At 34.7% G+C, this 117055-nt stretch overlaps 16 protein-coding genes, 1 long non-coding RNA gene and 1 pseudogene across 25 annotated transcripts; 7 read left to right on the forward strand and 11 right to left on the reverse strand.

Annotated features, from left to right (window-relative positions):
* The first annotated feature begins 501 nt into the window (after positions 1 to 501).
* On the forward strand, positions 502 to 2147 carry LOC102624973 (putative GDP-L-fucose synthase 2). The gene is made up of 2 exons (XM_006473998.3): positions 502 to 802; positions 911 to 2147. The coding sequence occupies exons 1-2, from the start codon at positions 784 to 786 to the stop codon at positions 1864 to 1866; spliced, it is 975 nt and encodes a 324-aa protein (XP_006474061.1). The 5' UTR covers positions 502 to 783; the 3' UTR covers positions 1867 to 2147.
* A 4439-nt stretch (positions 2148 to 6586) lies between these two features.
* LOC102626978 (probable sugar phosphate/phosphate translocator At1g12500) lies at positions 6587 to 7341 on the forward strand (annotated as a pseudogene).
* A 268-nt stretch (positions 7342 to 7609) lies between these two features.
* On the reverse strand, positions 7610 to 12389 carry LOC102624677 (uncharacterized). 2 transcript variants are annotated; one of them, XR_008051558.1, is made up of 5 exons: positions 11972 to 12381; positions 11819 to 11872; positions 11492 to 11612; positions 8403 to 8796; positions 7610 to 7879 (listed from the first exon to the last, which is right to left on the reverse strand). It is a non-coding gene; the product is annotated as an uncharacterized LOC102624677 (long non-coding RNA). The 2 variants fall into 2 exon arrangements; XR_370271.4 differs by lacking the exon at positions 7610 to 7879 and having other exon boundaries at positions 8384 to 8796; positions 11972 to 12389.
* Positions 12390 to 21224: 8835 nt separating this feature from the next.
* Positions 21225 to 22562, forward strand: LOC102624397 (gamma-glutamyl peptidase 3-like). The gene is made up of 3 exons (XM_006473997.4): positions 21225 to 21653; positions 21754 to 22086; positions 22199 to 22562. Exons 1-3 carry the CDS (start codon positions 21336 to 21338, stop codon positions 22298 to 22300), a joined length of 753 nt encoding a protein of 250 aa, XP_006474060.1. The 5' UTR covers positions 21225 to 21335; the 3' UTR covers positions 22301 to 22562.
* Positions 22563 to 32947: 10385 nt separating this feature from the next.
* Positions 32948 to 38687, reverse strand: LOC102626685 (histone-lysine N-methyltransferase ASHR3). 2 transcript variants are annotated; one of them, XM_006474552.4, is made up of 12 exons: positions 38109 to 38687; positions 37567 to 37713; positions 37174 to 37338; positions 36043 to 36069; positions 35161 to 35278; positions 34886 to 34979; positions 34593 to 34686; positions 34348 to 34426; positions 34058 to 34229; positions 33747 to 33827; positions 33553 to 33635; positions 32948 to 33465 (listed from the first exon to the last, which is right to left on the reverse strand). In XM_006474552.4, the coding sequence occupies exons 1-12, from the start codon at positions 38493 to 38495 to the stop codon at positions 33431 to 33433; spliced, it is 1482 nt and encodes a 493-aa protein (XP_006474615.3). In that variant the 5' UTR covers positions 38496 to 38687; the 3' UTR covers positions 32948 to 33430. The 2 variants fall into 2 exon arrangements, with proteins under 2 accessions (XP_006474615.3, XP_024952993.1); XM_025097225.2 differs by having other exon boundaries at positions 32948 to 33635; positions 38109 to 38685.
* A 2338-nt stretch (positions 38688 to 41025) lies between these two features.
* Positions 41026 to 43259, reverse strand: LOC102626389 (AP2-like ethylene-responsive transcription factor At1g16060). The gene is made up of 5 exons (XM_025097431.2): positions 43173 to 43259; positions 42996 to 43069; positions 42861 to 42911; positions 42644 to 42720; positions 41026 to 42167 (listed from the first exon to the last, which is right to left on the reverse strand). The coding sequence occupies exons 2-5, from the start codon at positions 43037 to 43039 to the stop codon at positions 41563 to 41565; spliced, it is 777 nt and encodes a 258-aa protein (XP_024953199.2). The 5' UTR covers positions 43040 to 43069; positions 43173 to 43259; the 3' UTR covers positions 41026 to 41562.
* Positions 43260 to 49066: 5807 nt separating this feature from the next.
* On the forward strand, positions 49067 to 52056 carry LOC102624108 (heptahelical transmembrane protein 3). The gene is made up of 4 exons (XM_006473996.4): positions 49067 to 49564; positions 49640 to 49741; positions 49856 to 49943; positions 51249 to 52056. Exons 1-4 carry the CDS (start codon positions 49308 to 49310, stop codon positions 51924 to 51926), a joined length of 1125 nt encoding a protein of 374 aa, XP_006474059.2. The 5' UTR covers positions 49067 to 49307; the 3' UTR covers positions 51927 to 52056.
* A 227-nt stretch (positions 52057 to 52283) lies between these two features.
* On the reverse strand, positions 52284 to 64180 carry LOC102623823 (protein REDUCED CHLOROPLAST COVERAGE 2). The gene is made up of 23 exons (XM_006473995.4): positions 63489 to 64180; positions 63032 to 63093; positions 62272 to 62364; positions 61517 to 61589; positions 61056 to 61391; positions 60697 to 60761; positions 60470 to 60601; positions 60288 to 60329; positions 59651 to 60175; positions 59408 to 59565; positions 58637 to 59159; positions 58406 to 58468; positions 58220 to 58321; positions 57179 to 57496; positions 56994 to 57086; positions 56806 to 56907; positions 56609 to 56713; positions 56150 to 56283; positions 55833 to 56016; positions 55410 to 55541; positions 55212 to 55324; positions 54976 to 55054; positions 52284 to 54868 (listed from the first exon to the last, which is right to left on the reverse strand). The coding sequence occupies exons 1-23, from the start codon at positions 63556 to 63558 to the stop codon at positions 52817 to 52819; spliced, it is 5556 nt and encodes a 1851-aa protein (XP_006474058.2). The 5' UTR covers positions 63559 to 64180; the 3' UTR covers positions 52284 to 52816.
* An 863-nt stretch (positions 64181 to 65043) lies between these two features.
* Positions 65044 to 66140, reverse strand: LOC102623329 (hypothetical protein). 2 transcript variants are annotated; one of them, XM_006473994.4, is made up of 2 exons: positions 65446 to 66140; positions 65044 to 65342 (listed from the first exon to the last, which is right to left on the reverse strand). In XM_006473994.4, exons 1-2 carry the CDS (start codon positions 65682 to 65684, stop codon positions 65216 to 65218), a joined length of 366 nt encoding a protein of 121 aa, XP_006474057.2. In that variant the 5' UTR covers positions 65685 to 66140; the 3' UTR covers positions 65044 to 65215. The 2 variants fall into 2 exon arrangements, with proteins under 2 accessions (XP_006474057.2, XP_006474056.2); XM_006473993.4 differs by having other exon boundaries at positions 65044 to 65348; positions 65446 to 65982.
* Positions 66141 to 69783: 3643 nt separating this feature from the next.
* On the forward strand, positions 69784 to 72636 carry LOC102623054 (nuclear pore complex protein NUP43). Its single transcript, XM_006473992.4, has 5 exons — positions 69784 to 70471; positions 70792 to 70861; positions 71604 to 71832; positions 72025 to 72098; positions 72192 to 72636. The coding sequence occupies exons 1-5, from the start codon at positions 69867 to 69869 to the stop codon at positions 72243 to 72245; spliced, it is 1032 nt and encodes a 343-aa protein (XP_006474055.3). The 5' UTR covers positions 69784 to 69866; the 3' UTR covers positions 72246 to 72636.
* Positions 72637 to 72944: 308 nt separating this feature from the next.
* On the forward strand, positions 72945 to 75693 carry LOC102622751 (50S ribosomal protein L35, chloroplastic). Its single transcript, XM_006473991.4, has 3 exons — positions 72945 to 73317; positions 73432 to 73548; positions 75425 to 75693. Exons 1-3 carry the CDS (start codon positions 73057 to 73059, stop codon positions 75500 to 75502), a joined length of 456 nt encoding a protein of 151 aa, XP_006474054.2. The 5' UTR covers positions 72945 to 73056; the 3' UTR covers positions 75503 to 75693.
* Positions 75694 to 77678: 1985 nt separating this feature from the next.
* LOC102622246 (hypothetical protein) lies at positions 77679 to 81114 on the forward strand. Of its 2 annotated transcripts, none has more exons than XM_006473990.4 (6): positions 77679 to 78064; positions 78262 to 78531; positions 78625 to 78798; positions 78884 to 78990; positions 79501 to 79820; positions 80242 to 81114. In XM_006473990.4, exons 1-6 carry the CDS (start codon positions 77903 to 77905, stop codon positions 80841 to 80843), a joined length of 1635 nt encoding a protein of 544 aa, XP_006474053.2. In that variant the 5' UTR covers positions 77679 to 77902; the 3' UTR covers positions 80844 to 81114. The 2 variants fall into 2 exon arrangements, with proteins under 2 accessions (XP_006474053.2, XP_006474052.2); XM_006473989.4 differs by having other exon boundaries at positions 77682 to 78064; positions 80218 to 81114.
* A 272-nt stretch (positions 81115 to 81386) lies between these two features.
* On the reverse strand, positions 81387 to 83044 carry LOC102626092 (uncharacterized). The gene is made up of 3 exons (XM_006474550.4): positions 82824 to 83044; positions 82093 to 82713; positions 81387 to 81773 (listed from the first exon to the last, which is right to left on the reverse strand). Exons 1-3 carry the CDS (start codon positions 82903 to 82905, stop codon positions 81511 to 81513), a joined length of 966 nt encoding a protein of 321 aa, XP_006474613.2. The 5' UTR covers positions 82906 to 83044; the 3' UTR covers positions 81387 to 81510.
* A 637-nt stretch (positions 83045 to 83681) lies between these two features.
* Positions 83682 to 87203, reverse strand: LOC102621469 (pentatricopeptide repeat-containing protein At4g30700). Its single transcript, XM_006473986.4, has 2 exons — positions 84220 to 87203; positions 83682 to 84110 (listed from the first exon to the last, which is right to left on the reverse strand). Exon 1 carries the CDS (start codon positions 86850 to 86852, stop codon positions 84498 to 84500), a length of 2355 nt encoding a protein of 784 aa, XP_006474049.2. The 5' UTR covers positions 86853 to 87203; the 3' UTR covers positions 83682 to 84110; positions 84220 to 84497.
* A 149-nt stretch (positions 87204 to 87352) lies between these two features.
* On the reverse strand, positions 87353 to 94848 carry LOC102621763 (AUGMIN subunit 8-like). 4 transcript variants are annotated; one of them, XM_006473987.4, is made up of 7 exons: positions 94560 to 94845; positions 91160 to 92685; positions 90694 to 90813; positions 89872 to 89988; positions 89700 to 89789; positions 88885 to 88992; positions 87353 to 87643 (listed from the first exon to the last, which is right to left on the reverse strand). In XM_006473987.4, the coding sequence occupies exons 2-7, from the start codon at positions 92507 to 92509 to the stop codon at positions 87581 to 87583; spliced, it is 1848 nt and encodes a 615-aa protein (XP_006474050.2). In that variant the 5' UTR covers positions 92510 to 92685; positions 94560 to 94845; the 3' UTR covers positions 87353 to 87580. The 4 variants fall into 4 exon arrangements, 2 of the variants coding, with proteins under 2 accessions (XP_006474050.2, XP_006474051.2); XM_006473988.4 differs by lacking the exon at positions 94560 to 94845 and adding an exon at positions 92821 to 93287; XR_003064871.2 differs by lacking the exon at positions 87353 to 87643 and having other exon boundaries at positions 89700 to 89785; positions 94560 to 94848.
* Positions 94849 to 102166: 7318 nt separating this feature from the next.
* LOC102620999 (uncharacterized) lies at positions 102167 to 108204 on the reverse strand. Of its 2 annotated transcripts, XM_006473984.4 has the most exons (14): positions 107802 to 108203; positions 107646 to 107708; positions 106587 to 107027; positions 105856 to 105927; positions 105452 to 105577; positions 105142 to 105354; positions 104943 to 104990; positions 104376 to 104537; positions 103874 to 104035; positions 103633 to 103726; positions 103437 to 103555; positions 103253 to 103297; positions 102580 to 102934; positions 102167 to 102474 (listed from the first exon to the last, which is right to left on the reverse strand). In XM_006473984.4, the coding sequence occupies exons 1-13, from the start codon at positions 108135 to 108137 to the stop codon at positions 102701 to 102703; spliced, it is 2115 nt and encodes a 704-aa protein (XP_006474047.2). In that variant the 5' UTR covers positions 108138 to 108203; the 3' UTR covers positions 102167 to 102474; positions 102580 to 102700. The 2 variants fall into 2 exon arrangements, with proteins under 2 accessions (XP_006474047.2, XP_052289425.1); XM_052433465.1 differs by lacking the exon at positions 105142 to 105354 and having other exon boundaries at positions 107802 to 108204.
* Positions 108205 to 109702: 1498 nt separating this feature from the next.
* On the reverse strand, positions 109703 to 111268 carry LOC102620711 (V-type proton ATPase subunit D). The gene is made up of 2 exons (XM_006473983.3): positions 111047 to 111268; positions 109703 to 110784 (listed from the first exon to the last, which is right to left on the reverse strand). Exon 2 carries the CDS (start codon positions 110769 to 110771, stop codon positions 109992 to 109994), a length of 780 nt encoding a protein of 259 aa, XP_006474046.2. The 5' UTR covers positions 110772 to 110784; positions 111047 to 111268; the 3' UTR covers positions 109703 to 109991.
* Positions 111269 to 112441: 1173 nt separating this feature from the next.
* On the reverse strand, positions 112442 to 115131 carry LOC112497910 (cation/H(+) antiporter 27-like). Its single transcript, XM_025097430.2, has 3 exons — positions 114883 to 115131; positions 113675 to 114682; positions 112442 to 113524 (listed from the first exon to the last, which is right to left on the reverse strand). The coding sequence occupies exons 1-3, from the start codon at positions 115129 to 115131 to the stop codon at positions 112442 to 112444; spliced, it is 2340 nt and encodes a 779-aa protein (XP_024953198.2).
* Between the last annotated feature and the right edge of the window lie 1924 nt (positions 115132 to 117055).

Below are 117055 nucleotides of genomic sequence, written 5' to 3' on the forward strand. Positions count from 1 at the left end.
AAAAAAAACAGTTTTTATGATAAATTTTGAAGGGGTGTAGAAAAATCTACTCGAAACGTAGCCCAAAAAACATGATATGGCATTTAGTTCGACGTCCATAACGGAAGTGGAGATTTGAAACTTCTATTGGGCAGGTAAATGGGCTTGAATGGATTGAGAAAGTATTCTGGTTTCTTGGGATGTTGTCCCTCTTAATTCTTTTCCAGTGCAGGGTGCAGCGTTAGGTTAGCCTGCCAGAAACGTATCTGGTTTTTGTTTTTCCCTATTTCAAGTGGATAGCTTATGAATTGACTAATGAAGTTTCCTAAATTATTCCAACTCTAATAGAAGTTTCCTAAATTTTTCTAACTTTAGTAGAAGTTTCCTCATTTTTCCTGACGAAGTTTCTCAGACTTGAGAGGTCCCTGGACATTTTGCTCATAGGATATGCTCCTATTTTCCGGATTTTTATTCAAAATTCAACTATAAGAAAAAATTCTAGTTAAATGTCTCTCTCTTTTTTAATTATTATGCAGATTTTTGAAAGGAAGAAAATGCTTAGCTGGGTCCTTTAATAAACTTGTTTTATTTTTATTTTTTTAAAATAAAAATGTTACAAATACAAACACAGAGCAATAAACTAACTGTGCAGATAATATATAAGTAACACGAGGCTAAAGGGGCCCTATATGATGTTAAAAATAAAGGAATCAATCGGGCTCGCCACATAAAATCCACTCTAATCGCAGTCGGCTCCGAACGAACTCCCACTCACACTGACTTCGCAGCCGATCCGGATTACTTATGGGAGACTCAAACAAGGGTAACATGTTTTTCCTCTTCACTTTCTGTTTGGTTCCCGAGAGAGAGAGAAAAAAAAGAAAATTTTCTCGCTGATCTCAATATTCTAAGTCGTTTGTTTTCTCAACAGATTCATGTTCCTTCCTCTCCGAAAAATCCGCCAAGATCTTCGTCGCCGGCCACCGCGGCCTAGTCGGCTCCGCCATCGTCCGGAAACTCCTCTCCCTAGGCTTCACCAATCTCCTCCTCCGCACCCACGCTGAGCTCGATCTCACTCGCCAATCCGACGTCGAATCATTCTTTGCCGCCGAGAAACCTAGCTACGTCATCGTGGCCGCCGCCAAAGTCGGGGGCATCCACGCCAACAACACTTACCCGGCCGAATTCATCGCCATCAACCTCCAAATCCAAACCAATGTCATCGACTCCGCCTTCCGTTACGGCGTCAAAAAGCTCCTCTTTTTAGGATCCTCTTGCATTTACCCCAAATTCGCCCCGCAGCCAATCCCCGAAAACGCCCTGTTGACGGGCCCCTTGGAGCCGACGAATGAATGGTACGCTATAGCCAAAATAGCTGGGATTAAGATGTGCCAGGCTTATCAGATTCAGTATAAATTCAATGCAATTTCTGGGATGCCCACGAATTTATATGGCCCCAATGATAATTTCCACCCCGAAAACTCCCACGTGTTACCCGCTTTGATGAGGAGATTCCACGAAGCTAAGGTGAATGGAGCTAAGGAAGTGGTGGTGTGGGGCACTGGCAGTCCGTTAAGGGAGTTCTTACACGTTGATGATTTGGCTGATGCAGTGGTTTTCATGATGGACGAGTATGATGGACTTGAACATTTGAATGTGGGGAGTGGGAAGGAAGTGAGCATTAAAGAGTTGGCGGAGTTGGTGAAGGAAGTAGTGGGATTTGAAGGAGAGCTTGTTTGGGATTCATCCAAGCCAGATGGAACGCCGAGAAAGCTGATGGATAGTTCTAAGCTTGCCGGGTTGGGGTGGAGGGCAAAGATTGAGCTTAGAGATGGTCTTGCTGATACTTATAAGTGGTACTTGGAGAATGTTAAGCAATGCTGGTAATTAAGCTGGTTCATTTTTGTGTTGTTTTATTAGAATTATTGGTTTCATTTGAATAATATGAATTGATTGTGTGCCATTATGATTAAGGTTGTTATGATTAATGAGAGAGATGTTGTAGAACTATTTGGAGCAAACTTTCTGTTGTAATTGATAGATTATCAATTTTTATGGTTATTAATTGGTTCTGCAGATACTTATTTTGTTATCTGCAGACAATGTTATGAATGACCATATATTTTTATGGTGCCCAAAAAAAATGTTATACGACTTTGCTTATGTCATATGTTGATCTCTTGCTAGTGTTGTTGCTGCACCGCAGATTGTTTTTTCATTTTCATTGTTCTCATCTGTGGTTATATTTCTACATTAGTAGCTATGGAGTTTGTAGTCACTCTCCGTTTATTTGTCGTAAAATCTTATCTTGATTGTTGAGGCTTCTTTTTACACTATTTTGCATCCTCCCAAACTATTAGAAGAATGGATAATGGTCTATATATTCTCATAATTTCTAAGCAGATTGATTGAGAGCTCATATTCATATAGAGAGGCCTGTTTCACCCATGCCTTGGAATATTTAGGTCATTCACTGCTTGCGTTCTATTCTGTTTTCCACCCTAGTGGACTTGTGATTGATACAATTAATTTGTAGTAGCCAGGGATAAGTATCATGATCTCTTTCATATGCTAAAGTTCTCAAATTTTGTTGTATTTTTCCCTCTCATGCATATGAAAAGAAATGCATTCGTAGGAACTATATGGCCGGAATAGGGTGTTCTTAATAGTCGTAGATGATATCCTATCAATGGTAGTAATGCTCTGCTAGAAAGTATTTGCTGCGAATGATGGCATTTGCCTATGATTTATTTGTCCTTTGTGGTCTCTCAAAAGTTCTGTCTGTTAGGTATTGGGTGTTTTTTATTGCAATTAGGCCAGTACCTGAATCTTATATTCGCTAGATGACTGAGGGACACGGCCGTTTTAGCCTTCAGAGCAGTTAACATTCAAGTGGTTGTTTTAGCATTTGAAAATTTCCACATCTTTCGCTTGAAACAGTTTGTAGAAGGCAGCTGCGATTCTTCATTTCTTCTGTTGTTCCTCCTACTGAAGCACTCCCTCACACAGAGATCTGATTCTTCTGCTTATTCCTTCTGAACGAAATGCACACAATGAGGTGCATGCGAAATTATTATTATTTGTCGGTGCTTAGATGTAGCGAAATTCATAAACAATAAAGGGCTTTGCTATTAATGATTCAAAATTAATTTCTTGGTCCCCTCAATTAGGCCCAACAATAGTTCTCTTTAAAAGTCCCTTTGAACCATGCCGTTGGCCCATATCAATACATGTGGATCTCAGAATCAATTACTTCATTCAAAATTTCGGTAGAAGCCCAATCACTTTCGTAAAAAAAAAATAAAAATTCCTGCAAAATCCATGTGGCAAAACTATAAATGCATTTTTTTTGGGGATTGTCACTTTCCCCCCTACAGCAATTAACATATACTATTTACCTCCTTACTGTTTTTATAATGGCCAAAAAATCTCCTAACAGTATAAGTTTACAATATTACCCTTATTTTTAATTACTCTTTTATTTACATTTATTATAAATTAAATAAATTACATGAATAGAAACTAAATAAAAAAATTAAGTATTAAAAACAAGAAATATATGTTTTGATATGAGAAAAAAAATTAATAATAAATTTTTTTTCTTGTAATTATTTATTTTGTGAACATTTTCTTATAATAAACATTTTGTAATATTTTAAAATTAAATGTAAAAAGTATAGGTAAAATATTTTATTATTTATTTTATAATAAATTTTTATTTGTCATTCAAATTTTCTTATAATAATTTTTTTTATCATTTTATAATAACTTTCTTATATATTTATTATAAGAAAGTTTTTTTACAAAATAAGTACAAGAAAAAAAAATTTATTATTAATTTTTTCTCATATCAAAACATATATTTCTTATTTTTAATGCTTAATTTTTTATTTAGTTTATATTCATGTCATTTATTTAATTTATAATAAATATAAATAAAAGAGTAATTGAAAATAAGGGTAATATTATAAACTTATACTATCAAAAAAGTTTTTAGTCATTATAAAAAAAAAAATAGTATATGTTGATTACTGTAGCGGGAGAATTGACAATATCTCTTTTTTTTTTTTCATTTCTTTTATCCTTTTGGCCATGAATGATTAAGGGGTAGTTCAAAATTGCAAATTTTATTGTGTAAAAGAAGGAAAATGCTACTTTCCCCGGGTCAAACCCCGGGTCAGACCCCGAAACTTATCCAAACGACGTCGTTTCATCCTTTTTTTTTTCTTCTTTCATTCTCCCTAAACGACGCTGTTTTGTCTTAGGCAAAACCAGCGACAGGTTGGCAGCCCCACATTGCTTTCTCTTTCTCTTCCGTCTTCCCCTTCCTCTCACAGCCATTCACGATCCATTAATATCTCACTGCCAAATTCAGTGACATACACTTAGTAGGTGCAATAGCAAAGCATCTGATTTTATTCCTCTCAATGTTCCCCAACTTGTCCAGATTCTGAACCACAATCAACACCAACAATGCCACCACCCCTGCCCCCAGTGAATGCCCAGCAAATTTCAAAGTATAATTATGAACCAAATAGACCAAAACTTACTTTTATTTAACGATTTACAAAATCTATTTCACTAGAAGGCATCTCATTAATTTCACCTGATTGTTTAGCAGGTTTAAAACTGATCTTATCAAGGCAGATTTTCACATTGGCTTACTAAGAAGAAAAATCGACATTTATGATCCAGCAAAGTTATGCGGCCAAGCCTAAAATTCTGCAGCCAACAAAATTGCAACAAAGCGGCAGCAAAGTTCATGATCCAGCAGCAGCTTAAAAATCTTACAGGAAACCAAAGGGGGAAAAAAAGAGAAGTCAAGAAGTCAATGCATTTGAAGGCTTCGTAAAGAACAGATTTTGCCCCCTCCAAATAATTTCCAAGTACGACAAGGGTAGCTTGATGCAATAATTGTGGCGAGATGGCGCACCAGCAGCGACGGAGATCGAGATGAAGCAGCAACGGCACCAGAGATGAAGTGCAGCAACCGAGAAGGGCACACCGAGAGAGAGCAGTTCTGGAGAGAAAAGGATAGAGAGCTCGCTGTTGTGTGTAGATCGGCAAAGATAAGGAGAGAGAGAGCTTCGTTGTGAGCAGATCAGGAAAAGAAGGAGAGAAAATTTTGTGAGTCACCTTCGTTTCGAGTAGATCAGGAAAGGAGGGAGAGAGTGCACTGTGAGTTGTTCGTGAACGAGACTTTTTTGTACCCAGGTGAAAAGAAAGGAAAGTGTAAATGTGTTTTGTGCCTAAGTCAAAGAAAGAAAAGAAAAATGTGTTAAACGCACCGTTTTCAATTTAATCAAAACGGTGCGTTTTAAATTCGGGGCGCAGTTCGGGGTTAAATTCGGGGGAAATAGCAGCGCTCCTAAAAGAAAAGAAGGGGTATGGCCACATTAAATGCATTGCCTAGGACGGAAGAACATAGATCTAAATCTATTAATAATGTCAGATGCAATGTAAAAGTGACGTAATTTTCATTTTCTACTGTTGGGATTTTAGGGGGAAAAAAAGCTACACAATAATACTTCTGCAATGGGAAAAGTAACTCTAATGAAGGATTTGAAGCTGGTCCAGGGCCAGTCAACAAGATAGAGACACTTGAAATTCTGAAGATGCAAGCAAGCAATGAGCATGCTTATTTGATTTCTGGAATTACAGTTGAAGTGGACGTGCCACCTGCTTCGACTGCTCACTGCAGTCTAAATCACGACACCCACAAAACTACTTACTTAAATTATAACCATAACATTATCTTAGGCTTGGCCCCTGATTTGTTTTTTTTTTATAATAATTTGAGTCCCCTTTCGCGGAAAAAATTAAGAGAGAAAAGAAGAAAAGAAAAGAAATACATTCATTTTTGCTTGTTTTTTTACATAAAAGATTGTCATAAATGCGATTACACTTGTTAAGTAACAGTTCCTCTAAAACTTGTCACGAGGACAAGAAATCAAACTTGAGAGTTCTCATAGGTTACAAAACGCACGCACGAATATTGGATGGCCATGTACGTAGCCATGCTCTCTCCGTAGATTCTTTAAGTTTCGTTAAAAGTATATTTGATGTAGACGTAGACCCACCCCGTGATTATAATTTAAACTAAAGTCTCTGATGTAATCTTAATTTTCCGCTATTCAGACAGGATAGCTTACTAGCTTAGGCGTTTTATTCGGAAATTCGGGAGATTCAAATGATTTGTATCAATTGAATCTCTTGTGGAGTACCCACAGATTTTTTTTTTTTACTTTTTGTCCTCTTTGGAGAAAAGAAAAACCCCAGCGTCCATGAAATTTTGCCAGGGTAATTTTTAAGGACCTCCCCTGAGGTTTACCGTATTGACACATAGAGAGAATGTATCCACGTAATTACAACCACCTCCCCTCCCGTTAGTATGAAAATACGTATGTCGTCAGTATATAAGGATAAATGTGTAAAATTTAAAATAATTCAAAATTCAAGTTGATATTTTATTGATATACGAGAAATATTAATTGTTACACTTTGTTAACCAATACTTTGCATTAACCAGTAAACAAAAGAAAACATCTACTTAACTTTCTCTTTCTCTTCCACGTAACCACAGCACTAATTTCATCTTTTTAAAGCTATGAAGAAGCAGCTCCTTTTGCCCGAAGCTTTATCAAGATTAAAAACGATTTTATCACAAAAGCAATTTCTGAAAATCTTTGCTTTGAGTGCCATCTTCTGTTTCTCAGTTGTTTGCGGCAACACTTCGCTAAGGTATGCCGTTGGAGCTGCGACCTTGTTCTTCAACGCAATTTCCACTTTTCTGCTTACTTGCAAGAAAGAATTTGCCGAGGTTTACTATGCATTGATGCCAGTTGTGCTTGTTATTGTGTTGGCTAGCAACAACGAGCCCCTGTTTTATTTACTTGGGTTCTTGGTTTGTATTGGATCCACAACTAGGCGTGCTTCGAAATATGCTATTCAACAAATCCTGTTAACGTCAAAGGCTGAAAAAATAAATTTTATGAATTTGTTGGTTTATATGGCACCCATGGCTGCATCGATCTTTCTTCCATTTACCCTCTACATTGAAGGCATGTGGCCGCAATTACAATTGAGAAAGCTTGAGAAGACAGATTCATTGTGTACTTGTTACTTGGGAATGCCACCATCGCTTATTTGGTTAATTTGACCAAATTTTTGGTCAGAAAGCATACATGTACATTGACTTTGCAGGTGCTTGGCAATGCAAAGGCAGCCCTTGCCGCAGTTGTTTTGGTTATGATTTTCAAGAATCCGGTGACCGTAATGGGAATGACTGAATTTGTAGTCACGACAATGATCGCGGTGCTTTACAGTAAAGTAAAGAAGAGATTTAAAATCTCAACTCATTGATGATGATAAAGTGAGTAAATGATTCATTTTGGTTGTCGTAACTCGTAAACATGGGTACAACTCTTTTTTTTTAATTTTTTCATTTCACTTTACTTTTGGCAGGAAGGGTAATTTAGTCATTTCAACAATCAACCAACAGTCAAACTAACCGGATACTAACGGGAGGGGAGGTGGTTGTAATTACATGGATACATTCTCTCTATGTGTCAATATGGTAAACCTAAGGGGAGGTCCCTAAAAATTACCCAATTTTGCCATCACATCCATGTCCCACAAAAGACACACCAGGCTTCAATATCAATAGAAGCTCAAACAAGTAAACAAATTACAAAACTGAGTTTCAGTTTCAGCTTCAGGCTTTCACGTGCATAAGCAAGCAAAGAAACAAAACATAAATTGCAGAGCACCATGGAATTGAATTGACATTTCCACGAGACTCTCTAAAGGCAAAAACAAAAGCCACCAACATTATTTTCGTCGCTCAAACCTCAACTCTCTACTCCGTTCGTCTCTGCCTTTGTTTTTCCTTGTTTCAGTCCTGTTCATATCACACCGTATAGCGTACTACCCCAGCAAATTTAGGGCACTATGTACCCTAAAAGCAATTGCGTTGTCAAAGCCAACCAAAAAAAAAAAAAATTAAATTAAAAAAAAACTTCAGAAAACAGATTTTGATAATAAATGTTTTGGTTGAATGAATGACATAACATAACACATGCTGCAGGATTTTGAACATGAACTGTCAAAAACTTCACCTTTCCCAAGAAGATACAATAAATTAAATTAAATGGACAGAGGCAAGGTCTCTGACAGTGATTTTGAATTGATGAGTGATAATGGAACAGTGGTGAGAGCATTGAAGTCTGCAAAATTTCTTACGGAAATTAACCAAATTGTTTTTTTTAATCTTTCTTCTTCTTCTTCAGTCTCACTTTCTCTAAGAAAAATTTGTGATTAAAGTTTGCTTAAACGAAACAGAACGGCGAAGGCATAAAGGGAAGATCAAAAGATAAAAGAGAATCTATTGTCACTCGAATTTAAATTAACTAAAACAGGCTAACCTGTGGTTCCTTGATGAACATTTGCATTACACAGTAATTCTCCTTTTATCAACAAAATTAAGGGGAAAAAAAAAAGTAAAATTATATCATAACAATGAGAAGAGATTGAGCCGTCCCGCCAATATCACCACCACCAGTTCAATTGCCACCACTAAGGACTATCATTGAAAGCCTAAGGAGAAGATAAAGAAGAAGAAGAAGCTTGTTGTTGCAGAGATTGTATTTGAAATATGAAATATGAAACTTGTGGTGAAACAAATAACCCAGTTCGCAAATAAGCCCAAATACCCCATTTGCTTCACAAATTTTCCCATGAGAAGGAGAAAACCCATTGCATTTGCTTCATCCGTAGCAGCAGATCTAACCATTTTCCAGAGCTGCGGCCAAAGGAACCCTAGCATTGTCACAAAAACAGAAGAAATGAGAGAATGTTCGTGGATTTTCGAAAAGAAACTTGTACCCATTTTGTTGTTACATTATGGTCAAAGAAATGATCATGAATCAGAGAAGAAGAAGAAGAAGAAGAAGAAGAAGAAGAAAGGTGGGATTTGTTTGTCCTATACAGAGAGAAAAGCAAAAGCAAAAGCAAAAAGAAGGCAAGAGAATGGCAACAAAAACATGAGAGCTTTGCCTCTTGTGTGTGCATATTTAAGTGTACGATTTGAGCATGGGGGATGGCACTGCTGGCACAGCTGCAACATCATGTTATGTTTACTGCCCTCGCTTCTCTGTTTTTATTTCCTAACAATCCATGCCAAAGCCAAAGCGCAAAGCCAAAGCCATTCGCCCTTTCTATTTTCTCGCAGCAGCTGCAGCTTACTTGCTTCAGAAGCCCAAGATTTTTATTAAAAAGCTAGATTTGCGAAAGCAATCTCTGTCCTTCTCCTGTTTCTTTCTTTCCCTTTATTGCCCTTCGCTATTTCCCGAAATTCCACCATTGCCCCCTCTCTTTTCTTTTTTCTAATTAGCTAGCTGGGATCCATCATACCGTTGCTTTTTTTTTTTTTCTTAAATATGAAATGGGGTTCTTTTTAGGGTAATTTTTAAAAACCTCTCCTGAGGTTTGGGTTTGTTACAAATAAATGGTGAGAATTGATTTATTTGTAAAAAATCCTCTACCGTCAGTTAAGTTTAACATTGACCGTTAGTTGACCTTGTAAAAATAATATTACCCTTAACAATAGTTTATAAACGAAAATAACTAAAAAAAAACTAAAATTATTAACTATTTTACACTTTTTAAATTATTGATATTTTCTTAAAGTTTCTATAAAAAAGTTAAAATTAAAAAATTAAAAAATTTTCTTTAAATTATTGATATTTCCTTAAAATTCCTACAAGAAAGATAAAATTAAAAATTTAAAAATGAAATAGTCATAATCTTTACCTATGATATTGTAAATTTTTAGAATTAACAAGGATAAAATTGTCAAAAAATAGAGTTGGTGCTTTTTGCACCAATAATTTTGGTTTTTTTTTAGTTATTTTCGTTTACAAACTATTGTTAAGGGTAATATTGTCTTTGTATGGTCAACTAACGGTCAATGTTAAACTTAACTGACGGTAGGGAGTTTTTTACAAATAAATCAATTCTCGCCGTCTACTTGCAACAAGCCCAAATCTCAAAGGAGGTTTTAAAAAATTACCCGTTTTTTTTATTTAGAATTGTATGGTTTGATGATGCTTCTAAAAAATTCAAATGTAAAACAGTCAAAAAGTGTTTGTTGCATTTTGTTTTTTTTTGTTTTTCCGTAATAGTGAGACCTCTATGACTACACAGTACAGGCAGCAAAGCCGAGGCTAAAAGCCTACAAATATATCGAGACGATCACCAAACCCTCCAGACATATAATAACATTGCTTCTTGGCCTAACATTCGTTTATGGATTCTAGGGAAGGCTAATTAAGCAGCCAACTATTAAAAGTCCATTATCTTATTTCTTGATGAGTTTAAACTTGAAAGTAATTTCCCCTGCCGCTAGACTCAGTTGCCCTTTCCATGCTGAAAATTTGAATATTAAGTCTCGTGAAAGTAGGTTTTTGAGTTAATTAATAAATTTTTGGGTGTGTTATAAAACTATGTATCTACACTGTAGCAGAATTCAGCTTGTAAGACATAAATATGGACTTCTGAGTTAGTACTTAATAAATTTCCGGATGTGTTACAAAAGTATGTATCTACACTACAATAGAATTCAGCTTGTAACCCATAAAATAGATCGTAAGCATTTTAAAAGGAAACTTGAAAACAATTCAAAACCTATAAGGATTTTACTTTTACACTAACCTAAGCAAAGCTTTTTTGTTAAGTATAAACGGGGATTTAGATTTTAGAGTTGGTCAATTATTGCAACTTCCCCAATGGAGGCCTTAATAGGGACAAGTGGGTCACCATTGAATGACCCGTACGGGTGTTTTGGTCATTTCACGAAGACGACCGAAAATACCCCGGATATTGCGTTCCCACTTCCCATGTCAGCCGAAACGGGGCATGTGATGTGAAATTACCATTTCTGGGTTTCTGCAGGTAACTTGCTGGGGTGTCCAACTCTGCCTCACCCTCAATTGGTACTCGAAGGCTGAAACAGTCATTTCACTCTTTATAAACTAAGCTTCACCTTTAACTTTTGACTATTTTGGTTTCGAGAAATCATAATGTTGGGGAGAGTTGTGCTTCCCTACAGGCTACAGGTACAGCGCTTTGATTAATGGTATTAATTTTATAATCATCTAACTTAAGAGTTTTATTTTAAATTTTTTCATCGCACGTCCTAGTTTATAGGTGCGATACATGTTGACATGTTATGAATGCATGTCATGCATGACAGTGATAGATGATGATGGGCCACGTGGACGTAGATGAGGGAGGGTGCATTATTGGGGCAAATGAAGATAAGTAGTCGATAGATGGATTATGCGTTTCGGGAAATGATATCAAAATCAAGAATCAGGCTCGAGAAAACAGCAAAGAGACAGAATGTCTGAGGAAAAAGTCAGAGGAGAAAAAGAAAAAAGCGAAATAATGGAAAATCTCTTTTCGTTTTCCAGGAAAAACAACAAAGATAGAGAAAGAGAAAAGCGAATGGTACCTGAAGAGAAAGCAGTGCAGCTCTTTAACCGAGAACGAGAGAAAGGTTTTTGAATCAGGAACCTGTGTCCACCATCAGACGGCCCTGATTAAAGCTCACCTATCTGATATTATTCATCACCCTGTATACATACACAATTAAAAATTTTTAAAAAAAAAACACAGAAAAATTATGCAACTTTAACAGTGTACAAAGATGGTGTAAAACAGAAATGGATTATGATTTGGTAGCTGCTTTTTGCATTCCATATTGAGCATGTTATGTGACTTTGAACATTTAAGGACGTGAAAAGAGAAAATGATAGAAATGAAAAAGCTTCGCTCGTACCTCGTTTAATGTTGCTGCTGCAGGGACCAAATTTTGCCGTAGTAATTCTGCAGACTGTCTCAGAAATTAATGAAGAAAGAGAAAAGATAAAGTGAGAGAGAGAGAGAGAGAGATTTTTGCAATGGCATTGTACGAAAAGCATAAGGCAGTCACCTTCAAAACCCTGAAAGCTTCACTAAGGCTATGTTGTTATATTTTGACATGTATGTGCATTTAAAGAGAGCAAGCAATTTTACAAAGAGAAATGCTATAATGCTTATGTAGAGCTCTGTTTGTCGGCTTTTAATGGAGGGAGGCAGATGCGTGAGACTGACTGACTTTATATCCACCTACAAAGCCTTGATTGAAGATAAATTAATTGACCTTGTGGATTGGTTAATTTACCACGTTTGCCATCACTGGTGTCCGAGCCCCACAAACCTGAAGAGATGGCCCAACTTCTCGATAACAAAACCTGTTGTGTGATGATCTTTGAGTTCGACAAGGCAAAATTTTCAACTCACAGCACCGGTGAAGACTTGGTCTGATCGCAAGGGAATTTCATTACATCTTTGCTTGCCGAGTCAAAAGTTTCTCTATTTTTGAAACTATGTCGTAGAAAAGTTTACATTTGAGTCTAAATTTACATGTAATTACATCACATCTAACGACTAACTTTGAATTGGTTTACACTAGGGCCAGAATAGAACCGGGGTTCATGGATAGCCCATTTAAGTCCGAGCCCAAACACTGTTAGACATCAGACGACGATTTCCCATCATCAGCCTTAGGTGCACGAGGCCTTTTACGGCACGGAATATAGGCCCAATACAGGCTTCTTTTAATTAATTGTTTTTTTTTTTTCTAAAACAAAAAAGAAAGAAAAAAAAAAGTTTTACAAAATTTCAATGAAAGAAAATGAAAAAGGGTCTGACCCGCGGTGGTTCTCTTGTAACTATCAAGAAATGAAGAGGCAAGAAAATGAAAAGAGCTTTTTATCTCTTGTACAGGGGGGGGTCAGAGATGAAGATAACATAAGAAACCAATACTGAAAAAGCTGAAAAAGATAAAAGAGAGACTAAAAGGAAAAAGGAAAAATGAAAAAGGAAAAAGTGATTATTCTCTTTTTTTGTGGCTGTCTATATTTTATAATGAGACCAAAAAAGAAATAAAAAAGGCAAGTGGTTTTTGGGTCACCATTCACCAACCTTGCATCGTTGAATGCGGAAGGCAGCGGCCGGAATTTTCGATCTGACAAATGCAGAAACGAAGGAAATGAAAAATTAAAAGCTCAAATCAAGTATGAAAAGATGATTTTGCTATGATGACCACGTTGTATGGGAACTTGGGGCCCATTTTTACTTGGTTATTTTATTTGTATCGATTTGATCATGTCTTGTTCTTGCATTTGGTCCTCTCATTCCTCAAATTGCTAGCTAGTGGTAGAAAAATATATAAGATAACCCTCTACTTTATAATTTTTAAAGCTTAGGGCCACGCAATGGCAATAATTTTTATGAGATGTGCTAAATATATTTATTTTCCGATATTTACGGTTAGTAATTGTTGAGCCTGGGATGATTTAGCATCAAAGCTTCGGTTGCTGAATTCATACATTTCCTCATTTGTTATAAATCAATAATAACACATCCAGTAAAAAAAAAAAAAAAAATTGCTTCAGAAAAAGAAAAACACATTCAGTAATCCATCCATCCAATCAAATGAGGAGAAATGGGGAAGCACGTTAATGAGAGCATTGAAAAAGCTCCGAAATCTCAAGTTCTGTCTCCTCTTTATTCTTTATTTTCACTATGCCCCTTTCACTTCTTCTTATTTCCTTTCTTCACTTAATAGTTTGAATATATTTTTTTAGATCCACAACTGGCCCAAAAAATATACACATTCATACACACGCAACCCTTTTGAAACTATCTTTTTTAATCAATTATATTCTACTTAATGTCAAAAATACCAATTTTTTTAAATAAACACAATTTGTATTTGTAAACCTTTTTATTTATCGTCATGTATTTCAATCAATCGTCTTTTTTTATTGTAATTAGTAAATATTATGATTTTATTTTCATAGTTATATCATTTCGTTATTAATTAAATTGAATTGAACTTAATTCTCATATGCAGGATCTTGTGGAAGAAATTTAAATTCTAGAATCAGAAAATATAAAATTTGTTCAATTTTAACGTTCATTGAAGTTTGCAAATTGTTTTTTTTTTTTAATTTAGTTTTGTCATATGGCCTTTCTAAATAGACTCTTATCTTATATAAAGTTGACAATCTCAATATTTACATTTTTTAGATTAAGTTTGTAACAATTAAATTTGTTTTGACAAGTTGGCTAAGAAGTTTGATATAAGACTATGGTGTGACACTCGTAGTTGTGACGTTTTGAATAAAATAGGTTGAAGAGAGAGAGGAAAAAAAAAGCATAAGTGGAGTTAATTTTATTTATATTTTCCTTAATTATAATTATAATGAAATAAGAATTTTATGAGATTAATGAAGGTACCGATAATCCAACATTTTGTTTTGCTTTTTTTTTTCTCTCCTTAAATGGCCTCCAAGCCCAATGAAATCGGAGCCGGTCCAATGTTCATAATAGGGCTTCTTCCTTCATCTTTTTCGGCCCTTTTGAACTGTATTTATAGAGTGGAGCTATTGGCACCCCTACATTTTTCTTACAAAACCCCACTTTAAATAAAATTACAATTAAAGGGAATTGAAAATTAAACCCATATAGATTTTTTTCAGCAAATTACTTAATTCATAATCAATCATTTAAAAAAAAAAATATGTATGTTACTTCCTATTTAATTAAAATAAATTGTATAAATTTAAAATAATCTATTGTTCTCTTTTGATTTCTTATTGATTAAATATTTTTATACTTAAAATTATTTTGAAATTATAATTTGAAATATATGTTATTTCAGCCAATGATTAACATTAAAAAATTATCACCCATATAACTTTTTAATTTGTATGTAGATTAATAATAAAATTAAAAATAATTAAAAAATAGCACAATAATACTTTGAGTTTTAACAATAAAATAAATTAAATAAAAATTAAGAGCTTAGAAAAGTGTATCTAAAAAAAGGGGTATTTTCAGAAATAAAATGAATATAACTAAAAAGGGGGTTTTATAAGGAGATGAGAGGGGTGCCAATAGTCCAACTCGTATTTATATATGGCAAAAAAACAATTTGCAAACCTCCGTAAATTTTTTTTAATTCATTTTTGTCACATGTGTCTTTTAACTAATCATTAAAATATTTATATGCGGCGAAAAAATACGAGTAGAAAGAGAAAGAGTAATGCACCGCTAGGCGCTAGTATCTAATTACATTCAACAATTAGAAGAAAAATATTTTTCAAGAAGCATTCAAATTTTTTATGAGTAATGATATAGTCATAAATTATTGTACAAACTTATTTGGCATGATAAAATTGGTTAAATTAAATATCTCTTGACCCACATAATTTATTCATATTATTTTATATTTTCATTCAACCAATGAATTAATGCCACATCAGTTTGTACAATATAAGTTTGTATAAAAGTTTGTGGCTGTATCATTATTTATTTATTTATAGATGAGTGATGATACAGTTACAAACTTTTGTACAAACTTATATAACACCAATTCATTAGTTGAATGAAAATACATCATGTAAGTCAAGCGATATTTAATTTAATTAATTTTATCATACCACATTAATTTGTACAAGAATTTATAGATATATCATTACTCTTTATAGATATACTCACATTTCTCATATAAATATTGTCTCTTTGCTTTTTAACGTATTTTAATTATGCCACTTACTCCTTTACAGTTTGGACATCAAATAACGAGTAATTAGTTCTTATGAAAATTATATACATATGTGGTGAAAAAAACAATTGTCCGGGGGGGCAAAATGACAGCCTTCCTTCTTAAAATAAAGACGCGTGGGTTTTGAGGTCTAGAAGGAAAAGTCCCTCCCTCCTACTTTATAACATTTTAATAGTCAACCAATGGAGCCTAGCTAGCATCGTTGGCATAATAATATGTTATTTCTTTAAGGAATCAAAACGAGAACAACGCTCTCTTTTAATTAATCAATTAGCTTCCCTTCTCTCAATTTTTTTTTTAAAATTTTAAATTAGCTTCCCATTAGATAATCTCAAGAATTGGATACAAAGGCAATCGAACTCGTACCCTCCTTTCCTTTTTACACGTTAGTTCAATATTTGATTCCAATTCCAACTCATTATCGTCTTCTCCATTTAATTGATTGAGAGAATAATTTTTTTTTTCTCACGTCGTCATCTCTGCGTGGTCATGTTAATGACGCAGTTCGGGTTTGAATTCCTTTCAAAAGTTATTATTCTACAAAGAGATATTATATTTATATAATAATAATAATTGTTGATGCGAGATTCTGGTTATCCTCCTTGCACGATCAGGATCTCTCCTCGTAAGGTTTGTTCTCCAGAAGTTCATGCGTACACAGAAACATGTCAGAGCATGCCGGTTGTTTTCCCGGCGTAAACCCTCCGACGTTCAAGTCAGAAATGAAGGTTTTTTGTGTTCCTGGGAATGCTAGCCACAAATCTTATGGCGTATCAATTCTTTAGAGCTCTCTCGTTTTTTAGTTCTAATCTCCAAAATTATAACCCTTTTACCATCGTTGGCTACCTTTTTATAGACCTCGTCTGGATTCAGACCTTCCCTCCATTCACACTCGTTATCATCCACCTCTCGAAAGTGGATGCTCCATTTATGTGATCGTGGGTAGTTGTGTGGCCTTCGTACCTTGATTTTCGGATTAGAGAGCACGTCTCGCCAACTGTCGTTGACTGGGTCTCCTCGACTCAACCCTTAGCAGGAATGTAGCAAAAATGGCTTTATGCTTCCAGTAGGAGATTGGCCTTGTGGATGACGTACTCGCGGACGAGCAGGATATTCCTGCTCCTGCTCCCCCGGTTACCAGACTCTTACAAGATTTACCTGTTCGATGAACCCTGCTACCAGATGTCTGCTCATCACTACTGGTCCTCGTCGAAGCATATCCCACAAACAATAATAATAATAATAATATGCACCTAAATAGTAGCGCTTGCCTAACAATATCTACTAATAAAACAAGACCAAAAAAAAAATCACTTGTCTCTAATAAAAATGAATTTTTCACCAATGAGGTGTTGGTTCAGTTGGCGTCGGCCGAACCTCTTAGATTGCTTGACTGAGTTTGTTCTCCAGTTTGATTCCCCTGGTAGTCGCCCTTGTTGGAAGGGCTTTATTGGCACCCAACCCGAATTAGGAGTAGTCGGGGCCCAATGTGTTCGCCGGATACCAGATGATTAAGACAAAAAAAAAAAGAATTTTTCATTTTAGTCGCAGTTTCATTTTTACCACAGTCTCATAACCCCCATTTAATTAGATTAATTAGAGAGTCGTATTTCAAAGTGTGCTGATAAAGTTATATATATGCTCCAAATCGAATTTCGTTGCTTTATGAAATTACATGGTACATATGTCAAATTTAGTTTATTCTAAATGGAATATCACCCCTCCCTCCCCCAAAAGAAAAAAAAAATATCCAAAATTAATGGAATCCCTACATATAAATATACAATTCAATTCAAGCAAGCTCAGCAAGAAAAAATGAAAACATCCCACGAAGGATTTCAAAAGTAAGCTTTCAGAATTTCAAAGGGAGCGAACGGCTTAAATCAAAGATCGAATATATACTTTGAACTTGATCAGAATCAGAATCTCGAACTTGAAATGTTTTCGTTTTAGGATGTATTGAGGTTCGTTTTACACGCTTGGAATCTTTCTTTCTACGGCATTTTTTATTTGCTTGTATCTTCTAAAATGCATTTTTGGAAAAAAAAAAAAAGGAAAGTCAATCTGTTGATGTATACATATATCCTAAAAATTCTTGGCTTTCTGAGCTATAGATTTTGTTGATTTTATTTTCTTCGGTGTAATGTTAATTAAATTTACAACTGTTCTTTTCTTTTTTTCTTTTTTTAATAAAGTTACTTTATATCGTCTTGCCAAAATTCACCCAGAAAAAAAAAAACCAATTACATTGTGTTGAAAAATATAATAAACTTCCCTTTAATTACTTTTGTTATTGCTAATGAATTTTACAAATTAAATATATATACTTTGAACTTGATCAACGATCATCATTACTCTTCAAATCTTTCATACTAAGAAAATGTTTCTTTTGAAAAACGAGTGAATTTAGCGCGGTAAGTCAAAACTCAATGGCTCAGGAAATGTGAACCGATCGATTTTTGGTTTTGAACCCAACAGAACCAACAATCAAATGGTTCAGTGTTAAATTTCTTTTTTTAAAAAATCAATTTATATATCCAATATTTTTTTTTTAGTATTTCGTATAAAACATAAATGATTAGTTATATAATTGAATTGAACTGAAAAAAAAAATCAAATTTAGGTGAAAAGTATAATAATTCGGCTAATATAAAAGATAAATATTAAATTCATGAACCAAATCATATAAAATCAAATCAAACCGAACCGAGCTAAACTTAAAAACTGATTGAACCAAATCGTTAATTTGGTTTGATTCTTAAGTTTGGTTCGTATTTGGTTCCTAATTTTTTGAACCAATCGAATTTAATTGAAAAAAAAAGGTGACATTCATGTAGAGATTATATTCCTGGTAACTTTTTTTATGAGATTAAATATATATATACTAAGTTCTCTTCTTTAATGGAACCATTCCATTAAGTTATGCTTATTCCTCCATTAGAGATAAAAAGATGATTTGCAGACATTGTTAGGTTATGATATATTAAAATAAGGGCAAAAACTTATTTAGTCACTGTATTTTAAGATTAGTGTCTATTTAGTCCCTATATTTTTAAAAATATTTCGAAACATCCATACAGTTAAAGTATTGATACCCCTACCGTTACTTTTTATTTCTTTTGGCTTATTTTTACAATATTACCATTTTATAATAATTTTTTTGTTTGGACATTAATAAAAAAATAATTAAATTACTAATTTAACCCTAAAAATTAAAAAATTATATTAATTTTTTTACAAGCACCATTTGCACACTTGGTAGCTTGCATACAATTTTTGACAGTTGAAAATTAATATAATTTTTTTTGTTTTCATTTTTAGGGTTAAGTTGGTAATTTAATTATTTTCTTTTTATTAATGTCCAAACAAAAAATTATTATAAAATGGTAATATTAAAAAGTAAGCTAAAAGAAATAAAAAGTAACGATAGTAGTATTAATAATTTAACGGCAAGGATGTTTCGAGTCATTTAAAAAAGAATATAAAGAATAAATGATCACTAATCTTAAAATATAAGGACTAAATGAACTTTTACCCATTAAAATAAATAAGATCATTTCTCGCAAGATATGCCCTATCATACGGAGAGATCCAAGCGTTTTAGGAGCAAATACATAAAAACTTTCACGAAGTCGTGCACAGTGAACATAGTGGTGTAGGTCCTAATAATTTATCATGGACTTAGTATTTGACTGATTATAACTAGTGATGATCTATGTGATCTGCCCAAAATGCCATTCACGTGAATCGTATATGTCCAGTTTATTCATTGAGACCAAAGTTGATTAATCAATTGATAGCCCCACCTATAAGTCAACATTTAAATATTTCACAACGAAAGGTGCCAAAAAAAAAAATATTGCGGTGGGATTAGTCTTTTTTGTCACTAGTGTATTGTCGTTTTGTCGATTCTTCAAATAATTAAGAAAAGAGAAAATTATGTTTTATTCTTAATAGATGTTATATTTATTATTTACTTTTTTATTAACTTTTTAATTATGTATTTCACCCCTTTATTAAGAGATAACATAATTAATCATGAAAATAATAGCAAAACAGTGAGATCATAATTTTTCATTTGCAAAAAGGAAAAAAAAAAAAAGATCCTCAGAATAATTTGGCAATACAAATTGTCGGAGTATATGCAATTGATTTTTGCAACTTTAGCGATTCCAAGCGTTACCTCGAAGATTTGCCACGTTTTATTATTATTATTATTTTATTTTTCTTTTGTGGGAAACTCGCTTGATATTTCTTGCGATGAAATAGTCTAAGTGTCTGTTTGGTATGACTTATTTAAAAGTCATAAGTGCTTATTTAATCGTATAAGTACTTTTTAAAATTTTTTATGGTGTTTGGTTATTTTTTTAATAGAGTTTTTTAGTTTAAATAAGCTAATTTACCTCTACTAGTAAAAGCCCAAAATTTGAGCTTTTGGGAGTAGAGGCTATAGAGCTTTTATAAAAATATATAATATAAAAAATATCACACATTTTAATGGTTCAAAAGTACTTTTTTTATTGACAACCAAACACCCAATGATTTTTTATCCAAAAGCTCTATTGGTATAAACTCTACTGCTATAAGCTCTACTATTATAAGCTCTATTTAATAAGTTGTGCCAAATAGAGCCTAATTCAAACTCAACGTTGCATTTTATAATAGGAAAACTAGAAGGCAGAGCTTCATTTTATTTTATTTGTGTAATGACCAAAAAAAATAAAAGTGGGTCAATGTCAAGCTATTTTGTAATTAATTAATTAGTATCATTTCTACCGTCTATTGTATAGTTACGGATAAAGGAAATAATTACTTACGAACGAAGGAAATAATTAATTCAGAAGATTGATAAATAAATAATAGGTGTACATAATTGGAGCAGTGAAAAGAGAGTTTTGCCGTGTCAAACAAAATCTACGATTCAAAATTCTGAAGGGCGTGAGACATGCATTAAATATATTAATATTAGGAGAAAACTTGGTGCCAGGCTGCACTGGAACCTCAGCCTTGCTGATACGGAGTTGACATGTGCTTGTGTGTTATTTTTATTGATCTTGGCACGTGCTTGTATATACTCTTATTCTAAGGGAATAATACTATAACTATAAATTTTTATATAAATTTATTTTATACAAATTAACGTAACATGATTAAATTGATTGAATTAAATATCTATTGATTCACTTAAATTATTCTATTATTTTATATTTCATTTAACTAATGAATTAGTATTAAATCAACTTATAAAAAAATAAATTTGTATACGAATTTGTCTATGTATCACCACTCTTACTTCAAGACAATGACTGCAGTGTAGCTCTTCCACCGTAGAGCACTGATGGCCACCGTTGAATCATAGCAGTAATATTGATTTAATATTTATGTATGATTGAATGTGCGCACAATATAGCTGGACTCACAGTCGTGAGAATTGAATAATTTTGCCTACCTCGAACGAAATAGACATATGCATGCAACTTTACTACTAAATATTATTTTATGAAATCTAATAAAATGATTCTCCACATTGAAAGTTCCATGGGCTCTATTTATAGCCCTATGCCTTCTCCAACTTCCCATATCCCAAAAAAATTCTCACTTGTTTCTTTTTCTCTGATCAGTCTCTCTAAATCCTTCTCAAAACACACAAGATTTTGATTCTCTAGCTAGCTAGAATAAAATGGATTTAATGGAAGAGAAAAGATATGCTCTTTTCCTAGCAGCAAAAGACTCTGATTATGTGCTGAAAGTTTACGGAGGTTACTTCAATGTTTTTGTTGCAGCTTTCGGGGAAGAAGGAGAAAGATGGGATTTGTTCAGAGTTGTTGAAGGTGATTTTCCTGACTTCAATGACCTTCATAAATATGATGGCTTTGTAATCAGCGGTAGCCCTTATGATGCCTATGGCAATGACAACTGGATTCTCAAGCTTTGCTTCATGCTCCAAACTCTAGACGCCATGCAGAAAAAAGTCCTCGGAATTTGCTTTGGTCACCAGGTAAACATTTTTTTATAAACTACCATGGAATAATATTAGAGGTCTCAGGCTTGTACCTCACTCTCACATCACCTTTTTTATCGAAATACTTTTTTACCAGGTTTTGTGCAGGGCGCTGGGCGGGAAAGTTGGGAAGGCTTATACAGGATGGGATATTGGGTTAAGAAGAGTGAGGATAGTGAATGATTTGGCACCATGCAGCTTCCTGGAAGATTTGGGTGAAATTCCAGGGTCTCTTTCAATAATGGAGTGTCACCGGGATGAGGTTTGGAAAGTTCCAATAGGTGCTGCAGTGATAGGATTCTCGGATAAAACAGGAGTGGAAATGTTCACAATTGGAGATCATATTCTTGGCATCCAAGGCCATCCTGAGTACACAAAAGATATTCTCTACAACCTCATCGATCGCCTGCTGAATAATAATTCCATTGAGGTAAGCTAGTAATTTAGCAGATTGTGGCCAATTTATTTGATTAATCTTCTTCATTAATGTTTCAGTCAGTTACTCATTTTATATTTTGATATCATTCATTTGATAATTACAGAGAGAATTTGCCGAAAATGCCAAGTTTGGTTTGGAGATAGCTGAGCCTGATAGAAAGTGCTGGGAAAAGATCTGCAGGAATTTTCTCAAGGGAACTCTTTAGATTTTGGCGCCCTTCAAATCATATTATTGTAGTTGTAGTTTCAAGTTGCTTTGATACTAATCGTTTGCAATGTGAGCATGTCAGACCTGCACGTAAACAAAAAAAAAAAAAAAAGTGATGCGCAATAAAGTGAAATATTTTAGTTACAGAAATGAACAGGAGATATAAAATAAGGTGAAGTTGGAATCGACTCAAATTAATTAGAGTTTAAATACATTGAAATGTACTGTACTTATTATGAAATAATCAGGTAATTTATATTCTCTAGAAGCACTTTTTTGGGCGGCAACTTATGATTCTCAAGTGGATGAGCATAAGACTATAATATTTCTCCCATTTGGTTGGAGAGAAGTGGACACGTGATCCGATGATCGTTTATCCCAGTTGGTTCGAATTTTCAAATAAAAATGAGAGGGAATAATATCTTTCATTCTCTAATACTAAGCCCATCTCGGGGAACAATCTGTTTATGTGGTCACTTATTTTATCATTTAAAATTTAGGAATATCTATGAAAGAATAAAACTAATTTAATCACATAAATTATGATATAACCGACAGATGCAATTGGACGTAGCCCAATTGGTCCTTAATGTGCTTTGTGTGTTTGGCGCACAGTTCTTTGATGAGAAGCTAAAATTGACAACCTTGGAGTCTTTCATTCGTTTGTTGTTTGTTTTTCTTATCAATAAAATATGTGTTGAATTTAATTATGTAGTTGTTGTGGAGAGAAAGAGACTGCGAGTGCATATTGCCATGGGACTGCAAGTGGGCAATGTTTGCAAGATTGAAGATCGGCTGTCCGATACACGTCCCACTAACGTGAAGGATAAAACAGTTGCTGCGTAAACAAAGCTTAATTATTATTAAGTAATTTGGTGAATAATGATGAAGATTCTAGAATGTTAAAATCAAGATCTAAATTAGATGATGATCAAGGTATTATGTGTGCTTAATTATTAGCTCAAAGAGTGTTTTAAGTTCAGAATTATGCAAACCCTTCACTCATTTTCTCTCTCTACTTTAAGGTTTGTATCTTTCTCTCTTTTATCACATTATGCATCGTGAAATCTCAATTTTTTTTTCTTAGCAAATCCTTTTGTTATTTGTTACTTCAAGGATAAATATGAAACCAAAGAAGCTTCTATGGTTTTGATGGCTGATAAAAATTAATTGATATCCTCTATTTTATGGATGGTTTTTTATCGGAAAAAAACTTTTTTCATCCCTAAAGTTTCATACAATAGCGTCATTTCATCCTTATTTTTTAAACAATACCTGAAAACATCATTCCGCTAACTCATCGTTAGTTTAATGCCATTAACTAGTAATTCATTGAGGGCAATATATATATATTTTTTATTGAAGTGGTACAAACTATATTAAGATAATTTTTTTACAAAATTAAATAACACTACAAAATATATAAAATTTAATAATTTTTTCTTAAATGAAATCAATGATGAAACAGTTTGATATAGCCACTGAATAATTGCTAGAAGCAACAAATAGTAATTAGCACAATATCTTTATATCATTGGAAGAAAAACTAAAAAATACAATCAATTTTTATGTGCTTGCATTTGACGAAAATCTTCTTAATCTTCAACCAGTTTTTATTTGAGCTTTGCCGCCACTCTTCTTTGACCGTTGTTGTCTCCCAAAGTCTTTATCACTGTCTTCCCAAGTCGGCTCACAGTACAATTAGAGAGTATACTTATACGAATATGAAAATTGTGATTGTTTTTTGTACTTAAATCTGGGGTTTATAGGGCTTTCATGCAGTCAAAATAGAGAGAAGTGCAAAATAATTGTTTCGAATAGAAGTTTTCATCTTTTTTAGTATTTCCTATTTAGTGGGGTTAGATAAATATCATTTTTAGATATATGTCAGTTTTTATTTATTTTTTCTAATTTTCTCTTTATTGGAAAATCCTTTTTTACCCTCAATGAATAACTAACGACGGCATTTAACTAACAGTGAATTAATAGAAGGATATTTTGAGTTATTGGATAAAAAGTAGGGATGAAATGAATTATTTATTACATGAAATCTTGAGGATGAGAAGGCCTTTTTCCCATTTTTTATCTCCCAATTTTCCTTTAGTCACCACAAAATTTGGTTGGACTTAAATGCATTAAAATTCTAAACCTTGGCCAAAAATGAAAATTGAAGAAACCTTAGGGTGTCTCATGAAAAAAGCCAAAAGACACCCTAATTTCATCTTTGTATATTGCGCTGCCAAGAGCCAAAAGCCATCTTGGACTGCCTTTTCTTTTCTTTTTGCTATTTTATAACAAAATAATATATACAAAAAATTTCTAATTTTCTTTTTGTGTTATGTATATGTGAAATAATAATCCAAATTAGCATATGCCCATAAGGATGGTTGAAAATTAAGATAGAGTTATAACATATCTAAATAGAAAATTATGAATTGACAAATCATGCTCTGATACCAATTGTTAGGATTTTTTTACAATTCTCATAAAGCAAAAAAATCATAATTTACATAAACTTCAATCCCTAAGATCATAAAATATCATAATTTTCACATCATCATAAATGAGAGAAAATATACGTTGATCCATAGTAATTTTATTGATTAAGTTTCACAAGAATTAAAATTTTGACAAAATTGATTTATCTCTTTTGACCCTTTAGAGTGACTAAATTTTCTAATAGATAGAAAATTAACGTTATATATATATAAATAATAAAATAAATAACGGGTTAAAATTCTATTACTTAATTGAAAAAATTTAACTATCCACTTTGATGGAAAGTGGGAATAAGAGTTTTATTGAAATCGATCCTCTCTCTCCACCTATATATATTTAAATTCAAAATATAATCCATTAATGTGGCACATGGCCCACTAACACGCCAATGTACAAACCTTTGGTAGGAACTAGGAAACATCCTATTATTCCTTCATTACTTGGAAATTTTTTATCTCGAAAAGTCGAAGGTGAGAAACATCCATCCAATCCAATCTAATCCAAAAATTAAAATATTTCGTAAATGAAAACTAAAATCAATTATGGTTGATATTTTCAGAGAGCTGATCTATAAAATAATTAATTCTCATCGTAATCACTTTTTTTAAAAATAATAATAATAATAATAATTTCCTTTAGAATTTAGTGCTACAAATACCAACTCTCTTATCAAAGTCTCTGAACTCTCACATGAATAACCTTTCATTTTGGCTTTCTTCAAAGTCCAAAGTCAGAACATGTATGTCATTCAACCACTACGAAATTAATATGACACAACTAGGTTGAACAAGTCTTACAATTAATTACTTTAAAAAAATTTGCACCATGCGCATTATAGTGTGGTTAATTAGTTAATCGTATGTATATAACAGCTGGCTATGCATATCTTGTGACTTGTAGTATAAACAAGCAAGCAATATGAATTCCACTCCATTCTCGCTTACTTTCATCTTGATCAGTTGCATTCTACTTTCAAATACCACTTGCATGGCCGTGGCCGTGGACGCTGAAGCTGTTTCTGAGTATTACAAGTTGAAGGTGGTATCGAAGAGAACATTTTCATTGCCGCCATCACCCAAGGCCAATTCTGCGAATAGGTGGAAACCCTCACCTCCACCGCCAGTATAACAAAAATCCTCAATGGCTCTCCCATAATCAGTGGCACCATGCACACCGATATGTATCAATAATATTTTATCATGCATCTTGGCTTGTTTGTTTATGCACACATACTCTTCTGTTTATGATCTTGGATTGATATATAAGTGCTGATTTCAAGAAGCTTTGTGCTTATTATTTTCATTATTATTAATACTACTACATCATCTTGGCTGCAATGCGATGTTTAAATGCGGACTTTCCATAAATTCATTATTACAGATCATAGACGGTTAAATCTTAGCTTGAGTTCGAAAAGGGTTCAACACATCATAGACGGTTAAATCTTATCATGGCGCATGGTAAGTGGCTTGCACAAAATACACAGGAGTTTCATGCATGTAACCACTACAGCTGTATGAAGAGAGCACAAGAATAACAACGATCGGATCACAAATTAATACAGAGCGTTAGATTAAGCATTAGAGCAGTCAATTTTACAACATTTTCTTTGATGTATACGAAGAAATTGAAATGAATGAAATCATCGGTATGTTCTTGCTATGTTTACATTCTCATCAGCATTTGCTTTTGCTTGATTATTTTAGTTTTTCAACTCACTAAAACAAAAAGTTAGATGAATTTATGAGTTTTTTTTTTTTAATTATACATTCTTAAAAACAGTAACGCTAGAAGCAAGAAACTCTTTTTACAAAACGATTGACATAGCAATTTTGGTGGGTTGAAAATACCGTACTTGTAATTTATGTCTAATTAACACTAACAATAACACGTAGTTGAGAGCAACTTGTATTGACAACATTTCTACTTCCATACTTTTTTCTAGATAAAATTTTATTGTGGATACATACAACCCTCTTTTAACGGTGCTGTAGTCGAGTATCATGAGCTTCTTGTGATTTGAAATTCTCTCGAGCAGAAATTTAGGCCGTGATCAACATAAATAAAGAAAATAAACCCTACACATATATTATTATTAGAAAACACATGGCACAATATCTTTAAAAGTTAAAGAGAGTTTAGATCAGGAGAAGATTATAATCCTTTAATAAATCCATTAATAAATAAATAGTTTAAGAAAAGTTAAAAATAAAATAAAAAATCATTTTCGACTGCCTCAAGTTCTTATATTGACCGTTTCAAAAGCCTCCTTATTATGAAGCTGCCAAACAATGTTTAAGAAATCGCCGTCAAACAACTATGGTACGCGTTTATTTGACAAGTTCTTTGATTAAAAGATGAAAAAAAACCATTAAATCATTTTACTTAGAAAATATTTTTCATTTATTTTTTTTCAATTAAATAATAATAATAATAATAATAATTATTATTATTATTAGCTTTTTGCAGGTTCATCAATAAGCTGTTATTTATTTATTGGTGTACATGTAATAGAGAGTTGTTTTTCGTTTAGTGCTTAAATTATTAATGAAATAATAAGTGCATCAAATATTATACCCTAAAACTTTATCATTGAAAATAATAAAATTTTATTTCATTATTTTTCCGGTAGTAGACCATTAATTGACCTATAAATATCAAATCTGCCATTATATTTTAAAATAATTTAAGGCTTCTACCTTACTACACAAATATGACCTGTAAGGCAATTTATCTCTTATTTTCTTGTAATAGCTCTCTGACTTTTTTAATACGATTTTAGACAAAGCCTCGGCCACCAATTAATATTAACTTCAGCAAGGGGAAGCTAGAATGGGAAATTTCTAATAATTTCCCTAGTTAATTCGGGGTTCATTTTTTTTTTTATTTAAAAAAAGCCAGGAAATCTGAAAGGACATTCAAAAGTCACAATGGGAAAGTCTCAACAAATGCATATTTGTATACTGTAAATGGAAAAGAAAAAAATGTATTCGTTGTCATAATGAAACTCACACCATAGACTTTTACGTAAACGCCTGTGGCTTACATTTTATATGGCATCAATATCACTGCATGGCTGTATCAGCACACCCCACCAATAAAGTATTTGATAAAGAACCCTTCTTCTTCTTTTTTTCTAAATTTCAAACAAAATAATGGTTTACACAATTAATTTAATAATTAAAACTTTCTAAATTATTATTTCAACACTTATATTCATATATAACATCTTTTGCAGCTGCTAACAGAAAGTTTATCTAATTTTTTAAAATTTTTATTTCAACACATAAGTTCATTAAACACCTTTAACAACTAGTAGAAAGTTAATTTAATTATTTTAATAAAAATTAGGTGAAAGTTGCCAAACTTATTAAAGATTCTTCAATATAATTTGTTTAGTCAAAGATAGAGTTGTTTACTTGTAAAATATCATATTTCTCACGACGTCCTTGTCATTGGACTATCTTGTCTCAATCATCAGATTCATGCCTATTTGATTGTTCTAATGCTATGATTTTATATTTTTGAGCAAATATTGAAAAACAAAATTAAACTATAAATAAAAACAAGAAGAGATGAAAAATTAGTGTATTTTAAGTAGTGTATAGAGTAAAAATTTTATTTTAAATTTTAAATGATGAACTTATATAGAAAGTGAGCGTGAAATTAAATTTTTTTAGATTCAAATAGCTCCATCCATTATTTTATTCTTTTAGCATTAAAAGAACAAATTGTCCACAAAATTGGAATAGGTTATACAAAAGAAGGAAGATGTTTTACTCTCTGTTTTGTTTCACATTAGCAGCCAACAACTCATATCTGGTTGAAAAAGTCTTGAAATTAATCAAGCTGGCTACCACATGTAGTATTTATATAAGCCACAAATGCTTAGGTGTGTACCTACAGGAATGATCATAGTAACCGATGGAGGTCAAATATTCATGCTTGCTTATTACTTTCATCTTGATCAATAGCTTGGTTCTTTCACAAACTATTCTGATGGCCATGGCTAGTACTGAAGTTGTTTCCGGTGAATATTCTTCTCAATATTTCCCTCATAAATTAAAGATTGTGTCCAGAAGGGTATCTAAATCTTGGCCACCATCTCCTAGGCCCAATGTTCCTGTTCAGTTCAAAAGCCCTCCTCCTCGTGTACCACCGCCGCCACCACCAGGATATTGAAGCAGCGGCTGCATTTGACATATAGTTTTACTCTAGCTCTGCTAGAGTTATATCAATTATGTAATATGCTTTCCTTCTATTCTATATATGTTTTACGATTTGATGATGGTTTAGAATAAATCAAACTTTATGTTGATATGAATAAATCTCCTCTCTCTTTTCTGGATGAAATTAATTATTTCTATATACGATTCCAGTAGTCATTAATTTCCCTGAATTTATTTCCAGTAATCATCAAAGTTATTGCTCCTTTTGAATTGGAGACTCTTTGACCATGATGTGAATTAATTTATTGTGTGCTGAGGTGATGATGCTCTGCCAAATGCTATGTGGCAAGAGTTTTGGAGTTCATTTGCTTTTAGTATTCAATAGGTCTCACTAATGATTTCCTGTCACATGAGAGAGCATCATTAAATCGATCTCATCAGCCATGTTTTTCTCCTAATAAAGTTAATGTATAGATTTAATTTATTGAATAGGATACATAATTTTTTTTATTTATTTTAAGTATCAGAAGAGATAAAATCTAAATTATTTTTTAACCCCTACCTCCTCTAAGAATCAAATTCAAATAATCAGTTAAATAAAGCTGCTTAAAAGTTATTGTTCAAAGATCTCCTTGGCACGACATGAACTTAATAAGGTGCAAACACATATAATAGAGCTACACTTAATATTTTCCTCATTTTTTAAAAAATTTTACTCCCATATTAATATTATGAGCAGACTCGAATCCTTATCCAACCCATCTAATTAAAGAGGTAATTGAGGAGTAGTTGGCACATCGGCCAGAGGCGAAGCTCAAGGCGGGGCTTATTCGGGTTGTAGCTTGGGTAAGTTTTCTGAAATAAAATTTTTAGTTAATTACAAAATTATCCCTATATTAGAAAAATAAAATATATTGAAAAATGTAAACATCAAGCAAGCTAAGTTAAATCTAATTTATAGATTAAATTTCCAAAAAGTCTCAATTCATCGGCAAAGGCAAAAATCAAATACAATAACAACCCATCCTAATCAATTTCCGTCAAAACCACAACAATCAAAATTTCAAGTTCGTGGTAACACTTTTTATATAAAACACTTTTTTGAGTATTTGTTCACTGCAAATACATCTAAATCTTGAAGTTTGTGGGCACTGGACACTTTTTGAAAGCTTTATCTCCATGTCATTAAGATTTGATTAACTGCATTTTGTATTTTAATGTTCATTTACCAATTATGATAGAATAGTAAGTGGAATTATAGAATTTTTTTACACTTGATTCTCATTCGACCATTAGTGGAATTATGAAATAATTGACATTTAATTTGACTTGTATAAAAATTTGTTGTGCTATTTGTTTATGAATTATTACTAATTACTGGCATTACTATTACAAGGTTCAACGTCAAACAAACAATGAATAAGTTAAGAAAAATTGGAATGAATTGTTTCAAATTATTAAAATGCCTTCACTTATTTATTGACATTATTATTTTTTATAATAATTGTTATTATTTAAAAATCTATTGTTATTAATAATTATTGGCAATAAAAATAACATCAATAACAAACAACAACAACAATAATATTAACAAAATATTCACAGTAATAATAATAATAATAATAATAATGACAACAACAATAATGACAACAATAATAGTAATAGTAATAACAACAACAACAACAATTATAATTTCTTCTTCTTTGACTTCCTTGATCAATTAGCTTCTTCTTCGTGGATCAATTAGCTATTTGCTCTATTTCTTCTGCTTCTTCATCATCACAATCAATTTCATCATCATCACAATCACATAATCGAAAATCTCATCATCAATACATCGACGACAACAATGACCAAAGAGGCAGATAAAAATGATGACATAATTTATAGGGAGATTAAAAAAATATGACATATAGCATTAAAAATAAACTATGACAAATATCAATAATTTTAAGATTGATTATGAACATTTAGAGAATTTTAATGTCACTGAAGATCTTGCAAACAAAAATATCAAGAAAATAATAAAAAAAAAGTAGATAGAGAATAAAACCAATTATATAACACAAGAATTTCTATAGAAAGCTCCTATACCAAATAAAAACCACAATTGCCAAGGACGATAAGAAAAAACATCCACTATGTAAAAAATTATTTCAATGACTAGTATTTTTCTCACACCTAAAATTTCAATAACACCCAATCTCTTAATAGACCTAACATTTGTCTCACACAAAAACTACATACTTGTAGAGAAAAATTGATCCACGTGTTATGCAAACAAGTAAACCCAACCTTCCTCTATATAGTGATTATTTCTTGTAGGAGAAGTATTCATTTTCTTATCTTAGTTGTATTTCTCCTTGAATAATTTATATCCTAAAGGAAAAATTACTTATTCCTTAAATAAGAATTCTCTTAAATAAGAAAACTGCTAAATAAAAAAAGTTAACGAAATTAGTTATTATTGAGTTATATCCCACATTGGCTAGTAAAAAAGAGTTACATGGGTTTATAAGTAGAATAGGTCACTTCTTCCCATACGCTAATTTTTGAATTGGATACCTAGAAATACTAGACCTAGCCTCCCAAAAAGTGGTATCAGATTTAGACAGTCGTAGCCATAATATGGTGGTGGAATAATTTAGTTGTGTCAAATGAAAAAATTGGGGTCTAGCGGTGATTTCATTCAAGAAAAGGTTGTTGAATTGTGTTCTACATTGACTACTAAAAGAGAGTTACTTCGGTTTATAAGTAGGACATGACACTCCTAATCTTTTCGATTGAATACTTAGAAATCCTAGGCCAAGGCTCACAACAGAACATAATCCAACCACATTGCTCTAGCTCATCTCTAGTTTCACTTATTTGATCACTACTTTCTTGAGTCAAATCTACATTTCCTTATGGCGTAACTCTTGATTTTCCTTTATCTGCCACATCAATATCTCCAACTAAATATTCATTAAAAATTCTCTCATTCCTTGAATTTGTTAAGCGCGTGCATGCATATGGCAATCAGTTGAATTTGTTAAGCTATATCAAACGGAACCTATACAAGGGTCATACAAATTGTTCAAAAAATTTCGAATAGCATAGTGTCTCCATCATGTTGTAGTTTGAACCCTATCAAATAATTAACTAATTCTTTGTTTCGAATGTTTTTATATCGTGCCCGACAAGCACTCAGATTACTAGCTAAACAGAGACTCATAAAAAATTTTCAATAAAATTTCGAACGCATAATCTGCTTATGCCTATCAACTTATCGGCAAGCTAGCAATCAAAATTTCAGTTAGGAAATGAAAAAACCAAGCATTAATGAAGTGAATCGAAAGAAATCACCTTAAGCACTCGAGAATGCCGAATGACAGGCGTCTCTGCTCCGGCTACGGAGAGACTCGGCGGCTATCGGAGACGAGGGGCTGAGGATCGCTTGGTGAAGAGCTTGCACTTGGTACTGAAGAACGTGATGGGGGGTTCTGGTTTCGTTAAGATCGGACGATGTATATATATATATATAAATGAGATTGCAGTTTATATTTTTGATGGGAGGGAATGAGATTGTAGTTAAAACGATGTAGTTTAATTGATTTGTCTTATCAATTTTTTTACATGTTGATAAAACGCAGTAACTGTTTGTCGTCCAGTGCTCTTTTTGCCATTAGTATTTTTCTTATTAAAAAGATGGAGATTGCGTGGGGTCATTAATATAACTCACTTTAAACAGCCAAGTAAAATTTACTTGATCTTATACATTTTTGTTACTTATTTTTATACCGAAATATATAATTATAAATTACAATAAATACAACTTAAGAAAACTCGCTAGTGAATATCAATGAATAGAATGCTGACCGAGACTAAGAGGATGATTATTTTTCATTACATTCCGTTCCAAAGAAAGATTTTTTTTGGGATTACAATTTGAACCCTAAATGAGAAATGAAAGCACATTTGATATCATTCCAGCTGTGATATAGAATGATCATGTTCACATTCTTTTAACAGAGGAAATGAAATACAAGAAACAAATAGTTTATTCTTTCATCCAGCTGAGCTGATGTACAATTATCATTAGGCAAATACAGGACTTGGCAGTTTTAACTTTGGCAAAACACGAAAACTCCACCCACATAAACAGTTCGAGATCTCTGAACAATTCAGACTAAGAATTTTTTCACACCCATCGTGTATAACAGCTGAAGAGTGTACATTGCAGAATACAATGATCCCGACATCGGGAATTAAATAATTAATGTGTTCTATTAATGTTACAAAGGAAAAATCTACAAACAGGGTTAGCACAACCACCAAAGCTTATGCAATTGTTGAATGCTTATTAATGGTTATGCTGAACTGTAGTTGAATAACATCCTTTTCCTTCTCTCTTGCCCCCATGTTCTTTTTTTTTTTTCCAATTTTTTTCTTTGTTTTTTTTCCAATCTATGATGAAAGCATCAAATATTCGACATGACTGGTGTCTGAGAATAGACTGCTGAAACAGATCATAGAGTTATAATAGCTAGGCAAGCAGTAGAAGATCTCTTGCGTTTTGAACCCCAGCAAAGCTCTAACTTACCAATTTTTCTCTTGGTTCCAAGGTAGCCTTGACAACTAGATGCACCACAATAGCACTTCACCTCAGGTCCAAATTGCACAAATCTGCACAAGTTATATTTCAAGAACAACTCTCCCGCTAAAGCCAAATGTCGCCCTAATTGCCAATGATCACAACAGGGTTACTGGACAAATAGAAGTGAGATCTACATGTACCTGTAATCATATGTCAATGGTTCTCCAGCTTTAATTGATCGTGCTGCAAACACACCCACCCGTGTCTCCCCCTCAACTTGCCTTCAAGAAAAGCAAATTAAAATGGTTAGACTCAAATAATGTGCAAAATTCAACTCTCACAAGCTGTTTAATTCCAATATCTTCAGCAGATAGATTATATATAATGCGTCAAAGAAATAGGATGCAATATAAAACAACAAGGATAAGCATGGCAGATATCTGTCTAACCACTTCTCCGATCTTGATTACTGTAAAATATAAAAAAAGTGGCAAACATTAATCATACTAACCACTTCTCCAACATGCAGTTGGGATCACAACTGTGATTTAGAAAACGAGAAAAATTCCCCTTGAAGGTGGCATCAATTGTGAAATCTTTCCGAATTTCACACATATAAAAGTTCTGCACACCTCGGTATTTCATGTCCCAGAGCCTTTGTTCACACAAAGCGTCATCAATAACTGAAAGAAAAAGACAACTTTAATTAATATGTGTGATAATGATAAAAAAAATGAACAAGGACTCTTCAATATGTTCATACATATATATAAAAGCAGAAAGGTCAAGAACTGAAACTACCTTCCCCAATATACTCAATTATAAATTCTCCTTTATTGATGGGTTCAGCAGCCTCCACTCCCCAACCACAAAATTCAGTCTGGAAAGGACAAGAATTAACCTTTATGGATAACAGAAATTATTCCCAAAATAAATAAAAAACACCTGAATTTACAAATTTGCAGACTAAAAAGAAACATCCCATAGCAATGTGACGCAAGTTCAGAGGAACATAATTGATGTACTCATACAGCAGGTCTTCTCACCTTAACAATTTTGATCTTCTTCTCCTTACGAAATGGCCTGTTATTGCAACTTTCGGAGCAATGGCAAGCCTTCGAGCAGCTAATATATTGGACCCTAGAAGATTATATGCTGTATGTTAGAACTCTGGAACAAGGCAAGGCAAGGTGCTAAATAATGCAACAAAACTCTTTAATGAATAAATCTGTTAACTGCTGATTCATACAAGAAAATCAAAGATAATTTTTTTAAATATTCATTAGCATCTACTTAGCTATTTTTTGGGATTATTAATTAGAAGATAGGCAGGACATACCTGCACACACAATTCTCAGAGCATTCAGAACTACAACTCGTGCAACCAATATCATCATCAGAATTGTCACGCTTCTTTTTCACCAAGTAAATATCTAATGTCATTTAAGGTTAGCGCACAGATAACTTAAACACATGATTAAAGGGCATTAAAAATGATTATCTGCAAAAATATTGAAACCGTTATCCATCTCACTAAGTAAGAGATACTTGGAATGCAGAAAACACTAAACAAACACAACTGGTTCAAGATAATAAACAGTGTTCATTGGATACTGCGCTTAATGTGCACATATGGAGGTGGCCCAACTTTATTCTCCATCAGATCTTTCCATGTGAGATCGATCTTGAACTCCTCATCAGCATAAGGTAGAGGCAAGCGGCAGAAAACTTCCTAGAAAATTAGGCAGGAGAAAAGGTTAGCCTGTGAAATATACAAATGAAAAGTTTGCTACACAGGTATAAGATCTAATCCATTGTACAGAGCACATTTACAACAGTTTATATTCCAAAATTTGGACCAGCTTATTGAAGATAAATGATACAAGCATGCATGCACTTCACAACTATATCCTTTCTTATTGCATTCAATCTCAAAGATTGTCAATGTAGATATTGCACAGTTTTGGAAGAAGATTGGCTAGGAAAGGAGAAGGTAAAACAAATTACTAATTTTCTTGATCAAGTTTTACTTAATAGAAAATGTCATGAATACTTCACCAATTCAAGCAGACAGCAGCAAAGAGAGCTATTTTTTATGGTTATATGCCTTCTTACATTTACAATCTAGAAGAGCTGGCATTGACAAGTCTCATTCCACATTATGACAACTAGAAGCAAACAAAATGCATATAGAGAACTTTCTGATATCAATTCATTCACCTCTTTTTTCCCACATGATCTAGATAGTGGTTAGTTAAATGTTGGATTAATTCAAAGAGTTGCCTAAGTATACATATTGTCATGTAGAAAGAAGGGATAGTGGGAGGTTTGGGAGCCATGTCACTGGCTACTCCTAGCCTCCTTTTGTCCTACAGCATCATTTTTCTAAATGGACAAGTTAATATATGATTCATGTATCTTGAATTATTAATATAAATAAGTTTAAATGATATAAGATGCAACAATTATCCTGAAAAAGTGTGCAAAAAGTCTGACCTCTATGTCACGTGTTGCCTCTGCATGCTGCTCATTCAACAAATATATAAGTCCTGTCAGCCAGCCTAATCAATGAATAAGAAGGGAGAAATAAAACCTCAACAAAAGCAGTTGAGAGATTGTAAGATAGTTACAATGTCTGACACTAAAAAGTATTTGATTCTCTTTGCCTGTACACATGAGCAGTCTAGATTATTCTAAATATTAATGGCCAAACAGTACCACAAAAAGTTATCATCAATTTTGTGTTGATATAAATTATATGATTAGCACACGAATTTTGTCCCACTCTGCTATATTTGCAAATGTCCCTTGGACAACAACTTGAAAGCAGGCGCAAGGAGATCGGGAATCTGATTAAAAAACAAATCAAGCACAGTTTTGCAAATGGAAACATCTCATGGGATTGGTATTATTGACTGATAAGCTGATATAAATCTTGCTTCAATCCTTTATTGACACCTCTCCCTCACAAAAAACTACCGTAGTTTCAGCGGAAGCATTAAAACTATCACATGCCAAATTTCTCATCTCGTTATTGCAATATCACAGCAAGAGATTGACAAGTAGTTTTCAAAAATAATGATATTAAGTTTAACAGTTCAAACAATTAAATTGCCTCTGAAGTTAATTTTAAAGACTTAAAGGCATGGTGAAAATCTGAATTGATTGCTTATGATCAAGTTTACCACCTGCCAAGAAATTGTAAGTGGATTTGTGAAGTCTAATAAATTTAGCCAACAGTCAATGTGTGGCTCGCAAAGTTCATCAAGCGCATGATATGGCATATCTAAATTCTAAATCTGAAAAATCGTAGTTGAGAAAGAAATCTAACAATTCCAATCAAAAAAGAGAATGAGACAAAAAAGAATGCGGCTCAAATGTAGCGAAATGATATTTCAGTTTGAAGTTGCACATAGGTGACTATCAATTTGATATTACGAGTGAATCAAGCTATGGCATCTGGAGTAAGAGCTCATCATAAGTTTACAATAGAAGCCACTTCATAGCCATTCTATGATTTTAATAGGAAAATGGCAGGCCAGGGTTATAACCACAAGAATCACAACATGATGTCAGAAAGGCCAAAGAACAAGCATGCAATACCAACTAAGGAAAGAAGAAATTGACCTGCTTATCCAGCAGCCATTTAGCAGGATGCCTCCAGCAAACTGCTCGACCTGGTTGGTCTTTCAAATGAATCACTCTGTCTGGCCAAGGTGCACACTTATCATGTGAAGCTATTGTGCATCGCACACATCGCCATTGTAATCTCTGACGGCAAATGAAGCACGCCTGTTGACAACAAGATGCCCCATACATAAGTAACCGAGCAAGTAATTATCAGGAATGACATCAAATTCGTGACATAAAATAAAAATTACATCAGAATCATATATAAAATATCACAAGAAAATCAACTGGGAAACGTGCAAAAACAATCTGCAAATGCAGTAGCAGTATATTATAGGAATCTCCAAGAGAAAAGAAGCATATCATAATGTAGAAAATCGTGATTCTTACATGCTGTGGGCACTTGAAATTTCTTGGATTAGAGATCCCAAGCCTTTCCTTCACACATATAAAATGATACACTCCTCCACAACCACGAACTGAACAAAATACCTCTTCCCCATGATAGATAAACCTATGGCAAGCACGGCATTCAATCTGAAATGAAATTGCAGAAAAATAAAATTAGGGTACATCTGGAACTATTGTGCTTCTGCTTAATTTTAAAAACAAAAGCAGCTAAAGTGTTAGATTTATACCAACTAGCGATTTTGCTGTGGATTCAAATCCACAACACCTCAGTGCTTTGTCCACAACACACCCTTACTCTTACAACAACATAAGCCTCATAAAAAATATATCCTATTTTTCACTTAAAATCTTACTGTCAAGTGCAGGAATAAGTATACCCAACAAAAAGATTCACTGTATATCTTGAAGTTCCCAAGAGATATAAAATTCTTTCAAAGAATTAAACTACAGAGCAAGAAAAATCCAATATCTTTTAATTCTTTCTAATTAAATAAATTGTAATAAACAGAATCAGAATAAACCATTTTCTTGGCGCCGACAAGAAACGGAAGAGAGCAGTTCGACTGTGGGACCCCCAATTCCATCTTCTTCTTCACCCAAGCCGCCACGTGGTCCTCTAAACCGGGAATATTCTTGGCGCCGCGGCACCGTTTCATGACCCTAACGGAATTACCATTTCCGTTAGCACAGACGTTCTCCTCCTCGCCGGTCAAAGCAAGCGTTTTGACCACCGCCGAATCGGAGCCGGGCGACTCCGTGGCTGAGTGAGGAGGAGCCAGTGGCTTCAGAGAAGAGGCGCACCGAGTTAGGGTTAGCGAGGAGGAGGAGGAGGAGAGAGCGAGATTCGCGAGGTCTGGCATTTTCTCTTGATTAATAGAAAATTTAAAAAATAAAAATTGAAAATCCATTAATGCATATATAGAAAGAGAGGGAAAGATAGGCGGGAAAGCCAGGAATTTGTAATTTTGGTAAAAGATTTATGAAATTACGATAATGCCCTTGAGATGTGGGATCCAAGTGGAAGGGGAGCGGTGGAGTTGAATAATGGTATAATTGACAGTTAGTTGCCCTTCGGACTCCCCCACTAGTCTGGTGCCCGTACGGTAGTATTAAATAAGTTGAAAGAAAAAAAAGATAGTTCATTAATAAAGAGAACTGATATTTAACACCAGCGTGACCGGACAAAAATTAAATAGTAGTATTATTGACTGTACATAAGGGTGTACATTCAGATGAGATTGACCTAATCACACCCAATTTAAAATTTATTTCGAAATCGGTTTGATTTGGGTTTCAAGGGTTTAAGACTTGAAGTTTTGAACCCGTTTGCATTCAAAACTCAAAATTAATTAGGTCATATTTTAATTCGCAGTTAACTTTAATCGAACAATCAACACAACGGGTCAAACAAGCAAATTGAAAAAAAAAAAAACCAAAAAAAATTAATATAACCTGTATTTATCTGACCCTAATATTTTCTTCTTCTTCTTCTTCTTCTTCCACTTAGCTGCTGTTGCCGTCCTCCTTTTCTTTCTTCTTCCACTCAGCTGCTGCAGTCGTCCCCCTTTTCTTCTTCTTCTTCTTCTACTTTTCTTCGGCAGCTGCCAAATCCTTCTTCTTCCACCACGGCCAAAGGCTTCTTCTTCTTCTTCTTCTTCTTCTTCTTATTCTTATTCTTCTATGTTAATTGTTTAATACAGTAGTCTTTTTATGATTAATTAGTTAAGTTTTTACGGGATTATGAGAAATTTATTTGTTAGGTAATTGTTATTTGCTTGCAAGTAACCCACAAAAATTTGGACATATATGTTGATGGTTGATGCTTTAATTTACGTGTTCCTCATGTTCTATTCCCCTTCTGCCAAAGACAATGATCCCCGGATGCAATAGTCAGTTACCTTAGTTGCTTATATTTTAAGTCATATTTTCACCAAAGATTGAAAATTATATTCATTGGAACCCTGAATGACACTTAGGGCTCGTTTGGTTGGAGTATAAAGTGACGGGATTAGATATTTTTCTCTAAAATTATGGTAAAGTTGGGTACACACAAGTATTTGTAGGATAAAATTAATAGAGCCCACCATTTAATCCAATACATTATCAAAATTTTATAACAAGGAAATGCTTAGGATAATAATACATAAGCTACCATTTAGCCTATCACTATTTATAGGATAAGAAAGAAAATTTTAAAAATTTCTCACCATCGTTCTCAACACTAAATTCTCTCTTTTGTCGCCAAATCTCCTCTATTCATGTTGTAAGTCTCCTCAGATCTTGACTGAAAAAATTCAATTTATGTCAAATATTTTTTTTTTCATTCTTTTATGTATTTGTTGTAATTATCTTTTTCATTTTTTTGTTCATTCGTTCATACAGTAAATATCTTTTTTCTATATCATTTTAAAATAAATCTAAGATAATTTTGATAAATTAATATGTAAGACATATTATTAGTTACTAGCCAATCACATGGCATAGCAAACTAATCTAATATTGCACCAAACACAAGATAGTATTATATATAATCTAGTGTTATCTAATCAAATTCTATTTTATCCATTCCAATCCAATCCGGCATATCAAACGAGCCTTAAAAGTATAAGTTAATCTTTAAATTTTTTAGATATTTAATACATTGTTAATTAAATTGTATATATATTTTTAAAAAATTATTTTTGTACTAATTTGTTTCTCTCTTTTAAACAAGGATTTGGATTCTCTCCAATTCTAAATTTTTCCTAACGTTTATAAAAGATATTGACACATGCCATTAATTAAATCTATGGACATGATTGGATTTACTTGTAACTTTTTCCTTATTAAATACAAAAACAAATAGTTTTGGATATTAACTAATAAACTTCTAAAATTAACTTATAACAAACCGCCATCAACTCTGAATTATCATTTCGTTTATTTTTCTCGCGTTCTCTACCAGGTCAAGAGTGCCCAACACTTCTCACCTTCAAGCCTTTTCTAACCTTAATTTGTAATAAACTCCAGCTACTAAAAAATATTGAATCCTACAAAACAAAGTCCTATTTCTCTCGAAACGATGTGTTTTCATGTTAAATAAGGAATGCTACTAGTAATTTCAATGATCTAAGTCCCCACTGTTTATGTCATAATTTCTTCACATTAATATTCCAAAATCCAAATAGGTCCCTGTGATAATTGACGCTGGAGGCCGAATTGATGAGGTCATGTGGAGTTATATTTCTCCATTTAATACCTTATAACTCAAAATTGGTTGGTCAAATAATCTCTAGCTACCTTATAACTCAAATTTGTACTGAAGTCAGATTACATGGACATGATCCAGGATAAAACTTGAGCTAGCTAGTTCAAAAAAGGAACCACATACATGTATAGTAACTACTATAAATTAGAGTGTGTGAATTATTGTTGATATATATAGGAAAAGAATCGCAGTAAAGAGAGACATGCCTTTCTCTTTTTCATTATTGAACAAAAATAGATATCTGAGAAAGCTTATTTTTCTCTCATTAAGTTCATATTATAAGATATGAACCGAGAGATTACATTAAAAACTAATAACAATGAACATAATTTTTTCTAATATTTCTTCCTTTTTAATAAATGAAATCAAAGTCTAATTATCCCAGCCTTCTTCAATCAGGAATCACCTTCAAAAGAATTATTATCTCCTTCTGATCTTGACACCTAAGTGAAGCTCACCAACAACCGCGGCCAAGTATTCACAGAGAACCTAATTGTTTGATTATTTATTTATATTAAAAAAATAACCATAATTAAGGATAAGGTTAACGTGTATTCTAAAACCATAATATTAAGAAAGTGTTTTCGCAACAAGAATCTTAGAAAGTTCTTTCAAAGACTCTGGATGTCGAAAATCTTTCTTGATATGTATGTATCCTTAAAGCACATGTTAACAGAACCCTGATGATATAATAAATGTGAAAAAATAAATAAATAAAGAACTCGTAATTAAGCGTCAAAGTCGCATTGAAACATCGGTGGAACGAAAGAGTTGAGCTCACGAAAGAAGACATCATCATCATCATCTCCTTCCCCGAAATTGCTGGAATCTTGACACCCACCAAAATACGTCTGTATATCTTCAGGGAAGCTGCACTGGAACGGGTCAGAAGACTCCGTTGACGGAGTTAATGATGAGCAATGATGGTTGTCAGCTTCCGACGATGAGGTCATCTCCATCATCTCCTTGAACTTTGACGATTGAAGGAGAAGCCCCAGGGCTGACGTGGCACTCACCGGTCTCACAACAGGCTGATGATAATGATCAGTCAATAATGTTGTCGTGGGTGGTTGATCCCTCACTGTTGATCCGCTTTGGTTGTTGTTGTTAAAGAAGCTTGAGTTCGATTCTTGATGATTATAATCACTATTATTTCCGTTGTTGATTATTGACGAAGATGATGGTGACGTTGTGTCAATCAAGTGAGGATTAATTTGATGATTAGGTTTCAGCCACTTGATGTAACGACTGAGATCAAAGTTGGTGACTGCGTTTAATCCACGGTACTCAATGGCTGCCATATCGTATGCGGTGGCAGCTTCTTCTTGTGTAGCTGAAAAAATAATTAATTAATTAGACAATTAATTAGGAGGTGGAAACTAAAGCTATGAGTTGAATTTTTATGTATATGTTTTGATTGAAAGTAAACATACATTAATTAATTAATTGTTTGGGTTTGATGTACCATTCCCAACAATTTGACTGCGATGTGTTATTTACTATATTAAAGCTATAGCTACTTGTATCTGCATGCTAATAAATGGATACATTTCACTTAGGGTTTGCTAACTACCAATTAACTAACTCTAACTATATTTGATTGGCTTCATCGTAGCTTCAAACAAAAGCAGTTAGCCATTTGCCATGCAGACAAGTTATGCAACAAATGGGCCTTCGAAAATTTATATTCCAAGTCAAGTGATTTGACACTACTTCAACATTTTTTCACATTAAAATATAACATCACTTAAATAATCATGATTTTAGTTTAAAACCAATTAATTAAATATGATTAATTTGAGACATTACCATAAGTTCCAAGATAAAGATATTTGTTTCCAAACACTCTTCCAATCCGGGCTTCCCATCTACCATTATGATGATGCCTGCACCAAAATAGTTTTTTTTTTTTTTTTTTTTTGGGGGGGGGGGGGGGGGGGGGGGGGATAAGGTAATTATCAATGTGGAGAAAATTTTTTAAAAAAATTATACAAAAATATTGAATAGAAAATAAAATTATTAGTACCTTGCAACACCTCTATATTTTGAAACTCCTCTAGAAAATCCACTGCTTTTCCTACAATTTTTCATCTTGATGTTACAAATATTACAAATTTAAAATTAAATAATCTTTTAACTTTTAGAATCAAGAACTCTGTACCTTCTTAATGATCCAATATATTCTTCTCTGGACAGACCCTCCATATCCTTCAATTCTTTTTGGTACGTTGACAGCTAAAACAAATCAATAATGTTTGTATAAGCTTTACTCTTTGATGAAAATCAATATTAATCTATCTTAACAGATGCTAATGGTATTAAAGAGACAGAGATTTACAGGAAAGTTAAGAATAGTGTCTGGGCCCCAATACTTGAGTGCAGCTAAGTCATATGCATGTGCTGCCGCTTCTTCATCGTCATAAGCACCTAAAAATCAATTCATTTCACATTGAAAATCAGAGCCTTTGAAAATTTTCTTCAATTATTTCCATGTCAAGAAAATGCATGAAATGAACTTACTTACCGAGATAGACTGCATTTGAGTAGAATTAATGGCCAGCGAAACCACCACCAAAAAAAGGAACCCAAAACAGAAAGCAAAACTATTATCAATAAAATTGCTACATACCGATCTCAAAAGAAACATAAGAATATCCTTATGTAAAGACAAGATTCAAGCAAGAAAATGAAAACCTTGTCTTCCTTTCTTATTTTGTGATTCATTCCAACAATTCTTGTCCCACAAATGAGCTTCGTATCTACCCGTCCAACGATGCCTGAAACATTCACAAAACACCTCATTTAACTTCTCCTCTATTCTCGACAGCATGAGGAGAACCAGTCAAACCAAAAGGATGTAATGAGCCCTGCTTATCATAACGAACATAAAGCTACGACAACAAAAAAAAGTTACGAAGCATGCACAGAACCTAAATCAAATTAAATTTTAAAGTGGTACATATGCTTGCCTAGTGACGCCTCGATAAATGGAGCTTCGTTGAGGAGGAGAGTCTCTCGGTACACTTCTCCTTGTTCTTTTCACCTTGGTCACACCATTATTGTTATTTGCGTTGCTCTTCTGGCTTTGCTGTGATAATTTCGCCATGAAGAGGAAAAATACAAGCTTTATTCGTTACGTTTGTTGTTGATGAAGAAGTGATAGCGAGAAATATGAAAAATTAGAAGTATTAAGATATATGACTGAGTCCTCCAATGAAGTGCTTTTTAAAGGAATGACAAGGAAGTGGGGCAAAAAGAATAGCGTTAAAATTGTATAGGCTGGCAACATTAGAGGCAGCCGGCTATGAAAAACAAAATTATTAAAACAATAAATTAAAATAAAACTAAAAATGGCTGTAATTTCATGGCCGTCTTTAACCGGCTTGTGTGGTCTCTTCTTCATTGTCTTCACCTAACATTGTGGTATGTATGTGCTATCACAATCGAATTGAAATCCAAATCATTTAATCCTTTCATGCTTTTATTTAGAAGCTAATTCCTTTAATTTGTTTGGTTGTCACATAATTAATGTTATTGTCAACTTTGATGTATAAAGATGTGTGTATAATATATAATCTTGAAATGTAATGATTGGAGTTGAATTATATATACCAATATTTTGGTTGATATAAAGATTCGAAGTTAAAATATCAGATTCCATTAGCTGATAAAATGAGCTCATAAATTCTTGTTCTTTAACTCTTCACAACAACAATTTGATTGAAATGTTTAACAAATCTCCGTGCACTGCACTTTTTGCTATATTAAAACAACCAAATTTTGTTGAAATCGAGTCTTAAATCTTCGAGGAAGAATTTTGAGAGACCATCTTGTACCTATTAGATCTTATAATTTTTTTTTTTCTCTTTACTACTTAGGCCTCTAATATATTTTTAATTACTCATTTCATCATAATCTATTTGAATTTTTTAAAAAAATCATATTCACCATTTTATAATTTTTTTTAAAAAAATTAACAATAAGAATGAAATATAGTATTAACTAAAAACCTAATGGATAAAAATAAATTCTAAAATAAACTACCGTGTCATTCATTTCTCTCTTAAAAATAAAGATCCATTTTTGCCCTCTTTTTTTTTTTTTATGAATAGAGAATACTCAGCTTTTGCACCATAGGTATCATAGCTAATGAATATTTAATTTGTAATTTTGTGATCTTGTGGATACAACTAACCATGTGAATAGTATTAATGTTGATATTACTTGACAATTTATCTCCTTTGTATTTTATTCCTAAAAGATTATATAATTTTATGTACCATTCTGTGGGGCCATACAAGTTTCAATTACAAAAGCATGCCCACATCCATGACCTTGGCTGCAATTAGTTAATGACCATCCATATATTTTCTAAATAATATACACTATATTTTAACAATTAATATATATATGGAAAATTTGGTAACTCAACTTGTAGATCACCTAATTGCAGCAAAAGAAGAAACATGAAAAATTGATTAACAAAAAATTGACCAGTAGCCATTTTGAAGATTTCAGCGTCCAAATTTTCCCAATTATATTCTTTGTCCACAAATGATTTTCGTAAGATCTTAGCTTGAAAATATATCTTTTTTGATTTATTATAACATGTGACACAATCTATAATTAAATCACTAAAACTGATAGTCGCGAGCTCATTAATTAGGGTGCGCTAATTATATATGCATGTCAAGGTAAATATCTCCGTAAAGAGTACATTAATATCTTATGGTTCATAAATTGCGAATTAAAAAAAAAACATAAAGTAATGCTGTCCTACATATCAAAATTTTATCCCAAAACTTCATCGCAAATAATGTAACATTCATTCACTAGTTAGTGAGATAATGTAATTATTTAACTTAAAAATTAAGAAAAAATATTAACCACTTAATGAATGACACATCGAATGTCTTATCATTTAAAATGAAGTTTAGGATAAAAATTTGAGATGTCTATCATTTGCTCAAAAATATAGAGGCACTATTAGCCTTATCCCTGGGCAATGAGAAAGTCTATGTTATATTCCTTATTTTGATTTACAACCATCTGTTGATATTAAATCATTTTGTATTTATTTATTGCAAGCACCATTTTCTTCGACAATTTTTCAAAATACATGGCGTGACATAATTTTATAGTGTTGTTTCCAATAAAATTGTTCAAATTGAATATTCAATTGGATTTTGGATTTTGGAAATCTTGGGCTGTGGAAAATCGGCCACTTCCAAAAGACAATGAATGGGTTGGTTTAGTATAGAGATGATTATGCGGCTCAAGAGAGGCCCATGTCCACTCACCCGAAGAATTCACGATTTCTACACATAATGAGTAGAGGGACTCTTCAATTGGAGTTTTATTTCATTTTTTAAATATATATTGCAAAATTACTGATATTATATCAACTTTTTTTTTGAGAGACTGACAATATAGTGTTAAGTTTGGATAATCAGACCTATAATGACCAAATTCCTTATAAATTACGATTATTCAAAAGAAAATACTTTGTACATGAGGCAATTTGAATCCATGTGGCAAAAAAAGGAAAAAGGACAAGGATCGTACATCTTAGGAAATAGGAAACAAATATTGAGACCACGAGGATGGTATATACAGAGAGAAGGAGTATAAATAAAAAATAAAAAAAAAGTTAACATACATTTATAGTTTTAAATTAAATTCTATTGTACCAAGTTGACAAATAATAATAATAAACATAACCAATATTGTTTGTTGAACTAATAAATAGTTGTTGTTATGATTCCAGCAGTATCCTGTATTCCAAAATCCAAGTTTTAATTTTAATTCCAACTTATGTGAAATTCATTAATTAAATGGTAGTTCAGTAATTTTGTAAGTTATGAAATTCATTATGCAATAGACGGACGACACATAATATTAAGATTCAAGTCGAGACTTAAAATATTGGGATTACTAACATTATTGATTTTAATTCAAAATTGTTATTTTTTAATCTAGCATTCAGACCCACGATGGCTGAACTACTTCACCTAGATGATTGTAATTACTGGCAAAAAGCCAAATTCTCACCCTTTATATCGCCTGAAAGACTCAATATCTGCATAATTCTCCAAGATTATTTTGTGCATAAAATTTGGCCAACTACCTTAAAGGATTTAGTCATAACTATTTTAGGTCAACTTCCTCAAACTTGATGTCCACTTTATCACGAATTCTCCCTACAGAGTTCCATGGAATTGTAATTATATATATACTTGAGGTCCTGATCTTTATGAATTATATCATGCCTCCACTTTTTCCTTAAGCCCTTGAGAAGAGTTGACAGAAAAATTATCAAAATAACTAATTAATCCTTAAAGGTAAAAGACATTTTTAACTTTACATTATAAGATAATAAAACAAGATTGAAAAATAGAAATATAGGGGGTCAAAAAAATACTACCAGTCTCGAAAATAAAACAAAACCCAGCAAACTCACTCTTCAAAATCAGAAGTCAGTAATCCAATGCCAAATCCATGACCAGCGAACCAAAAATACAAAATCTCAACCCCTCCAATAACTCATTAAAACTACCATCAACAAGACCTTTATTTCCATTTTGCTTAGCTAAATGGCTGTTACTAGTTACTATTGAGTCAGCTGTCAAAATGGACAAACTGAGCACACTCAAACAATATATACCCATTTGCAGAATTGAGTGGTTTCTAAGGAAATAAACAAGAGGAAGAAGATGGAGATTTTGGTGATGGTGATGAGTGCTTCGGTGTTGGGATTTGAGTCTAAGTTTTGATAATGATTCCTGTGAGCAAGATAAGGATTTACAGATCCGTAAAGAGAAGATCGACTTCCAACCCAAGACAATTAATGCCTTGGCACTTTATAATATAATTTTAAAATATAATTTACTTGTAGATATCGTTACAATCAAGGGAATTAATGTTTAAATTAACCTTAATGACATCGTCATAATTAGTTAACAGTTGTTAACGGTAATGCTCATCATCATTATCAATACCTTAAAGTTGAAGCTGGGGATAATTAATTGGTGCGAATACTTTTTTGAATGGAGCTTGTGCACTTCAAATTTGAATGATTTGGCCTATCGACCTGGCTTCTTGGGTGTTACTTTCTTTGTAAGTGATTTGCTTCTCAATTAAGGGTTTAATGGTATTTTAAAAATTATAAAAGCGTCACGTTTTGAGTTTCTTACTCTTTTAAGATCTTAAATTTTTTTTAGTATTACTCATATTACATGAAATTTTTTAATTTATTTATATTACTTACGCCTACTCGGCCACTTCACTCACATTTTATAAGAAAGAAAATTGTCTCCAGTCAATTATGAATTAAACCATTATAATTATTTTTATAGGGTTCGAATATATATATATATATATATATAGTTAATTAGATATATCGTGAGAATATTTTTGTCATGAATCTCTCTCGAAATTATTTTTCGATCTTTCTTCTTCCGAATAAAAGTTAGACAAATTCTCACGCAAAATGACCCAGCTCAAGAAAGTTTTGATGGGAAAATGAAATGAGTGTGTAGGTAGATCTGCTTTATAAAATGCTTGAAGCCAAAGAGATAAAGCTTTCGTGTATGTTTCCACATGTTCAGAATGAAGAAACTTTCCTCTTGATTACGTATGATCACTAGATTCACATTTCTCACCTTCCTCTAGATTTTTCTTCTGGAGTTGTAACAAAATCTCAGTGATTTACAAATAATAATAGTAAAAAGCTTCTAAGGATGCGAGCTCGGCTATTTTTTTTTTTTTTCTTTTAGTGCAAATATCTAATGAAACAATAAAATAATGGCATCTTTATCTTTTAAATAAACTAAAACGCACGATTAGTGATTAGAAAATCAGTTTTCTAAAGCATAGAAAATCAGTCTTGTTCATGTGCCAACACAGTAATGTCAATCTTTATATCAGGACTTGCTCACTTATTTATTTTTTAAATTAAAAAAAAAATCAGAAAACCCTCTTGTATATCTAACTAAATCCTTACATTGATTAACTATCAAATAAAATAGCATGCTTTAAATTCATTTTCGTAAGTTTTGCTCCTATGGAATCCATACAAGCTAAGCAATCTGCAAAAGGAAATAGTTCATTAAGACATTAAAGAGAAGCAACCGTTTAGCTCCCAATAATTTGCCGCCACGTTTAGAAATGTTACATATCATATATATTTTATTTTATTTTATTTTTTATAAAAAAAAAAAATAGATATCATATTTCACATTGCGTTTGCTTGTTACTATTGTAAATGCTAACTTTCTAAAGACTAATAGATTTACACGCAGCCATTTGGTTTCTATATAATTCATTCACACATCACAACAAGTACTCACGACACATACATAATCGACCACACTAAACATTTCAAATCCGCTGGATTCACTCAATCGCCGGCCGATCTCTCGCCGGAAAAGGAATCCCACTTGGGAAATTCCGGCGAGGCCAAATATTTTCAACCATGAAGCAGCAAATGAGAAAAAAAGGTGGCAAGATGAAGCAGCTGGATGGTGATTCGTTATCAATAGAGAAAAGCAAGAACAAGAAGAATGATTATATGATTATGAAAAAGGAGAAAAGATTGGTGAAGTTTCAAGAGCTGCCTGATTATATGAAAGATAATGAATACATTTTGGATTATTACAGATGCGAATGGCCATTGAAGGACGCCTGTCTCAGTGTTTTCTCTTGGCACAATGAAACCCTAAACATTTGGACGTAAGTGAATTTAATTATATTTTTCTTTAATTTAATTATTTTTTTAAAGAAAAAATAAATAAATTCTTGGCGCAGGCATTTGGTGGGGTTTTTCATATTTGCAGTATTAGTGGTGATGAGCTCAATGGAGAAGCTGGAGCTTGAAAGTTCTTTCATCATGAAGAAGTTTTTCTCCAGGTAAAAGGAAAATGAAGATTATCAGGACTTGGTTGCAATTTCCATATTTGTTTTGTCCATTTTGGTCCCTTAGAAAAGTTTCTCGAAATTGATTATTTGGTTTGTGGGACCCAGGCCGGGAGAGATTTTTGGACCGTTCGTGCCGATGATGATGATGAAAAACGACACGATGAACGTTTCGGATAATCACATGATGTTTCCGGTGAGTTCCTCTGTTGTTACAATTTCTTAGTTGGCGTATAGAATTATTTTAGTGATCACGTATTTTATGGTTTTACAAATAAATACATAATGTTTTCATTTCTATCAGAAGAGTCCTCCTGACCAAAAGTTTTATCATAATGATCTAAATTCCCTTTACAAAATTGAATTTTGAATTTGGTGATGTGAGAACATGTAACCTAACATTCTTCATGCCACTTGGACACCGAAACTCATTTAATATAAATGAGAACATAGTTGGTCCATTTGTATTTTTCAATGAAATATTTAGTTTTTACAAATCCTAGTGTTAACTATCTTTGAGTGTTCTGAACAAGGACGAGTATCCATTGATACAAATATAAACTATGTCGTTATTTATGAAATAAAAGAATCTTAGGGACCCATATGTTATTACTCCCTTTTCTTTTAAAGAAAATTTTGGTTGGGTAATTTCTTTTATTCAATTGTGGCTGAGATAAAATGGGCGGGGCAACATGACAGCAGAGAGATGAGACTATCACAGATAGGGCCCAGAAAGCGAGATATTCCAAAGCCCAGAAGATTGGCTGATAAGTGGGGCCAGGCACCATGTGATCTTTTGATGCTTTTGACGTTTTTTTCAAAATGTCCTCATTTTTTTTGGATTTTTTAAATAATTTTTTTTGTTTAGATATGCTTTCCAAAAAAGAGATTAAAAAAAAAAGATAAATTATTGTAAATGACTTTCATTTTCCTAAATATTTTATATTTGTTCTAATAAAAGGTCATGCAAGCGTGTAGGCAGGTGTAGGGTTTTGAAAGGGTCTCCTCTTTTTCATTTTAATTTCAGTAAATGCAATGAATTAGGGTTTCATATTCCACATGGGTGCTTTCAATTTTCATTGAAAGCTTGCTGACTTGCTCAATCAATTTTGGAACCATTTATTAGTCAATACCTTACCATTCGCTCACTTGCATATTGTAATCTTAAAATTTAGTTTCATAAGTATTATAAAACTCAGCCTGATTTTGAAAGTTTTGGTAAATTTTGATTGTAAACGTCAGTTAAAGAAAAGAGGTAAAAACAGAACTGCTATTTGACTATGTATAAAGCCTGGGGGGCAAGGAATTGTTTTCATGATAACCCCCCAACCAAAAAAAAAAAGGGCTCTTCTACAATATGGCCCCTGAATTGTGGATTCTGGTTCTTAAGCAGACATGAGAGGGACTTGTACTAACTTTCTGATTCTAACGCGATCATATATTATTGGACATAAATTATTGGATGGTGCTCTATTGAAAATGGTATTGATGTCGTTTTCAGGGTTCACTCATGAATAACATTACAGAGCCATCAGGTTTCCACGTACGTGAACAAGTTACTCAAGAAGCAATTCCAAAGTGGCCTTGGTTTGTTTTCTTATTTGGTGCAATGGGTTGCTTAATTTGCAGCTCTCTTTCTCACCTTCTTGCTTGCCACTCTAGACGCTTTAATATCTTCTTCTGGCGCCTAGATTATGCTGGAATCTCCCTCATGATCGTCTCCTCCTTCTTCGCTCCCATCTACTACACCTTCTACTGCCACCCGCAAACCCGATTCCTTTACCTTACTTCCATAACCACGCTGGGAATCCTCGCCATCATCACCCTGCTTGCACCTGGTCTATCTTCTCCCCGTTTCCGCTCTTTCAGGGCCTCACTATTCCTTGCCATGGGATTCTCAGGTGTGATACCCGCAACTCATGCACTCATCCTCCATTGGGGTCATCCGCATGTATACATTTCCCTTGGATACGAGCTTGCTATGGCGGTCTTATACAGTGTAGGAGCTGGCTTTTATGTTGGCAGAATTCCAGAAAGATGGAAGCCTGGTGCATTTGATATTGCAGGGCACAGCCACCAGATTTTTCATGTGTTTGTTGTCTTGGGGGCACTTGCTCACTGTGCTGCCACATTATTCATTATGGATTTTCGCCAGGGATCTCCTCCCTGTGTTTCTTAGACGTTTTAAATTTAGCTAGAGATTAATCATATTCGGGACAACTTTTAGTCCCTGTCAGCAGTTTTATTCAAAAGCAATTCATGTTGCACTTGTAACTTCTGAAAAATAGTATATAACTACTGTTAAGAAATCACTTGACTCAAGAATTAGTAAGGCAGAAGCAGAATCAAACACAGTAAGGAGGGAATATTTGAAGACAAGACTTGTCGTTCAAAACTAGCTCTGGTACCATCACAATTAACCACTAGATCGAAAGCTTAAAATTTGAGCACTTAATCTTTTCTCTACTTATTCAGGCAAGTTGCATAGGGAAGTATGCTAAAAGATTTCACCAAAAAAGCAGTTATTTGCCGAATCTGTTACAAGCCGATTCTTACATTTCAAACATTTAACTTCCGGACATCAAAGTTCTGTCTACAGACCAACTATTGAGCAGTAAGATTACAACAGGTTATCAGAAATTGCATTTAGCTAAAGGCAACAAAACTGAAACTTTACTAATTATCAGTGCATATCTTACATGCAGCCAATAGTCCTAGTATGACATAACAGGTACAAAATTCTCGAATTTATTGCTGTTTAAATTAATAAAAAAGAATAAAAGGAAAAGACATGAACTGACCAGAGAACTACTCAAGGGATCCTTCTTGGTGACGGTATATCTTTTACATACCAGCTGCTGAACAATATCTTTCTCACTGCAGCAGACCCAAAGTACCAAAAAAATCTTCACGTTGCCTGGTACACTAGTCAAAAACTTCTAAGTAGAATAAAATATTCCTGTGAGTCCCAGCCTCCAGTGTCTTGTATATAGCTTCTGTCATCTCTCACAGCTATACAACCCTCAGCTGTGAACCACTCGCATAGTATTTAAGAAAAATTAAAGGCCTTCAACTTGTAACCTCAACTATTTCAGCTTCACTGTCGCTGTAATCTCCCCAACACTTGCTTATTTTTTCTTCAACTGGTTTATCATTGAAAATATCCTTTGCCAAAACTGCGCCGCTGGTCACTGGGGCTACATCCGTTGGTTTCTCTTCAACTACAGGATTATTGCTCTCATTGTGCACGTATGAATCTTCAGTAGGTTTTTGCTCAGTTGGCTGAGTCTCAACCTTACTTTCCACCGAGGACTTCTCATCATCAGGGTTGATTTCAGCTCCAACATCAACAATTATAACACCAGCAGAATCTACTGAATCAATAGGAGCAGGAATCCCATTTTGAGTCAGTGGCATACCATTCATAAACCCATTAGGCATAACTGGAACACCATTTGGGGATACAGCGAAACTGTTTGGAGACACTGGCATGCCATTTGGAGAAACCGGATAGCCATTAGGAATCCAAGGTTGGCTTGGTACAAACTCAGCTGCATGTGGGTTCATAATTCTTGGAGGGCTGAAGTGATTTACTTCTGCAGTATGTTCAGCATTAGGAAAACTAAGTTGTTTACGTGGGACCCTATTTCCAGATCTGTTATAGCCACCAGACAGTCTTGGACCGTAAGGAACTCGAGCTGTAGCAGACTGATGAGGTGATCTACGGACAGGATTAACCTTAAGCATTGGAGGTATATTCACTGGTGGAGGAAGAATACCTCCATGATCTTTGAAAGCAGGAACAACAATAGAACCAAAAACTGGAACTGTGGATGGGTTAAATGGCGGTGCAGCAGCAGAAAGTTTTGTTGTTGTCTCCTTTACCGTTTCTACTTCATCGCGCTTTTCTACTTGAGCTGGCAATGGATTGACACCGATGTCATCATTTGGTAGTTCTTGCGGACTTTCTGTTACTTTCCCTTTAGGAAAAGAAGCATCCTGTTCTGGTAACAAAGTTGATTTCTCGGTTAAAATGGTCTGAGGTTCCAGATCAGGGGAAGCCTCTATGCATCTCTGCAGTGATCCTGACTCCAAGCCATCGATTTTAGAAGGATTAACGTTTGAATTCTTCAAAGGATCTGAATTTTCAAATCCTAGAACTTCTACATTTCCAGCTTCTGTATTTGTGGTTCCAACTGCAGCGCCTATTACTTCTTTTCCAGCCTTTGCTGCTGTATCCACTAATGCAGAATCCCTTTTTGTCTGCAAGGTTTCACCTGAGTCCCTGACTTCTGTCTTTTCTTCTTCCTTGACAGAGTACTTTGTTTCTCCCTCAGAAACCACGAGTTGGTTTTCTTCTGCGGGCTTCACAGCTGTCACATCACCTGGGGTGACCACCGACATTGCTGCCTCCTGATTCACCTGAGAACTTGATTCTATGGCAGGATTCCCTTTTGGAAACTGTTCAGCCACGGCCTTCACAATTGTTCCGGGAGGAGCCAAAGCAACTTCTTTGTAGGAGAAAAGTTTCCCAGCTGCTTGAACACCCATTGAACTTGCAGCAGGAGCAGACTTGGCAAGTAGATCGGTGGAAGCTGGGCTAGCTGGGGATGATTTATCTGCTCCTGCAGTGGAAATGCTTGCAGCTTGTAACTTAGGACTGAAGCTTGAACTTTTAACAAACTTTTTGGGAACAGGAAGATTAGATCCAGATGTGGCAGCAGATTCACTTGGAATCGGTTTTGGGGATGTGAAATTAATGGGCTTTCCTCGATATCTTGATGACTGAGATACATTTGTAAAGTTAGTATCTAGTTTTGCTAGGCTTGGCCTCCTTGAACCAGAAGATCTGCGAGCTGTAAGTGAGCGACCCTTGGGAACAGCTTCCTGCCATCCTTCATCTGAATTCTCCTCTTGTTCAAGGTCATCATTTTTAATCATTATCGATTGATCTGGGAGACCTGAATCAGATTTTTCAATCTTAGGTTCCAACAAATGAACCTCAGATTTATTCTCTTTATCACTTGAGTTCTCCACTACAGGAGAAGTTGGTGACACAATTTCGTCCTTCTGATATTCGTCCGAGACAGTTTCGCAAGTTTGGCCAGGTTTGCCTTTGAGCTGCATGATGAAGGAAAAACTATTAATAAGATTATTTCTGCACAGAGAAAAACAAGCAGGATGAGCAGTGTAAAGAATGAAAGTTGGGATAATTATCATCTTATCACCTTTGCACGAGCTTTCCTTTGGGCATCTCTTGCTTTAGAGTCTGTGTCTGGTGCTATGTAATCCAAAAGGTCTGAAACACTGATTCAAGATGGGAAACTTTAGTTAATACCCGGTGGTTCAGAAGAACGTCAATTTAAATTTGAGCACTGTTTATATTTTAGCATTGGAATTAAAACTCTGTTGAAGGAAATGAAATGATATGCAAGGATATATTATTCTGCTCTGACATTGTTACCTTAAATGACCTTTGCTGGATATTGAGGCATCTGGCTTTGGGGTACCATTGCGTGCAGCTTCTTGCTGCTCCAAAGCCTTAGATTCAAAGTACTCGAGCCATGCAGCAGCATCCTACAAAGTTCATTGTATGAGAAGTTGAAAAACAAGGAACATCATAAAATAATATTCAATCATCATACAGCAAAACTGAACCTACCTGTGTCCGCAGATCCTCAGACCCAAGTTTGGCCTGCAGTATTTGCAGGGTAGTTTGTTCATGCTGAACACTTAAGGAGTATGCCTCCATCAAAGAGAGAGCAATTGCTATGGCATGGTAGCTGGCAGCAGTCTGAAGAAACCAGAAAAGTATTTAAAGCAAATACAATCGAATGATCTAAAGTATGGGACTAACCATATTAGTCCAGAACCAAGCTACTCACCTGCCTGAATCATGTTTTAATTTTGAATGAACCTTAGAGGCCATCATTCAACCTAATTATTTCTAAAATTTCTTTTATTAGTCATAACATATTAAAATAGACTTCCATCTTGCAAATCTAATCAAAGTAAAAGCATTAAAGCACTAGTTTTATAATACCATGCTTCTAAAATGCTTCCTCTGTGAGAGTAAAAATATTACCTGTATATGATCAGCTCCAAGTAGTCTTTGGTTACACTTCAGAGCTTCGTGTAGGTACCTAAGAGCAACATGGACATTCCCCAAACCTTCTTCCATCATTGCTACGTTAATGTAGGTGGCTGCCGTATTTGGATGAGAAGGACCGCATGTTAAATGCAAGAGATACAATGCGCGATTGACATACCTAGAATAAGGAAAACATGTTTGTAAGTTCACAATAGGATATCCGCTATATTATAGAGAATCATGAGGAATAGCCCTAATAAAAACATAATAATCTAGAAAAATAAGTCAATAAGAAATCTATAATAACTCACTTCAAGGCTAACTCTGTATGTTGAAGTCGATAGTAAAAGACAGCTAGGTCTCCATAACTCTTCATTGTATCTGGATGATCAAGTCCAAGTTCTCTCTCATTTATATCCAGTGCTTTTTGCTGGTAAATGGTTGCCTAATGATGTGAAAAAGGTCAGCATTGAACAGAAAAGTTAAAAGAACTTGCATGATAAACGATGTCATATTTCTACAAAGTTAAGAATGTAACTTAAACTAGAAAACTTTCTGAGGTCAGAGTTGTGCAGGAATATGTCATGCATTCAGTACTGATACTTCTTTCAAATTATGGTCTACTATAAACAGACACCAGAATACCATGTTCAAGGTACTAAAATAACAACTGCAATGGGCTTGAGTTTCTCCAGACATGAGTGGCCAGCACAACAATATCAGCCATCTGATGCATGCATACTAGTATTTAAATGTTTCAAAGCAATTACCTGATTAAAATCCCCTGTATGGTAGAGCACTACAGCCAGGAGACTATATGCTCCAGCTGTCATTCGATGGTAAGGACCACAAACTGACATAAGCTTCGAAAGTGCCTTCAAGATTCAATATGGAACACTGGTTCAATTTGCCATTGCCGCTAGTAAAATATACTGAAAAGTGATAAAGAGAAAGAAGCTATCCAAACCTTAGAGCCATAATTAACAGCATCCTCCAATTTTCCTTTGTCCAAAGAAGTCTTCGATGATTCAAGTAGTGTTCGCCCATCTGCAGATGAACATGCAACATGCTGTAGGGAAGAATAAAATTTGTTATAAAACTGAAGTGTACTACAAGTAAGATCATAGTCTGCTTCTAATGGCAATACAATGTTACCTTATAGACAGGAACAATGCTTATGATATCCGATTTTCTAAAAGGAGATTCAGAGTCCATATCATAGTCCCTAGGAACAAGCTCAAGCCCAACCTGACAAAAGAATACTTCACTAAGAAACCCAGAGATGGAGTATATTCATTCTAAGGTACACCAAAGAGCAGCAAAAGGGTCTAATCACAAACCTTATGAGATAACCCACGAAGAATGGAAAATTTTCTCAGGTCCGGGCAGCTTTCATGATTCCACCGCCATCCAAATCTTCTTAAAAGGAAAGTCTCCACCCATTTCCATTTTAACATATCTTCATTAGTGATATCTTCATCGGCATTTGCAGATGGTGTTCCTAACAATATGTTCAAACATGCTGCTATTGATGCAGCCAAGTCAGCAACGTTGTCAACTGCTGCTACAACAGCTTGCAATATGTGTTTATAAGCTCGAACAACCATCTCATGTACACATAGCGATTGAACATGAGGTAGCTTGTCTGCCAGTTCAACCTAGAATGTTCCCAGGAAAATTGGAAAAGAAAAGAAATTAAAAGTGAGCAAGAATGAAAACAACGTAGAAGAGAAGGAAGAGTGTAGTTAAAATTTTATAATAGGGGGACACCAAACATTTCTTAGTAGTTACCAGCATCCACACACTTCTCAATAAAAATATGCAATCTCATATAAAGCAATGGTAGAGAACAAGAAGATGATAAACAAATTGAAGTTTTTCTTGGCTGATTGATTATTTTAGGACTCTCAATCCCCTATTTCACCTCCCCCTGCTAACCCTTTCTCTTTGAACAACTTTGAACAACTTTAGTGACAAACATAACTTCTCTTCTGTCACCATATAAACAACAATCATTGCTTAGCTCTTTGATACTTGGTAAGATGAAAAACTGCAAATTACTTTTTCAAAATGTAATTTTACTTTACCCAATGTGAATTGCTTCTTCTAGAGAAGAGATAGTGTATAGGAAAACTGAAAATAATCATGCCCTAACCTTCAACCATATGAATTTTCAATTACTGTCTGTAACTGTTTTATAGTATATTTGACTACAATAACTATGTTCTTCTCTTTGCAGTTTCTTCCTGTCTATATCGAGGGCAAAGAAAAATCAACCAGCCTTTACTAGAGGTAGAATGTCATTCGTTAAGTTGTGGCATAAGAAGTTTAAAAAATGAATAAGGTAATGAACAAGAAAATACAAGAAATAAAGAAATTACCACGCGTCCCAAGGAGCACATTTGCAAACCTCTGGTATGCATAAAATCTGTCAATGTTCTTCCATCAACTGGTGAAAGTTCTAGGGAGCCAAAATCTGCTACCTGATAAATTTGGGTGATACCAACCAGATATATTATCCGCAGAAAATCTCAGGGGAAATGAAAAGATGGTAATAGGGAACTAACCAGTTTTGGAAGTGCAGTATCAGCATAGTATTTATGCGCCATTTCAATCAACTCATCAGGTGACTGCCACACAAACAAACAATTACAATGGAAAAAGGTAATGGAAAGACTACCGAGTTTAATAAGCATGTAAGGATAAAATCTTGAACTACATTGGAAAACTAGAAAGATAGATGATTTTAAGAAAAATTATTGATCAAATCTTGTTATCCAGAGAAGCAGTAAGCAAACCTTAAGGTGAAGACCAGTTTCTGATTCTTTAAGGCGCAAATAAGCTGATTCAGAAATCAGCTTTTTCCACAATTCTTCCATTTCCTCATCTCGTTTCTCCAATTCCTTCTGATCAGTAGCATCAGATTTCTTATTCATGTCAAGGTTGTTATCTGCAGGAACCTGCTTTCCCTGCTCAGTTTTGTTGATTCTGCCATCTGTTTTCTTCTTTATATCCTTCAGCAGTGCACCTTGCTTTCCAAGACCCTTGACAGCAGGCTCAAGCTTAGGTTCTTCAGTTTTCTTGGATTCATTTTTCCCAGAAGCCTGATTTTGCAAATGTTGCACCCAACATGCTCCTAGCTCCCATCTTATAGATCTGGTATGTTTGGAGGGTTCTTCTTGCAACTTCAGCAAACTATCCTCTATTACTTTCCGTACCAAAGACCTAGCCGACCGCAAATTCTCGAAATCTGTACTCTGAGATCGCTGAAATGCACTAGAGCTTTGAGGGGAGGATGACTTGTGCAATAGCATCCGCAAGCTGAAAAATGATGCCAGGAAGAGTAGTAAATAAGGTACAATTCCGTGTGTACATTATTCCTTTCATTTTAATGTATCCTAAGGTGTTCAGGCGTGTGTGCATGCCCATGGATGGGAATTGATGGAAAAGTTAGTCAGATAGATGTGTACTCTATTGTGTATCAAGTTAAAGTATCCAACAAAACAAGCGTTTTATTAGTAGCGCATCTTCAGTCCACAATCATACACTAAGCCAAGGTATTAGCTGACCTATTCACATTCAAGGCATTTGCACCTCCTTCAGTCTGGTCCTCAATGTCAATGTCCTGCGGAATAGGATGTCCATCCCAATTCACCTCTGCTGAAACTTTTACAACAGCTGTATAACCAGAATGTCTGATAATCACAACGCCCAAAGTAGAAGTGTCCTGCAAGACCAAAAGACGAAATCAACTATTAAAACAACCTACTTCAGTAAATCGATATAAGCATTCAAAGCAATGTAGCCCTCACGTGAATAGTTGTGCTCTCATCAGCTGTTATGCCTTTTAGTAAATTTCTCTGAGTAAGGTCTTTTTGTGACATGCCAAGAACCTGACTTCCATCATTTTTACAGTCCAACTTTACACTAGCATCTGGCACATCTCTTGCCACCTTAATAATTAAATCTCCAACTCTTTCCTCATGCACAATTGAAGCAGCAGGATCATTTAAAGAGTGCTGGTTACTCTCAATGAGAGTTTTTATTGCTGCAACAGCTTTAAAAAGTGATATGTCGACAAATAAACTGTGAAGTAAAAAGGCTTTGCGATCTCGAATTTGCCTCTCTTCTGCTGTTTTGCAAGGCATTGCTGCCAAAATTGCAAACTCTCTTGCCCACTGCCTGTTATCATGTTTACCATCTCTTCCTTGCCCACCTCCACTTCCTCCCCAGTTTTCATCTTCCACAGGAAGATGTGGGAAAATAGATGGGTTATCAGCAACAACTGGGGGGACAACCCATGTGTTTGCCCGAAAACCATAAGGAAGGTTGCCAAACTGAAATGGATACACAAAACATAAAATATATATAAGTGTAAAATCGTTTTCTCGATGGGATTACAATAAAAATTGTGAAAAACTATATCTAGTAAAGTATGCGCATGCGTACTTTATTGTGTTCAGTGAAAGCTTTCATAAGAGCTTTGTATGCCTGCAAGCAAAGTTTATAGTTCAATGAGTAGCACAGACCTCCATGAAAAAGTAGAAGTTGCACGTACGGAAGAAAAAATATTGAAAATAAGAATTCATCGAAACATGGAGCTACATGAGTGACACATATATTGAACTTACAGCATCAAAGGGCCTGCTTATTTGCTGGAGCAAACTGACTAAGGAGTGAAAAAGAAGAGGACGTTTTCCAGCTGGGTAGAACCCTTCTCGGGAAGCGACAATTGTCATCGGCTTCCCACTGCACACCCGAACCTGCATTATTCACCCATACCCACCGAATACAAATATTAGTTTACATTGAGAGAACAAATAAACAATCATCTACATTATAACTAAAAGTCCCTCACATCAATTTGAAAGAAATCATCATCTGTTTTATCCTCGAGGAACGGACGAGTCGACCTTCGAATGTCTGCAAGAGATACACAAGCGGAAAACAACCAACAAATAATTAAGCAGCAGACTCTACACAAACAAATATTGATGATTCATTCGTACAGCCAATTTTGTTAAATTGAGTTAAAGAAATAACAACAATGTAACAGAACCACAACATTATTTACAAGCTAAACGTTGCACAATACATACATGTTCCATTTCAGGGTCTGTGAGCTCGCATCTTTTACAAATTCAAAAGATTAAAAAAAAAAAAAGAAAGCTTTTAAGAAACCGGCGTCGTTCTAAGGAAACAAATTCGAGGGCTTACATTGAAGCGGCGGAGTGAGGTGCGAGAAAGAGAAGAAATCGTAGAACTGGCCGAGTCTCGGAGGCGGACACATGGACACCGCGTCACCTTTCTCCGTAATCTCCGACGTGTCCTTTCCACTCTTCGCCACGTGTCCGACGCAAACTCCGGCTCTATTCTCTCCCGCCTTGTTAGGCTTTGAATCACCTCCATTCGGAGACGTCGGTTCGCTCTCGATATTCGAACCGGCACTGGTCCGACCGGGCGGTTTGGGTGATGCACCGAAGCTGTTTGTGCAGGCGACGATGTCAAGGAGTCGACGTATGTGAGCGACTGCTTGCTCCTCTGAGTAGTCCTCTGTTTGGAAAATTTTAAAAATTAGTTAGGGATCTGATTTGGTGTAATTAGTGTATCTTAAGTAATGATTGGCGTTAGATCTAGACCGTTGGGCTGGGAGCGAGGTGCGTAGATTGATGATTTACCTTCTTCGACGGTGAGGTGGCAGGGTTTGAGCGAGACGACATCCACTGAATCTTTGAGTTTCGATCCTCGTACCTGTAGGGGATTTCAGGATTCAGTTGGAAGCAGTTAATGTGATCGTTATTTGGCGGGTTCAACATTTTCATGCTTAAATTATATCATGTTTGTTTATGGAATTTCCTTGAATTTTAGTTTTTCGCATATAAGGTTATTTTAGATGTTGAATCAAAATACTCAAATGTTAATGTAGTGAAAAAAAAAAAGATCATTAATTAGTAATTCATTACGCAAGTACCCGCAAAACCATCTTGATGAAAAAAGAAAAAAAAAATATATATATATATAAGCAAATGTTAAGTTATAATAATTGTAATATACATTTCTCATGTGAACCACATAAATTATAAGTCTTATAATTTTATGTGGTTCACATAAAAAATATATGGTACAATTATTATAACTTAAAGACTCCCATATATATATATATATATGATAAAAGTAATATCATGGTAATCAACAGCCACCGTAAGATCAATGGACCACTTTCCGCATATCGACGACAATAAATGAACGACCAGCAAGTACATCCCAAAAAGGGACACTTAGATTGACCGTGAAAGCGATTGTATTATTTATATGAATGCAAGCAAATTATAACCGGGGGGCCACAAGCGGCGCAGGTTAGCAGAGCGTGGGCCGAAGTATAAATAATGAAATAGAGAGGGTGAGAATAATAAATAGAATTAAATAGAAGTACCTCGTGAGATAAAGTGAAGTTGGTCAAATGGCATGTCTCGACGTGGACCCCTAAAAGCTTTCTCACATCCAAGATCCTGTCTGTAGAGATACCCTTCACAAATTCGAACAAAACGTTCGCATCAAAACATTTAAAAAACTTTTATGATAATTTTTATTTCACTCATGCTTATATATGGTAATTTATCAGTTGGAGTTGGAGATACAGAATTAGAAGTGAGATTTTAGTTGCATTGCAAGTGTAATCATGTTTCTCATCTGCACTATGCCATATATCTAAAGCCATAATATAATGCAAATTTTTTTTAATAATTGAATTTCTTATTGGCTTCCGCAACGGAATTTTTTTTTACTTATTTTAAGTAATAACGAGTTCGGCAAAAAAAAAATAAAAAAAAAATCCAAAATTAGCAAATTGGACAATGGACTTTTCACCATAGCTGTATGCATGTACAAATGTTGGGCTAAAAGAGGTACCCATGTTCTATTGCCCAATGAGGTCTAAAATTCTCCATTAACATTAAGAGGATATTGGTGAAAAATCATTTGCAAAAACATCATTTCATATGCATAATTATTTTTTTTTTTTCTCTTGAAAATTTGGTGGGATAAGAATGTAAGCAACTAAAATCATATATTTATATATATATATATATATATATATATATATATAGTTCAGCCCTTAATACACAAAAATAAATAAGTAAATAATAAAGAGAGACACGGACAAGAATTTAAGAGTAGGTTAGCTTCACACATACCTTGAGCGTGACTTGTGACTCATCCGGTGTTTCGATTGTAATCTCGGTTACGGTTGGCAAAACTGCGTTATTACGAAACAACAAATTAGTTATATATAAAAAGTTTACACAATTAAAATGCTTAAATATGTAGCTTGTTAAAGAACGATAAAGTTGAAGATAAGGTTCCGTTTGGTTGCCAAGAAAATAGACGAGAATCGACAAGAAACTATAATGAAATGACTGTCATAAGCTACAAACACGTATATGGATTGACAAGATGAGGCTGTATTATTGGTTGCCAAGAAAATATGAAATGACTCTTGACGTACGAGATGAAAACACGTATTATACAGACAAAATTGTTCGTATCTGGGTATATATATATACGAGTTGCAAGCTTTTTTTTTTTTCTCAAAATCCAATTTCTCAGCGACCAAACAGAAAAGTAATAATAAAACCATAAATGAACCGAGACCTTTCTCTTCCTTCTTCTTCTTCTCTCCCTTGGCTTTGTGTGGCTTTGCCTTGCCTGTTTTCGGAGCCATTGTGCTTCCAAGTGTTGAATTGGTATTATAACTTTTCAGCTGCAGCAGGCTGAATCCAGTGACCTAGCTTCGATAAATACTATGACTACTTGAATTGAATTTATCGACCAAAATTATGTATCACCGAAACATTCTCTGTATGCAAAATTCTGACTCTCTTCAATTGGAAAAAAATAAAATAAAAAAAGTATAAACAATGTAAATGAATAATATATATATTAAGAAATTGCACCAGCAATAGCACGCAAGAACTAGAGGTGTCCGAGAGTGCTTTTACTTGGTGAAAATAACAAAGTAGGAGGTTAAATGAATTGAAGTGACGGTTACTTGCATATTAAAAGTGCTCAGATAAAAGGAAAAATAAGAAAGGAAGGAAGCTGGCTGGCTGGGGACACAAAAGTTGATGGTGTTTCAAGTAAAGAGGATGTGGGAGGAGGAGACAGCAGAGACAGATATAAGAGTGGATAGGATAAGGTGAGATTTGAGAGTGGGAAGGGAAGAAGAGCCTTTTAATTTTTCTTGTACGCAAGAATACACAAAAATAATGTGAGGCTGGCGATTTCAGGCCTCTCATTTTTTTCTTCTTTCAATTCCTCAGTAACACCTCATCGTAATCTTGATTGACCCCAGCGCTCTTTTATTTGCCATCCAACTCGATTTGGAAGATCGTCATTGGAAAGAATGGAATGCCTTATTTGGACTCTTGTTTGATGGGTTATTGTCTTCTGTGACAAGGTCCAGAATATTTGAGTGGTTGTTAATAATTGTGACTGCCATACCCGTAATCAGCGGCGAAATTAAGAGTTTTAATTTATTTAAAAAATCTTGGAAACGTACACTTCTTTTACTTTCGATTATCTTTGGGTTGTGTTAATAATACCCTTACAAAGTTAGGATCTAAAATTTTCTGTATTAATATTTTATAACGTATTATGAAATTAGACTTGTTTGAATTATTTTTATCCTACGTGTGCAATTCTATTATTTTCATATCAGCTATGTTCTTGTGAGATGTATCTAGAACTTGTTTTCTTGAGTGCTTCTCTTTTTTATCATCTTTGATACGACTGAAAATGAAAATGCACCTACTGTGTCTATTGATATAGCCAAAAAAATTTCCTTCAGTTTTTTTTCTACTTTGTTTTACAGGTAAAAAAAAAAAAAAAAAGAGGTTTAGTATATGAATTGAATGCCTTATATATATGGAATGTAACTCTGGTAGCCGAAAAAGTTTTTGCAATATTGCAGCTTTTGGTGTTGAGGAGCGTATTCTTGAGATTGATTCTTTCTTTTAACCCTTTTTCTGCCTACTTCTCAAGTCTAACATTTTAGGGTGGCTTTGAATCAAAATTGATAGAACCATCTTCTAAGTTGAGAAGCACTTTTGGACCGGTGCTTTTATTTTTTCTGCTTCTAGCTGAATTTTTGTTAAGCTAGCAAACGTGAGGTCACAATTTGATTGTCAGTACATTATCCAACTGAGCGTTGGTCCACTTGTTTAAGCATTCCATTACAGAACAGAAGCCAATATTAATATTATTCTTCGTACATTTTACTGTTCAATTCATCTTCTAGACTGCTAAATCATATATCAATCCAATCACAAAATAATATTAAATCAAAAAAAAAAAAGAAAAATCCCAGTTGAGAAATATGCTCAAGCCTGTGACTCCTCGTAAAAAGAAAATATAAAGAAGATACAGAGAGGAACAACTCCAAAAGCTGCAACTTTTAGCAAGGCTTCAGTTTCTTCTGAAATCACTCCAATTCTTGACCAATCTCCACTGTACCTACACGTCATCAAATTCTTCAAACTTAAAACAATGATCTATCAATGACATAAGATGAAGAAAAAAGAAAGAAAAAGAAGAAAGATTATTTACGTACCCGGCATCAAAGAATCCTAATCCAAGAACTGCAACAGCAGCTCTGGAGAGAATTAAATTTGAAACCTTGATTGGAAATATTGGTTTCTCGTTCTGCTGTTGGGCGCTTGAAGTTTCAGGGAGGTCTTTCTTTTTGGCTAATGTGATGAAGGATTTGCAATTGCTGCCAACAGCATGCTTCTTTACGGGAAGATAAGGAGTTAAGTTTCTGAAGGAAAAGCACTTTTCCGTGACCAGCATTTCTCAAGGGCTGTTATCTTATCCGTTCATTCATCCTATGATGCACAATAGACCCGATATGTTAACTGACTTCCTCATATCAGGAGGGTACAATGGTAATTTTCTCTTTTTAGTACATATTAATTAATGGAGAACTTCTTGTGAAGAGGCCAGGCAGGGTGGTATGTGGGATTGGGTAATTTTTAAAAACCTCCCCTGAGGTTCGAGGCTGTTGCAAGTAGATGGCCAAAATCGTTTTATTTGTAAAAGACCCCCTACGTTTTTGTTCCGTTTGGTTGCCGTTTGGCTAGTTAGGGGCGTTATTGACATTTTGCAAAACACAGAGGAAGTCGTCCGACGGACTCGCTGCAATCGTTGACCATTTTCAAGTAGCGGATAAAAGTAATATCCGCATCTTCTTCAACTGGTATTGCGCGTGCAACATAAAGAACCAACACCAACTACTGATTTGTTAATTGGGCATGCAACTGAGATTATTTTTAAAACAATAATTAGAAGATATTGGCAGTTCCAAGTATCTTCCAAGGAAATTGCAAAGTTACAATAAATGAAAAAAGTTTTTGATGGGTGGGTTATAGGGGAAACAAAAAAAATTATAAGCATCTTTTGGGTTTGAAAATTCTGGACGGTTTTTGTACAAATGAAAATTATTTGAACTGCATGCAACTTCCAGGAATCTTCGTGCAATATTGCAGCAACTGTAAGTTATTATCGTGACAATGAATTTGAGAAATGAGAATCACAGGTAAACTTTAGTTTTCTCCGCGGAATAATTAAAAAAGTAAACGTCTGTAATGACAATCAATCCGTCATTCTCATATCATTTATATCATTTATGGAAAAAACTTCCCTTAGGCGTAAAAATTCCGTTACTTATAACATGTTTAAATGCCGTAAATAAAATTCCATTAATGAATGACGATTTCATATTTATTGTGGTTGCAAAAGTAGCAGTAAAGATTATTTGATTTTTCACACTTCACGGTCATAGTTAGAGTTATACTATTATTCTGTGCAAAACTTGTTCATAGTTTAATCGAACATTCATTCTTTCCTTTGAATTAATTATGCAAACTAACGAGTCATATTTAAAAAAGGAAAAACTTAAAAATGAAACTGAGGGCATCTGGCCGAGTTCGAAAATAATACAGAGCTCGCTAGGATTAATTATTAATATTCTCGGAAAAAAAGAAAACTATTATTGTGTAGAAATTCTACTCGGGAATCATGATTGTAGTTCATTCTTGTATTCATGTTAGATAACATGGTACAAAGAGAAGTTGCTGAAATTGGCTGTCAGTTTTTTTGTTGATTTTGATGCCTTATTGTTGAAGTTTTAATAAATTTGTGTTTTCTATTCATTATGGTTGAATTTAAACAATCTTCCTTGCACTCTAGAGGAATCCCATTATAATGAATAAAGTTGAAAACTGCTCTTATGTTCTTGGCACTTCTTTGAAATTTAGTTGTAATTCGCAACTCATTGTTGAAAAAAAAAACCAAATCGGAATTCCCTTGGTACCAGGTACCAGTAGTTGGTGTTGGTTCCGATAGACCCAAATCGGAATTCCCTTGGTCTCCGGCAAGAAGAAGTAGATGAAGAATGACATCACCAGCACGAAGAACGCGAAGAAAAGGAACAAGCCAAACTTGAGGTGGCACAGCATGTTCAAGAACACTTGCGCAACCAAGAATGTGAACAACATGTTGACAGAAACATTCACACTCTGTGCCGCTGATCTTATTTCGAGAGGGAAGATTTCACTAGGCACCAACCATCCAAGACCAGGCAAATCCATGTTGCGGCTGATCTCCACAGCACCAAACGCTGTCTCGTAGAACTGAACAGAGCCAGTAGCCTTCTATGCTTCCACAAGCAACTGCGGCTTCATCCCCATGAAGTTGGTCGAGGTAGCAGGAGCAACCATTTTCACTAGTGTAGTTCAGAACACCAGCCATTGAGAGTTTGGGGGTCTAGACAAAGGGAAGAAGATGCGGATATTACTTTTATCCGCTACTTGAAAATGGTCAACGATTGCAGCGAGTCCGTCGGACCACTTCCTCTGTGTTTTGCAAAATGTCAATAACGCCCCTAACTAGCCAAACGGCAACCAAACGGAACAAAAACGTAGGGGGTCTTTTACAAATAAAATGATTTTGGCCATCTTCTTGCAACAGTCTCGAACCTCAGGGGAGGTTTTTAAAAATTACCCATGTGGGATTTTAAGCGACGGCCTTTTAGTTTGCTCAGAGGCAAATTCGTATCTATTTGCACAAAAGAATCTGCAGTACAAATTCAAATGTTGCTCAGGGGACCAAGAATCTAATGATCACTTCTTTCTTTTTTTATTAATAATTTATATTTGAATTTATGTAACTGAATCAACAAACCGCTTGTTTCTTAAAAATCTCGTTACAATTTGCATTCTAATAATAAACGTAAAATCTGTACTCCGGATGTAAATTTATGTAAAATTTTTGGCAACATCTTTAAAAAAAAAAAGGAGCTGCTGGCCAAGAATGGGTGGAATCCACCGAACTCTTGAGAAGCGCCATTCCAGGAGATTAATTGAGTTGGTTGTTTAAAGAAACAAACGGTTTATCTGTTCAGTTAAATGCCACAAAAGCCTGAGAAAACTTGCATTCTAATAATACAATGCGAAGCTCACATCCGGAGTACAAGTTGTAATGAGTGTTCTAATAAAATTTACGTAAAATTTTACCTAACAAACCGCATGGCCACTGAATAAACGCCACAAAAGTTTCAAACGCTAGCTTTCCATTGCATGTAGATCTCGTTTGGGATTGAGATACTGTAATTTTTAAACTATAATAGTTGTGGAAAAAAAAAATTATCAAACAAAAATTAATAATATTTAATAAATAAAAATTTTAACAAAATTATTAAAAATATAATAAATTTTTTATTATACAAGTAAAAAATTATATCAATAAAGCTTACAAGCTACAACCGTTAATGTTTACCAAACATTTTAGTGTTGTACCTTTTAAAATACAGCTACCCAATCTCAATCCCAAATACACTCGTAGTCTTGTAAATTAACAGTGCTTGCTCTGTTTTCTTAGCCTAAGATTGCTTAAATAATTGCTCTTGCTTTGTTAATTTTTTGACAGTCTACACCGTTGAATTCCCTGAATGACTCAATAATTACTGGAATAAAATCTGTTGATAGCAAGTACTTCCATATTAGAATTTTCGGTTGCCACCATTTGAAGCTGAGAAACTTTAGAATCACAGCACACGATCAAGGATAGTCCCAATACAGATGGAATTCGCATTGGAAGGTCAAATGGTGTGAAAATAATACACTCAGTGATAGCCACCGGGGATGACTGGGTCTCTCTTGGTCACGGCAGTAAAAACATTTTTAGTTTCTGATGTTTTCTGTGGACTGGGACACGGGATCAGTGTTGGTGGCCTTGGAAAATATCCAAAGGAGGAAGGTGTTGTTGGATTGACAGTGAGAAATTGCACTTCCACAGGTACCAAATGGCGTAAGAACTAAAACATGGCCTGATTCTCAAGCAGGCATCGCTTCCAATTTCACATTTTTGAAGACATTGTCATGACCAATGTGCAAAATCCCATTGTCTAATAAATGGAACATAAAGGTACACGAACATCACTCATTTGTTGAGGCTAATTATTAAGAGTTCGTTTCTATCCGCTTTCATACTCAAGAGGTTCCTTCGAGAGTGAAGATTAATTAGCAACGTGGTGAAGTTCAGGAACCTCCGAGCACCTCTTCCTCCGGTGCTGCTGTTAAGTCTTGTGTGTAGCCAAAAGATTCCTTGCAACAATGTTGTGATTGTGGACATAAATGTAATGTACAATGGCGTTACCAATGTTCCATTGTTTAAACCAATGCTTATTGGAAAACAAATCTCAGCCTCTTCCGTTCATGTCTTCGAACTATTCATCATGTGTACACATTTTTCTAAAACAATTCTTGTATAACAACAACATTACAAGTACATATAATTGTGCGGGTGACTATAGTTTGTGTAAATGCCATCGATGCATACTTTCCACTTAAACGAAATATTAATTGATAAAGTTCAGGGATATTAATGATATTTTACCTGATCACAAACTCCCTCTTAACCCGCGCGCTCTACTCTCTCATTCATCATCGCAAAACCCTTGAATCTACGCCATTAATGGCGATAACTGGAGTCCGGACGCCCCCCCAAGTCCACAGGTTCCCACAATCGAAGTACATCGACGCCGTCCGGTGGCTTCCGCCGCTCTCTCCGCTGTCCAAGCTCGCCGTTCTCGCTATCTACGACACCGACGCCGACAGCCCATCACTCGAAACCCACTCAATCTCATTACCAGCTTCCCTGACCCCACATTCCCAATGGACCCCACCTACCCGAATCTCCTCTCTTTCCACCTCCCACCAATCCCTCGTCGCTGCGTCAACCCTCTCCGGTTCTCTCCACGTTCTATCCTCGGCAATGCAAGTGTTGCTTTCAGTTGATGAGAATAGTGGGTTCCACGTGGGGCCCATTTCGGGAGTAGATTTGACGGGGAGCGATTGTGTGAGTGTTGGGGAAGATGGAAGAGTGAATTTGGTGAGTGTTATTGGCGGCGGTGAATTTAAGAGGGTTTATGATGGGAATGGACTGGTGGGTTTTAATTGTGTGAAGTGGGCGTCTCCGACTGAATTTGTTACCGGTGGCTTTGGCTATGGACTTCAGTGGTGGGATCTCAGGCGAGCAGGCAGCGGGGGCCCGGTTTTGCAATTCAAGGGGAATTTTGGGTGAGTAGTGATCTTTATGTGATCGTAAATTCTTATACATTGCTGTGGAATGGAATCATTGTTGTGTAGTGGAATTGTGGTTAGTGATTAGCTACTAAAGTAAAACCTGAATATTCAATGGCTTGTAAGTTTATTGTAGAAATTTGAGTAGTCTGTCATGCATGATTGCATCGATAGCTGAATGTTAGGTTACACGTACATTGGAGTAGAAATGCTTTCTTGACCTGTGCTTGGCGATTACTGTTTGCAACTTAAAATATGTTCTGTGGTTCTCATTATTTATTGTGGATAATGAACTGCTTGGGGTTGTATCTTTGCAGGTCTCAAGGAAAAGCCTCTGGAATGATACATTCTGTTGATATTCATCCATCACGAAAGCATACTTGTCTGGTAAGATGCTGCACGCTTCTTTAAATTCTAATATCTGAGAAGTTGGGTACACATCTAGTTGGTGTTATTGAAGCTTTTGACTTGGTTTCCTCCCTGTTTTGCTCATGTTATACCTTTATGACTTGGCATTTCAGTAGTTAGAATTTTGCTGCTAGTGTGCCTTTCTATTTCTGTTCTTACTTCTTAGCTTCTATATTGTTTAGTAAGCATCTGAGTGAAGTCAATAATGAAAAATGAGATATGCGGCATATGCCTTTTGGTCAACTATAGCCCTCTACCTTCATTCAAAAGCATTTGATGGCAGTTTTTTTCCTTAGTGCTTAGCTCTACTATGGCTGTGTTAGATTTAAACTAGTAATGTTTGTGGACTTGGTGTAACTCTGCTGTGTTTGGCTATTGGCTTCATGGTGAAGTAATAAATTATTGACTTTCTTATGTGACAGAACAATGGTTAAAGCTTGTGCCATATTGTATTAATTTAATTGTGAAATGAGGCTTGAATGATAACTTGATCTTCCTGATTGTAATCATAATTATTCATACAATTTATTTATTTATTTTTGAAACCATTCTGTGCAAAGCTTAATGGCTTGTGCTTTGGTGACACTGAAACTTTTATATAGATTATGAATCACTTTGCAGTCTATAAAACTTGGATTAGCTTTCTTATTGTGGCAAACCATGTGAGGTAACACTGTTTGCATGAATTTTAAGTTTAGTTCTAATTTTCTTCAACTCGTAGGCTGGAGGCTCTTCTGGTACGGTATTTGCATGGGATCTTCGATGGCAGCAGCAATCAATTGTTCTTTCTGGTGTTGGAACAGGAGAGGCTGTAACTCATTCATTATCTGAGAGTGAGGTTTGGGAGGTTCAATATGACTGCCATACAAAGTCCTCAAACATTTCATCCTCACGAGTTTTACCTGCCATGTTCTGCTCAGAAGATGGGATCCTTGCTGTGGTTGAACAAGGTATGAATTTCTTGCTTCAGTGATTGTAGATTGCCAACTATCACTCACTCCTTAGCTCTCATTCTTATATGGAAGTTATGCTTTTCGCGTTTCATTATTAGAAAGTGTTAATGATCTGTAGAGAACAAGGAATACTACAGAGATTTATATTTTATACAGTGACTGATCATGTATGAATGTTCAACTACATAGGCGAAGAACCCTTCGAACTTCTGGCTGAACCATGTGCAATCAACAGCTTTGACATCGACCCACAGAACCCCTCGGTAAGTAATGAGTAGGAACCATATCAGACTTGGCGTTGCATTATGGGAATCTAATAAATGAACATTTTGATGGGTATGCGTATTGTCATGCAGGATGTCATATGTAGTTTGGAGTGGGAATCAATAGCAATCGTGTCAAGACCATGATCTGCAGAAGCTTGGAGTCCAAAAGGGTTTAAAGTTCAGCCAGAAATCTTGTTAATCTTTGTTTCTTCTAAACTGTTAGTTAACAAGCAAAGAACTTCACCCACCACTTGGTACCGGTGCCATTGAAGTACTGCATCACAGTCACAGCTGCCGATGATGAATGGAGCAAGTTACTGCAAGTTACTGCTATTTTCTTAAAAGAAAACAAAAATATGGTGTTAAACTGTTAATTACCCTTTTCAGAATGTATAATGAGAAGCAGTGTGATTAATGGACGATTAGCAGGATGACAAGGAAAGATTTTGTTTTGTGATCTTACAAATGTAAGAGCAAGCAATTGCCCTGATGGGTAAAATTGAATGAATCAGTTGTGTGCTTATAGTTGTTTAGACGATTTCTGACCTTTTGTGAAACTCCCAGCAGTTGTAATTAGCTTTTGAGTAAATCATTCCGCATGATACTGATAATACTCATATAGAAATTTGTCCTCCTTTTTCATTAAATAATTTGATTTATATATGTATATAAATAAAGGATGACGCAGTACTACGACTGTAATGGGTAATTTTAGGGACAAAAAATAAAATGAGAAGAAAAAAAAAATAGAAAACATTGCTGGCGCATTGCGTTTGATGAATGTGCAATGTCCTCAATCGTAAATTTCAGAAAAGATAGAGGCCTCCGTTTCTTTCTTCAATTGCTCTTTATCCACAAATCACCATTCATCAGTCGTTACTCCACGTAACACCAATTCATCTTCTTCTTCTTCTTCAATATCCTTGGCAGAAGATAAAACGAAACGAAAGAAAACATGGCTTCGATGATATCTTTCAATTTAAAATTTTGCCCACTATGCCCTTCTTCTTCTTCAGTGAGAGCCTCTCGTGGCTCATCACTCCGACTGGCTCTATCCAACAAGCTTAACAACTCGCTCAGACTCAATTCAAGCTACAGCATTTCCGCCTCTCCTTTACTCTTCCGTCATAACAACTTACCCACAACAGTTACTCAAAATAGGCCTCAAACGGTCACTGTTTTTGCCGCAAAAGGTTACAAAATGAAAACCCACAAGGTCATTTTTCTTTCTCTTTGGTTTTAACTTGTGAGGGTAGTGAATGGGGTATTGAATGAATTTGGTATATTGTAACAAGATATTAACTTTGTTTTGGTTTTTTTGGGTTTTTAGGCATCCGCGAAGAGGTTTAGGGTGACTGGTAAAGGAAAAATATTGAGGAGGAGAGCTGGAAAGCAGCATTTATTAGCTAAGAAAAACACTAAGAGAAAATTACGCCTCTCTAAAATGGTCAGCTTTCCTTAAACTCTCTTGATTGTAGGTGTTTATTTATTTTTCATTTATTTATTATCTTTCTTTTTTTTCCCAAGAACAACAAAATAACGTGTTGAGTGATATTGCAATGTAAATGTGTTGTATTTATCCGTCTATTGTGCTATTGTATGAATTGATTGAACAATCATCAGTGGAACATTCACTAAAGGGAAGAATTTGTGTTGTGAATTATGAAGCTGTTCTGGTAGAAGGAAAACAAATACAGATTAATTAGTGTTCAATTTGTTGAGGAAGATTGAGTTATAGGCTCCAAGATAAGAATAAGAGATGGTGTAATGTGTCACGTGAGTTGTGCCAATTGATTTGATGAATATATCACGCGAAAATAGTGCTTCAATGTCTGAAAGTATCAAATCAGCTGGAGAAATTGATTTGTTTCGCCCAAAGGTACACTATCAAAGATGAATGGGCAAAATAGCTTATCATTAAATGGGAGCTTGGTAATGTAACATCTGTTATACTATTGAATCACTTGATAGGTAGAGAATTTGGACTGTGGGTAGCATGGGCATATGTAATTGTTGTAGGGAGTGATTAAAATGCTTTCTGAAAGTTGATTAATTGAGTGTGGGCGCATGGAGAAGACAATATTGGAGATCATAGGAGTTCCGGTTCTTATAGTTATTTGTCTTGATGGAGATGGTTTCTCCTTCTCTTTGCTCCTCAAAGTTCAGGATTAATAGAAATTGGAGTGACTGTACAGACTGAAAATTTTTGATATTCTGGATCTTTCGATTCTTAATGTTTTATTTCCTTCATCAGAATGATTGAACAGAATTTAGTGAATAGTTAGTCAAAGTCTTTTCCCGGAATTATCTTCTCTTAGTTCTGCTGGCAACTCATTGGTCCCCAAAAGAGTATACATTTTTTTCAAAATGTAGTTGTACTATGCATTCTTGCTATCTCACTCCTAAGAAAAGATAAAGAACGTCAAAAATTGACTTCTGATTTGTATTTATTTGCCTCTGATTAGAAATTCTGGGGGTTTCTTAAACAATGATGAGTAGCTCTTCAACGGTTGTCTGGTCAAGGTTTCAATGCCTGAAGTGTTGATGATAGTGTGTTTTATGTGGCCTGGAGTGTGGTTTTAATGGATGGTTCTTGAGTAGGGGCAAACATGTAACATTAGCTTCACAAAAGAAGTTTAGATTTTTCCATTTGGCTTTTTAATGTTTTCATGTGGGAAAAAATTGATGGGTCAGTCCTTATTTACTTACGGCTTGTCTGTTTGCTATTCAGCTTTCTGTTGCCTTTGATAAGAAATCTGGAGTGGTAATTTGTATGAACAATTTGTCCTAGAGACTGAATATTACTCTTTTCTTTAGCTCTGTCTACATTTTGTGGGGAGCTTGGGAGAATATTCCTGAGGTTCCTTTTGCTGTAGCTCTTACTATTTTTTTCACTTAAATCAAGTAATACGAACATCACAACAGATTGTTTTATTTATTGATATCTCAATAAGAGATGGTGGAACAACTTGGATGAGTTCGTATGGATGCGGCTGAGCTCACAGGCTGATGAAGACATCACCATCCAACCACCCATTTCATTTATATAAGAAGATAATATAAAATGATTTAAGTGAAATTCAGCTGATTGAAAATGTAATCTGAGAAATGCATTTAGACATGCAAAGTAATTATGGTAGACTCATTTACTTGACATTGAGTACTCTTAATTATATTGTTGTTTGACTTGAGATGGAATGCAACTTTCTGGGTGGCTTCGATGTTTATATCACAGCAACCAGTCATATTTCTTTCAAGTAAGAATTATAGCAATCTCATAGATCTAGCTCTCTGACGTCACTTTAATTTTTTGTTGTGAACAGCACGAGGTTAGCCGAAGTGACTACGACAATGTTATAGGTTGCTTGCCATATCTCAAGGTTAACAGGCAAGCAAAGTAGAAGTGATTTTCACAGTTTGCAGACGACCTATGTAATTTCCGTTTGCCTGACAGCCTGAATTTCTCACATTTTGTTTGTTTGCTAACAACGAAGTGCTAGCAATTGTTTTATTTACCCTAATTGATCATTTTGGCTCTTATTTTGCTGATGTTTCCACCACAAAGCTCAAAATCAAGCAAAGTTCACTAGTACAGTATGCTTGTTGGTGTTGGTTGTCAAGGCTAGCGGGTGGGTGCTTTTAATAAAATCTCTTAATAATCTTTGATAACTGATGATATAACTTCAACTATTGGGTCATTTTCGGCGGCATGATTACGCCGGTGATAATATATTTAAGTCTTGTGCTTATGAACAAAAGTGTCCATCATGTGGATCCAAGATAAGGCAAAAATTAATTAACATGAGCAAGTAGCCATCCGTTTGACTTCGGAGAGTGAGATCAAATACTATATAATCCCGCGTAATCTAAATGCTACAAAAAAAAAAAAAAAAAGAGTACTAACAGAGGATCTAACTGTCCATATCAATCACCATCTTCCTTTCATCATCAATTTGATGTAATCGGATGATGATGATACTATTTAGGATCTAAACGATTTTGATGATAGTTGTATCGATCCCATTGGTCAATCCGACTTTGTGCATTTTGACATGTGTGTGGGGTACTAATATTTCTTATAAAACAGCAATCCCAGTTCTATTAGAGACTTCACGCTTTGCCTACAACTTAGGGATGTCTTTTCAACATATTATGGGTAAATACGTCTCTGAATATGGAAAGTTTTCTTTTAAAAATATAAAGAGGAATGCCTAAATAGGTAAAAATCCGACAAATAGACCACAGGACTAATAAGAGAAAACTTACCTTACATTTTACATCGTTTAAAGTTTAAACTGTTTTATTTTTGGTGTGTTATGAATTTTGAACTTAAAGTGGACTAAGTTTAGAGTTTTTCTAGTATTATGGTTACGTTTTTAAAGAATTTGATAAACACTTATTTTTGTAATTTGGAGTCAAAGTTACTTTTATTAGGGGTGGGCGCATTTGGGTTCGGATTATCCAGATCAAACTTCGAGTTAATTAGATTGGAAAAAAAGTTATTCAAACTCAATTAAACTTGTAATTCGACGCAATCTGATTGAATAAATTCTTATCTGATCAGGTTGAGGGATTCATCTACATCCGATCTGAACATGAAATTTTCGAGTCAGGTTAGGTCATATTGTTATTAAATTATTATTTAAATGTCATATTTTACTTATATGATGAATTTATATTTCACAGCTATAGTTTTTATTTTTTTTCCACAATAAGTGTCTCTTGAGTGCCAAATTACCTTAACAACATAACAAACCTTTGCAATAATGTTATAGATTCAATAGTTGAATCTCAATTTAAATCTCAAAAATTATATATTATTTATTTATTAAATAATAAATTTCATAATTTGTAAAATTAATATTTTATTATTTAATAATTAAAAGAATCATGACAGACATCTTTATTTTTTTAATCCCAAATTAAATATGTCAATAAAAACTTGTGTTGACAATCAATTATAAAAATTCTTAATATTACTTGGGTGACCTTTCATGTGCAGTACAGTGTATTCCTACTTGAGAAAATGAACACATGTCAAATTGTGAGATTTCGAGATCCAATACTCGAATTCCTTGTTACAATGAAATAGGATAACGACAAAATCTTCACATTCAAATCGCATGATTACCTCAGAGTAAATAATTAAGAAAGTTCCTTAAAAAAAATAATAATGATTTAAGGGAAAAAAAAATGCGGCTCAGTTCATGATTACCAAATACAGCCGCCCTTACCCAAAACTTTCTTTTCACGGCATCCAATTCAACAGTCCACGTGTCAAGTCGAAGAACCATTTTTGTCGATCTACTGCAGGATCCTGCGCCACGTATCAGACCAAGCCAACGACCGCCGGCTGCATAACGGCTGCCCGTGGCCCCCACATATATCCATTAACTCGTACGATATGTGTGCATAAAACACGTGCTCTATCGACGTCATTCTCGAAATTACCAAAATCTCCCACCGCTCGGATGCCATTAAAATCCTGTTGTTTTGGGGTTATTTTAGTCATTACGTACGCAAACGCGGGATTTTGCACCTGCTCGCCGTCATATTAACACCGTTAAAGGTCTCTCTCGTTGTCTCAGAAAATTAGGAAAAAAAATTGGAAAAATATAAAGTTGAAGAAGTTAGGGTTTGAGAATCTGCCGATTATATCTGCGATCAATCTTATTTATATCACTTAAAAAAAAAAATCGTATTTTCTCAAATTTCAATATTTGTTGGTAAAGAAAAATCCGACTTTCCGTAAATTTCGGTTCTGTGTTTGGCGCGAGAGAAAATTTCGACAAATCTTTTTGATGGTTCAGTTGATGAAATCAGGGAATCCGAAACCAGATCCTGAGACGACGTCGTGTCGGGAGAAGGTGCCGGTGAAATTAGAGATCGTTGAAGACTCGTTAGATGAAGAACACGGTCCTCTCAATAAGCGATCTAAGCCATCTTCAACTCTTCAACAACAGGTATGTTTGATTCCCGAGAAAGATTGGGAAAATAAAAGAAATTAATGAAAAATTAAAATATTGGCCATAAAAATGTGAACGTTGTTTAGTTTCAATGTGGCTCTGTATTAGTTTGACCCGGTGATTATGTTATGGTTATTATCAATATGTAATTCATATTTTTTTTTATTGTGTTATTGCTGGTGATTATTTTTCAGGCATGGAGCGCTTGGAATGATAATGATTCGTTTCCAATTCCCCCATCTCAATACAACCCTCTTGATGAGCCTAGTCCTTTGGGTCTGCGGCTGAGGAAGAGCCCATCGTTGTTGGATTTGATTCAAATGAGGCTTTCCCAAGGAACTGAGAATGGTACTGCTACTGCAGTAAAGAAGGAGAGTAAAGCCACTGCTGGTTCTTCTGGTAGTACGGACAAGCTTAAGGCTTCTAATTTTCCTGCTTCAATTCTGAGAATCGGGCGTTGGGAGGTGATTACTACAAGTTTTGGTTTAGTTGTGTCTTTTTAATTGATTTTTTTGCACGTTAATAAGTTACTAAATTTTTTTTTGTTTGTGTGGCAGTACAAATCGAGATATGAAGGTGATTTAGTGGCTAAGTGTTACTTTGCAAAGCATAAGCTTGTTTGGGAAGTTCTTGAAGGTGGTCTCAAGAGCAAAGTAGAGATTCAATGGTCAGATATTATGGCTCTGAAGGCAAGCTGTCCTGATGATGGACCTGGGACCTTGAATGTTGTGGTAATGTTATCAACTGATTGTACAGATTTTGTTTTTGTGTTCCATGGTATAAATTGATTTATTGGTAGTCTGTTTCGTACTGCAGCTTGCTAGACAGCCCCTTTTCTTTAGGGAGACTAATCCGCAGCCTAGGAAGCACACTTTATGGCAGGCTACTGCAGATTTTACTGATGGGCAGGCTAGCATACACAGGTTAGATACTTGTTCCTTAATTGGTGATTTTTCTACCTTAGCATTGATCAGATGATTTTATGAACTTTTGAGGCTGAAGTTTTCTTTGTTGGGTATTATGAGTGAGTTATGCTTCTTCTTATCAATTAAACTTGGGATTTTTTTTTTTGGTTTAATTTATTTGAGGGGTACTGAATACATCCATTTTGTGTATAGATCGTGATCAATGTACCTAGGGTAGCGACATTCCATCTTTGAAGCTTGGACTACCATTTGTTTCCCCATAATTATATTTATTATCAAGGATTTCAGCATAGTTTGTGTGCCTTTTTTTTTTTTTTTGATAGGGTTCGTGTGCCTTTTTAGTTGAGAAGATGAGCCCTCTTTGAATACATTGGTTATCCAAAATCATTTTGTCAGACTTAAGGACTTACACATTCCTTTTCTACTACGCATTCTTTTTGAATGAGATGTTCATACATGTTTTATTAGGCTGAAAACTGATGAAAATTTTAATATTGTGATCTGTAGGCAACATTTTCTGCAGTGTCCGCAAGGGCTGTTGAACAAACATTTTGAAAAGCTTATCCAATGTGATATGCGTTTGAACTTCTTAAGCCGACAGCCAGAAAAAAATTTGGAGTCACCATACTTTGAACCAAGGTCTTCTATCTGTGAGGATGCGGAAGAATTTAAAGGTGATCAACTGGAGAGAAAAGGTCCATCTTTCTCAGGTTTTCAGAATCTAGCATCACCAGCAGCTTATTCATCTTCCTTAGAAATTGAAAAAGGGGAACCTTCTGGTATTGGATCGGAACAAATGTCTCGGGAAGCCCCCTCTCCCAGCTCAGGTACAAGAACAATATGTTCTCTCAGTTCTGAAGTTCTAATGTTCTATCCTTTCTTTGCTAAGTTTTTATTGTTACAGTTTTTTTTTATTGAAATATACTGGGAAAAAAAATCTCGTACTTGTGATGACGTTATAACTTGTGATAGCCCTGGATTTGTGAAGCACTGCATTCTCGGGCAAGCCATTGTTCTCACTAATTTCTCTAGCTTTTAAGTAACTGTTGAATTTCTTGTGGAATGTTGTCACTGCTAAATATTTATTGAATGCTCGAATTCTGGTATCATGTGATCTCAAGATCTTGGTTATGAAACCATAATTCTTGTAGGCTCTTATTACATTTATCATTGCACATTCTAGTTATTTTCTCAATGTGTCACTGATTTCCCTTCTAATACTAGTGATGGACAATCGTGCAATTGAAGGGAGTGGAATTGGTGAAGTAAACTCAAAGGCACCAAGGAATTGGGACAAGATTAAAGTTCCAGGGCTTCACCCTTCTATGTCTATGAGTGATCTTATGAACCACATCGGAAATTGTATATCAGAACAGATGACCTCTGGAAACCAACCCCTGTCTGAGGAAGGATCAGACTACCGTAAGTTCTTGGACATTGCTCAGTGCCTCTTCAGTGACACTCAAGCAGCAGCAGATGATGGTGTTGATGATGAAAAATTCCTTATGTCAAGAGTCAATTCTCTTTATTGCCTTCTGCAGATGGATCAACCAGATGTAGGCCAAAACTCTCAAGTTATTGGGGAAACTTCTGACGGAAGACCTGATGATGTAAATGGAAAGAGTGTGCAGCTGAACACTATGGAATCAACGCATGATAACAAAATGAGAGATAATATTAAACCTTCCGAAGGGGATAATGCTAAGGATGTCTCTGGGAGCAAGCCCACAACAGGCATGTCAAGGAAAGACTCATTTGGGGAGTTGCTGCTTCATCTCCCCAGAATCACATCTCTTCCAAAATTCTTGTTTAACATATCAGAAGAAGATGGTGACTCTCAAGCTAGATAGTTAGCTCTCTTTGTTAAAAGAGTACCAAGGATTAAGCCTCTTTGCTCTTGTGGATTTGAAAAGATTGCTGGTGTTTAATATTATCTGAATATCAATCGGAACAGATGCTAGCCTTGGGGTCTAGATGGATTCAGAAATTTGGTTTGATGAAGAATCCTGCTAGAATATCCCATGTAAAAAAACGAAGTAGGTGTTGGTAGCTTCAGCGTTTGCTTGGTATCTTGTAAAACAACCTCTTATTATAACTTGTAAGTAAAGTAAATTTAATCTCGATCCTAGCAAGTTTACTTTTGGTCAGTAAATTAGATCTCCATCTGCTGATAGGCCTTCTTCCAGGTGCCATGTTATTCATGCACAAGCATCAGTTGATTTTCATTTTTTTTTTAAGGGTATTTTGTGTCTTGGGTATATTACAATTTTGTGAAAATGATTTTACCGGGGTTTGCTTTGGCAGAAACCCATTAACCACATTAAAAATTCAGTAGTCAGGTAATGACAGCCCCGTTGTACACAACGAAAATTGAATGAAAATATCATAGTGTGTATTCTTGAATGAAAATTGAATAACCCTTGCAATTGGATTAAACAATATCAAAGCTTTTATCATTCAAACGGACTATGTTCTGATTGCCCTATTAATTGAATGATGGGGGGTGCGGGAGGAGATCTAGCACAAGCTGGCACATATAAAGCACAAAGGATCTCTGGAAAACTCTTCTGGTGTGGCTGAGAGCAAGCATTGTTCATGAAAGGCATGACCGCATGCAAGAACAGCAACCTCTGGAAGTCTAGCGAACACTTGATATTCATATTCTTCGTGTTCATAATCATCTTCTGCTTCCTCTTCGATTGGTCCATATGCTAGATCAATATCACATAAACAACATCTCTGTGTCTGTTCTAATGCTTCCTCCTCAGATTCTTCGAAACCTGCATTTGGCAAAGCATTATTATTCACATTATACGTAGCCTTGTTGGAGCATTTTAAAGCCTTGTCCAAGACTAACATTCTATCAAAGCCAAGTCTTGAGTCTGGAATCTTGATTCCTTATACAAGACCTATTCGTCAAAATTGGTTATGATACCATGCTCTTCATGTTTCACAGTAACTCATAAGTCGAATTTCTTTGACTCAGTGTTGAGTTACTATGAACCAGTGGCACTTACAGAACCTAAGCAAAGTCCTTATCTTTTAGATAATAACAGTCAAATAAGAACGGAGCAAACAACGCGAAACCTTGGAACTTACCATCCCAAAAGATATGAAATCGGGGAGGAGAGGTGGAAGTGGGATTTCCCTTTTTTGAGGGTTTGTTAGTATGATTCTTGGGGCCTGGTTTTGGGGTAACTTTCTCAGCTTGCTGCTTCTTCTTCACAGATTGCCGAGTGATTTCCTCCTTTCCTTTGATGAGAGCCTTTTGGCTTGTTGACGGTCCCGTATTTGTATGATCCTCATTCTTCTTAAACAAATGTGCAGAATTTTGCAAATTATTTTCACGTTGTGAATGTGAATCCCGGCCCTGGCCAGCTCTGCCAGCAAGTGGTAGCTTTGGTTGATCTTTATCAAATTGTTGAATCTTCGCCTTTCCCTTCAGATTCTTTTGGCTTGCAGATAATCTTGGACGATCCTCCTTCTTCTTAATCGTACATGCAGAATTTTTAACCATTTTCGAAATACTTCCACTTTGTGAATCCTGAGCGGGATTGCCTGAAAGCAGCCGCTTAAACGACTCTTTCGAAGATTGTTGAATCCTCTCCGTTCCCTTGGAAACCTGCAGGCAAGTTGATGCTGCTCTTGTGTGATCCCCATTCTTATTTACTAAAACCGTAGGATTTTCGACGTTTTCTGAACGATTCTGAACATGATTGTCTGAAGCAAGCATTAGCAACAGCATTAACGAAAGAAGATTTGTTATTGAAAATAGATAAAACACTGAAACAATTAACAAAAGGGATGATTTTGTATGCAAATAATTTTACCCGCATTATCAGAACCCCGCTGTAACCCAGAAGGGTTTTGTTTTCTCGTCACAGTCTTAGCGTGGCTACATCTTGAACCCATGTGGCACGAAAATTCAGCAGACGACAAGCAAGGAAAGGCAGCAAAGGGGGGTATGTGTATATTTATAGAGACGAAATAAAATTATAATAAATTGAAGCAGAAACCAAATTTAGTACGGAAACAATAAAAAAAATCAAGTCCGAATTAGAAACTAATTACAGTAACACCGTATCCATATGTATAGGACTTGTACAAAAAGTTAAAGTTATATATCTGTGGAACTTATAGGGCAAAATTATGTTGTAACAGTGGTACCGTATCACTGTTGAAATCAGCCATTGAATTTATAATTATACAAATGTATTAGCTAGATAATGCCTGAAAACAACAGTAATACTGTACTATTGTTGCAACATAGCTGGATCCGAACTTATAAAAACGCGCCCAATGTTGTTCGGGACTTTTTTGCTTATTTTGTAAACAATGGTGTTATGCTATGCTTGTAATTAGACAAACCTTTAAGGATTTAACCAAAGCAAAACTTGAAATAATAGAACTATTTCGTATTTTCCTTTTTGTTAATTAAGTTTTATATTTAAATAAAATATAGGCTTATAGGGGACATAACTACTTTATAATTATAATTGAGTCGTCAGCCATCACCACTATACAAAAATTGATTGAGTCAATGTTCAATTGTATGACTTACTTATTCAGATATGTCTGGTTATCACGTCAAAGACCTGGGAAAGTTCAAATTCTCAAATTTATATCAAATTCGAATCGGTTGTCTAGCTAATAATATAGGCATAAAAGGAAAACTGACACTCCATAAATATAAAGAAGAGTAACGATATGCTTAGAAAAGTTGGAATACAAAGAATATATCTCAATCTATCCTTCTTATCAAATTCCAGTGTAATTCTGGTAAAAGAAAACAAAAAATCTCTTTAATGAAGAGAAATAGAAACTCTCTTCAATCTTGGGCACGCCGAGAATTCTTTATCTGAATTAAAATGGTGAAAATAAATAAACAAATGAAGAATTTTGGGTGATATAACTGAAGTTCAGCAAGTTTTCACTTGCAAGATTTCCAGCCACTTAAGCAACATAGCCGGGATGAATTGATACTTCTTCAGGCCTGTTGGTGAGGAAAAGGATCCAGGCAAAAAGAATAGTGGTTTGGTAGGAGGTAAGAGTCATGATGAGTCATTGACCATGAACATTTTTCCTTGATGGCACCATCAAAGTCTGATGAGATTCCCCTGTATCAAACAAATGGATGCAGAACTTGTATCACATGCAGAAACCAAAGTTGCTTACATTTATCCTCCAGGGGAGGAAGAGACCAAACTGAGTAAACATAAGGCTTACCTTGTTAATTTTTTGGTTCTTGTGGCTGAGGTCCTGCCCTGTACAATTGATTAATTGGAAATACCATCAGCACACAACTTATTTGGACAAGCAGACGGGAATCATTTCTCTTCCAAGCGGAGGATCATTCACTCCTGTCGCCATGTAGGATGGGTTTCCTGTCTGGTTTCACTGGATAGTTGGTGACTCGAGGAAATTTGGACTCATTAAACAGCAGCTGTGCAGCAGACAAATTTGAAGGACCAACCAATGGCTACCTGGTATGCATTTGTGTCTTTTTACCAGTAGTCTCCACATGAACATACACCACCCTTGAAATGGTGGAATCTATTCGCATCCCTAACCACAATGACCCTCCCTGTAACCTTGGATATAAATTTAGTTGCTGTATGGCAGTCTAAACAAACACGGAGATTCTTAATAATCCTAATTTCAGTTCCAGGTTCAGTGGAGATAAGGCCAAATGCTATCGCCAACTTCTCACTGTGAACCTTCATCATTAGCTCCTTCTCTTCCTCCTCCACGTCATGCAAAGCTGTGACGGTCTCTGTCTGAAATCCGGCCTCTCTCATCTTTCCATTTAACTTCTCTAGCATTGCATAGATTGCAGTTGACTGGGGATGCAGCTGATCACCTGATGTGAAGACATGTGGGGTACCACCAACCTCAATTAGAGTGCACCCAGGAGCCTTTGCAAGCTTTCTCTTCTTAAATACTTGTCGAACTGTTGCGGCCTGTACATAGTCTCTATCAGCCGAATAAATATTTGAGAGTAAGACATGATATCCTACATTTTCTGGGTCTAATTCAAATAGTTTTTCAGATGCCACACGGGCTAGGTTTGTGTCTTTATGAATCATGCAAGCACCAAGCAATGCACCCCATACAGCAGGGCCTGGCTCTACAGCCAATCCCTTTATAAATTCCAAGGCCTTCTCTAATTGTCCAGCGCGACCAAGGATGTCTACCATGCAGGCATAATGCTCGGCTAAGGGCTTAAGTCCATGATCGTGAATCATGGATTGGAATATTTCATCTCCTTCTCTCACCAAGCCAGCATGACTGCAAGCATACAAAACAGAAAGAAAAGTAACCCCAGAAGGCCGAATGCCAGAATGCAACATTTCTGAAAAAAGCTGTAGTGCTTCCAGTCCATGTCCATGGAGGCCATAACCAGAAATCATGGTGTTCCAAGTTACCTCAGACTTATGTGGCATCAAGTCAAATAAGTCTCGAGCCTCTACAATGTTTCCACACTTTGCATACATGTCAATTAGAGCAGTTGACACATATATATTAGACTCAAAATTCCTGCTCTTAACTAACTCATGTACCCATTTACCAAGACTTATCGCTCCAAGTTGAGCACAAGCAGAAAGAATGCTACTGACTGTTACAGGATTTGGTGCGACTTTAGAGGCCTGCATTTCCTGGAAAAGAGAAATTGCCTCCTCTGTTAACCCATTTTGGGTATAACCAGCTATCATGGCATTCCAAGAAGCCAAACTTTTCTCTGATGACTCATCAAATAGCTTCCTTGCGGCTTCCATTTCATTTAATCTACTATAAACAGTACTTAGAGCAGTTAAAACAGAAGAATTTGAAACAATACCAGATTTCAGACAGAAATTATGTATACAATTAGTGAGATGTAAATGTCCAAAAGGATAAAACACAGGAATCAACCCCACAATCGTACTTGAATTAACTCTCTCTGCTGAAGCAAGCAACTGTCTAAACAGTCTCAACGAAGATTCGGTCTTACCATTACAAGTATACCCAGATATCATTGCATTACAAGATATCAAGTCTGGCCTAACAATATCTCTAAACAACAATTCCGCCCCCTCAACCTCTCCACATTTGGAGTAAAATGAAACCAATCCTGTCAGCACATAAACATGATCATGAAACCCTAACTTTAAACCCAAGCACTGTATCTCCATCCCCAATCTCAACTCTTGCACCTCTGCTACAGCTGGCAGCACAGCAGCCACACTTGTCGAATCCAACCAGGTCCCACCATTCCTAACCATGTCCCCAAAAACCCAAATCGAATCCTGAAAGCAACAATTTTTCATCAACCCAGAAATCATAGAATTCCACAAAACCGTATCTTTCTCAGGCATTTTATCAAACACCTTGCGTGCAGACTTGACCCAGGAAAACTTAAAGTACAGATCAACTAAAGCAGCCCCAACAAACAAATCAGATCCATAACCACTGACAATCGCATGTCCATGCAACAGAACACCTATACTACGATCACAGCAAGCCGAAGCTGCGGATAATACGAATGAGTAAGTAAAGTTATCTGGGGTAAGAGCAGTGTTTTTTCTCAAATGGGTATAAAAACAAATCGATGATTTAGGCATTTCATTATTGGAGAAGCCGCGAATGATGACGTTGAAGAGAAAGAGGTCTGGTTTAGGGATGGAGAAGAAGAGGGCACGCGCGTAGCACGTGGCTTTGAAGTCTGAGAGTCTGTGGGCGAGTTTTGTGACTGTTGACAGATCGTTTTGGAAGCCGTGGATGATGATTTGGGCGTGCGTTTGAGTGAGTTGTGACTGTGTTTTGGCGCCTTTTAGAAGACTCAAGAACAGGTTTCTGCTTTGTGGGGTTTTCATAGACATCTGGAATTGAAGCTCAAGTGTTTGTGAAAAAGACTGATTCGCGACAGATTCATATAAATTATAAAAAGTAAAAACGGCGGGAAATTGAGGTCACGTGTTTCCGCGCACGCGCGGCTGTTTTGGAGATGTTGATGACTTGATGTTATAGCTGAAGTCCCAGGCTCCTAGCAGAAATACGGTGTAGTTTCTGGATTCTTGCTGTTTGTTTACGTTAAAATCTGAACAAACTTATAATTTGTCTAAAATAATAAATAATACCTTCATGATGTATCTATTAAATAAAATGGCTAAGAAGGCTTCTGCGTAACATGTGACATATAATTTAATTAAACAAGCAATAATTGAACTGCTAATAAAAATTTTCTTCCTTTTTTCCTGAAGCTTTGCTTCTAAATTTGGATTCATTCAATCCTTTGCTCCCTTTTGCATTTTTCTTTTTCTGTTCATATGCGTGATACAAAAACTACGCCTAAACTGATCAAGCCAATAGCTCCATCGTGGAAAAGTGAAATGAAAATAAATAAATAAATAAATATCAAGAGAGTGGTATATAAAAATGAAAGGAATCAATTTACATTTACTGGGGGAGAGAGAGAGAGACCCAAGAAAACAGCAATTTATCTCTGCTGCAGTGAGATGAGACATACGTGGTCAATTGTTAGCATAGCAGCGGGTGGTTAGGGCCATTGGCTTTTGTGTGCTTTTTGATGGCCAATATTGGCTGCTGCTCAGCCTTTCTCCAATGTCTGTTTCTTTTGTATAAGATGAGTCCTAAGGCTGTACTCTTCTACCTGCTTGATGCCGAAAAGCAATCAAAACACAAATCCAAGATTTCACACTTTGCACGATAAATAAACCAACTAACAAGAAGCATAGAGAAGCAATGCAAAATGCAGAAACATACAAAAATGAACTTTGATGTAATAATGTGACCAATGATGTGATTGGCCAGGCAATTTGAGAGGAGATGGATGGGATAGGCCACATGTATAAGTGTAACCATTGAATTGCTACAGGACAAATGACTGGTGGGCGCATGAGGAGTGAATAATGAAGCAATTTGACAGCCTGCATATTGGACCCCAAAGCTTTCAAATATCTAACAAGGTTAAGATTTGTCAACCCCCAACCCATTTCATACAATTAATTGAAATGGGGAAGTTTCAACCATGTAAACATCGACTCAACATAGACTAGCCCCACCAGGATGCTATGTGAGCAAATCAATGTTGGACAAGCATACTTTGTAACAATCAATAAACTAGTAAGAACTGAATTTTTCCACTGAAGATTGTCTTTTGGACAATCCCAGACCAGACAGAACTGACCAGATGACAGTGGCAAGCATGTCAAGTCACCATGTAGATATAAGAAGCCTACTTGAGCCCATATGATAATAGATATGCCTTTCAAAAATAAAACAGTTAGTTTGCTAGATTAAATTCAAGCTTAAGTAGACATCTAGAAACCATTGAGATTGACCTCGAGCATCAAACAGGAAAGGCGTGGTTGATAAAAAGCACAGTAAGAAATGCAAAAGCCAAGAGACACCCTGCCTCTCTCCTCTTCCTAATAAAAGAAAATGCCAGCCTCATGTATTGCTGAAATTTCTTACAGCATGGAAAAATCTACTTCGCAGAAAAGGGAAATTTTCCATAACATGCTCTAAATCTTGAAAGAAGTATAATGTTGAGTGACCATTAACTCCAAAAGTACAAACTAGTAGGCAAGGATTCTACATTTTGTGTACTAACATGCCTATTCAATCTTCATGTGCAAGACAGGAATTTCCAATTGGTGAACTGGCCAAGTGGATCTAAATAAACATCTGAAATCACTAGGCATAAACACACATGTTGATCCAAACACAGACTTAATTTGTTACGGTTAGTATTTACTTCAATACAACGAAGGATTTTGAACACAGACACTAATATCATGTTACAACACCATTTTTCCTACTTATAACTGCTTATCAATTCAAGAAGTTGCAGCATCAAAAAGCATTCAACTTCTTGTAGCATGTTCTCACCTGCATAGCTGCCATTGAAGCCAACAGAGATTCACACTCATCTAATTTTACGTGCTCCTGTGCTGCTATAACAGCAAGTTCAGAAACCAAACTGTTCATCTCCTCTGCCTAAAAAAATTGATGTACATAAAAGGAGTTAAGTACCTGGAATACGTTTACATGTACAAAAGCTTATCACTGAGAAAACTCATGCTAACATCAGTAATTTAGTATCTAGAGCTGGCACAAGGATAAAATAATGCAGCCCTAGAACTAGAAAAAGTAAGAGTAATTGCATCCAAAATTCAGAACATGGTCTTAGACAAAATTGAATTGGTGTCAACAGTAAAATATAGAAGAATTCTAGTTCTATACCTTAGGCAACTAGTACCACGCACATAATATCGCATACACATTCTTTTTCTACTTTATACATCTTTTTTGACAGTTGCACAATATAATAGGATAACAAAAGTAAAGAAAATCTTCATTTGACACAATAACGCCAATTTATTGTAGAAAAATGTTGCCTAAACAAAAAAAAAAAATCATATCTGATGTTTTAATTATTTATCTGTAGTATAAAATTTTATTCCACTGAAATTCCTGGGTTATCCTTGTAACAACCATGAACAAAATGAAACAAATTTCTGCAAATAGTGGCAAGAGTGAAAATTTTTTGTCATTAAGACCCAAGGAAAGATAGCCTAATCCATGAGCCCAAGAACAACCAAGTACATGGACTGAAACGCAAAGCATGGACAAGCTAAACTGATAATATATACTGCAATTGCATGATCACTACAATATGATAGAATAACATCCTAATATCTCACTCTGGATAGTGAGGAACATATAGAGGTTCCCATTGCCTGCATCATGTCAACAGCTGAGCAAATGGCAGCCTTTAAAGATTCAGTGTCTGCCTGTAACAACATAAGCCCATTAATGATGCCAATATTTCTCATTTTAGATATTAATTACAGTGACTAAGACAATTTAAATTACCCTTGCTCCTCCAATTAAAGGAACACGGACAGTGCTTGCCTCCAAATCTTCTACAACCCCAGATAAAGAACTGATATGATCTCTTTCAAGTGAAGCCCAATCATCAAGATAGACCATCTGAATCATTGTTGTGGATGCAAACACTTAGATAGTGACATTGATCGACAACTAATATGGTACCAGTAAGTAACATGAATACTTTTTACACTATAGCGGACAAGGCATTGTAATTCTTTTTATTGTCAGATTGATTAAGATTACAGAGCAAAATAAATTTAGTCTTTCCTTCACTGCAATAAATCAGCATGGAAGCAAAATGATTTTAACTTACAAAATACTTACCATTTCACACAGCAGACTCAGCATCCAGCATGTATATCATGCATCAAATGATCACATATCAGTTGTTCAAAAAAGGGAAAAAGAAACATAGAAAAAAAAATGGCTATGCTTAGGTAAATAATAATCTACTGTATACATTTCCATATAAGCGGGACATTTTCTCTTAAGCTCAGGAACAAATTCTCAGTCCTTGAATAAAAAATTTTCAAATTAAACAACTATGTTCTGTCGTTGACAGACGAGTCATACCCAACAGCCTAGAAATGAAAACAGAGTGTAAAACACTAATGGTTTATCATTTATAATGCAGATGAAACAATAATTAGCTATTGCTCTGTCTCCAGGGTTTTTAAAGGCATATTAAACAGTAGCTATCATATAAACTTAAGATTATTATACATTTTTATATCAATTTAAGTTTTTTCCAGGGGATCATCTATGCAATCAATTAAGTGTTGCAGATAAAATAATAGTCATTACTTGTTTGTTTAAAACCAAGTTCAACTGAATTTGAAGCTTCAGCTGTTGGAGATTGATCCTTTTATTAATCACTGAATCCCACAGGCTTAAAGTAGTGTCCCAGACATTATATAAAGTTTCCTGCACCATGAAATCAAGGTTTGTTAAAATTAATTGGGCATCCTTTAATTGTACTATCTCATAATCAGTTCTGAACAATTTAACTAAAAAAAATGAATTAAATGTACAAGAACTGTAAAAGAACAAGTGGTTATCCTTTATCATTAGTGTAATAAAAGAGACCAATAAATGACAAGACCGTCGACGTAAGAATAGTTTGTTCTTATATGCAAATTTAACAATTGACCATCTGTCTCATTTCCAACAATTTCTTAATATTCCGTTTGACTGTACATGATTCCTTTTATGGAATAAGTTTAAATGTCTGATTCTGATATATATAGTGGTTTCACAAATAGAATTCTACCTCAGCTGTTAGTTTCTGAATATAAAGTACAGCCTCAGCTCGAGCATTTGCAAATCTCCATTGCAAATATCTATTGTATAGCAGCCGTAGCTGGTGAGCGTCATCTATATAGCTTGCGCTCTTTTTCCCTTTTTTAACATCCGCAATAAAACTGAGCACAGAAGTTGAGCTGTTGGGTTGACTAGCAGTAGTTGATGACCTTATCCTAGATGGACTGACTCCTCTTGGAGGAGGAGTTGAAGGTCTTGCCCGAGATGGGCTGACACCTCTAGAGGATGATAAAACTGAGGTCCTACTTGGTGATGAAGGCCGTGATCCAGGAGTAGGCAATGACTGAGATCTTACTGTGGGAGCTGCCAATGCTGATCTCTCAGATGAACTTGCGGAAATAAGCTTGCAATGTGCTGTAACTCTTTGTGAATGAGCATCAATTGACTTTGCTTCAGACCGTACTCTACCAATTTCATCAAGTGATAACAACCTTGCAGCAAGGTCACTAGCGGATTTCTGTATAGGTTTTCTCAAACCAGTATCAGAAGTATGAATTTTCCTCAGTGAAGATAACCCAACTCCTGGAACTGCAGTAGCTGAGTTTCTAACAATCTTTTCTACATGATCCGCACTTTTAGTCAATGAATTTGAAGACACCTTCCCACCAATTCTACTAGGCCATCGATGATGATCTATCGGTCTAATATGTAAACCATCAACTGGTCTAGAATTCTCTGATTGATCAGGTGCATTCTTGCCTTTAAGAGGACTCCTTTTTCTCTCTGGTGTAGGCTTCCTTGACAAAGTACCAGGCGTTTCAGTATGCTTATGAGCCACATTCGAGGACGGTCTCAAAGAGCGATCCGAAGAAGCATTAGGAACTGGTTTTTCCTTCTTACTTATAGGAATGGAAATCGTATCAGACTGGAAAGATACGCTGAGACTTCTCATAGTAGAAGGCCATAAGCTTTCAGGTAATCGGCCACCCGTACTTAACCTTCTAGATGGCAACTGTGTATCTACAGATGATTCACTAACTGGTGTTGACGGACTAGGTGGTGATGGGGGTGTTGAGGGGCGCTTTCTCTCGGCTGAAAGCGCCCTCTTTGCCCCTAATTGGGCATGTGAAGGTACCGTCCTTGTAAGGTGTGGCGATGGGCAACGCCTAGCGGTAGCAGCAGAAGTAGTAGTAGTTGGGGAAGGTGATTTGTACCGAGAACTAACCTCTCTTGTCCGAAGACGGCGAGTGGGTGGTGCTGCATTGAGTGCATTGTTCTTCTCAGCCGGAACCAAAGGTGGTCTTGCAGTATCCGTTGGCGACTGCTTGTGTAATGATCGTTGTGATCCACATACATCCATCAAACACTATCCAAATTAGACCACATTGAAGAAAAATCTTTCAAAAACCTAAACTAAACCACATTTTTTTAATTGACAGCCTTGGCTGGCAAAATCACATATCCCACATTCCAAAGGAATAATTTTCTTTTTTACACCAGTTGCTGAAAAAGAAGATCCTTTCCTCTGCAATAAATCTGCCGCGAAATTAACACGAAACCAAAAAAGTAAGATACAACCCAAAAAAAAAAAAGAAGAAGCAAAGAATAATTAATAACTGCGCAAACCTACAAAAAAAGAAAAAAACAGGAAAAGCAAAAAAAAAAGATTACATCTTTAAAGCAACCCAGATCTGAATGAAGATGAATACGAGAATGACAAGAAACGATCACAAATGCGTAGTGTTTTTTCATCAAGAAAAGCCCAAATCCAAGCAGATCAGGCTCAGGCAATTGGAAGGAGGTTGATTTTAGAGGGTGATAATAATAAAACAACAACATTTGATTTTGGGACAAAACACAACGACAACGACGACGACGACGACGACAAATGGGGTCTCTCAGAGAAATTTGCGGACTGTGGCAGAACGTGCATTAACGGTCATCACTACAAGTTACTTTTTGGTTTTTGCTTAACAAATCACACACACACACACACAGAAACCAACCCCACAACACAAAACACAAAATGCATTTGCATTTCCTGCTCACTCTTAAGAAAACGAAAATGTGTTGCTCTAGTTTTTGGTGAAGTTGTGGGATAAGACACAACTCATGAACGCACAGGATAAGTAAATAAGAAATTACAAATACACTATACACCTGTGAGACGCTGTTGGCTTTTCGGATTTATATTTATATTTAATTAATTAATTAATTAAATTTTCTCTTTTTTCTTTCCTCCTCTGGTCATTTCCCTTTTGTCCCTCTCACGGGAGTGCCATGGTCGGCTTTGCTGGCAAAATTAACCAGCCCCCACTCTTTTTCCATGAAAGGGAATTCATTGAAAGTGATAACAAATAAATCCAGATATTTAAAAAAAAAAAAAAAAAAATCGGATTGGAACTTTTTAACTAATTAACAAGGTTAAGCCTTTATCAACATGATTAAGTCTTAAATGCGATAAATTTACTGTAAAAATTAACGACATAATTGGATTCTGTTTGCATGCAAATAATTTAAAAGATAAATTAAATTATTAGACAATGGAAATTGCAGCAGGTGATAATGTTCTTCGGGGACATCATATTCATACGGGAAGAAGAGACATACGGAGGACCACGTGCTAAGAAGATCATTGTCCATCCCCATAAATATTGAATAAGCAAAAGTGTTAAAAAATTAAGTTAAGTTTAAGAAAAAAATAAAAATTTCACATAGTAGACAAATTAAGAAATAATTTTTACCAGCATCACTATGTGAGAGTACTCAATTTTTAAATTGTTTATGATTTGACCATCCGGATATTTTTGTTTCCCAAAACTAGGAACGAAATTCGATGGTACCCAGTAAGTAACTCAGGTGAGATTATGATTTTAATTGTGGTAAAATTAAAAAGCGTCAATTAATTATTATCATTATTAATGTAAAATTTTGATTACGGCTAATTGCTCCGGGGATTTGACAGGATTATGTCTCTGATACTGGAGACAGTATGAAGTGATTAAACTCTTTCATTAAACCTCTCTCAGAAATTGCACAGAAACAGTACAGACTCCGAAAGAAAGACAGTTCATTGAATCAATCAAATCTTACACTAATTTATTTTCCTAATTTGTATCCCCAAAGTATCAAATTTTTAATAAGGAATTGTTTTTTGAACAATTAATTATTAGTTTTTGATTCATTATTTTGAAGAAAAAATTATCGAATCAAGCAAATGGAAAGCAATCCACAACGACCACAATCACTTTGTAAGGAGAATCAATCCACCAGACGAAAAGCTTACTCAGAAATAACATTTTTTTTGTTCATTTTTTTAATTATTTGAGGAGAATTAAACAAAATCAAACTATAAAATCAAGAGAAGTTTCAAAACAAATAGTAAATTAAAAAAAAAAAAAAGGACTCACCTTTATTTGAGACATAAAATTTCTGCAAATACAAACGATGACGAGTAATGAATCAGTAGAGCCTCAAATTCACTGGAAGATAATTTTTCTTTAATTTCCAATTTATCGAAAAATTGTAAAGAAAGAAGAGATCGCTGGCGGGGCGGTGATCGGAGAGAGAATATTCCGGCGAGAGGCGGTGGAAGAGAGAGAGAGAGAGGAATGAAAATTGAGAGAAACGGTTATTCAGCTGAAGAGGGAAGTCAAAACGAAGGACGTTGTTTTCGCGCCACCAGTTCTTCTTAATCATACAAATCTAAACAAAACCAAACACGCTTTTATTTTTTAAATAAGTAAATAAAAAAGTGTTTCTATTAAATTGTATTTAGTGAACAAAACCATAAGTTATTTTTTAATCGTTGTAATTAATTAATTATTTTATTTTTATTTTTTTATTGCTGTGTAGCAACGATATTTTATTATTATTATTTTTTTGGAATGGATTAATATTGTCAACATCGTTGGATAATTCATTATTTGGATATTAAGAAGAAAAATAAAAATACACCAACTCATCAAACACTGATCCTTCGGGTATTGTTACGATGTAAAATAATTAAGTGATAATTAATTAATGTAGTCTCTATAGAATAACCTTGTAAATTACGTGAGTAATAATGAAGCACTGCCTTGCGAAAATAGATTACGACCAATGATTGAATAAAATTATGCATTAAGATCATTAATTTCACAAGATTAAAAGGTGTGAATGAATTATAAGACTTCACACCTTATGTTGTATAACTTTGGATGTGATTGTAAGTTGTCGTGGGCCCCATATATATATATATAGTTGATCTTGATCCTATCAAATTATTATTATTATTAATTTTTTTTTTCTTAAACATTAGGTATAAAGCTTGGATCATCGTTGAATAATGAAAGGCATTTCCTTTAATTTTTGTTTCATTTTGAATGGTCAACCTTGATCGAGTACACAACCTCTGTAATCAAATCAAATGTTCTAAAATTCTAAAATAATTACGTCCGTTATGGTAAAGAAAACATTTTATAAATTGGAAATAGTGGTTGTTGATTAGTTCACTTCAATTATTTATGCAAATTTAAAATTGAAAATTTTAACTTATTATCAAAACAATAAGTGAGTAAATAGTATTACCGACATATATTGATTACAATATGAGAAAAATTGATAATATCGTATATTATAGATCATGTCTCCACAAAATTAATTGAATTTGTAAAAGCTAGAATCACCACCTAGAAAATTAAAAAAAACTTTGCTCTTTATGAATTGCAACGACCGTAACTTTGGTTGCAGTAAAACTTACAATCTTCCCAGTTAGTTAAAAGCATTAACCACCTTTGGTTGTTTTTATGGACCACTCTCTTTATGATTGTGTTGATCCCAATTTTGGAATTTAATTTGTTTGGAACACTTGTTTTAAAAATCATCTTGAAAAAATCAATGGACGGCTGTCTAGTTAATAATTAAATGAATTCGATCCACTCAATTAAATTATCAGTATTATTAATCCATTGGATTAAATGTTAAATAGCAGTATTTTGACTTCAAGTTTTATTTTATTAATTATCTTCTTTTCGATTTGTTGATAATTTTTTTTAATCAAAGAGTCTTTTACAAAAGGCTATTGATTGATTGTGCCAACATGGCCGCTGATTATTGACTAAAATGATAACAAATTCAATTTGGTTAACTCTCGTACTAAGTTAGGAGAGGATTTTTTTTCGAAAAAAATCCTCTCCTAATCTGATCTTTTATGAGCTTTTAAAAATCTTGTACCATGTGTCTTTAAGTGATAATGTATGGATTTAATTTAACTTTTTTTATTTTTATTTTATTTTATTAACTACCAATCACCACATGTATGTTTACTTAGGAAGAGGTCAGATCAGAAGAGAATCCTGATTTTTTTTTCCTTATTAGTTATTAATACTCAATTTGTTACGCTTACGCATATACGTATTGTAATTGCTAGCTTTTGAGTTGTCATGGGAGTTGCCCAAAAGTTGAGAATGTTCTTTCGGTTGAACTCTAAAGCCGCCACCATGCGTGTCATATATACTTTTATATCAAGCGCTCAAATACTGTTAATATCTTAAAATCTTTTTCTTTAGATAATGACTCTTTCTATCCCATAAATTAAGCTCAAGCTACAACTATCATTCGAGTTGACTCATATATATATATATATATATATAAACTTTTAGTTCAACCCATCAATCTTTACCCCACATTTTCATTAACAACTATCTTTTGGATGACACTTTCCATAAAATATTATTGAGTGATTTAAACGAGTGCTTTAATAATAAAAGTCACATGCGAGACGACCCATAAAAAATTAGACTTGTGTAAAGCATATAATTGAAAAGTATTATAAATTTGACTTTAACGTGGTTACACGAACCTACTCCAATTATCAAATATAATTAAACCTCACAGTCAATTTTAATTTTACGTTTTTTTAAACCCATTTTGGATTGGATGTTTTCTCACGACATCGTGACAATCAATTGGCGAAAGAAGTAATGACAAATAATTAAGCGAGTGTGTTCAGTAAGGGAACGATGGAATGAATTTTCCCTTTCCCTTTGATGATGGCGATTCGTGGTCCAATGCTTTTATGCCGAAAGAAGCAAGGCCCAGTACTTAACAGCTACCGAGCTTCACCTTGTCTCCAAACCAAAAATAAAATAATAATAATAATAATAAATATTTGTCAATTTTAGTTTCATGATTATTGGGACCATTAGTTGTGTTATAACACACGTATGAAAGAATAGTTATAAATCATGCATTATTGGAAGAGAAACTCTCACTGAAAGTCTCACACAAAACTACCGAATAGAATTGTTTCTTCTTCCCTCCAAATGGTTTCAGCAGGACATGAATGGGACGTATCATCTGATGTTTAGCTTTCATATTAACTCTGTGGTCCTCTTGTCCCAAAACTTTTTCTTTTTGTTTGCCCCTACTCTATTTGTTAGTTTTATTTTATTTTTTTTATTTTTTTTTCTCCTCTTAGGTTTTGTCTAGAATTTAGATTTTAGTGTGCTCGAGAGTTTCATTATACATATAGTTTTTATTCCAATTTGATATAAAAAATTTTATCAGCTTTTCTTTGTTTTCAGTATACTTGTTGAACATGTTGATTTGGATTCTTGGTTCGTATCTAAATAATGAAGAACAATTACATAAGTGTTAACAGGTTAATTTTTATTGTTGTATTATAAAAAAATTAAACTTGAAACTCGTATTAATAATGTATTATTCCATTATATAGCCAAAAGAATGATCCAAAAGCTATCCTCTTAGTAAATGAGGTTCCAGATGATCTCAAACAATTGATTGATTCAATATAATAATTTGTCAAGGAATTAAATTTTGGATTGTTCTTTTTATCACTTAATCATGATGTTTGTTAAGAGCAATTAAATTAAATATTTTTTTAAAAAGGACACCATTAGGTAAATCCAATAACAAAATATCCGCCATATGGCCGACCATCTAGTAAAATAAATAACTTGTATCTTTATTCTAGGAAAAGTATTTTTTTATAATATTTATTCTATAGTGTTTTAATTTTTTGAAATAAAAATAGTTATTAGAGTCCGATAAATCAATGGATTCGAAATATTTTCAAAAGTACTTATCTAAAATGTGTTTTCATACTATTTATAAAAGCGCTTTTACTTCAAAACACAGGTTATGCAAACTCTAATTCAAGCATTTCTTGACCCTATATATTATAATGTTTAATTGAGATGCTTTTTCTTTTTATCTATCTTGAAATGGAGTTAGGATATCTTCTATTATTTTTTCTCTTATGGTCTCTTAAATATAGTGGGAAAAAAAAAGCTTTCTTAATTGTAAATAATGTAACAAAAAAAAATTAATTGTCAACATTAGAATTTAATCTTCACCATTTATTTTAATAAGATAGGCTAGAAGAAAAAAAAATATTGGAAGAATATCCTTACTCTGTGAAATGATTTAAGCACATGCTGTGTGCTTTAAGGGGAAGATTTTCGAATTACTTTTATGGAAAGAATTGTTAAACAAAAACACTTCAATTCTAGAAAAAGCATTTTAAAAGTAATATTTGCATAAATTTATATCTTCAAAATCATATATCAATCAGTAACCTTCTTTGATTATAAATAAATTAATGATGGGCAATCATGTGCTTCAAAATAAAGCAGAATCATTGTAATATTCAATCAAGCCCATGCATATGCCACGCTTTAACATGTCTCGTTGCTACTGTGGGTATTAGTCATCTTGGAGAAAAAATAACAAACGGTAGTCCAAATTGTTATTATTCAATAATTATTGGAGTTAGGGTTTATTTTAAGTATTTTCAAGTAAAGTGCGTAATATACGCCCCAAAGGGTGTGTTCAAGTGATTTTCAAGTAGCATTAACTAGTTTGTTACCCAAATTCAAATTTGGGAAGGTAAGGGGCTAAAAATGAATTTGAGCTTTTGTCCACTCCCTTAATTTTTTTAGGAAAAAAAAAAGTGTAATGTATATATAAAGGTTCTAGTGATCACCGTTGCCCATCATAGATATGATGGCTATATCTTAACACTTAATACAATTTCGTGACTTTTTTGTGAATAGTATTGAAGTTTTAGATTATTTGGGGTGAGAATTTCACTAGACCACGTGCAATAAGGACTCCCTCATTCTTGATCGAAATATGATTGAGTTTGATTGAAAATTTGGGCATAGTGGCCTATGATCTGCGCGATTCTATTTCGCGGTCTTGAGAATAAGCATATTTAGGCTTAGTATGGTCTAAAAAAGCTCTATTGCAACTTTGATTTTAGTCGTTGTTTTGTTGAGTAGCAGATTTGGCCTTAAACAATAATGACAAATGTTATGAACAATGATGTGGCAACGGAGTAAATAGTAGAAAACAAAAAACTTAATAATGGAAAAAACGATCTTTATTTACTGTAATTCTCTTTTGAATTGCTTAATTTCAGACCCAATAGATGCCTCTACTCTTCGATGCAAGCCCTTTTTATAGCCAATTGATAGCTTCAAAAGTTAACAAATGCATGCTTTGCATTTAATATCAATGCATCCTTTGTTCATGCATTTAATCTGCAATGGATGCATGTGATTTATGATTTAGTGTTTTAAATTAAACATTAATTATTATTATTTTTTAAAGAATGATTTGTTCTTCAGTACCTTATTTCACAATGCATTCTCTTATTGATTAAGGTTCTCAAGTGGTTCTCCACTAGCTCATTTCGCAAACATTCTCTTATGGATTAAGATTCCCAAGTGGGTTTAGCCAAAGATTCAATGCGAATTGAATCTCATTTTAGTATATCCATATTTTCCAAACTTCAGTCCACAATAGTTGTTTCACCACAGTGACTTGGGTCTACTATGAAATATATACCTTATGAATTGAATTGAATATATATACCTTATGACTTTTGGTCCTAACATTAAGTTTTGGTTAGTAACATAAATTAATCAAATATCATTGCATAACAGTGCCGCTTACTATAAGGTGAGTAGTAGTATTGCTCGTATGGATTTGGGCATTAACAGCGCTGTGTCTACACTTAATTTATGAAATAGGGACGCCCGCGGAGAATGATTATATATAATTAAAATTTTTCCTACAGTTTGCCACCGACTTTTTCTTTTGTTTGGTTTTGAAGGATACATAAGTAATCATGCACGGTTCACATTGGATTCCCTTGAAAGCATGCAGATCAAGCGCTTGGAGACATGTCAAGATGGGAGAGACAAAATTTCTGGAGCCTGGAATTATTGTCTGCTTGAGAGCACAACAATGACCAGATTTTGTGCATCAGTATGTGTATCTGAGAAGTGGACGCATATAATCTCTCCATCGCGTTTTCTGAAGAATCTGCTTTTCCGAAATGTCGATCAAGCCAGCTATCTAATGCGAGAGAGACACTGGGATGCATGCATGATACTCGTTAAAAGCACTTCTTTGGATTTTCAGTCTCTAACTTAAAAGTGCTCGTTGTTGGTTGTCGTTTGACTGCAACAAAAAGAGCTTTTTAACCACTAGACAAGGGTTAAAGGTTATATAACTAAGGAGTACTTAATTTATATAAAAAATTAATGGCAGTGTTGCTTCTATTATGGCAATAAACATTGTCGTGTCGTTTTTACATGTTTATGCTTTTTTTTTTTTTTTAAAAAAAAGAAACTATTTACGATGGAGGTGCCAAAGAAATAGTCCCACATCAATGTAAGATTTAAGAACCTCATAATTCGTAACTAGCTTTTGGGAAATAATTTATAAACAGCAACAGCTTCAATAGGAATCCCAATTAACTCCTCTCAGCTCTCACCTTTTGTTAGTTGGTCCAATCAATCACCTTTTTAAAAAGAGAGAAGTATGTGTCGAGATTTTCGATCTTCACATGATGTAAAGCAATTAACAATTTAAGTTTAAAGTAAACGGTAGGGTCAAGGCGTTTGTTTTCACAAACTTTTTCATAGACTAATGACCACCAAACAGATCCGGCAAACCAGGACACTAACTATCATCTAATTATTTTATTCATGTAGATGGACTATTAATTAAATGAGAAAGGGAAATCAAAATTTAATTTTAATGGGTCCAATTACCTCCAATATCTAATGAAACGGCGACTTATGATGTTGGCTTGTTGCCATGTAAATTTAAATTTATAGCACATCTCCTCATGAATGTGATATAATAAATTAACACTAAGGATGTGCTCAATATATAGAGTATAATAAGAGGGAATAGGGTGAGATGTGATATGATTGGGTAAGATAACGTATGATTATATTTAATACTTTCATACATGCTTGGTGTGGTTCTGGATGAGATTGATTTGTAACAATGATTTTTTTCTGGTCTTATTAAAATTAATCAAAGTAAAATAAATATTTACTCAATCATAGTTTAACTGAACAAATAAAAAATCCATTTAATTATAAAATATTTTTGTTTATAGTAATTTATGTTATAATATTACAATTTATAATTTATTGTAATTATAATTAAATAAAAGTTTTTACATTATTATTCAAACCAATAAAGGTCAATGATATTAATTAAATATAAATCCTAATTTAAATAGAATTCTATTTATTAAACATATTTCCAATATCAATATTATAACTATTTAATAGTCTATGATTTTTATCAAAAATTAACTAAATATTTTGAATATTAATTTCAAACTACAAAAATATTTAATAATTTTAAAAATTGATTGTGTGTCATCAAAAATTAATAGTGATATTTATTATAATTATTATCTGCGCTATTAAAATCAATAATTTTTTAATTACATTTATCACATATTATTATAATTATAATTTTTATAAGTTATTATGTTTGATTGAGTTAACAATATAATCCTAGCCTAAGCCTCATATTTTGTCAGTGGGATAAGAATAACGAATCATAACGCATTTTAGCCCTCCAACCATAAGATGAGAAAAAAATTTGTTTCAGATAGGCCAACTATAAACTTTTTTGTCACGTTACCAAACACGCCCTTAACGTGCGACATTATACTTAACACATACAAAATTTAATATCGTATTTGCAAAATTCGATCTTTCATCTCTTCTGTAGTATTTTTATTAAACCACAATGAATGTAAGTTTCTCACTCAAGCGGACACCGGCAAGTTTTTTTCTTTACAGATTACAAGATACAAATGATTAGCCCTTTTGCAAAAACCAGATTTAAGTCATAAATTTACAAGTTTCTGATAATCATATAGCTTTTGATTCAAGCATTCACTTATGGTACATCATCTCTGAGGCTTCTACATTCTCCTCTTCAAACAACTCTGGATCCTCTTCAGCAGTAGACATGATGTGAGCAACAGGTCGAACTGTTCATCTTCAGAATGAAAATCTGGCTAGTGAGTTATGTACTAGGACTTTTCTTATAAATTAAATTAAATTAAAAAGGGGAAATAAAAACTCAAAAGAAAAGTGTACTCACTTGAGGTTTTCTCAAAGCCCCTGCCGTTTATTCCAAGTCTATGTCTATGTGGACCTCGAGTGGATGATCAAAAACTTGTATTCCGAGACTACAATCAAAGAGACCACCAATCGAACACTTTTTAGTACTTCGCGAATCCAGCTGCCTGAGCTTTCCCCAAAATTGATTCGATGTCAGCAGGGAACAAACCAAAATCTTTTGCCACAGCAAAACCGGCATACATGCCATCCGCTGCTGCACTTACAATCCCACCAGCATAGCCTGCTCCTTCGCCAACTGGGTAAAGCCCTTTTAAGGATGTGCTCTCGCAAGTCTCATTATTGCGGGGAATCTGAAGCGGACAGCTGGTCCTTGTCTGCAAGCAAGAATGAAAATTTGATAACAACTGAACAAATTTTGTAAATGTGGAAAAGAAATGCTTTAAAAATTGATAACAAAGAGCAAAAAGCTCAGGTGGTTGTGCCAAAAAATTCCCACAAATCCCTACCCAATAAAGTAATTACAAAAAGACATGATTCTAAACTAAGAGCTCCCTGCCATTTTTGGCGGATGAAAATGCTTCCATGAATTCCAAAAGACATGGAAGCATGGGGACTCAAAAAAAATTCATTATAAAGGGAATATTACTTCATTGCTAAAACAAATTGAACAAAAAACTAATAAAAATAGATACCTCTACTCCATGAAGAAGGCCAGTATCTGAGATAAATCCTGGTAACTGGAAAATTTCAAAGTTCAGTGTAAAGAAAGAAAACTTATGAGATTACCAATAATACATTCATCACAGAAACAAGGCAATAGTAATAAATTTAAGGAAAAAAAAAAGAAAAAAGAAAACCAAATACTAATATAGAGACCTCTTCATCAAACATTGAGATTGAATGCTTCAAAGCATCAGTTAAATGAGTGGGAAACAGCTCATGGAGACTTGCTGCCTTCACTCCTAATCGATAACTAGATGGGGGCAGGGGTGAGGCTGATAAAACAAGGGCAGAGTCAAGAAAGTTGAAGATTTGGTAAAACAAAGCAGGATTGAGATTAAGAACTTTCTACCAGATAATTTGTTCTCAAGAAAATCAGTAACTTTCTGTGCAGGTACCACAAAATTTCCTCCTCCCATTATGGCTGCTCTTTGCTCAAATTCCCTCTGAACAATAAAAGAACATAAATCAAAATTAGCTCTGATTTTGAAGAGAGTATCATCTCTTGAAGCAATATTATGGCAATTTTCCATCAAGGATTTTTTATAACTAATATGAAAGTAAAATCCAAAAGCTAAGAAAAGAAAGGATACCTGAAATTTAACTCCTGCAAGAGGTCCATGGAGATCCAAAGTATCAAAATCCTTTGCTGAGACAGTGACAACAAGTGCTGCATTTGCCCATCTAGATGAACGACGAGAAAATGACATGCCATTGATACATAATTCTAATGGATTAGTACTTGTGAGAACAATCTGCAATGAACATATATATGGATTAGTAGACAGGAAAAATTATCCAATGGAAGTTTTGTTGGACTCAACAATCCTACAATGTTCAAAATGCATCTACATCACAAAGCAGTTCTGAATCCCAATGCCAATTTCTAACAGATTCAAACTTGTCCAATGGCCCCAAAAATTCATCAATTAGATGACTAAATTACATGCCAATTTCTTGAGCAATGAAAAGCAATAACATGGAAAACTATGAGATTACCTTTGAGATTATAACCACAAACAAACTACAACAACAAGACTACGACGTTATAATCACAAACTACAAATTAAGGTTAAGCAAATAGGAGACCCAGACCTGCCCACCAGGACACATGCAGAAAGAATAGCAACTACGATTTGTAGTCACTACACCGGAAAGTGCGTCCCCATCCTCCCCACTGACATACTTGGCAACTTTGTAATCTGCAACTGGTACTTTACCGCGCCCCTTCTGAACCTCCGTAGCCAATTCAGAATACTACACGTTTTATACAAATTTAAATTTAACTTTCAACAATAAAAACACTACTTTATTTACTGAAACTCACAGTTAATTTAACTTTCAATAATACATTTTTATTTTTATTATTTTGATTACAATACATTTTATTATTTTGATTACAATACATTTTTTTTATTTATTTTGATTTTCCTTTCAAACAAGAAAATTCTGTTAATCTAATTATCAATAAAAAACGATGTCCTTGCTTCTGGGCTCAATTTATACATAAGCTAGAAGTTTCTTTTAATTGGCCAAAATAAATTTTAGAAAATTGAATGGTTCCACGCAATGCCACAGCTTCATAAGTAATCAATCCGAATATTTTAATGAGTTAACTTATTCATTTATTACTTCAACAATAAAGAATAGAACACAACCAACCTGTATGCTGTTTATTAGTTCCTGAGGATGCTCCATCCGCAACCCAACCTGTTCAGCCAAATAAATTGATGCAAATAGTAATAATTCTCTGGCTCACGGATTACAAACCAACAGAAGAAGTAGGAGGAAAGGAAGGGAAGAAAACAGGTGTCAATGTACACATGCACACAAATGATCAATATAGATTAAAGGAACTCACAGCAAAATCTTTTGGGACCAAGTTAATGTTATGAGAGACAAGCATTTCATATATGTCACGTGCAGAATGCCCAACAGCCAAAATAACTGCATCAAATCCCAATTTCTGAATATCTGACTGTGAATTGTCTTTTGAATCAGAAACTTTGACTCCAACAATACGCGCATTCTCTATGAGTAGATCATCTACCCTTGTTCCAAACTTGATTGTAACCTAATTGTGTTGAAAAAATAATAATTAATGAAGCAAAACACAGTCTTTGTAATGCCTAATATGTGGGATTAACTTCTGATATGAAAAAGGAACTCACACCCAGTCTCTGTAAATGTTGGCGAAAGTTGCGTAGCAATGGAATCAACCTATCAGTTCCCAGATGAGGCTTCCCATCAACCAGGATATTTGCTGGAGCACCAAAGTGAACTAAAGTGTTCATCACCTAAGATGAAAATAACCGAGAGTCAGTCCTTAAATCTCTATTGGAGCACTAAGTACCAATTTCCCCAAAGTTGCTTCCACCATAGATCTCCCTCAAGATCAAAAACTGAAAAGTTGGACAAATTTGGAAACAAAAAAGGCGTTTTCATGACAACAAAAAGTCATTCCCAGAAATCAAGAAAAGAAGGAATGAACAAGTGTAAAATCCATAAACTGCAACTTTTAGTGCAAACCAAAATCATTGAGAAGATACAGAATTGAAAAAGTAATAGTTCTGACCGCCAAAACACTGTTGCTGTTTCTTCCAATTCTAGTTACCAGCTTTCCATCACTCCAGGTACCTGCACCACCCTGCCATGGATAAGTCCTTAAATAATAGCAACCAAAAATATCTTCTGAGAGATGTAATGAGAAAATAACTAAAAAATTCAGATTAGCTTTTCTGGAAATAACTGAATTTGGGGATGCACATCCATATAAATAAAAGAATAGCAAGGCATAACTCCTATAACAAACTTCTTATGATTTTATGCTGAAGCATAAATATCGTACATATTTAGGCAAAACAGCAGTGAAGATCAGTCAATCTAAAACATCATGCTAACTACTTCTTGATATTCTAGTATATTTCTGATATTGATACAATTTTCAAGGGAGCCACAACATCACGAGACTCACAAAAACAAGAAAATTTGAAAGGCTTGGGATAATAGTTCTGAATGAAAATAGAAGATAAAATTCAACAATCAACTTTCCATTAATTTCCAAATGTAGATTATCAACTATTAATAAATAACCAATTCTAGAAAAGAAAGCAATAGCTAAGGTTGTACGATATGAAATAAATGAAGTGATTCACAAATATTATTTGTCAGATCAAATGGCAAAAGAATTCAATAACAATTCAATCAGTATAATGGTCATAAACTTCCATAATTCAACAGTAGAAATCACCATTTGAGGTATTAAAACAATCTTTGGCAAAAATACTAAAAGACTCAAGATATTACCTCCCCAAAGCAAAAATTGCTCTCCATTTCTAACATCCGACGAACTACTAAAGCGCCAATGTCACGCCCCCTTTGTTCAACTGCTTGACCTCTTTCTATTAAGGTGACATCTGCACCAAGTTCTGCGAGAACTAGAGAAGCAAACAAGCCAGATGGACCACCACCCACAACTGCAACTTTTGGTTTTCTGGTTCTTGGATAATTGTACAATCCCTCAGACCCAGAAGAAATTTCTTTTCTCAACAATGTATCATCACTGACTTTTTTACAATCATGTATTATGTTGATCAAGTCACCAGAAGCTCTTTTGTCAAGCATATGCTCTACAGACCCAACTTTTGCCTCCAACCGCGAAATGAAATCCCAAGTACGAGGCTCTAGATCCAAAAGTTTACTGACATCCATGTCCACCGTATAAACAAACTTGGGCTCCTTTAATACCTGAAAATGATCAATAAGCCAAATTGATAGGACACAATTACATCTAAAACTAAATCATTTATAATGTTAATCATTTTGCAGCACTTATTGAAGACCTTACCATACATGATACAATAATACAGGTGTTTGATGGGTTGTGAAAAACAGCTAGAGAGTATAAAAGGTCAAAGTAATTGAAGTAAATATTTCCAGAGCAAAACAGCTAGTATTGACAATTGAAACAAGGAGTATATTTAGCTGTACTTTTGCAGAAAGCTTCTTTTGAGTAAAAAATGTATCCAACAAAACTCCTCAAATTGAGTACTTTTTCAGAAATTACTTATGAATTATTTTTCTAGAAAGCACTTACAAAAAACTTTTTAAACCAGCACATTGTCAAATACCTTACAAGAAAGCACTTTCTTTCCGGAAAAGCACGTATCAAGTACTTGTAAAAAGCCATTTCTAAGTGTTTTATCCATTTTTTTTAATAATAGAAACACTGATATCTTCTTCACTCCATGTAAATTATGTCATTAAAAATTTTAAAATATTTAAACAAAATGCACATTTACACATTAAAACAGCTCAGAAGTTACAAAAAGAAAAAAAGCATATAAATTTGCCAATATCACATACCTTTCTTGCATCAAACGATTTCCTTACCACCGTAAAAGCCTCCGCTGGCAGCATGGAAGCAACCTAATACACACCACACAGTAACAGTATACAAACTCCATCACAAGAAAAAAATAAGAAAATAAAAAGAAAAAGTTATTATGACTTAAAAATTACCGGAAATTCGAGAACTTTGGTGATCTCATCGAGCAAGGCGTGGGAGACACCGATGAAGTCCTTGCCGGGGTCCTTGTGGACCGGAACAGCGAGCTTCGATAACCTCCAAAAGCCTTCGAATTTGTTATTGACATCATTGAGGACTTGCTTGTGCTTCTGTTTCAGCTTTTTCTTCTCCGATGGATATCTCTGTTTCCCAGTTCTTTTGGCGCAGCGGATTGCCGGCACTGTTTGGTTACGAGAACGCAAATGTCTTGTTCTTGGAGTGGAACAACAGCTATAATAAGGAAGAGCCAGGGACAGGAATCCGGAGTGAAGCTTCAGGTTCAGGGACATGGCGAGAAGCCAACTAGTGAAGCGAAGTCGCCAGGTGTTACGCTTCAGGTTTGGGATAAGTGAAAGGAAGCTTTTATATTATTATTATTATTCAATATTTTAGGAGTTTTTTTTTTTCTATCTATTTATTTTAATGCAAAATTCCGTAAATTACATAAATTTTAAAAATGAGTGAGTAATGCCATTGCCAGGCTTCACTTCATATCACTTGGCTCAGCTCAGATTTGAAATTTTTATATTCATTTAAATAATAATGTCTCTAAATCTTAATAAGGGTGTTGCCTACCTCACAACATCAACAGTTAATTAAGGTCGATTAATCGAAGTAGTAAGCTCCGTGACAAGGATCAATCGTCACTTGTGTCGAACTACATTTATAAAGGAGAGAAAAACAAAACAAAACAAAAATGAAATGTATGCTACCCATAACATAACTTCTCCATGCAAAAGGTTACAGAGCCTCTAATTTTATCCTCAGTACTTTTTTATTTGACAACCTCTTCAGTATCTCGATCCTTCCAAGGGCAATTGACAGTGAAGCCCTTCTATTTGATCTGCACACATCATAAGCAAATTATATTAGAAAACACAAGCAAAGTCACAATTTCAAATATGACAAAGAAAGTAGTATTAAACCCACTCCCAGCCCATGAAGAAATGAAAAACTCACACAGCCATCCAAATTACTTGGCATCTCCTAACCCACGATTTATGTTATCGTTGATAGCTTCTCATATTCCACCAAGTCGCCAAAATTAATTGGATGGCTGCTTCGTACAACATGCATGAATGACGCCGATTAATAAATTACTAGAAGATACGTGCACGAACGCTTCGCCTGAAAAAAGAGGGAAAGGGCAAGATGATTGAGCATTCAGCCAAACTATTGTGTTATAACTTGACTTCAACTCTCAGGATAGCTGCGATGAGTTGAAAATGGGGACATATCTCCAGATTTAGCGCCCATTCCTTAAAAATGTTTTACAAAGATTTCATCTAAAATACTTATCTCTGAAGTGAAACCACCAGAACGAGTGAGCTAAGAACAGTGAAAGAAATTTTTTCAACACCACATTGTTTGTCCGCTTTCTCATTGACAGGAGCAAAACCTCAAGAATCAATGTACTCCAACCAAGACAAATTGCCAGAGGTAATCCATAATGTTCTTCAGTATCCAGATTGAGAATAAACAGAGAACTCACCAATTATGATGAGAACATTATAGAAAAGCAAAGACGTATATAATACTTGATGTGTATTTCCACAACAAAGGCTCCAAATAACTTACCTTGGAATGTGATTGCATAGATGGAATCTGCCAAACAGGAACAAAATTTGATGCCTGATGTTATCAGCAACACCCCATTCAATGTCTAGAGAATAAATGATATGGCGGAAAAAGTACATAAGTTGATCAAAAGTGTATTCACCTTTGGAAGCTGTCCATGCTGTAATGAATTCAAACATATATCAAAATATGAGCAATCTAGTCTGATGTGTACCCCTGATACCCAACTGAATGATAATGAGATTTTAAGAACAATTAACTCATAGCACACAAAAAAGAACTGAACCATCAAATACATTGCAGTGACTAATGAAAAGCCATGAAAATACTGCAGTGATCAACCAAAGCCATTTTGGCAACAAATATCTTTCAGTTGAAAGTCTGATACATCGATTAATTAATACACAATAAATAGAATTATACAAAGAGCTCTTTATTTGAAAAATTAGACAGTCCTCTTCTGAGAAATATTAATAATAATAATAATATGAATCTTCCACCAGAAACCAAAGCAGCATAATCAAAGCAACACATCCTACGAAAGTGCGCATAAACCAACCGCCACATCAGAAAATAATATCCTCATCCTTTTCCCCTGCAGATAACAAGTTCTGAGCAGACTTAATTGAAATTCCTTTCTGCAAAGATACCTTCTCGGCAAACTGCTCCTCAACAAACTGCTTGGAAGAAGCAAGCTGTCTCTCGATTTCCCTCTTCTTATATCCTTGAATCTTCTTCAAGCGAAAGAAATCCTCTCTTTCAAGCTCATCCAACTCCCCCTTAATGTAAGTGATAGTATTCTCCAATCTAGGCTTGACTACATTCTCCAAAGCATTAACCCTGCGGTTTGTGGTCTTAATCGCCTCATCCAGCGTCAAAAACGAAGTTTGAAGAGAAGCAAGCTCGACAAGAAGCTCAATGGCTTTCACATAAGCAGCACGACACTGTTGCACTTGTTGCCCACCTCTAGCCAATCCTGTAAGATCATTCTTGGTCTCGCCATCAGTGAAGTACTCAAACTTTGGAATCTTAACACCTGCAATATTCTCTTGACGGGATCGAACTTTAATAGAAGCATTTTGCACATTCTCAAGAACAATGTGCTTGATGTTTTCGCCAGCAACATACTTGGCCTCAATCAGGGCAAAGGAAGAATCTTTCATAACTTCTCCCATCGATTCCTTCGTAGTCACGATATTCTTAAGGATCTGACGAAACTGAACAGTTAAAGCATCACTCTTCTTCTTCAAAAGGGCATGCCCTCTTGTAGCACCAACAAGCCTACTTTTCATAACCCCTAGCATTGTCACTGTGGGAACCACAGTCAACCGCTGGTTTTGCGCCATCTTTCCAAATTATCTAGTAAAATTAAACTCCCCCAAATAAATAAAGTAAAATGAAACAAACTTCTCCATGAATAACAATATTTCGGTTACATTTTGTTCATAACTTCTAAGAATTTAAACTTGATGAATTCAAATTAAGAGTCACAGAAAAACAAATCACAATTTGGATAATTTAGTCGTAAAAAAATAATGAACAATGATAAAGATAATCACAGAATTAAACTACTAAAGCACAAAATTCGCAAAATTTTCATAAAGTTTAGGTTTTTGATTACCTGATCCAAATATTAGGGAGTTTAAGATTCCGCGAAAGGCCGATCCGATGAGATCAAATGGAACCCTAACTCCGGTTTAAGTGAAAGATCGAATTTGGCTCCAGAGAAAATTAGCGAGAAAAATTTAAAAGGGTCCAGAACTGACACTGGTGGTTTTTTTGAGAGGAAGAGTAGATGAGAGGTTCTCATGAGAAACGACTGCGTTTTGTGCAATCAAATGATTGTGCAAATCGCGGTAGCCAAATGTGGCCCAATTAAGACAATTATCGTGTTTAGAGTTGGGTCGTACTATTCATCCCCATATTTTATAACTGATTTATTAAAAAGGAAATGCAAACATGAAATACTTTTGTAATTTCAGTTACTTTATCTATAACACATACAAATATATAAATTAGAGATATACATATACACACACACTTTTAATTAACCTAACATCAATAATCCTCTCTTCACCTATATGAGTGGGGAGATTCAGACCCAAATCTCTTATTTTTAACACAACGAATTCTACTCACCCTATTAATTTGGCAACCTAGATTCACAAAAATTTAAACTTTGAAAATGATATATACATGTCACAATAGTTTAAATATATAATTTATAAAATTATATAAAAGCTCAAATTATGAGATAAATTTTGTTAGGAAAGTAAAAAAATTCTTATTTCGTATTTCTATTTATTTTTATCAATAATCAATCATCAATTTAAATTTATATTAAAAAAACTTAAATCAAGAGAGAAGCTTTTACGAATAATTGAATACAATACATCACAGACGCACGTGAGTTCTAAAAGCTCAAATCAAAAATAAGATTTTAACACATCCCAATTTCCCTTTCTATAAGCCTTGAATCTTCTCCATCATCATTTTCTATATCTATATACACACTCTTGGGAATTCCTTCTTATAAACATGGATTTCTATAATAATCTCTACTTACTTAATTCTTTCTAATTAATTAAGATGAATAAATTCGTATGCGCATACGTATTTATTATTTCACTTGCATGTGTAATTACTTGCATTTTTTGTGTTATGTTAGTTGTTTCTTTTAATTAAAGAGTAAGCCTTACTATTTCATCACTCGATAAAAATTATCTTCTGTATTTAAAATCTTATTTTTAAAATTCATAAATGTTTTAAGAAAGAAATTAACTAGCTAGCAGCTTCAATTAGCTAGTCTAGAACTAGAAATGTACATGAGTGATTTTTCTCAATCTCCAAAAAGGAAACTAAATTACATTTCTTCTTCAGGACACACTAATTAATCGCATCGCATCACATCACATGTATGGTGGCTTACGATATTTATCGTTCTTCCAACTCGGAAATGTATATATATATATATATATATCCCCGGCCCTACTCACCCAACTCACTCATATATCATTCACTCAATATATGGCGCATAAGCTTGCTGTTGAATCACCAAAACCGAAGCTCTACTCTTAAAATCATCAGACGCCAACAAATCTCCCACAACACCCAACTCTTCAATCTCGATCCACTCCCCCAATCCCTGCAAAACATGCAAGCAGCCTTCATGCCTTCTCCCAGCCAAAAACAAATCAAAATCATTTGCAATGGCGTTTATAATCCTCAACGTTTCAAATCCTTCCTCCACACCTTCCTCCACGTACTCAACATTCTTGCTGTCCAAGTTTACGAACCTAAAATCATTAATCATGGCTTGATCCCGATCCTCGTCTATAAAATCACTCATCGTAGGGTTGGTAACAACGAATCTCGTCACAGTTAGATGAATGCTAGGGTTTCTTCCCATGCGTGCCCCCAGTGCTAACGCTTCCCGGTCATCTGCTCCCCCGATGAATAGCACACAAACCCGGCGACACTGAAAGGAGCGGTAGTCAATTGCGAGGCTGCGGTCGTAGAGGAGTCCAATGGAGCAAGGGGACATGCTGAGAACGTTGTTGATCACTTTCTTGGTCAACGTGGGCTCCGTTTTTAGGAAGGGGAAGATGATCAGAGAAGTGGCTTTTTGGAAAGCCATCGAGCAAATGTCGTCGTGCATGGACGCGTAGGGAGCTACGGCGGTGAAGCACTGCACCGACACGTAGGCTTTGTTGGTCTGCTGGTAACGGAAGAAGGCATGGAGGAGGGGGTCGATCTTGGCCGGTTTCGATGAGGAAGGGTTTTTGTCCAAGCGATGTGGGATTACGACGGGCATTGAGCGGCCGATGTATTCCTCCAGGTTCATGACGTAGACGCCGACGTGGCTCTGCGGAGGGCTTGAGGCTTTGAGGAGGTTGATCGCGGTGGGGACGTAGTCACTTTCGGGTATGCATATGAGGATACGGAGCTCCGCGTGGGATTCACAGTGTTGAATCGTGCGTTTTCTGTAGGCCACGTACTTTCTTGACGAGTCGTACACGAGTTTCACGAGCGGGATGATGATGGCGGATTGAAACATTGCTGTTATCACCATTATTGCGAAGCTCTCATCTGTGATTTGCTGCACCAATTATAATTAATTAATTAATTAATTAGAAGATGATTTTGATAAAATGTGAAGCATTTTTTGCTTCCAAAATAGGAAACTGCATGCTACTCCCTCAAAAGCATAAGAAACAATCCATAAATATATTCTCCAAGTTATGCGTACCAAGCGTTGCTTTGCCCGAGTGAAAACTTGGATATCATAGATGCCACGACAGTTCAAAAGTAAGCCAAGTGCTAGGGCATCCATAAATGGAATTTTGGAATAGAGGCATGGGATCACAATCGCAAAAGTTTTCACAGTCCCGGCAATCAAAATGACCATTTCCACAGCCAAGAAATGGTTAAATTGGATAGAATACAAATCCACTCTTCTCCCTGTATTTATTATGAAACAAGGTATGAACGCCACCCAAACAAAGTACTGTATCTTATCTGCCAACAGGGACCCCATCGGTGGCGTCACCGGCGTGGTGATCCCCAAAATGAACGGCCCCAGGTAGCTATTTTGGCCCGTGAGTTCCCCGACAAGCGCAACGACGAGGACAATTACATTTAGAGCCACAAGATGATCTTGTTTCAACGGCTTCCCTTCTGGGGTTTTTCTCATCATCCAAAATATTATTGGACGGACTACGAAAACTATGATGATAACCATCACTATGACGCTCACATTCATCAGAAAGACTGTTCGTCTCGTGATTCCTACGCGGGCGTTCTCACTTGCGTAAATGTAAAATGTAGGAGCAAACCAGCCGATGAGGCTGCTAAGCAAAGATGAAGACAGCGCAAGACGCCCAATCTCCGAATTTAGAAGTTTTAGTTCTGTCAGATTAGCAAGAATCACATGAAAAGAAATCGTTGCTTCCAGTGTTGCGACCATTGGGAGTGTAGAACGAAGTTCATCGTCTAGTTCAAGACCGTCTCTGATAAACAATGTCGTTAATATCGTTACTATCAGTGGTATTATGAAGGCTCCGACGCCTATAACAATGGCGAGCTTGCCCGATTTTTTCACAATGCCTTTGTCTATTCGAGCAGAAAGGGTGAAGAACATAAAGATTAAGCCTACGCATTCGATGACATTGATCGCCATAACAGCCTTCGGTGGGAATACTAACTCCTTTAGTTCTTGATTTCGACTAAGAAGCGAAGGCCCTAAGGCAATTCCACCCTGCGCGATATATAAACGTGACACGCTCAATTTATAACTTAAATTAAAGATATCATCATTAACATAGAAGAGATGAAAATGACTGTGAATGCAACATGATTTATCATATATTTTTTACCAAGTCGTTAGGCTTACACACAACATGATAAATTAAATGGCCGTACGTATCAAATTAATGACTAGGGTTCGTAGGAGCTTACAAGCAATTGCGAGGCAAAAGCAGCCTCTCCAAAAGGCTTGAGAAGGAACTGAATAGCATATGTGAGTATAGTAACTAAAAGCATGGGAAGAAACACAACCATAATAGTAAAATGTGATGTTACTCTTCTCAAGAATGGAGTTGCTCCCCTGAAGGTTGACAATGGCTCGCAAAGTGTAGACATATTTCTCCCTGCTATCGGGTTGTAATAGACGGTTGTGTTGGGGTAGGATGCATTGCCTGGATTCATTGTTAATTCTCCTGGAAAAACAAAAAGAAAGAAAGAAAAAAAATGACGATCAAGAAGAATATCGATTAATCTGAATTTTCTGTATAGGAAACAAAGTTTGAAGGCAGGAAGGAGAAATATGGGGGTTGATTAATTCAGCTATTAACAAAAAAAAAAAAAAACTGAGGGATACTATTTCAATTTTGACTTTTTTTGGGAGGGTTGCTGGGCAATTGTGAAGCCGAGAACAACGCTTAGTTTATGGACTAGACTTGTTTGACATCTGATATATGTGGATCTAAATCTAAATCAATTTTTTTTTCTTTTTTTGGTTAATTGAAATGCTTAGTAAGAGAAAAGTTTAGACCGTAAGGCCACATGTCACCATTGTAGTACGCACCACATAACTTGGAAATTATTTGATTCAATTTTTGTTTTAATGCTCCTAGAAAGAATAAAAGTGTACAAGACAGACAGACAGACATTATGGATTCATTTTGATGGCATTTCCACTCCGGATCCAGGCCCAGCAGCCAAGTCCTGCGTGGCAGGTTCTGCTGCTGCTGCTGGGTGAGCGACAGCCCATCACCCAATGAGGCTCCGATTTGCTCTGAACGTTAACTTTTGCCTGGACAAACCTTCCAATTCTCTTCTCCCACCTCATTTTAAGTTGCATGAAGCAGTTCAATTGTTGTAGTCCCTACACGTAGTTGCACCATGCAAATTAAATTACTTAATTTTTATTTATTTGTTTTTGTTAGTTTAATAAAACAAGATTCAATTAAAATGAATCAATTACTTTCTTGGAATTAAGACTTGATGGTTGAAGGCGTCGTACAGTTACACTCTTAGATAAAAGGAAATGCTTGTCCATTTTTACCACCAAATAGCTAACTCTATTTTAAAAATGCTGTTGTTACAGGGTATTTAAGGTATTTTAAATTTGTAAATCTAAAGAACAGTGGTAATTTCATACAAACCAAAAAAGTTGTGGTAAATTAATACTGTTCCAATAACTCGGGTGGCAAATTAATAAATTTTTAATAAAGATACAATTTACTATTAATCATAATTGATGTGTATTTATCAAACAGATATGGACGCAAATGTTAAAGATTGAGGTTGGAAAGCAGTAGCTTAAAAGTTATAGCACTAAAATATTTGGTAAACACTATCTGCTGTAATTTAGAAGTTATATTGATGTGGGTTTTCACTTGTATTATGGAAAATCTATTATATATTTAATAATTTTATCAAAATTATTATTTAAAATTTATATTTACTACATATTATTAATTTTTGTTTCATAATTATAACTTTTTTTCCACAGCAGTTGTAGCTTAAAAGTTACAGTACCTCAATCCCAAACGCACCTAAAATTATGACAAAATTAGTTTCCTAAAATAATTATTTGTTTCAATTAAATTTACTGTTGCAGTTTATACGTATTTATTAAGTTTGATATAAAATATGAATATTAAAATACTAACTAAGGTAACAATAATAAAAAAAATGATTTCCGAAATCTTTGTTTTGGAAATTCTTTTCTTTTATTTTAGAGGACAAAATCATTATTCTGTACACTTAATTAGTTAAGGCATAAATTCTATTAAATATTCTATTATTTTTAACGATTGGATGGTAAAATGATAGAAATTGAAACATTAAGTTTTTTAAAAAATGTAATTATTAGAAAATTTTGGTGATAATATCCCATATTAATATTCAAATGTGACGATGAAACCCGTATAATTAATTTTTTGAGTTGCAGATTGGACGGATGAAACATTATTAGTTGTTCATAATCGTTAATAAAAATCAAATAACAAAAATCATTAATTAATTAAAAAAATAGTGACATGCATACAAGGAGCAGAGAAAGTATTATCTTAGGAAAACTATATCCCATAAAAGTATTATGCACTACATAATTGAAATTAGTCTT

This window comes from Citrus sinensis, chromosome 9, assembly GCF_022201045.2.
Source record: "Citrus sinensis cultivar Valencia sweet orange chromosome 9, DVS_A1.0, whole genome shotgun sequence".
Classification (NCBI taxonomy): domain Eukaryota; kingdom Viridiplantae; phylum Streptophyta; class Magnoliopsida; order Sapindales; family Rutaceae; genus Citrus; species Citrus sinensis.

What these genes read in the sequence shown, in the direction of transcription:
- LOC102624397 (XM_006473997.4), top strand. Translation starts at nt 21,336, where the DNA reads ATGGATTTAATGGAAGAGAAAAGATATGCTCTTTTCCTAGCAGCAAAA. An exon ending in GAATTTGCTTTGGTCACCAG is followed by an intron (nt 21,654 to 21,753) that starts GTAAACATTTTT and finishes CTTTTTTACCAG; the next exon opens with GTTTTGTGCAGGGCGCTGGG. An exon ending in TGAATAATAATTCCATTGAG is followed by an intron (nt 22,087 to 22,198) that starts GTAAGCTAGTAA and finishes TGATAATTACAG; the next exon opens with AGAGAATTTGCCGAAAATGC.
- LOC102626092 (XM_006474550.4), bottom strand. Translation starts at nt 82,905, where the DNA reads ATGGGTTCAAGATGTAGCCACGCTAAGACTGTGACGAGAAAACAAAAC. An exon ending in GCGGGGTTCTGATAATGCGG is followed by an intron (nt 82,714 to 82,823) that starts GTAAAATTATTT and finishes TGCTTGCTTCAG; the next exon opens with ACAATCATGTTCAGAATCGT. An exon ending in ATTTCATATCTTTTGGGATG is followed by an intron (nt 81,774 to 82,092) that starts GTAAGTTCCAAG and finishes TGCCAAATGCAG; the next exon opens with GTTTCGAAGAATCTGAGGAG.
- LOC102620999 (XM_006473984.4), bottom strand. Translation starts at nt 108,137, where the DNA reads ATGTCCCTGAACCTGAAGCTTCACTCCGGATTCCTGTCCCTGGCTCTT. An exon ending in AACATTTACAGAGACTGGGT is followed by an intron (nt 105,355 to 105,451) that starts GTGAGTTCCTTT and finishes CAACACAATTAG; the next exon opens with GTTACAATCAAGTTTGGAAC. An exon ending in GCATGTGTCCTGGTGGGCAG is followed by an intron (nt 104,036 to 104,375) that starts GTCTGGGTCTCC and finishes TGTTCATTGCAG; the next exon opens with ATTGTTCTCACAAGTACTAA.
- LOC102621469 (XM_006473986.4), bottom strand. Translation starts at nt 86,852, where the DNA reads ATGTCTATGAAAACCCCACAAAGCAGAAACCTGTTCTTGAGTCTTCTA.
- LOC102622246 (XM_006473989.4), top strand. Translation starts at nt 77,903, where the DNA reads ATGGTTCAGTTGATGAAATCAGGGAATCCGAAACCAGATCCTGAGACG. An exon ending in TGAGAATCGGGCGTTGGGAG is followed by an intron (nt 78,532 to 78,624) that starts GTGATTACTACA and finishes TTTGTGTGGCAG; the next exon opens with TACAAATCGAGATATGAAGG. An exon ending in AGCCCCCTCTCCCAGCTCAG is followed by an intron (nt 79,821 to 80,217) that starts GTACAAGAACAA and finishes TTCTAATACTAG; the next exon opens with TGATGGACAATCGTGCAATT.
- LOC102623054 (XM_006473992.4), top strand. Translation starts at nt 69,867, where the DNA reads ATGGCGATAACTGGAGTCCGGACGCCCCCCCAAGTCCACAGGTTCCCA. An exon ending in CAATTCAAGGGGAATTTTGG is followed by an intron (nt 70,472 to 70,791) that starts GTGAGTAGTGAT and finishes GTATCTTTGCAG; the next exon opens with GTCTCAAGGAAAAGCCTCTG. An exon ending in TCGACCCACAGAACCCCTCG is followed by an intron (nt 72,099 to 72,191) that starts GTAAGTAATGAG and finishes ATTGTCATGCAG; the next exon opens with GATGTCATATGTAGTTTGGA.
- LOC102623823 (XM_006473995.4), bottom strand. Translation starts at nt 63,558, where the DNA reads ATGGCTCCGAAAACAGGCAAGGCAAAGCCACACAAAGCCAAGGGAGAG. An exon ending in AGTCACAAGTCACGCTCAAG is followed by an intron (nt 62,365 to 63,031) that starts GTATGTGTGAAG and finishes GAATTTGTGAAG; the next exon opens with GGTATCTCTACAGACAGGAT. An exon ending in TGTGCTCCTTGGGACGCGTG is followed by an intron (nt 57,497 to 58,219) that starts GTAATTTCTTTA and finishes GGAACATTCTAG; the next exon opens with GTTGAACTGGCAGACAAGCT.
- LOC102626685 (XM_025097225.2), bottom strand. Translation starts at nt 38,495, where the DNA reads ATGGATTTTCAATTTTTATTTTTTAAATTTTCTATTAATCAAGAGAAA. An exon ending in AGGCAACACGTGACATAGAG is followed by an intron (nt 35,279 to 36,042) that starts GTCAGACTTTTT and finishes CTAATTTTCTAG; the next exon opens with GAAGTTTTCTGCCGCTTGCC. An exon ending in AACTGCATGTTGGAGAAGTG is followed by an intron (nt 33,828 to 34,057) that starts GTTAGTATGATT and finishes CTTTTCTTGAAG; the next exon opens with GCAAGTTGAGGGGGAGACAC.
- LOC102624108 (XM_006473996.4), top strand. Translation starts at nt 49,308, where the DNA reads ATGAAGCAGCAAATGAGAAAAAAAGGTGGCAAGATGAAGCAGCTGGAT. An exon ending in GAAACCCTAAACATTTGGAC is followed by an intron (nt 49,565 to 49,639) that starts GTAAGTGAATTT and finishes TTCTTGGCGCAG; the next exon opens with GCATTTGGTGGGGTTTTTCA. An exon ending in ATGAAGAAGTTTTTCTCCAG is followed by an intron (nt 49,742 to 49,855) that starts GTAAAAGGAAAA and finishes TGTGGGACCCAG; the next exon opens with GCCGGGAGAGATTTTTGGAC.
- LOC102622751 (XM_006473991.4), top strand. Translation starts at nt 73,057, where the DNA reads ATGGCTTCGATGATATCTTTCAATTTAAAATTTTGCCCACTATGCCCT. An exon ending in ACAAAATGAAAACCCACAAG is followed by an intron (nt 73,318 to 73,431) that starts GTCATTTTTCTT and finishes TTGGGTTTTTAG; the next exon opens with GCATCCGCGAAGAGGTTTAG. An exon ending in AATTACGCCTCTCTAAAATG is followed by an intron (nt 73,549 to 75,424) that starts GTCAGCTTTCCT and finishes TGTTGTGAACAG; the next exon opens with CACGAGGTTAGCCGAAGTGA.
- LOC112497910 (XM_025097430.2), bottom strand. Translation starts at nt 115,131, where the DNA reads ATGAATCCAGGCAATGCATCCTACCCCAACACAACCGTCTATTACAAC. An exon ending in CTTTTGCCTCGCAATTGCTT is followed by an intron (nt 114,683 to 114,882) that starts GTAAGCTCCTAC and finishes TATATCGCGCAG; the next exon opens with GGTGGAATTGCCTTAGGGCC. An exon ending in CTCGGGCAAAGCAACGCTTG is followed by an intron (nt 113,525 to 113,674) that starts GTACGCATAACT and finishes TAATTGGTGCAG; the next exon opens with CAAATCACAGATGAGAGCTT.
- LOC102620711 (XM_006473983.3), bottom strand. Translation starts at nt 110,771, where the DNA reads ATGGCGCAAAACCAGCGGTTGACTGTGGTTCCCACAGTGACAATGCTA.
- LOC102626389 (XM_025097431.2), bottom strand. Translation starts at nt 43,039, where the DNA reads ATGGAGGGTCTGTCCAGAGAAGAATATATTGGATCATTAAGAAG. An exon ending in TATATTGGATCATTAAGAAG is followed by an intron (nt 42,912 to 42,995) that starts GTACAGAGTTCT and finishes GAAAAATTGTAG; the next exon opens with GAAAAGCAGTGGATTTTCTA. An exon ending in TCTTTATCTTGGAACTTATG is followed by an intron (nt 42,168 to 42,643) that starts GTAATGTCTCAA and finishes TTATTTTTTCAG; the next exon opens with CTACACAAGAAGAAGCTGCC.
- LOC102623329 (XM_006473993.4), bottom strand. Translation starts at nt 65,684, where the DNA reads ATGCTGGTCACGGAAAAGTGCTTTTCCTTCAGAAACTTAACTCCTTAT. An exon ending in TTAGGATTCTTTGATGCCGG is followed by an intron (nt 65,349 to 65,445) that starts GTACGTAAATAA and finishes GATGACGTGTAG; the next exon opens with GTACAGTGGAGATTGGTCAA.
- LOC102621763 (XM_006473987.4), bottom strand. Translation starts at nt 92,509, where the DNA reads ATGGATGTATGTGGATCACAACGATCATTACACAAGCAGTCGCCAACG. An exon ending in ACTTGGTTTTAAACAAACAA is followed by an intron (nt 89,989 to 90,693) that starts GTAATGACTATT and finishes ACAATGATTCAG; the next exon opens with ATGGTCTATCTTGATGATTG. An exon ending in CTTTAATTGGAGGAGCAAGG is followed by an intron (nt 89,790 to 89,871) that starts GTAATTTAAATT and finishes ATGTTGTTACAG; the next exon opens with GCAGACACTGAATCTTTAAA.